The sequence below is a fragment of the Vigna umbellata genome, chromosome 4, assembly GCF_029865625.1.
Source record: "Vigna umbellata cultivar VRB3 chromosome 4, Vumbellata_1.0, whole genome shotgun sequence".
NCBI classification, from domain to species: Eukaryota; Viridiplantae; Streptophyta; class Magnoliopsida; order Fabales; family Fabaceae; genus Vigna; species Vigna umbellata.
In genome coordinates, this window is record NC_142168.1 from 27,536,395 (window position 1) to 27,680,573 (window position 144,179).

At 31.9% G+C, this 144,179-nt stretch overlaps 10 protein-coding genes and 3 pseudogenes across 11 annotated transcripts; 7 read left to right on the forward strand and 6 right to left on the reverse strand.

Moving 5' to 3' along the window:
- Positions 1-4,276: 4,276 nt before the first annotated feature.
- Positions 4,277-6,587, forward strand: LOC124848085 (peroxidase 47-like). Its single transcript, XM_047325701.2, has 4 exons — positions 4,277-4,646; positions 5,235-5,423; positions 5,626-5,788; positions 5,963-6,587. Exons 1-4 carry the CDS (start codon positions 4,434-4,436, stop codon positions 6,340-6,342), a joined length of 945 nt encoding a protein of 314 aa, XP_047181657.1. The 5' UTR covers positions 4,277-4,433; the 3' UTR covers positions 6,343-6,587.
- A 5,516-nt stretch (positions 6,588-12,103) lies between these two features.
- LOC124846270 (Got1/Sft2-like vescicle transport protein family) lies at positions 12,104-25,863 on the forward strand. Its single transcript, XM_088111593.1, has 6 exons — positions 12,104-12,457; positions 14,701-14,754; positions 15,304-15,377; positions 24,299-24,416; positions 24,517-24,575; positions 25,538-25,863. Exons 1-6 carry the CDS (start codon positions 12,305-12,307, stop codon positions 25,614-25,616), a joined length of 537 nt encoding a protein of 178 aa, XP_087967719.1. The 5' UTR covers positions 12,104-12,304; the 3' UTR covers positions 25,617-25,863.
- On the forward strand, positions 15,389-18,164 carry LOC148199735 (uncharacterized; annotated as a pseudogene).
- Positions 25,864-26,958: 1,095 nt separating the features above from the next.
- Positions 26,959-29,815, reverse strand: LOC124846274 (4,5-DOPA dioxygenase extradiol-like). Its single transcript, XM_047323499.2, has 3 exons — positions 29,459-29,815; positions 28,829-29,199; positions 26,959-27,325 (listed from the first exon to the last, which is right to left on the reverse strand). The coding sequence occupies exons 1-3, from the start codon at positions 29,693-29,695 to the stop codon at positions 27,130-27,132; spliced, it is 804 nt and encodes a 267-aa protein (XP_047179455.1). The 5' UTR covers positions 29,696-29,815; the 3' UTR covers positions 26,959-27,129.
- An 8,296-nt stretch (positions 29,816-38,111) lies between these two features.
- Positions 38,112-47,066, forward strand: LOC124846271 (uncharacterized). The gene is made up of 12 exons (XM_047323495.2): positions 38,112-38,256; positions 39,563-40,998; positions 42,094-42,101; positions 42,424-42,605; positions 43,082-43,142; positions 43,244-43,342; positions 44,319-44,413; positions 44,758-44,871; positions 44,985-45,052; positions 45,478-45,588; positions 45,950-46,181; positions 46,797-47,066. Exons 2-12 carry the CDS (start codon positions 39,662-39,664, stop codon positions 46,905-46,907), a joined length of 2,418 nt encoding a protein of 805 aa, XP_047179451.1. The 5' UTR covers positions 38,112-38,256; positions 39,563-39,661; the 3' UTR covers positions 46,908-47,066.
- A 5,392-nt stretch (positions 47,067-52,458) lies between these two features.
- Positions 52,459-53,814, forward strand: LOC124846275 (Tetratricopeptide repeat (TPR)-like superfamily protein). Its single transcript, XM_047323500.2, has one exon. It carries the CDS (start codon positions 52,515-52,517, stop codon positions 53,547-53,549), a length of 1,035 nt encoding a protein of 344 aa, XP_047179456.1. The 5' UTR covers positions 52,459-52,514; the 3' UTR covers positions 53,550-53,814.
- Positions 53,815-54,529: 715 nt separating this feature from the next.
- Positions 54,530-56,367, reverse strand: LIGB (catalytic LigB subunit of aromatic ring-opening dioxygenase family). The gene is made up of 3 exons (XM_047323501.2): positions 55,943-56,367; positions 55,319-55,686; positions 54,530-54,966 (listed from the first exon to the last, which is right to left on the reverse strand). The coding sequence occupies exons 1-3, from the start codon at positions 56,177-56,179 to the stop codon at positions 54,768-54,770; spliced, it is 804 nt and encodes a 267-aa protein (XP_047179457.1). The 5' UTR covers positions 56,180-56,367; the 3' UTR covers positions 54,530-54,767.
- A 4,151-nt stretch (positions 56,368-60,518) lies between these two features.
- On the reverse strand, positions 60,519-61,573 carry LOC148199736 (uncharacterized). Its single transcript, XM_088111460.1, has one exon. The coding sequence runs from the start codon at positions 61,542-61,544 to the stop codon at positions 60,639-60,641; it is 906 nt and encodes a 301-aa protein (XP_087967586.1). The 5' UTR covers positions 61,545-61,573; the 3' UTR covers positions 60,519-60,638.
- An 8,382-nt stretch (positions 61,574-69,955) lies between these two features.
- Positions 69,956-71,222, forward strand: LOC148199737 (putative carboxylesterase 18). The gene has a single exon (XM_088111933.1). It carries the CDS (start codon positions 69,993-69,995, stop codon positions 70,989-70,991), a length of 999 nt encoding a protein of 332 aa, XP_087968059.1. The 5' UTR covers positions 69,956-69,992; the 3' UTR covers positions 70,992-71,222.
- Positions 71,223-86,333: 15,111 nt separating this feature from the next.
- On the reverse strand, positions 86,334-87,592 carry LOC124846830 (putative carboxylesterase 18 pseudogene; annotated as a pseudogene).
- Positions 87,593-96,856: 9,264 nt separating this feature from the next.
- Positions 96,857-98,134, forward strand: LOC124846833 (putative carboxylesterase 18 pseudogene; annotated as a pseudogene).
- A 1,475-nt stretch (positions 98,135-99,609) lies between these two features.
- Positions 99,610-111,183, reverse strand: LOC124836718 (DNA (cytosine-5)-methyltransferase 1-like). 2 transcript variants are annotated; one of them, XM_088113271.1, is made up of 14 exons: positions 111,144-111,183; positions 109,468-109,507; positions 108,117-108,161; positions 104,595-106,095; positions 102,821-104,324; positions 102,461-102,625; positions 101,896-102,094; positions 101,689-101,800; positions 101,449-101,596; positions 101,158-101,355; positions 100,784-101,062; positions 100,535-100,696; positions 100,236-100,454; positions 99,610-99,983 (listed from the first exon to the last, which is right to left on the reverse strand). In XM_088113271.1, the coding sequence occupies exons 2-14, from the start codon at positions 109,478-109,480 to the stop codon at positions 99,846-99,848; spliced, it is 4,683 nt and encodes a 1,560-aa protein (XP_087969397.1). In that variant the 5' UTR covers positions 109,481-109,507; positions 111,144-111,183; the 3' UTR covers positions 99,610-99,845. The 2 variants fall into 2 exon arrangements, with proteins under 2 accessions (XP_087969397.1, XP_047167848.2); XM_047311892.2 differs by lacking the exons at positions 108,117-108,161; positions 109,468-109,507; positions 111,144-111,183 and adding an exon at positions 106,687-106,738.
- A 23,748-nt stretch (positions 111,184-134,931) lies between these two features.
- Positions 134,932-141,901, reverse strand: LOC124845959 (chloride channel protein CLC-c-like). Its single transcript, XM_047323150.2, has 8 exons — positions 141,744-141,901; positions 141,142-141,367; positions 140,839-141,039; positions 140,004-140,181; positions 138,643-138,905; positions 137,011-137,280; positions 135,627-136,755; positions 134,932-135,366 (listed from the first exon to the last, which is right to left on the reverse strand). Exons 2-8 carry the CDS (start codon positions 141,357-141,359, stop codon positions 135,217-135,219), a joined length of 2,409 nt encoding a protein of 802 aa, XP_047179106.2. The 5' UTR covers positions 141,360-141,367; positions 141,744-141,901; the 3' UTR covers positions 134,932-135,216.
- Between the last annotated feature and the right edge of the window lie 2,278 nt (positions 141,902-144,179).

Genomic DNA, 144,179 nt, shown 5'->3' on the forward strand with positions numbered 1-144,179 from the left:
TTCACTAAAATAAACGACAAAAAAATTTATCTTCAAATTCTCTCAAATTCACTCTCTCAAATTCATTCAAAAGAACAATACCTAACTTTTTTGTGACTAGAATTCTCACCATCATTTATATTCAGTAGCTAATTCGGTCGCTATAGGTGTTTGCGACTAATTTTACCTACTAAGCGATAAATTTTGTCAATGGCTAAAACTTTTTTTACAGTGATTTTTCTAATAGATAATATATATGATAACTTAATAAATATATATAACACCTATGTTTAAAATATTTGAATATATATTGGAAAAAGAAAATTATTATAGAATTAAAATTACATGGCACTTTATTTATTTATTTAGTAAATTCTTTGAGGTTTGAAATATTTGAATTTTGAAAAAATATATATACATCTTTCGTGGTACACGCAGATGCAGATAAATGATAGGACAAACTTATCAATTAGGTTTGTGGCAAACAATGTACACGGGCAAAGGAATAATAATGCAATCAAGTGGAATAACAAATTTGACTTTTGAATGCTAATTTTTGCACCTTGAATGAACAGAGAAATAGATGTTAGTGATGAACAAATTCTAAATAATCTTTTTAATTAGAAGGAAGAACAATTATAAATATTGAAGTGATTGATTGATAATCCAAATATTAATAAATTTTAATCAACTTGCTTTCAATATAATGATTTATTACATAGAATTTTTTTTAATGTTTATTAAATCCAAATACAGTCTTCACCCCTATCTTATATTAATTGCCATTTAATTTATAATATTCCACACTCAATATAAAAATATTAGGTTTTGAAAATATATTATCATAGGATAATAATATGTTTTTTGAATGCTTCTTTAACCGTAAAATCTAAAGTTTTCGAAATTTTAGATTAATTTAGTCTTCATTTTCAAAAGAGCATAAATTTAGTCTTTTTTTAAAAAAAATATGTTAAATAGATTAAACAATTCAAATGTTATTATAAAATGTGTTTGAAACATTAAATAAATTTAAAAAAGTTTGGTTAAAATAACTAAACTTACACATTTCTAAAATTAAGAGATTAAATTAGGTCAAATTTCAAAAAGGATTAATTTTAATTTTGATTGAAATTTAAATGATAAAAAACATGCCCTTAATTTAATCATTTAGGTGAAATATAAATAAAGTGAATATACAATATTAATTTTTTTAACTTTTTAAAAAAATATTAATGCATATTAAAATAAGAAAACAAACTCTCATTCTATTTTATTTTTTATATAAAGTTTTTACATACAAAATGAATAACATGTCATTTTTATACATTTCATTTTTCTAATTAATTCCTCTATTATTCCTATGTATAGTTTACTCACTAAGTAAATTAACTAAAGTTATTTTTAAATTTAAATTTAATTTAATCTTAAGATAATGTTTCACTTATTTATATATTGGATTTTAAATATATTTTTAATAGATATTAACTATTCAATATATTTTTCCACATTAAAAATTGAATATCACGAGTATAAAAAAAATACCAAAAGGTAAATAAAAAATTCAACTCAACTTTTTAAAGTTTTATCAGATGAGATTTACGTTATTTTAATATAAAATTCTTTAACGGTTGAAAAAAAATATTGAATGTTGTAAAACAACAATTAATTTTATTTATATATTTGAAATTGTATAAAGTAAAATAAAAAAGTATGTATATTATGCAATAGGTAAAGTATTATTTGAAAAATACGAACCAACTTGATGCATAGTTTAGCACTCTACTAAAAAATTGACGTGCAACTACATATGAAGAGATCATCACCCGCATACGTAACTTAGACGCGTTGAAGGCACTAAGAAAAACACGACCAACGTTGAAATCTGATGCTTTTTCCTGAACATAAATGGCAGCCAGCTAGTAGCACCACACAACCATGAACAAACCCACTTTGCTTCGTTTTCAGCTTATTTGACTCAAATCCAGCAAAGTGTCATGGAGTAATGATGAGTTGACAATGCATGGAATGGAACCTTTACTTATAAGCTTCATTAACATTATTGTTCCATGTATAAATAATTGATTATAATGTTCACTAATTGTAAATATTGATTTCATAAAATAAATGTATTGTGCTTTTTATGTGTTCTTGTAAATATTTATTTTCAAAAAATATGTTTTCTTTATTTTGATAAGAAAAAATATTTCTAACTTTTTAAACAAGTAATTGTTTTTTTTCTCATTCCAAGCTTGTCGAATCACGTGTCGTTAAAATATCATCATAAGTATTATCTCTTTTGAGATTTGGTTCGTCATGATTTTATTCTTAAAAACCATCTCGAAAAATATAAAGAGTAATGAGTTTTTAAGTTTACTTATGTACTTTTATTTTATATAGACATAATTAAATTTTTTAATTATTGGTAATCATATTTGTTAAAATGATGCTTATATATCTATACATAAACAATGAAGTTAAGTAAAATTAATTAAAATATGTGTTTACACTTAAATTTAATGTTTTTTTATCTATCAACTTAATTTAGAAATAATATTTAACAAACAAAATTGTTGACAATTGCTATAAAATAACAAAAATGGCAAATTAAAATAGAATGAGAGATAAAGTCCAAAATAAAATACGAAAAAATTGAAAAAAAAAGAAGTGAACTAGACAAATTAAATCACATGTACTCACTTTGTATCTCCTTCTCAATTTTTCTAATAATTTTTTTCCAGTCACTTATTATAATATATAAATATTAAATAGAATCAACAATATTAATTCACGTGACAAAAAATTGTTAAAGAAAAAAAAGATAACCTTATTTTTAAGCGCTAGATAATTTATATAAGTATTGATCTCAAATATATCTTTATAGTTGCTGTGAGTTTCAAAAGGTTTCAAAGATATTTTTTGTTGGGTCCCAGAGTTCTAGGTTATAGACTTATAAGATTTCAATTACCAAAGTTGAAATTTCTTAAACATACATAGGATCAAAATGTATCAAAGATAATTTTTTCTGTACTATTTTATACCTCTCTAAATATTATCGAATATTTTGTTTCCTTTTTTTCCTTCTAATTGTCGTTTTTGTTTTGCAAATTGTCATAAAAAAAACTATATAAATGTAATTTCTCACTTTAGAAAACATAGCTCAAAAGTAAAAGATAAAACACTACATATCTACACTTTCCCCTTTTCAATTGCTATTACTCATTTTCGATCATTATGTCTAATGTAATAATATAACACACCTCCTTCGTATAATTACATTAATCACGTTGAATATGTGTGTGCGAGCATTTGAGTATTTTAAGAATATAAATAAATACATTATTCTTACAAACACATTAAAAATATCCTTAAAGAATATAGTTACCTCTTTCTACTATTTTTCCATAATTTAATAAATACTTCACATAAATGATATGGTAACAAAATAAAAAATAAAAATACCCTTCAATAGTTTCAGTCCTAGACAGCCTTGGGTGTTTTATGCCCTCCAAAAATTTTGAATCCTATAGTTTTATTTGTGAACACTAATTACCTCAAGATTAAACCCAACACATATTAATCTATAATGTATGTATAGTATCAACTTAATGAACTTCAAAAACGCATAGACTTCAATAAAGAAAAAAAAGTGTCATAATTTTTAGTGTTATATATCAACTTAACACTACTTATTTAGACTTTAACCTACAATTATACTAATTTAATAACAAAAAATTCCCTGATTTAACTGAGGTGTCGTGGTCTTCAAAAGAAATTTAGGGTATTATGTTTCTCCATCATGAATAAGTGATCATTGATTTTTCATGTTATCACAATATTAATGATAATTATGAAGTTTGAGAAGACCTTTTAATGATCGTGTAATGTTTGTATGTGTTATAATTGACATATTAGTCTAAATATGAGATTAACCAACAATTATACTAATTAAATAAAGGAAAATGACACTTGAACAACCATTTTTGACAACATTTAGACACGCGCACACGTGTCAAAATCTGAGTGGTCCATTTTCATTTAATTTTTCCAACTGGACCACTCAGATTTTGACACGTGTGTGCGTGTCTAAATGTTGTCAAAAATGGTTGTTCAAGTATCATTTTCCTTAAATAAAAATATTGTACTAATTTAACCCACATGAGAAAAGTCTATAGACCTATACTTCTTAAGGTGTTTATAATTTTTCATAGAATCTTCAGAAAAGTGATAAAAATTAGTGCAAGAGAAGTGATTAGGCCACGAACAGGAGCTTAAATATGTGGAACTGTAACAAGGGTGCCAGCTTTTCCCAACTATAGAAAGCTTCTCTTGCTGGGCCACATTACAAACTAAGTTCAACTCACACCAAGTATTGTGTGTGTATCTATCTATATATATACCTTGTTTCATCAAGATGCTGTACAAAACCCCTTTTGAAGTCTTTGAAGACTGTGATCATGGCTAATTTGCTGACACTGCTTTTTTATGTGGAGATGATAGTGGTGAGTGGTTTCAGTTTGGGAGCAAGTGCCTTGAACATGAACTACTACTTGTTGAGTTGCCCTTTGGCTGACCTTATTGTTAAGAACACAGTCAACAGAGCTCTGCAGAATGATCCCACTCTAGCAGCAGGGCTTGTTAGAATGCACTTCCATGACTGTTTCATAGAGGTTCATTTTCTTTCTCTTTTCTCCTGTATACAAAAACCACTCCTTCACCTATCAGAAATTTTAATATAGTCTCAAACTATATATATATATATATATATATATGTTGATGCAACAAAGTGGTAAAAGAAATTGTTAGAGATCAAATACAAGAATTAGCAATTGTTTCTTCACTTGCAGTTTAAACTTTTGAAATGTTGATCCATGACAGAATATTAGAGTCTGTGAGATGCTGATGTCTAAGTTGGTACTTATCTACCATTGTTCTAATGAAAGAAAAATGTTATTCATCATAGCATAGGGCAGTTGATGGGTTACTTAAGGCTCTTCTGTGAGAGCTTATGCTGACTAAAGATGCGATTTTTAAGAACGTTTGTGTTTTTTATACAAGTTTTTAAATGTTATTATACTGTTGCTTCATGTAAAAGAAAGAACAGAGGAGATATATATGATTAATGTAGTAATACAAAAAGCTAAGATACTTATGAAAACAGATGTACGTTAAAATTAAAAACTATACATTAGCTTAGGTTTTAACTATTGTTCATGAATATGAGTTATACTTCAGAAGGGTTTATTTTTGTCTACTAGGGATGCGATGGTTCAGTTCTGATCGACTCCTCTAAGGACAACACAGCAGAAAAAGATTCACCAGCAAATTTGAGCTTGAGGGGCTATGAAGTAATAGATGATATCAAGGAAGCGCTAGAAAATCAATGCCCAGGAGTCGTTTCATGTGCTGACATTCTTGCTATGGCTGCTAGAGATGCAGTTTTCTTTGTGAGATAAAACTACCACATATTTCATTTTGTGTTCGTGATTTTCCATTTCCTTTCTGGGTCTAACAGTAATGAATTCGGAAATTTCATGTGACATAAGTTTTAAAAAATTAAGTTAGACTTAAGTTCATCTTTTTAAGATGATATCAAAATCATCATAAACCTATTTTACATAGATTCTGATTAAATTCATAATTGTGTAGGCAGGGGGTCCTGTGTATGACATACCAAAAGGTAGGAAGGATGGAACAAGGTCCAAAATTGAGGATACCATCAATCTTCCTGCACCCATTTTCAATGCTTCTCAGCTCATCAAGGTGTTTGGGCAACGCGGGTTTTCAGCAAAAGACATGGTGGCTCTCTCAGGTAAAATATGATACGCCTGTGTTTTAGCTACTTTACTGTGTGTTGAATAATTTCAAGAGAATATAGACTTAACCGTGCACGCCATGTGTTTGAACAATAGATTCTGACTCATTTCCAAATCAGTAAGCACTAATTAAAGTTTGAGAACGTGGTTAATGTTCATGATTTGTGCAGGAGCTCACACATTAGGAGTGGCAAGGTGTTCTTCGTTTAAGCAGAGACTTACCCCACTGGATCCATCTTTGGACTCACAATTTGCGAAGACGCTCTCCAAGACATGCAGTGCTGGTGACAGTGCAGAGCAACCCTTTGACTCCACCAGGAACGATTTCGACAACCTATACTTCAACGCTCTGGTCTCAAACAACGGTGTTCTCACATCAGACCAAACGTTGTACACTACCCCACAAACCAGGAACATTGTGAACTCTTATGCAATGAACCAAGCCTTGTTCTTCTTGGATTTTCAACAGGCGATGGTGAAGATGAGCAAGCTCGATGTCAAAGAAGGGTCCAAAGGGGAAGTTCGAAAAAATTGCCATAAAATAAACTGAACTTTTGTTGTGGGGCTTTGGTTGCATGGAATGGGAAAGGTGTCATGTTCAATTGATTTGAGAAACTAAGAGAATTTGTCATTCATTGGTGAAACATGAAGGTGATGGTTCTTTAATCACGAAGTCATGGAGAATATGACACTATCGTTATTCAACGTAGTTCTAATTAAAATATAAAAGTCACTGGTCATTGTATTATCATTATATATTAATAAAAAGGTTCACAAAATTTTACATTGTTTAAAGACATAAGCAAAATAAAACAACAGGTTATGAGTCATGTCACTAAGATAATAACAATATATATCACAATAATGTCACCTACTTAATGAAAAAAATTACTTGATAAAAAAAGTATAAAAATTTCAGTACTTAATAGATTAAAAAATTAATATACACAACATTACTATAGACTTAAAATTTAATTAAATTTTGTTTTTAATATTGAGTTCTTTAGAAGAGTGTCTTTCTTTGAATGTGTTTTTATTGGATTTTATTGAGATGTTTTTGAGGTGGATACGAGATTCTCGTAGTTAAGTATCGATTAAATATTGAGTTAATAACTTTTTTTTATGGAGTGTTGTATTTATAAGTTTTTTAGTCTATAAATTAATTCTATTATATGTTTGAGATATTATAATCAATTATTATGTCATAATAATACCTTAAAAATATCGGATAATAAATTATTATATAATAATATATTGAATATATAATAAAATAAAGGGTTTAATACCTTATTTTGTTCTCAGTTTCCTTATTTTGTCTCCAGTTTCGCTCGAAAATGTCAAATTAGTCCATCCTTTAAAAAAAGCGTCAATTACGTCCTCACTTACTAAAATTTGCATCAATGAAATTCCTTCCGTTAAATTCGTACAAACGGCGTTAATTATTTTTCTCTTTCTTTTACTTCCTCAATTAACGTCGTTTGTACGGATTTAACGGAAGGGATTTCATTGATGCAAATTTTATTAAGTGAGGACGTAATTGACGCTTTCTTTAAAGGATGGACTAATTTGACATTTTCGAACCAAACTGGGGACAAAATAGGATATTAAGCCTAAAATAAAGATATTAAAAATAAATATATTAGAGATATTTCATAATATTTTGAAAATATATGATAAGTTATTATATCATGACATATTATTTATAAATATCTTTAAGATATTTTATAATACATTAGATATATAATATAATAAAGATAACAAATTATTACATAATAAGATATTATTTGTGAATATACTAGAAATATTTCATATGTATTATATTGGAGGTATGCAAATAAAGTAATTTTGATTCCTATATTTTATATTTGTTTTTAATTTTTTTTATAAAAGAAAAGCTAAAACATCATTATACATTTTTTTAAGATTATATTAAATAACTATTAAATTTTTTTTTGGTAACTATTGTTTACTATTACCCTTTTCAATCTCATAAAACCACTACCTGTCATCCTTATTTTCTCCCAATATCATTGAGTAATATTTAAGGGAAAAATAAATGATAAATAATTGAAGTGAAAACTAACGAAAATTAATTAGTAATTTATCGCAATGAAAAATAATAAGAAATAACTCAATTTAAATATCTAAATATAGTGAGACCAAAATTCTGAATTTATAAGATATAAACAATCAAAACTATAATTATTTTTGAAGTAATTATTTATTTCTTCAATAATCCACTTAGTTCAGATATTGGAAATTGTATCGTACCTAGTAGAAACCGAACGGTTAACATTCAGTACCGTTCGGTCCATCCAATCAGGACTGTTCGGTTCATCCGTTACAGTCAATCAAGTCAAAGATTGGATCGCAATTGGGCTAGTGTGTAAGTTATTGGGCAAATAGTCGAGCAGGTGATAAAATAATCAAAGGAGAATAAAATAATGAAGAATATCTCATTGAAGATCTGATTAAAGATATTGATAAGCGGTTAAGATACTGATAAATGGTTTATGAGCAACGGCCAGATTTTTAGGTAAGTCTGTTTATATTTTATTAGACTTGTGATAAGCTATAAATACATAGTCAAGACTAAAAGTCAAGTACGTTCCACTTACGTTCAACTCACACTTCATAACACCCAAACATTCAATAGTGATAATCCTTCACTAAATACTCAACTAAGGATCAAGGTTCTTCAAATTCACGCCTAACTTGAGTGTCAGAGTATCTTTTGCAGGTACCTCCGCCCTCTGTCAAGAAGGCAATCGTATGGCTCCCACTGAAGATCGAGCAGTCGTAGAAGAGCGAGCGACTCAGACTGAAGAAAGGCAAGCAGCTCAGGCGATCCCAACTTTCGAAAGGAAGGAAGACACGTCAGAAAGGTACATCTCTCGGTCCCACAAAATATCTACCGAAATATTTTGGCGCCCAGCGTGGGGCCGGGGGCATTCCTTGTAATCACAAGAAACCAGACAAGGACGATCCTGATAGAATAAACCACACCCCTACATATTGATCCTGATAGAATAAACCATCAACGTCAACAAGCTTCTATTCGGCCATTGTACCTCAAAGGTATTTAGCCATTCGGCCTCGAATGTTCAACCTTTCATGGCCTCAAATACTTAGCCAAATTTGGCGCCGAGTGTCCAATACTCAGTAGTTCGGCAATTCAGAACTACAGGTATTCGGCCATTCGACCTCACAGGCATTCAACCATTCGGCCTCAAGTGTTCAAGCATTAAGCCATTCGGCCATCAGGTATTCGACCATTCAGGCCATCAAGAATTCGGTCATTTGGCCTCACAACCGCTCGGCCTTCCATGGCCTCAAGGTATAGCTCGAGCAGACCTTGGTCATTCTCTCTTTCCCGTTCGATCACAAAGCATAAAGCACCCACAGCTCATTCAAGACATCTTAATACGGATTCCTCGTCGTTGACCGTCAAACATTCAACAAAAGACCGAACGGTCTTATTTGCTTGGCCGACCGACCTTATAACAACCTATTTTGACATTAGTGCATTGGTTTGTTAGGCTACTATTTTTCTCACCATGAAAAATTCGAGTTGTTATATTTCTTTAGTGCAGGTGATAGGATCCTACAAATCACAAGGTCGAGAGGTAAAGCCGTCTCACAAGGATGTTCTCTAGGAACTCCTAGGTCAAAGACGAACGGTAAAGCTCGTTCACTAGGAAGAACTCCTACCTCATACAAGAGAGGTAAAGCCATTTCCCTAGGAAGTTCTCCAGGAACTCCTAGGTCAAAGACGGACGGTAAAGCCCGTTCCCTAGGAAGATCTCTTAGGTTAAAGTGATAACGCTGAGAGGTAAAACCCCTCACTAGGAAGTTCTTCAGGAACTCCTAGTGTAAAGCCAAACGGTAAAGCCCATTCCCTAGGAAGAACTCCTAGGTCAAAGTCACAAATCCGAACGGTAAAGCCCGTTCACTAGGAATAACTCCTAGCTCAAAGACCGAGAGGTAAATCCCTCTCGGCCAAGAGGTAAATCCCTCTCGATGATGTTGAAGATCGAGAGGTAAATCCCTCTCATCCACCAAAAAGTTGATGATAAAGACCGAGAGGTAAATCCCTCTCGTCAACCAGAAGGCTGAAGATAAAGACCGAGAGGTAAATCCCTCTCGTCAACTAAAAAGTTGATGCCGAAGAGCGAGAGGTAAATCTCTCATTCCAGAAAGTTGAAGTCAAAGACCGAGAGATAAATCTCTCTCGCCAAAAAGATGAAGTTAAAGACCGAGAGGTAAATGCCTTTCGGCCGAGAGGTAAATCCCTCTTGCCAACAAACTGAAGTTATAAACCAAACGGAAAAGACAGTCCCTCATGGACTATAAACCGAGCGATAAAGACAGTCCCCAATGGACTATAAATCGAGCGGTAAATACATTCCCCCATGGACTATAAACCGAACAGTAAAGTTTGTTCCTTAGGAATAACTCCTAGGTCAAAGTCACAAAGCCGAGAGGTAAAGCGCTTTCACTAGGAAGTTCTTCAGGAACTCCTAGGTCGAACACCAAGAGCTGAGGAACAGTCATTCTCAACCGAGCGTCTTCAATAAAGCACTCTCGCTCGCTTGGCCATTCAACCTTATAAAATGGGTTAGTCTAATTATTTACATTCTTTTGACACTTCAAATTCGATCGTTATTTTTCTTCAGAAAAGAAAAAAATGTTCTATAAAGAACTCCCATCATAAGCCACTCGACCTATTGATTAGTTCAAAAGAGAAGTTATAAAGTCCACCGTTTTGGCAGCAACGAGCAACGACTAAAAACAGTCTCCCTCAAACTCATAAGTCCTATAGTTAACCACGACTAAAATCGAACGCTTAACTCGGACTTGGGGGCATAATGTATCGTACCTAGTGGAGACCGAACGATTAACATTCAACATCGTTTGGTCCATCCACTCAGGACCGTTCGGTTCATCCGCTACAGTCAACCAGGTCAAAGATTGGGCTGCAATTGGACCAGTGTTTAAGTTATTGGGCCAATAGTCGAGCAGATGATAAAATAATCAAAAGGAGAATAAAATAACGAAGAATATATGATTGAAGATCTGATTAAAGATATTGATAAGCGGTTAAGATACTGATAAGTGGTTTATGAGCAACCGACCAGATTTTTAGGTAAGTCTATTTATATTTTATTAGGCTTGTGATAACCTATAAATACAGGGCTAAGACTAAAAGCCAGGTACGTTCCACTTACGTTCAACTCATACTTCATAACACCCAAACATTCAATAGTGATAATCCTTCACTAAATACTCAACTAAGAACCAATGTTCTTCAAATTCACGCTTAACTTGAGCGTCAAAGTATCTTTTGCAAGTACCTCCCCCCTTTATCAAGAAGGCAACCGTACGACTCCCACCGAAGACCGAGCAATCGTAGAAGAGCGAGCGGCTAAGACTGAAGAAAGGCAAGCTGCTCAGGCGATCCCAACTTTCGGAAGAAAGGAAGACATGTCAGAAAGGTATGTCTCTTGGTCCCACAAAATCCCTACCGAAACATTTTGATTGGGCCTATAGCGCTAATCAGCTGCTTCAAATGGTATTTGGACCAACACTTTAGTTGTTATTGGACCAAAGGCCCAACATAAATGAAAATAATCAAAGATATCTGACTAAAGATATTCATAAAGTTGTTTATGAGCAACCGCCTAAATTTTAAGGTACCTTTCTCACTGAGACCGAGCGGTCATAGAAGAGCGAGCGACTAAGACTAAAAAAAGGCAAGCAACTCAGGCGATCCTAGCTTTCAGATGGAAGACACGACAGAAAGATACGTCTCTCGATTCCACAAAATTCCTACCGAAACAAAAACGTAAAATAAGATTACATATAAATAAAGTTTAATATAAATCGCATAAATTATACAGTTCTTTGAAATTATAAGCAATATATTTTTAGTTTTGAAATAAAGTAGTAAAAAAAAATGTTCAAAAGTGGAGATGTATATTTGACATATTATGAGTGTTCCAAAAATATATTTGTAAATTTAATTTATTTGGAAAACTAAACACAAATTCACATAAAATTTTAGAAACTAAAAATATAATTAAAAATATTATTTGATTTAAACTATAAGTTATTTTTCTATTGCAGTTACAATATGTGTTTTTTCAATATTTTTTGATTGTATTCAAAATAATTTTTAAATGATTCTGTAAATGTATTTATTTTTTCTAAAATGAAAATACATGTGATGAAAGAAAAACATAAACAGATAGAAAAATAGGGCCCAATTTTTGGCCCAAGTCCTAAGGTATCTTCATAATCACATAGAAAACAGAACAGAGAGAAAGCTGTTACATGAGCTTGGTTTCAGTTAAGTGGAGTCGTTGTTGTGATATCTCCATCGAAATTCCACACAAATTCTGAAAATCGAAGCAACTTCACCACTTAGTTACCGTTTGTTCCCATAACCACAGATCCACCGTTTTGCTTTTTCATTCTATTTTTCCGTTTTCCCGAAAAAGTGTGGGAAAACAATGGAAAAGATGAACAAAGCCTTCGAGAAAGTGAAGATAATGGTGGGAATGGACGTCGAAGACGAAGAGCAGCAAGCTGCAGCATTGGAAAACAGCAGCTCATTCGCCTTTGTGGACGATTTCAACCGCAACTGCACCTTGTCCACCACACAGGTTTCTACTTCGCTCCATTTCTGTTCCAATTGGCAAATTGAATGTGGTAATCGATTCGTTTCTGAGAAAATAGAATAATACGCAGTGATGAGATAGAAAGGAAGAGAAACTTTGAGTGTGTGGTTGATTCGGTAGGCGAAACGGTGGTGCTAGGTTTTGAACGTGGATCTGATCCTTAATTGTGGTTTTTACATTGCTATATTTTATAATTTGATTTTCCTTTATTATAATTTTCCAAGTTCTGGTGTTTTAATTTGATTTACTGTTGCCAGATCAGAAACTTGTGTAGTTAGTGTGTTAGACTGGATGATAGGTTGGTAAAATGTTTTTTTATCTCAGTGTTAGATGAGGAAAGCTACTCCATATTAACATAATTCTGACAATAGCTATGCCTGCACATCAGACCCAAATTTACTGTCCCATGTAGATTTCTCTTAATGGAGATCTTATAATAACAGTAATGTAAAAAGTGATAAATCGTGTACCCACGCGTATCATGAATCCATATTTTTACTGCATACCTGATAACTATGAACTACCCTAAGTGGAACAAGTCAAGTCACCTAGAGATTTATTTGTCCCCCTCTCGATTTACAATGTTTTTAAGTAAAATTAGCAAAATATTGCCGCGTCGGAATATTTTTAAATTTTAACCTCGAATTGGCGAGGTGCACGGGTATTGGAATAAATGTATAGAGAGTTGCATGGGCTGTGGTCATCACTTTTTTTGTTTTTGCATACTGGTAGTTATCATTGTTATCAATAATGGATTATAGAAAATGGAAGAGAGCCAGTCCGGGCTTTCTATAGCATGCCATAGCGGCAAGGCTTGCCCTGCACTCTACAGGGCCGGCCATAGCAGAGCGGTTTGGTGTAGAAGCCATAGCAGACTAAAGAGCATTCATAGTAGATAGTGTTGCAAACAAATTGTGGAATTCACATGGCTGTTGTATATAAGATATATTATATATCAACTAAATATGTATAAAAATTAGTTGTATGCAAATAAAAGGTGTATAAAAATTGGCTTAATATGAAATTGTTAACTCAAAACTTCAGTTGTCTGGAGACTTTCGGGAACTGACAAGAGGATGTAGGATAAATTTTTCTACTGTGGGTGCCATAGCAAGCATAACAGCGGGTGGAGTTGCAATTTCATATCCGAGGACTTCTGCAATGCTGTAGCACTCTAGTGGCTATTTAACAACACAATTTTTACAATGTTACTCAATCCACAGATGATATGGGATTGGGAAATCAAATCAAGAGAAAACATGCAGATAATATTTTCTAATAGAAATTAACATTGTAGATTTTTTTATTGTTGGTTGGAAATAAGTTATACTGGCATTAAGGTGGTAAGTGAGAGTTGAGTATGATTCACTGATGGATTGCAGGAATAACTGAATGTCTTTGCAAAATATTCATAGAAGGGTGATGTAAAATAAATATTTGTTGGAAGATGAATTTGGATGCCTGAAATACACTTTATTTGGATGGGAATTTTTATGGATTGTCTTATTTGAACTGAATTACAGCGATATTGTACAACTTTTAGGTTCATTTGTGCTCTAAGATGTGCCTTGGTATTAAAATATGCAGTCTATAGAGGTACCATGTTATTAGGTTCCTCAGTTTAAATTCTCAATACACTAATTGTGAAATTCCTATTATATAATGTTGCCTTTTGTTTCAAACAATGGTCAGGACCCAGAACTACATGATGATGTTAGATTGGTTTTTGTAATTCACAAACTCAAATCAAACATTGGACATTGGGGAGCATAATGATATTCTCTCTCTCTCTCTATATATACATACATATATATATATATATATATATATATATATATATATATATATATATATATATATATAATATCTTTTTGTAATTGTTCCATTCGTGTTACATGTAATTCTTGGGGGTTGGCTGGTTGGTTAGTAATTGGGGAATATAGAAAAGGTCTGGAGTATCAGTTTTGCTTCAGGTTTTTAAGGTCTGATTAACTCCTGTGATTAGGGCTATTCTGCTATTTTCCGCATCTCTATAGTTTCTACCCTCTACATCTCTCTTTTCTCCTATATGTTTGATTCTTTTACTAAACCGTGTGCGTCAATCACCTCATATTTCCTTATTTACCAAACTTCTATCATGTTGAAATGTTCATTTGATTCATCTAACAGGTTTCTATTTGTAAATTGTCTTTCACAGTTTAACTAATAAGCTCTCTGTCTGTGACCAGAGACTATATGGTTTTGCCATTTGCTTTGCTGCTGGATTAACTTGTACACTATTGGTAAGTTTGACATTATGATTTTTTTTGTTAAATAAGTGAAGCATATATGCTAGTGCTTCAGTTCAAAGTGGAAATATTAATATTAAGCTTGAATCTTTCATAGAATATGGCCAAACCCAATTCTGAAAGGCAGCCCAAAAAAAGGCCCGTACACTACCAGTGTGGGCTCATGTATGCACCTTATACCCCTGTGAATGTTGATAATGTTTCTATGTCCTGTATAACTGTAACATTGGACCAATAGAGTCAAAACCCAAGGCAGCAACAATACCATTGAGATGTGTTCACCATTATATTATAGTTATAGAGACTAAGCAAGAAACTCCTATTCTTTTGGCTTCTTTTACTTAAATCAACAACTGATAATGAGGGTAATGGCTTCTCTTGCCTTTTTTATGAAAATTTGATGGGAATATAGTTCTTTTCACTTCCTTTCTGAAAACTTGACTTACAACTGTTACTCTTTCTACTTTAATGTATAATAACTCATTTATTTTGACAGACAAGAATAAGCACTAATAAATGACATTTCTCTCTCCCATGTTACAGTCTATGCTTGTTTTCTTCAAGCCAATCAAGTTTGCAATAGCATTTACTCTTGGTAATTTGCTTTCACTTGGAAGGTATGTTCTTTTTTAGAGCTGTATAATTACATTATGATGCAGACTTGCTTATACTCTGGAATTTAATGTATTAGAAATGAGGATACACTTAAACTGTTTCTAGTTCACAGGTTTCAAATATTATGCTGTTATAACTTATAAGTAATGGAAAATGTTTTTTCTTTCTTTCCTTTACAAAAGGGGGTGTGGGAGCAGACGATTAGGTTTCTTTACTCTTTATATCACTGTACACAGCACTAATCCTATGAACCTCAAATTAGTACTTTTTCTACCTGATAGGCTATTTTGTTATTGGGCTCTATTCGTGGACTTGAGTCCAAAAGAATAATCAGTAAAATCCATTAAGTAATACAGGAAACTGGAACTTAACCCACAGATCGCTGAGTGAAGTGAGAAATGGGGCATTACAGTGACTAGGTCAGTTCTTCAAGGTTGCCTAGCTTCCTCCTGAGTCTCACTGTTCTTGCTGATTCTTGCTTGCCTTCTGCTCATTCTATGTCTTGGTTTAGTAACCTTTGCAAACTTCAGACCTTCCTTACTCTTCCTCTACACTTTATCCCATCTGTATGTCTAGTCTATTCAAAGAAATCCCCCCTGCATATTCTATTTTATCTCACCTTTGTTACTCATGATTGTCCTTAATCACTTCCTTTCTTTCCTCTTCACCTAGGCTCTTGTTATTATTGAGTATCTATAACAATTCTTAAAATAGAGACTTTCATGGTTTAATTTCTGTTCTTATGGATGAAGGGCACCAAGTATTAGGAAGTCATTCTAATAAAATAGATGTTAGATGTTTTGAATTCTTACTTTGTATTAAACAAATTTTGACAACGAATATAGAACTACTTTCTTAAGGCTAGGATATCAATATGAAAATAAGCAAGACCGATTTGCATAATCTCATTCTGGACTTCAATTTCTTTTTTCTTTCTTTTAGATGGGTGACGTAACACTTACTATTATGTGCATTTGATGTCTTCATTGTATATACAAAAGTTATGATTTAGACATTATTTTTTGCTGTAAGTAGCTAGATTGATCTGTGGGCCAGATTACTAGTATTAAGTGATCATTTTTCCATAGATGCAATCATCGATATTTAAATTTTATTTATCTCTATTTAAATTAAAAATGGCTAAATAGTTTGAAGTTCAAAAGTTATGAATAAACTCATATGTTTTATTGTTTCATCGTACTCTTACAAGTGTTTATTCATATATTTTTAAGACATCTATATTATATTTCCACTAAAAGAAATATTGATTTCTTAAATTGCTATTGTAGTAAGTGAGAGTATTCTTTTTGTGATAAATATTTTTTGAATATGTACTGATATTTATTCTTATCAGTTATCTCTATATGTTTGCTTTATCAATGCGTTCGATACTCAGTTGATGGAAAGTTGATTGGTACTGAAATTTGAGAATTGTACTCATGCAAGAGAAACTTGTCGATACGACCGAGAAACTTGTTGTGCCTAAATCAAAAGACAAAGATGATGTTGAGTCTTCTAGCACTAGCACTTAAAAGAAGTACTTAGAGGATTACACACGAATGCAAAATGCATCATCTTAGCATCAATGAGTTTAGAACTCTAGAGACAACATGAGGACATGGATCCATTTGCTATCATTGATCATCTTAAGAAGATGTTTGGTTCACAAAGTAGGCAATCAAATACCAGCTATCTAAGACCCTGTTTAGGTCAACAGAATAGGTCCAAATTGTGTGGAAATGCTAAAGGTGGAACTGCATGTTCTGAACATGATTAGTCATATAGAACAACTTGAGAAGTTGGATCGCAAACTTGGGAAGGAGTTATCCCAAGATTTGATTATGTAATCGCCCCCTAACACATTCTCATAATTCATTGTTAATTTTAACATGAACAAGATGGATGGCAAGTTGCATGACATGTTGAAATTGTTGGTTGACTATCAGAATTAGGTTGATTCTAGTAAGAACCAAGGATCTGTCTTGGTGATTGGAAAATCTAACAAGAAAATGGGCATATGCAAGTACAAGCCTAAAAAGAAACCTTTTGTAGCTAAGGTTTGTGTGACCAGGCCTAAGCTCAAGAAAGGCGGTGTTGGGAAAAGTTATACTTTAAGTGCATTTGATACTTGCCAATGGAAAGTTGGTTGTGACAACTTTATGGATTGATATCAAAATCTGAAAATCGAAAGGGATACTCCTTCTTCATAAACTCTTCTAACTCTCAAGTCATTTCTTGTGTAGCTTCATTCCAAAGCACCTTCACTGTGCGAATATCCTTTCCTAGCAATGTCTTGGTTTGCTCGTCCAACAATCGTACTGGTCCAGTATCCAATATTAAGTCCTCCTTGACTTGAATGTCATCAACCTCCGATACATGAAAAGGATCTGGGACATACTTCCTCAACTGAGATACATGGAAGACATCATGCAAGTTTCCCAACTAAGGTGGTAGTGCTATCTCATAGGCTACTGGACCAATCCTCCTGAATACTTGATATGGTCCTAGAAGCTTTAGTGACAACTTTCTTGACTTGATAGCCCTCTCAACTCTTGTTGTTGGTATTACTCGCAAAAACACATGATCTCCAACTTCAAACTATAGAGGTCTCTTCCTCTTATCCGCATAAGACTTTTGCCTGCATCGAGTTGCCTCATCTTCTTTTCAATCAACTTCACCTTGTCGGTAGTATGTTGCAACAGCTCAGGGCCTACTATCACTGATTCTCCATCCTGAAACCAACACAATGACGTTTGACATCTCCTTTTATACAAAGCTTTAACAAAAACGAAAATTGTTGTTTTGAAGCTCTTTATAGAAAGAGATGTCGAACGTCATTGTGTTGGTTTCAGGATGGAGAATTAGTAATAGTAGGCCCTGAGCTGTTGCAGCAAACTATCGACAAGGTGAAGTTGATTGAAGAGAAGATGAGGGCAACTTGGAACATGCAAAAGTCTTACACGAATTTGAGGAGGAGACCTCTATAATTTTGTTGAAATATATTGTATTGTATAATGGGCTTTTAGGGCTGGTCCATTGTTCCTTATATAGGACTTTTTTGTGTAATAGAAACTTTAACACAGTAATAATATTTTTACCATCTTTCAAACTTTCACATGGTATCTAGAGCTGGTTAGGGTTCGCCGCTGCTCACTGCCCGCGCCGTCGTTCTCCGTCGCTTTCCGCGCCGCTGCCGCCGTCCGCCGCCGTCCGCCGCCGCCGTCGCTGCCTTTTCTCCGGCGAAGTTAAGGGTTCGGTTCGCCTCGACGAGCGCGACCCATCCCTGGTGGTCGCCGCCTCATTCTTCTCTCGACGCGCCGTCACGCGCCGTTTCTCTCTGACCACTCTCGGGCGCGTGGACTTCACGCGCCGCCTCTCCCGTGCCGGATCTTCACCGCGCCACTGCCGGTCGTTTCGCCGCCGTCTCCTGAGTGTATTGTGGTCTCTGATTTGCTGTTCCGTTGAGGGTTGCTCCGTTTAGGGTTTCTTCCCACACCTTTTTCCCCTCTTTTCTTGTTTGGCTTTATAATGGCTGGTCTTGGAACACCGTCTCTCTCTGCTACTCCGACCATTACTTCTGCAAAACTCAATTGGAAAAACTATCTATCTTGGTCTTCTTCCGTGGAGTTATGGTTTCTTGGTCAAGGACACCATGATCATCTTGAACAAGATGTTTCCACCGTTCCTGAAGAAGAGAAATCTCAATGGCAAAAACTTGATTTTCAACTATGTGCTGTCCTATGGCAATCTGTTGAACCAGAAGTGTTAGAAATTTTAAGACCTTACAAATCGTGCTCTTCTTTTTGGAGAAAAGCTCAAGATATCTTTGCTAACGATGTGCAACGTCTCTTTGATGCAACTCAAAGAGTGACTTCCCTTAAACAAAACAATCATGATATGGTTACTTACATAGGAACGGCCCGTGCTGCTGTAGAAGAATTGAAGAATTTCTTTGTGGCTGATTCTTTAGAAGGCCTAAACAAGAAGCTTGATAAGTTTTATATGGTCTTAATTTTGAGAGGTCTACATTCAGATTTTGACCATGTTCGTGATCAAATGTTAGCTGGTGATCAAGTTCCATCAATGGACAGCTTAGTTACTCGACTTCTTCGGGTACCTTCATTAGTTAAAGACGAAAGTTCAATTGGTGGTATTGAAACATCAGCTATGGTAGCACCACAAGGAAGAGGAGGAGGCAGAGGCAACCGAGGAGGACGTGGTGGCCGTGGTATGCGTCCTCAGTGCACATATTGTAAGAGGATAGGCCATACTCGAGAGAAATGTTATGCCTTACATGGATATCCTGACAAAGTCGCTCATGTTTCGAAATCTGATGATCTCGAACCCAAAATTTCAAATGAAGAATACCAAGAATTTTTGAAGTATAAGTCTGGAAAATCTTCTCATCCTGACCAATCCTCTTCCATGTCCAATGTGTCAACTGCCTGCATATCTCAATCTATGGAAGGTCACAATCCATGGATCCTTGACTCAGGTGCCTCAGACCATATCTCTGGTACTATTTCTTCATTTTCTTCCATGTCCTCTCAGAAAATTCCTCATTTAATTACTGTTGCCAATGGATCCAAAGTTGCATCTCAGGGAATTGGCAGAGTTTCCTTATCTCCTTCACTAAATTTAAATTCTGTTTTGTATATTCCTCATTGTCCTTACAATTTAATCTCCTTGAGCCAATTGACTCGTTCCTTAAATTGTTCTGTAACCTTTACTGCTAATTCCTTTGTTATACAGGAACATGGTACGGGTCGCCTGATTGGAGAAGGACATGAGTCTCGAGGACTTTATTTTTTGAAACATAGCTCTTCAGTTTCCTGTTTTACCACTTCATCTCCAAAACTTTTGCATGATCGGTTGGGCCATCCAAGTTTATCCAAGTTGAAGATGATGGTTCCAAGTCTCAAGAACATTCAAGTCTTAGATTGTGAGTCGTGTCAATTAGGAAAACATGTTAGATCTTCTCATCCTAAAAAGTCTGAGACACTATGTAATTCTCCTTTCTCAACTATTCACTCTGATATTTGGGGACCAAGTCGTGTTACTTCTTTTGGTTTTAATTATTTTGTAACCTTCATTGATGAATTCTCTCGATGTACTTGGGTTTATTTAATGAAAGAGAGATCTGAACTTTTGTCCATATTTGTGTCTTTTATTAATGAAATTAAGAACCAATTTGGGAAGACAATTAAAATCCTTCGTAGTGATAATGCTAAGGAATATTTTTCTTTAGCGTTTTCTTCATTTTTATCTTCCCAAGGAATTTTACATCAGTCAACATGTCCTCACACTCCACAACAAAATGGTATTGCAGAGAGGAAGAATAGACATCTCATTGAAACTGCACGCTCCTTGATGTTGAATACTAATATCCCTGTACATCACTGGGGCGATGCAGTCCTCACTGCCTGTTTTCTAATCAATAGGATGCCTTCTTCCTCTCTTGAAAATAAAATTCCTCATTCTGTCATTTTTCCAAATGACACTCTATATCATATCTCCCCACGTGTATTTGGGTGTACATGTTTTGTCCATAATGTTTCTCCAGGTCTTGATAAGCTATCCGCAAAGGCTATTAAGTGTGTCTTCTTGGGATATTCTCGTCTTCAGAAAGGGTATAAATGTTATTCTCCCTCCACCAAGAGATATTATATGTCTGCTGATGTCACATTCTTTGAGGATACACCGTTTTTCTCGTCCTCTGTGGAGGATCGTTCATCTGTTCAACAAATGTTTCCTCTACCATCGTGTGATCCCTTGGTTATTCCTGCTTCTATACCTCAAACTCAAAATGTGAATGACATTGTTCCTCCACCTCTTATCACATATCAGCGTCGGAGACAATCTCAAGCTCAGAACAATGAAGATCCTCTAGACTCATCTCCTCCTCCCTCAGCTCACCAGACCATGGATCCTTCATCCTCCTCGTCTTCTACTGACTCAGATGATAATTTGCCCATTGCCCTTCGAAAAGGTATTCGTTCTACTCGTAATCCATATCCTGTTTATAATTTTTTGAGTTATCATCGTTTGTCTTCTACCTATTTCTCTTTTGTTTCTTCCTTATCCTCCCTTAAGACTCCTAATAATATTTATGAGGCACTTGATCATCCTGGATGGCGTCAAGCCATGATTGATGAAATGCAGGCCCTTGACCACAATGGTACTTGGGACCTTGTTCCTCTTCCTCCTGGTAAGAAGCCTGTTGGCTGCCGATGGGTTTATGCTATTAAGGTTGGTCCTACTGGTGAAATTGATCGTCTAAAAGCTCGTCTAGTAGCTAAGGGATATACTCAAGTTTATGGCATTGATTATTGTGATACGTTTTCTCCTGTGGCTAAAACCAGTACAGTTCGTATTTTACTTGCTATGGCTGCCATTCGTCATTGGCCACTTTACCAGTTGGACATTAAAAATGCCTTTCTTCATGGTGATCTGGAAGAGGAGATATACATGGAGCAACCTCCTGGGTTTGTTGCTCAGGGGGAGTCTGGGTTAGTTTGTAAATTACGTCGTTCCCTCTATGGCTTGAAACAATCACCCCGTGCTTGGTTTGGTAAATTTAGTCGGGTTGTGCAAAATTTTGGATTGAAACGATGTGAGGCGGATCACTCAGTGTTTTATGGTCATTTTTCTCCTGACAAATGTGTTTATCTCATGGTGTATGTTGATGATATTGTTATTACAGGGAATGACAACACTAAAATTACTCAATTAAAGAATCATTTGTTCAACCACTTTCAGACTAAAGATCTGGGTCGTCTAAAATACTTCCTTGGTATTGAAGTAGCACAGTCAAAAGAAGGTGTCATCATTTCACAAAGGAAATATGCTCTTGATATTTTAGAGGAAACAGGCTTGACAAATTGCAAGCCTATTGATAGTCCTATGGACTCAAATCAAAAGCTAATGAGAGATCAAGGTGAACCTTTCTTAGATCCAGAGAGATATAGAAGGCTGGTTGGAAAACTCATATATCTTACAATAACAAGACCTGATCTTTCTTATCCAGTGGGAGTTGTGAGTCAATTTATGCAAAATCCACATGTTGACCATTGGAATGCAGTGATTCGAATTCTCAGATACATAAAAGGAAATCCAGGACAGGGATTGTTGTATGAGGACAAGGGAAGCACTCAGATTGAAGGATATTGTGATGCAGATTGGGCTGGTTCTCCAATTGATCGAAGATCTACTACAGGATATTGTGTTCTACTTGGAGGGAACCTTATATCTTGGAGAAGTAAGAAACAAAGTGTTGTTGCTAGATCTAGTGCTGAAGCTGAATACCGATCTATGGCTTTGACTACATGCGAACTTGTGTGGATCAAGCAACTTCTCCAAGAGTTGAAATTTTGTGGAAATGAGTCTTTGAAACTGTACTGTGACAACCAAGCAGCCCTTCATATTGCCTCCAATCCAGTGTTTCATGAGAGAACAAAACATATAGAAATTGATTGTCATTTTATTAGAGAGAAGTTGTTGACTAAGGAACTTGTTACTGAGTTTGTCAATTCTAATGAACAACTCGGAGACATTATGACCAAATCTCTAAGGGGGCCTAGGATTCAATGTATATGTTCCAAGCTTGGTGCATATGATCTATATGCTCCAGCTTGAGGGGGAGTGTTGAAATATATTGTATTGTATAATGGGCTTTTAGGGCTGGTCCATTGTTCCTTATATAGGACTTTTTTGTGTAATAGAAACTTTAACACAGTAATAATATTTTTACCATCTTTCAAACTTTCACAAATTTGAATTTGGAGATCATGTGTTTTTGCAAGTAACACCAACGACAAGAGTTGAGAGGGCTATCAAGTCAAGAAAGTTGTCACTAAAGTTTCTAGGACCATATCAAGTGCTTAGGAGGATTGGTCCAATAGCCTATGAGATAACACTACCACCTTAGTTTGGGAACTTGCATAATGTCTTCCATGTATCTCAGTTGAGGAAGTATGTTAGAGATCCTTTTCATGTATTGGAGGTTGATGACATTCAAGTTAAGAAGGACTTAACCTTGGATGCTGGACTAGTACAATTGTTGGACATGCAAGCCTAGATGTTGCGAGAAAAGGATATTCGCACTGTGATGGTGCTTTGGAATGAAACTACACAAGAGATGACTTATGAGTTAGAAGAGTTTATGAAGAAAGAGTATCCCTATCTTTTTGCTGAGTAGATCAATTTTCAAATTTTGATATCAGTCCATGATGTTGTCACCAACTTTCCATTGGCGAGTATCAAATGTAGTTGAAGCATACATATCTAGATATTTAATAAGAATAAACAGGTCAGTACATATTCAAAAAATATTTATCACAAATAAGAATATACTCCCACTTACTACTATAGCAATTTAAGAAATCAATATTTCTTTTAGTGGTAATATGATATAAAGGTCTTAAAAATATATGAATAAACACTTGTAAGGGTATGATGAAACAATAAAATATATGATTCTATTCATAATTTTTCAACTTCAAACTATTTATTCATTTTTAATTTAAAATTCTAAACTTGTAAGAGTATGATGAAAAGTAAAATGTAAATATAAAAAATATCTAAAGCAAAAGAGGTATATATTCTTACAATAGAGATAACATTTAAATATCGATGAATGTATCTATGGGAAAATGATCGCCTCAATACTAGTAATATGGACCACAGATTGGCCTAGCCACTTACAGAAAAAAACTAATGTTAAAATCATAACTTCTATTTATACATGTAAGAAATCATATGTTCATAATATTGAGTGTTACATCACCCCGTTAAAAGAAAGAAAGAGGAAACTAAGTCCAAAACTAGATTTTTCAAATATATTATATGAATATAATATATGAAACACCTTTTCAATGATGTTCTGTTTACGTTAAATGCTAAGTGGAAATCTTTTTTATGACAGCACAGCATTCCTGATAGGTCCTAAGAGGCAAGTGACAATGATGCTTGATCCTGTTCGTATATATGCAACTTCCATATACATTGCAAGTATGATAATCGCCTTGTTTTGTGCTCTATATGTAAGTCAACATGTAATTGTCTTTTCTTCCTTTTATTTAATCACACAAAAAAAATCCTATCTTTTACTAGCTTATTGTCTCGCTATTTTGCATTAAACAGGTCCATAACAAGTTACTGACATTTCTTGCACTTATTTTGGAGTTTGGGGCACTTGTTTGGTACGTCTCAAATTTTCCCTTGTCTTCCATATAACCTGAAGTGTGCTGTATGCGCAGATTAAGTTACCATACCATAAATCTGATGTGGCATAAAGTAGTATGGCTATTGTAGGGAAAACTATGAAGATAAATTCAATTGTATAATGTATATGCTCCAAAGAGACAGGCTGTATGTCCACCGATAAGCCCCAAAGCAATGGTGCAGCTTTCTAGTTAGGCAGAAGAATGGGAATTGGAAATAAACTAAGCACAGTTCCCATTCGAAACTTCAATTGTGATTAATTCAGTGATGAGTAGTTCTGAGGCAGACATTATGATGTGTAGATGGTGCAGCTTCGTTTTTGCACTAGAACCTGACAAACTGGCTTCAAGCTGGGTCAACTCTGTGAATAGCAACAGTTTTCATAAATCAACTAGCCTTTAGTTGGCTGATGTGGCAATATCTGATGCGACTACGTCTTTACTAAAGCTACACATATTAGCCATCAAAAGTGAGAAACCAAGGAATGAAGCTAACACCCAAATAATAAAAGGAATGAGCTTCTACCACCACTACACCAATGTGCTTTATCATTTTCTGTTTGGTATAAATTACCGTATACTTGAGAGTTATTTTTTAAAATAAGCGAGAATTAAGCATTTAATTTATATCTCTTTTCAGTATTTATTGTCATATAATAGTTTGACTACTCAGATAGATAATTGTGTTGGTAGAAGATTAGAATTAAATCCGTACTTTGAAGTTTGAACTATATAAATCTTGTTATTAATAAAAGCTTATAACTACATTGTAAAACTAAAAGCACTTTCTTTCATTTGAAGTATTAATGATATCAATGTCAATATTTGCATAATTTGATATCTCTTCAAGAATGCAATAATATTATTTATCCTGTTGTGACTGACATGTATCCAGTCCTGTATATCTGACATTCTTCTATGTTCTGATATATGATTGGCAGGTATAGTTTGAGCTACATCCCTTTTGCGAGGTCCATGGTTTCAAAGATCATGGCTTCATGCTTTGACACTGAATTTTAGGCTATAAACTCAAAAGATTGTGGCATTGTCGGTCAAACTCACTTCATTGACACCCTCAATATCCCTTGAAGTCCTACAGAAAAGGGTTTCTGCCGCTGAAATACAGTTATGGATTATGATTTTCCTTATTGTCTGCTCTTTCCTTTGGTGGAGTCTTGTATAGGTTCCACCAGATTGTTAGACTTAAAATCTTGTGCATTTGTATTATGTTGTCAATGAGCTAATGTAAAGATTTTCGTTTCTCTCAGCTCTGTCCTCTCACTCTTTGACAAATAACAGAAAGATCATAATGGGATAATACGTGATGCAGGCAGAAAACATACTGCACTGTATATTCTTTATTGAATGAGCAACCGTGTATATATACAATAGAGGAAGAGAGAGAAAAGTAAAATAACAGAAAAGCACTAGAAGCTTCCATACAGAAGACGTGAGCCCAAAACTAATCCAAAAACTAATCCAAAGACTAATTATGGTTAAGACTCTTCACTCTTCTAAAACTAAATTCTTTGTCTAAGTAATTTTTGAAAATAAGTAAAATTTAAATGGATTTCTGAAAATTTTTAGAGTTTTGTTTAAATTCGTATAATAAAATAAAAAAAAGAAACTGATTTGAATCAAGACTAAAAAAAATTGAAGACTTAAGTGAAATTCTAAATATTTTAGAAATTTATTTGGGTTTCTTTAGTTTCATATATTACTATGATATCAATATATAATTTTATGAAATTACTCGTTTATTCATGAATAAAAACTTATGGTTGCATCTTTACCTTATTCACCGTGAAAATTAACCACCAGTAAAGAGAATGACACGCCGCACCAACTTTGAAATGGTTTCTCATGTTTTTATTTCTGTAAGACAAGTGACTTTTTATTTTGCTTTTGGGTTTAGTTTGTTCAATTCTTCTAAAATTGAAATTATTAATTTTTATCTCTTGTATTATTTAACATTAGTTAACTGTTCATGTGTTAAACAAATAATGTTAAGTGATGCATATTAATGTTGTCATACAATATCAACATATGACACTTAAAAAATACTCCCAAAATTTGTAAAACAGATATTATTTATCCATCTTAAAATAAATAATATTAGAAATTAAAAAAATAAAAATCAAAGAAAAGCATTTTCCGAGGAAAAAAAACCAAATTTACACTTTTTATAAGGAATAAAATAGTTATCTAAAACTTTAAAGGAATTAAAAAAACCCAATTTAAAACTTACTAATTTTACAGAAGTTACAAACATATTTAAGTCAATATTTAAAATCAACACTGCTATTAAAAATATCACACTTCAAAACTAATAGTATGCAGGAGAAGAAAAAAGGAAAATAAGTAGGAAGAGGTGAAAGGAGATAATACAATAAACAATCAGCAAGTTCACATCATCATCATCAGATGTCGTTATTGAACATAACAATGTATTTGTTGTAATTCGAACGAATTTGGTAACATATATATGAAGACAACACAGTGAAGAATGTGGAGAAGCAATGAGCATGTGGTATTAAGCGTTAGCAGCTGTAAAACTGAAAGAAGCACAAGAAATAGAACCAGCATCCCAACTGTCGTGAATAACTTTGGCCTTTGCATTTTCACCAGCAGCTCCCATGGCTACATGCAGTGGCAAGAAGTGATCTGACCTGGGATGAACCGTTTTTGCATATGGGGCTTTCTCTTCGTATTCGTTCACTTCCTCGTACCTACACCAGTAATAGGTTCATTTTTGCTCAATGATAAAACTTAGAATAAAATAGGATAAAACAGAACCAAAACATATCATGTTTTTAATAAAGCATCCTTTGACATATCAAATACTACCCAAGAGTAATGGAATATGCATTTCCAATCCACAATATATATTTAATATCTTAGAAACTACTAAGCGTTTAAGAGTTAGGACCTTACAAGAATGTTGATGTGAATATCAAAGTAAATAAAGTATAGATCCTTCTTCTCACACCTCCATGAGATGGGAGAAAGATACAAATTACTCATGTTATGAATTGTGTACTATGAAATATATTTTTGGATTGTATAATCCATAAGTATTTGTATTTGGAAATGTATATCAGATTATACAATTTAGAAATGTATTATAGATTGTTTAATTCATAATTTGTAGTTATATTTATGAATTATATAATCTGAAATACACTTTTTAAATTAAATTGTGTAGTTTGAAATATATTTTTAAATTTAAAATATTTTGTGTTGTATAATCCATAATTAATAATTTGTAATTATATTTATAAATTGTGTAACTTGGAATGCATTTCTAGATTAAGAAAATGTACTATGAAGTATAATTCATAATAGGGTTAAATATGTTTTTAGTCCCCAAACTATTGACCGTTTCTGATTTTCGTCATTCTTTCAAAGTAAGGTACAATTTGGTCCTCATTCTTTTAAAAAACGTTCGTTTTAGTCCTCGAAAACTAACACCGTTTAAAAATTTGGTCCTCATTTAGCAACAAAACGAGGACTAAAACCAAAGTTCCGAGGACTAAAATGAACGTTTCGAAAAGAATAAGGACCAAATTGTAAGTTGCTTTGAAAGAGGGACGAAAACCAGAAACGGCCAATAGTTTAGGGGCTAAAAACATATTTAACCCTTCATAATATATTATTGGATCTGAAAATATATTATAAATTACACAATCCAAAAATATATTTTATATCGCACAACTAAAAGTTCCAAAAACCACTTATAAATTTCACAATTCAAAAATTAAAAGTTATAATTGCAAATTGCTTGATATGGAATTCTTCCACTCCCCTGCCTTTATGAATTGTACAATTGAGAAACTTGCTCATTATAACTAAGGACCATAGGATCCAAAAATCCTACAATTGATTTTCAGATTGTATGATCTTAACTTCTCTAAACATGAAATTATTATTTCATATTGTTCATTTCGAAAGAATTGTAGAGTATATAATTCAGAAATACCTCAAAAATAAGTGTTACATTTACAATTGCTCAATTCCTTTGGGAAAAAAAACTTATAACTAAAAGAGTCAATTAACTTCAACATGTGCAAAACCTTTGCCTTCAACAATACTTTATATGAATGCAATGTGTAAAGCAAAACCTCACAAGTAAGAACACCAATGCATATTGAATGAATAATAAAACATAAAGGGGGCATAACAGGTATTTTGAAAGAATAAGGGTGAAGGAAGAGATTATGGAAAACGATTACCTTCCCTCAAGAAGAGATGTTTTGAGCCATGTCATAAAAGCCTGAGCCCATGGAGCAGGTGGGCTATTACGAGGGCCCATTGCTTTGAGGTTATGGGTGGCACTTCCAGAGCCAATGATAAGAACACCTTGATCTTTGAGAGGGGCCAAAGCCTTTCCCATGTTATAGTGGTAAGAGGGTCCTTTGTTGGATGAAAGTGAGAGTTGACACACTGGTATGTCTGCTTCAGGATACATCAACGACAGTGGCACCCATGCACCATGGTCAAGCCCACGGTTCATGTCTTCATTCACATGCTCAAACCCTGATCCTATCAGAAGCTCCTTCACCCTCCTCGCCAACTCTGGTGCCCCTGGTGCTGGATACTTCAACTATACCAATACATACAAAGTTCCAGATAAAACTAGAGAAATAGTGAGAGAAGATCAAAATTAAAAAAAAAAAAATTGATATGCTAACAATTATTTATAACAACTTTTTATAACAACTGTGATTACTTTATTGGTTTTTTAAAATTAAACAACTTGTTAAAAGTTTGAGTAATGAAGAGATCACATTCAGAGAAAATTAAGCAAAAAGAAAGATTGAGAGAATAATTTAACCTGATGATAATGATAACAGTAAACAAACCTTGTACATGGATTCGGGGAAGCCATAGAAGTCGTAGATGGTGTCGTTTCGGTCAACGACGTTGACGGTGGGAACACGAGTGTCCCAGTGGGCGGAGACGACAAGAATGGCGGAGGGTGGCGTCGGAAACCGCTCTTTCCAGGAACTGAAGAACTTCCTCGCCGGAATCGAATCATCTACGGCCAGAGCTGGTGATCCATGCGAAACGTAGAATGTTTCGTTCAATCTCAACCCCATATTATCACTCTTCTTCTTTTTCTTCTCTTCAATCAAACTTTTTTCTTCTTTCCTTGCACTGGTATTTGAACTGTAACGAGATTTTTCTTCTTTTTCTTCTATTTAAAGAGAGGCAAAGAGGGAATGAAGAAAGAAAGAAGAAGGAATATTATGATAATTATTTGATTATTCCACATTATATATATTTTTTATTGTTATATTCGTTTTTTACTATCTAACGTGTTGTTTGTTTATATACTTTTCGAGTCTATGTTTTTGAATTTTGACCAACATTTGTTATAATTGTTTATTATTATCTAACGTGTAGTATTGTTTGTTTATCATATTCTCCGATTCTATGTTTATGGCATTTGATTTGACAAGCCAACATTTTGAGATGAAATCAACTCAAATGCGTCATTGTCGTGCAATGATTTTAATAAACGAAAATATTGATAATTTTTGTGTTAACAAGTTCTGTAATTAATACTATTTTTCAAGACAATTTTAGTATTGCCAAGTAGTATTTAAGAAAGTAGATAGGGTTAACGTAACCCTGAGTCGTCTCCCAACGAACACGGAATTGTTTTCGAATATCTGACTCTTATGAATGTTATGCAATGCTTATGAATAAAAGTAATAGTTGAAGAATGTTTAAAGAATAAATAAGAAACTTAAAAAGAGTTATGATGAAATAGGCTAATTCTACTGTTTTTCCAAGATAGATTCATCATCAATGCAAAACCTTACTAGATTATTCACAATAAATTCAACCAAAGTACATTCTCAATCAAATTCTATTGTGTTTAATCATGTCTATTTTTAAATCTCCTAACCAAATTAAAAGCTAATCAATCAAAGTAAATTCTCAATTGATTATAGTTGAAATTATTACTAATCAACCAAAGTACATTCTTAATTGATAGTAAAAACCATTTAATCATATGAAAGTTCCTAAATTAAATCAAAGTAAATTCTCAATTAAACCTAGAACTCATATAATCAATATGCATGTAGTTTCAAACACATTATGATGCAAAAATCTTTACTTTTAACAAGATAGAGAGATGAAAGACATAGAGAGAACAACTTAAATCAGTAATCAAAGTAAACAATTGCATTACTCAGAAACCGTCATGGAATTACAGCAGAATAGCCCTAGATGTTTAGCTCTCCATGAATGGAGTTGAATACAAGATGAAAGAAAAGTGAGAGGGGTATGAGAGAATGAATGAATTGAAGTCCCCCCTAGGTCTCTTTATATAGGACTTGATTGGGCTTGGACTCTGAATATTCAGTTGACAAAATCTTTTATCTTATATCTTCCAAATAACTAAAAGATTTAGATAATTATAACATTATTTGGAAGATATTTTCTGTAGATATTCCCAAATTACATTAATTCAACAACTGAATTTTATCTTTTAGCTTTTATGACTTTCCAAAATTGCACAAATGCCCTAAAATTTCTTCTATCTGCACTTTAGTCCCTTATGAATTTTCCAAATAAAATCTGATTTTGGGCCTTGAATTGCCATTTGGACCAATAAAACTTATATTCTCAGCTGCACAAATAAATATAGAACATCCAAGAATAATTTATGCGCTAAAACTCACTTTTTACGTCTCTTTATTTCCCAAACTCAACAATTCCAATCATCACAAATTCACTTAAAATCAACCATTTAAGCATAATTATCCCATCAAAAATTTGAATTTTAAGGCATAAATGTGGGCATAAATATGCACTCATCACAAGTGAAATCCTTTCTTGGATTCGCCGAACTCAGGATGTCTGAAATATAAAACAAAAATTTAACAAAGTTAACTAGCAAGTAAAAACAACTTAAACAGAACAAATTTGCTCACCATAAAGGTCCTTCCACATAGTGAGAGACTTATAAATATGAAGAATTTTCTGGGTCGGCAGTTTTCGGGACAGTTGACCGAGAATTTATAAAGTCTAGAACTCATCTGGCGTCATCATCTTTCGAGTCCAAGAAGTGATTCAAGTGGGTTTCGTGATCCGGTATAGGAGAAATTTGGGCCAATCATTATCGCAAAAATGCCTTCGACCATGATGAACTTCAGATGTTTTGTTTTGTGCTCTTCTATTTTATCTTTTAGAGCGATGCATTTCTAAGAGTGCTTACTTTTATCAACATTCAACATCTAAGAAGAGTTGAGTTTATCGAAGAGGAGGTCATTAGAGAGATACAATATCAATGAGATATAATCTAACTATATAAAATATTGACATCACTCTTTACCCAAAACCTTAAGACAATATGTTAATGGATCTTCAACCTTATTTGTTGTTCTACTTTCTCATTTCTACCCAATGTGGGACATTAACACTTAAAATTCTAACAAGAGCTTTTCGTGGCGATGATAAAAGATCGGCGTTCAATGCTTCTTCAAGGATTCAGAATCGAGTGATGTTTAGGGGATGTGGTTGTTGAAATGGGATCCTTAAACCAAGTCCTTGAATGTCCTTGGGTTCATATGCTTGTGATTTTTTTTCTCCAAACCTCTTCTCTCAGTTGTCTCTTCTGTACAAACTTTCTTGTGGAAGTCTGTCAACTCTTTTAGTTGCATGTACTTAGCAACTATTGTTCGTAGGTCGTTTCTTCGCTAGTTTCTCACATAAATTGTCCGAAAATGGCTCTAGTTTTAAGGTAGTGATCATGTGATGCATGTTTGAAAATTGTTTTGTATTTTAGTTGGTGTATGTTTGTTTTACCTATAATTGTTATTTTTAGTGTGAGTAATAAGCAAATAGAAAGTATTTTGATTGAGCAGAACAAGGTAGGATCCAAGGAAGGTGAAAAAAAGGGAAAATTTAGAAAGTTGAGAAACAAACCTGAGGCCGAGCAAGAATGAGCTCATTGGGAGAGATTGTCGGATCTGGTTCGCGAGATTGGATATTTATTCATGTTTCTACGAGAAAAAAATGAGTCTTAACTCATTTTGGACCAAGTATTCCTTATTTTACACAATTATAATCACTAAAGATGTTTGTGAGAGGCTCTTAGAGGCTATTTGGGGTGCTAGAGAACTCTCTCTCCTTTTTGGGTCTCCTCTTTCATCTGTCGTGGTTTTCTCCCTTTTGGGATTGAAGAGGAAGATGTGCTGAAATTTGGAGATAAAGATGCTTGGGAGAGGACATGCTTGTGATCTATGGTTTCCATTTCTTTCATATCTTTTAATATTGTAAACCCTAGGTTCTCTACCATGGAGAGCTAATCCTGTTTGTTGAGATTAGATGCAATAAACTAAATTCTTATGTATTTGTGTTGTTGATACGTGTGTGTATGTGTGTGTGCGTGTGCGTGCGTGTGGGTGGGTGGGCGTGTGCGTGTGTGCATGTGTGTTCCCTTTGCTCTTTGTATTGGTATCGCTCAATGCAATAAAGTGGCGCTCAATGCCACTTAGGCTTCTTAGACTCCTCTTTTCTTTGTTTTACATGCTTTTTTTGAATGGTCAAATTCTTTAATTTCAAATAGATAGAGGTGATTAGAGATGTAAAATAATAAATGTAATTCAAAATGTAAATATATACAAAAATAAAATAAAAGTGAGAATTAAACAAGTTACAAACTAAAAAATAATTAATTTTGTTAATAAATTGTAGTTAAGTAAAAATTAACGTTATTCTATTTACAACACTTTTAATTATATTATGGGTTAAATATGTTTTTAGTCCCTAAACTATTGGCCGTTTCTGGTTTTCGTCCCTCTTTCAAAGTAAGGTACAATTTGGTCCTCATTTTTTTCGAAACGTTCGTTTTAGTCCTCGTAACTTTGGTTTTCGTCCTCATTTTGTTGCTAAATGAGGACCAAATTTTTAAACGGTGTTAGTTTTCGAGGACTAAAACGAACGTTTTCGAAAAGAATGAGGACCAAATTGTACCTTACTTTGAAAAAGGGACGAAAACCAGAAACGGCCAATAATTTAGGAATTAAAAACATATTTAACCCTTATATTATTGGTTGTTCTAGATGAATTTGCACTTTAATTATGCCTTCGAGTATTCCTTATTTTGATTAAAAAATATATATGTTGGGTCATTCGTTTACAATTATGTTTGTCATGACGTGATATAAAGTTGAAAAAAATCAAAATTAATTATGTCTGAACAATGTATTTGTCATCTAGTTGAATATAGTTTCTGTGTAGTCATAAAATAACAATAACATTTAGAAAAAAAGAGTTAAAGATACCATAAAGGTTCTTACCGTAGTCGTCACATGGTAGTAATTTTGGATTGACAATTCGTTAAGAGTTGATAAAAAAATTAACAAAAAGGAAAGCTAAAATCGTATATGATTTTTTGTCGTTGATCTGACGCATATCATGACATTACAACAATTTGAAACTTTCGTAAAATGCCCCTTTTTTTAATGATTTCTACATTAACAGTTATTCTATAATTTTGAAAAATCATTTTAATCCTTATTAACAATGTCATCATACTTAGCACAAAAGTAACGACCTCACCTAAGTCAATATATGATGAGTATGTAAGACTATTAATATGAGATTTACAAATAGACAGATATAAATATTGAATTTTAGTTTAATTTTTTTATCTTTCCTCCTTCATTTGTAAAAGTATTATTGGGAGTGTTTGTGATAATTATGTAATATTTCAAAGAAATTAAATCAAATTGCAAAATAATTGGGAAGTGACTATGTTGTTACTATGATTATTTTATTTGTATATACATTATCAAGTGTTACTATATTTTGAGATTGAATACATTTTTTTGTTCTTAATTATAAATGAGTACATGTTATTTTTTTTATCTAATATTGATAATTTAAGTCGTTCTTATTGATTGCATCTATATGATGAAACTACAATTCTTGATCTAAAATCTTATGGAAAGATATGAGAGGTGATTTATAGAATTAGGTTTTGATTAAAATAACTTTAATATATGAAATTGTGAGGGATAATTTTTAATTGAATTGAGATATTTAATTCTTAAAGTCAGTATTATGAAATAGTCTATAGAGTAAGCCCTTAAATTCTTTGAAAAATTTGAAAAGTGATTCTTAGGATTAATTTGTTAAAATTACTTAATATATTAAGATTCATCATAAAGTTCCTTTTTTATCTATAATTACACACAAAGATAAATTTCTTTACACAATTCATATTCCTATTTTACTCTTTATAATATATTTATTGTTGTCTTACTTTTCTAAGGATTACCCTTATTTTGAAATTTTTAGAATAAAATTGTCTCAAGTTTCATTTTTATTTTTTTTCTTCATCATATTTGTTGTTTAAAACATTAAGATACTTTTTATTATTCTTAATATTTTTTTGTTTTATTTCATCTGGATATTCTCCAGTATTGGAATCTTATTCTTAACATTAAATTAGTCATTAAATTATTTTTATATTTAATATTAAACAAATAATTTAAAAATTATATTTTAGTTTAACAATTTTTTCATTTATTAATTGTCTTTGAATTTTGAAGAAGAATTTATCATCTTTATCTATACCTATGTATAATTCTTAATATTTATATTATATTTAAAATTTACTTATACTTCTTTAAATTTTTGTATGAATTGAATGTTATATACAATTATAAGTATTATCAACACATAATATAATATATTATAGATATTTAAAAATATAAATACACAAATTCATAATACAATACAATCATAGATATTAAAAATTCCGAAATATAAAACATATATATTTTGTAATACATACTAAAAGATCCCACATTTAAAAACATATAACTAATATATATATATATATATATATATATATATATATAATGTTAAGCATCTCATTAACCCACATTAAAAAGATGATCTTTACAAGAAACACAAACAAGGAGAGTTGAAATGGAAATGGTAAGTTGATGTATCAAAAGGTAAATCATACAACATTTTTATATATGTAAACACATGTAAAGATTTATATCAACCAATTCTAAGGTATGCAGTCATTCATGACTTGACCATTTGAATACATGTATTGATATCAAACTTTTGTGAGTTATACACTTGTGGTAGCATCTACTATACTCTATAGAGCCATTGTCAATGAATTTCACCCTACCATGCACAAGGTTAGTCCATTAATGCTTTTGACCAAGGTAAAGCCCCTATACTAGGATCTCTTGTTTCTCCCACCATATACTTCATCCTTCTCTCCTTGAGTTTGGATAATTATTAAAGTGTTAGAATAACTCCCAATATGAAATGTATACATCAGTACACACATTATTGAAACGCCACCATAGAATCTTCCTAAAAGGTCCATGGAATTACGCTACCATACTCATCATCATCACATTTCCATACATGAATAAACACCATGCATATCTAGACATACAACAAGTGCATTGTAATCTCATTTCAAACAACCATGGCAATCCAATTCAAATAAATCAAAGGATTAGAAAATCACAGAAATACACATTGGCGTTTTGATTCACGCTTAGTGCAAGACTTTTCGCAAAAAAAAAAAACACTTAATAACAGTCCTGATTCTCAATGTCAAATCTTTCGCAAAAGGTTTTCCCTCAATGTCACTTTTCTCGCAAAATGTCTTGTCCAACGACATAACTTTGCCACTTAACAACCAGGAATCAAAATGGTTCTAGACCTGCAATGAAAAGTGGCACTCAATGGTGTCTTGTCATCGCTTAATGAAAGGTCATTCACAAAAATGGTCGCTTAGTAGTGAAAGTGGGCGCTAAGCGGTCTGAGCAAAATTGCTTTCAGGTTTGCACAACTCAGCTTGCGCTTAGCGCTACACCAACATCACACAACACTATATTAGAAAATAACACACTAAAAACTATGATTTGGAGGAATCGGAAACCTATTTAGATGATCAAATTGGTATTCTTGACTTAATGCTTGGTTGAAAAATAGATTTTTATATTGGAATACATACCAACTTGCTCAAATGCTCAGATCCTCAGTCCCTTAACTCAACACCAATTCAAACAATCACAAGCGTTACACAACCACATGACAAACAAATTATTCAACAATTCAACCAATGATATATGCAGTTCATGAATCTCAGCCAAACCAAACATGCAAACATAAATTCTCAAACATTTAAAACTTTAAAACAAGGTAATTAACTTTCCTCACTTGATAAATGACCAAACAACTTTAGGGATCCTAAAATAGTTCCACAAGCACAAGAAACTTTATTTGTTCCTACAAATAACAAAAACATAATCAAGACACACTGCTTGGACCATTAGTCAACAAAAACTCTTAAAGATGACTCAAACATCACATGCAACACCAAATAGTTTGCATGCAAAGAAAAACAAAACAAAGAAAAGAAAGAAGCAAAAAACTGATTTACTTTATCTAAGAAAATGATTAGATGGAAGTACAAAGTTATTTATATATGTGTTTCAAAATAATAAAATTCGTTTATAACAAAATTATTTATATTAAAACATTTTAATATTAAAATAGTGGAATCTCACTGTTTTTAAACTACTATCACTTTCAAATAACATGTATATATATCTTTGTTAATTACAAATAAAAATATTTAATTGCTTATACTAATCTTAATTGCTTATAATATTATACACTCAATATTTGAATATTTTGAATCTTATTAATTGTTTAGATGAATTACTTAATAAATATTCTCAAACTTTTATTAAAAAAGGATTGGTAAAAATTAATATTTGAATCACGTTGTAAAAATACACAATGGAAGATGAGTTAAATAAATTATGAATAATTAAGATTAAAATATTTTTAATCTCATGGGTGTATGTAAGTTAGTTTTAATGGTTACACACATCCTAGACATTGTCTATAATCAAAGAGAAACAAACATATTACTTTATTTACTTTACGAATTTACAATTGATAGAAATTGAATAACAATTCTTTATAAATACAATACTCTTATTTATATTTTTTGAAACTATTAAGGACTTTTGTATTTTTGTCAAGTCAAAGATTTATAACGGTATATAATATATATATATATATATATATATATATATATATATATATATATATATATGATTTTAATGTATATTTTTCATTTTATTTTACTCTTAATTATATTTTAAAATTATAAAAGTTATAATATCCACATTTTATCTTTTGATGACACATTTTATACTTTTATTTTATATTTAATAAATTTTTTATGTAACTAATATTATTAATGTTATTTTTACAACAATCATTCATTATTATTTTTACGTAATCCGTATTAATAATATTTTATCTTAAAATATTTAAAGTACGGATAAATTTTTCACCGATTTAAAAAAATATTAAAAGATATTTAAAAGTCATCTTAAAATGAATATATATATATATATATATATATATATATATATATATATATATATATATATATATATATATTATTTTTTATTTTTTCCGTATTTTCTGTTTGGTGTTGGCGTTGCATCCTCCCGATACAGAAACAATCATTTAGTGAGTCACAAACACAGTCTCTCACATAAACACACAACACAACACAAACCTTCAAAAGCCACACACAACACGCACTTCCGATAGAAGAGGCTCTACGACAATTCAGGTTACCTCAAAACACTCTTTCTCGATAACTTCTAGGGTTTTCTTTTGCTTACTATTTCGCTGCTTCAATTTCTTAATCCATTTCACTTCCATTTGCATTTGCATTTGCATTTCGCTCTTCAATTCCCTTCGAATGCGCTTCCTTCCTTCTTTGTGCTGTCGATTTCCCTATTTTCTATTTCTTTCACATTCGAATGTCGTGTAAATTGTTATTGATGTTTCGTTAATTTGCTTATTCTGTTTTACACAGCTGTTTCCTTTGGTATTTCTCCGTCCGCGGAGTTTGAGTTGGATAGTGAGAATTTGAAATTTGTATTTGATTGAGTAACCTGATAATGCCGATTTTTCTAACTTCACGAACTGTTATTGTGTAACCTCTTAATCTACAGTTGCTATGACTCTAAATTGGGTTTAATTTTTCCTCTTCAGTAGGAAAAAATGTTGTTCCCTTTCTTTAAGTTGTTTAGGAGGTTTTCTATTGAAATTTACAGTGTTTCTAATTGTATGATCGGCTTTTTGGCTGGAAACTAGGTCTCTTGGTTGAGTTCTATGATAATGTTCTTTTTCAAGATGATGACGTGTGTGCGTGAGAGAGATATTTTGTTGTTGTTGGGGATGATTATGTGTGTGTGAGTGAGTGAGAGATTTAAGTTTTGGCTCTAGCTAATTGGCATTCAATATTGATTCTACGGTTGTAATTATATTTGTACTGCATGTAAATGCTGTGTTTGATTAAGAATACAAAACTCTGATTAAGTTATTTTTGTCTGGGTATCAGTTAATTTGATATGATGTTGCTTCATCGGTTTTCGTGGCATGAAATTCTCTATAATTGTTTCTATTTGTTGTGTTTCTGATAAGTAGAACTTGAAGGCATATGAAATTTGTTTTTGGCATGATAAGTTATATCGTGACATTATAAAAGATTAATTCTGTTTAGGTTTTATGTTTGTGGTGGTATGTGTTAATTTGATGTTGATTGTGTTGAGGATGTTGCTTTATCAGTTATATTATCGTTGGATTCTGTCATTGTTTCTCTTTGTCTTGTTTCTCATATGTTGAACTTGAATGCATTTGAAAATTGCCTTTGGTGTGATAAATTAATGTGGTGTTATGTTTGTCGTGCTATGTGATAATTTAATGTTGATTTTGTTAGGAATGTTGATTTGTCGGTTACTTTCTCGTTGACTTTGGTCATTGTTTCTCTTTGTCGTGTTTCTCTTATCTTGAACTTCAATGCATTTCAAACTTGTTTTTGGTGTGATTAATTACTGTGGTGTTATATTGTTTCCATTGTTGGCTTGCAGCTACTGACGACTGTGTAATGTGTGGACAGCAGAGATAGGAATTGTTTTGGCTGTCAGATTACTTTCTTTTGAGGTTTCTAGCCGTGTTGGGTTTTCATTATGAGTGGGGTACCTAAGAGGTCTCATGAAGATTCTGTTCATCAGTCTTCAAAGCATCCACATCAAGATTCAGGTACATATTCCAAGTTGATGCCATCAGTTTCAAATGACCACCATATTCCGTATGATATGGGTCAGGATTCCCGGGTTGCAAAGACACTCCGTACTGAACCTCGTGATGCAGATAGAAGATCTCCTCTTCATACAGTGTATCGGATGGCATCATCTTCAAATGATTCTCATACAGATTATCCCATTGGAACTGAGAACAGGACAGAATCTAGGGATTTTAAGGAGAGTAGGGATCTCCGGTTTGAGAATCGTGATATGAACTCAGAGAAGAAGGAATTGCATGGTGAAGCCAGAAGGGATTCTCAGATTGCTAAGAGTGAGAAAGATGCACGAGTTGATGCCAGAGGAGATGACAACAAGGATGTTAGATTTGAACGAGATAGTCATAATGATTCAAAAGGTGACATTAAGACAGATAAGGATGGCTATGGTATTGTAAGCAGCAGCAGCCACTTGAATTGGAAAGAATCAAAGGATTATAGGGGGAAGAGATTTTCTGATACTCCTGGTGGGAGTTTGGATTCCTGGCATGCATCCCGTGGCAATACACCAGAAGTTGGAAAGGGCAGTTCAATGGCAGAAGAAAGGGACAGTTTGGAAACTCATGAAGCTGTTGGAGAAAACAAAATTGATTCTAAAAGTGAAGATAGGTTTAAAGAAAGAAAAAGAAAGGATGGCAAACATCGGGATTGGGGGGATAGGGAAAAGGAGAGAAGTGATCGCAGAAGCAGTACACCAGTTAACAATAATAGTGGTGATAACAAAGAATCTGCCAAGGATGATAAAGATGTAGAAAAATTGGAGAGGGAGAGGAAAGATCTTCCAAAGGAGAAAGAAAGTTCAAAAGAGAGGGAAAAGGATCATAACAAGAGGGAATCCTGGAATGGCATTGACAAAGAGGCTTTGAATGAAGAGATGGAACTTGGTGATGGATCGGCAAAAAATACTGTGCAAGAAAATGTGTTGCCAGAACAGAAGAAACAGAAAGATGTTGATAGCTGGAAAAATGTTGACGGAGAAGCTAGAGAGAGGAGGAAAGAAAGGGATGCTGATTTACAGGGAGATCGGCCTGAGAAGCGCATTAAAGTTGACAAACAGTCAGAAGATGGAACTGTTCACGGGGAAGGGTCTGGAGAAAAGGAGAGGGAAGTCCATAATTATAATGTTCAACATCGTAAAAGGATCCATCGATCAAGGGGAAGCCCTCAGGTGGCCAATCGGGAGGCTCGTTTTAGATCCCATGCTCATGCCCCTGACAATGAAGAGTAAGTTCTTTTCCTCCACTTTTCTTGGTTAATTGTGTGACAACTTGCAACTTGCTCAATAAGTACTTTTCATCTAAAGTATATTTTTAATTTATTCCATGTGATTTTGTAGTTATAATAGATAAGCTTCAGAGTGCTATTAGAAATTTAGAATGACTGGATAATATTTTTAATCCTCTATATCCTTTTTTGAATTGCATTTGGGAGGACACTAACAATCTAATGTCTACATATTCACATTTTTTACCAGTAGCACATGATAGTCAACTATTGTTCGTGTATTTTACTAGCCTGAAATATGTAGGAACTACAATTGAATTTGTGGGTAAACAGCTTAACATTAATAGTATGTGTCAGAAAAGAAAGCAGTGGTGTAAGTTAAGCACCTTCGAAATAGCTTAACATTAGATTAGCCAAGAAAATAGTGGTGTATTTGTCAGCTTGACATTAACTGTATTCTTTGTTCTTTCCTTAGTAGTGTTTTATATTTTCACTGTTGCTATGCTCTGTAATCAGGAGCTTGCTCAATGATGTTTTTTCCGCTATATCTTTGTGAAATACCAGATTCTATCGTTCTCTCACAATGCTATCAGTTATATATATATATATATATATATATATATATATATATATATATATATATATATATATATGGGCCTTGGAGGAATACACTTGTGCATTTGTATGTGTATCATCAAATCATTGAATATGCTTGGACCTTTGAAGGAACAAGTTCCACAAATATGTTTATCATCAAATCATTTGAATATACTTGTGAGAGAGAACTCTAGTTGAAGACGATTAGGCAGCAAATATGTTTATTTGCTAAATCGAAATTCAGGATGTTGATGTAATAGTTGTTTGAAGAATATGTGTGAATCTGTGTGAATCTGGTTAAGAATTTTGATTGAAGATTAAGAATATGTGTGAATCTGGTTACTAACTTACTATTGGACATTGAAGAGAACTTGATTTTTGTTTCTTTTCTTGTTCAAATTGAAGTTTTTATTGCTGTTTGATTTATACCTCATTGCTGCCATTTTTTCCCATTTATGTTTTTCTTTTGACAAGTTTTCTGTTTCATTTATATTCCAGGTCTCAAGGTACCCTGCTATTTTTGTTTTACCTGGCTCAACGAATTTGGCTTGTCATAGAATTGTGCCTACATGCCATGAATTAGTTTGGGTTTTGACAGAAATTTCTCTACATGGCCCATTGGCTTATGAGATGCGTTCTCTCATTTAAGATTGGCTCATCTTCTATTACACTTCTTTTTACTGTTGTGTTGTGTCATTGTGTGATAGTACCATTGTAATGTACAATGCGCCTGTCATTCATTAGTAGTTGTTGATAGAACGAAAAGGATCAGAGGCGGATATCTTTCTCTTCTTCATGTTCATTATATTATGAGTTCTGATATTTCAGGTAAAGCAGAAGTATCTTCTGTTGTTTATAAAGTTGGTGAAAGCATGCAAGAACTGATAAAGCTATGGAAGGAATATGAATTATCTCAATCTCAAGTGGAAAAAAATAGTGAAAGTTCTAACAGTGGCCCTACTTTTGAAATTCGTATACCAGCTGAAAATGTTACCGCTACAAACCGTCAAGTGAGATGAAACTCTGTTAATATAATAGTTGAGTGTATTTTTTGGGAGGGGAGGAGGAAGTATTAGCTTTTTTGTGTGTGTTTTACATTGATAATTGTTTTTGTTGCTTCTTTCTTATTGCTGGTGAAGTCTGTGTTGAGGTTTTGCTCTCGTTTGTTTGTATATTCTTGGTTTCTGTTGTATTCTTTTACCTAGTGAGTTATGTATGTTTTATTTGTTACTTGTTAAAGAAATGTTTGAGGACTTTAATGGAAGAAACTTTTATAGTCCCTTTTATGATTGCTTTGCCTATTGCAGAAATTTGTTGAAGTACTTAAGCTAATAAATGATTTGATGAGATGAAAGTCTTTTATTTATCTACATACTTTTTATCAACCATATTGTATGTTTAAATTTGAAATTAAGGTATGAAATTTATTTATGCTTCAGTTATTGATGTTATACCTATTTTTAAGAGTATACATTATTATGTTCAGGTTCGAGGTGGCCAGCTATGGGGGACTGATGTTTACACTTATGACTCGGATCTTGTTGCTGGTATGTGTTATTGCGAAAGGCTTGCAATGAGCTTTTTGATTGCAAGTGAAGGGATTTGACATGTTTGAAATCGGTACTGATTTTAAATTTTTGTTGCATAGTTCTAATGCATACAGGTTATTGTCGCCCAACTGCTTCTCCACCTCCAGTGGCTGTACAAGAGTTGCGCACAACCATTCGAGTGCTACCTCCACAAGATTGTATGTCCTTATAGATCAGAAAGATGCACTCTTCATTATCTAACAGTACCTGGGTGTTTATGTGTTAAATAACATTGAATTCCATCTAAGTGATCTTGAAGTAATAACGGGGAATAAGTTTACAATAAGATGTCCTAGGTTATGTATATCTATACCTATATACAAAGGAGATTCTCCTTTTCTGTGTCCACTTTTTTTTTTCACTTTTATCCTTCAAGTTATCGTGTTATTTAACTTCAACTTATTTTTTAAATTTAACAGTTTTTTTAAAATTTAACTATTTTTCTAAATTAAATAAATAAAAATCATCTACAAAATAAATAAAAAATATTTATAATTAAATTATAAAAATTATTTTTATTTATTTTTATAATTATAATTTCATTATTTTTTATTATCACAAAAAAGTAAAAACACATGCAAATTTGCATGTGTTTTCACTCGTGATAAATAATCAAAATATCCCAGTTGAACTTGAGTTTGCCATTGAGTAGTTTTGAAAGGTTTAGTAGTTTTCTTTTCAGAATATATAAACATTAAATTCAGGTTTTTGTGCTGATCTTAAGATCGGTTGAGCATTATGCAACTATTTAAAGTACTTGATTTGGTTTAAAGTTGTGAATCTGTAAGTGTAAATTGAGTTTACATTGTGGTTCTAAATCTTAAAAGGTGGCATGAGTACCAGCGAAAGAATTAAAGAGAAAGAATTAGAATAGAAACTATTTTACTATTGATGTTTAAGACTTGAAACTCTGAATTTACCTTGGTACAAATACCAATCAGTGGCTTATCTGCTTACTGCTTCAAGCACTACTTCCGACTGTTTAATTGTGTGTGCATCACACATACACATACAATTTTCATTACTGTGGGTAACTGGGGTAGTTTTGTTGGTTTATCAACTTTGCAGTTACTTATATTCATTTTTTCCATTCAAGCAGTTCAAATAATTTAGATGTTTTGTGCATAACATCAGGCTATATTTCTACCCTGAGAAACAATGTTCGATCCCGTGCTTGGGGTGCTGCAATTGGTTGTAGTTATAAAATTGAGCGGTGCTGCATTGTGAAGGTAATAAGGAAAGTCGTACAAACTGTAAAATTCTTCTTTCCTCATCCTTTCAAACATTTTCCCCGGCAGTCTTATATTCTCTTCATTGAAACAGCATCTACTATATATGTTTTTCATATAATTTAGTTGACTATTTTCCATTTCAAACATAATTGCCTTTTCTTTGAAATATAATACGTTCTTCTAATGAGGATGTTATGTATGGGATGTAAAGGGGTGCTTGTGCTTTGAGTCTGCACTTTGAATCTCATTGTTACCTGCTTTATACAAGCATGTTCGTTCTCAATTGGACTGTGTAAGTGCATGAATATTTAAATTCTTTGCTTTTATTCTTTTCTCTTCAGAAAGGAGGTGGAACTATTGATCTTGAACCCTGCCTTACGCATACCTCAACCATTGAACCTACCCTTGCACCAGTAGCTGTTGAACGGACAATGACTACTAGGGCTGCAGCTTCGGTTTGTCCAGTATCTCTATCTTTTAATTTACAAACCTTTTCATATTGACTGTTGATATAATAGTTATTTCATATTCTATTCTCATCTTATTTGGCATGGCCGTTGTTCTTCAGAATGCTTTGCGGCAACAAAGATTTGTACGTGAAGTTACAATACAGTACAACCTTTGCAATGAACCTTGGTATGCTAGTATTAGTTGGCGATTTACAGTCCAATATAATAGATTTATGTTTTATGTTGGACAACATCTATCGAATCCTAGTATGTGGTATTTTTGTAATATATGAAAATATCTCATCTTCAAACATTACGTTGGAGCCTGGTTTGGTAAAACTTTCCCTGTTTGGGTTTTTGTTTCCACACATTACTAAAATGCTACTTTATTTCTTTTGGTTGTCTCATGTACAAAGAAACAATTGAAAATGGGATACATAAAGACACCAAGGTAGTTTTATTGTGGTAATTTGAGAAAATGGGAAATGAGAATATATTTTTTCAAAACAAACAGGTCCAAATGTTTCTTATTCTTTCTCATTTAGATACGAATGCAGTTCTATTTCGCATTTTATCTTGTCTTTAGTATGTATTAATTATAATATTTATCAGGATCAAATATAGTATAAGCATTGTTGCTGACAAGGGTCTAAAAAAGCCACTCTATACCTCTGCTCGTTTAAAGAAGGGAGAAGTTCTGTATCTGGAAACACACTCCTGCAGGTATTTTTTACATCGAAGTTATTGACCAAAATGTGTGATCTTTGTGTTATGGGCTTCACGTTTGATGTCCCTTTAGGAACCATATGCCATGAGTACTGCAATGTTCTTATCAATGCGAAACAATATTGGACTGTGTCTGTGTCACTCTCTTTTTCATTATTGCTTAATATATCTATTTGAGCAATTTTTCACTGTTATTAGTGTTATTTTATTCTATTCCTTTTCCAATAAAATATTCCTTTTAATTTATCAAACTCTAAGGATTCACTATGATCACGGAAGTCGGTTTCCATGTTTGTCTTCAAATCTAAGGGCTCTTGAAGTCATGAAACGGTAATTAAATGAGTCTTAATCTTTGTAGATACGAGCTCTGTTTTATTGGAGAAAAGACGGTGAAAGCTATACCAGCAACTCAGATGCATGATCCAGATACAGAGAAGTCTCAGAATCACCATCACCATCCGACAAATGGTGACAAAGCTGATTCTGATCATGTCATGGTTGATGTGTTTCGATGGTCTCGATGTAAGAATCCTCTGCCCCAGAAAGTGATGCGGTTGATTGGCATCCCTCTGCCTCTTGAACATGTGGAGGTTTGTTCGAATCAATCTTTCATCTCTCTTCCATGAGCATGTGAATATTGTGGACAAATTTTTTTCTCCCCAGTTACTAGTACCTATAGTATTAGTATTAAATGTCTTCATTTGCCTGGTAGTCTAGGGGTGAGGTTGGTAAGGTGGGGTGTGCTATAAAGTAGAGGGAAAATCATATAGTAGGTCTTGGGAGCAATCAAACAAAAACCAACAGAACCAATAACTTTTGCCATTGGCCTTTGGCTGTAAGCCTTTGTACATTATACCAACTACTACATTCTCTATTCTTCATACAACCCAAGGCCTTATTTGTAAACCATAATTGGTTTACTTCAACATATGCTCAATCGCTCTATTTGTTACACATATAATAATGTTATTGTAATTAATTGCAGAATGCAAATGTACTATGTTTCATGGATTTGGTTTGGTCCTCCTTTTTTTGCTCTTTTCTATTTTTCTTGTGATGACAAATAATAGATATATTTTAAAGTGTCGACCTAATTGACATGTCAAAAGAAATATTAACACTTAGCATGAGCTTTTATTTTATAAAATAATAATGAAAAAGAAAAAACTATACTAAAAATCCTAATTCTGCATTTTCTGATGCAGGTGCTTGAGGAAAGCCTGGACTGGGAAGATGTACAGTGGTCCCAAACTGGTGTTTGGATTGGAAAAAAGGAATATACCCTTGCTCGGGTGCATTTCTTGTCAATGAATTAGTTCATTGTCATGTTTTGTTTCAAACGGGGGATAGGCTGCAGCGATGATCTAATGCATGTAACTTTTAACCTTAAAAAGTAAATTTTAGTGCCTTTCTCATGTAACTTAAAATAGTTTTGTATTTTTCAATAAAAATGTTTAATGTTTAATTTTTCTTAATTAGGGTCGACTCTAGGAGCCTTTGTTTCCCATTGTTGTGAATGTTATCTTGAAATATCCATCCGTGGCATAATTTGTATCCATATTCTCCATAACTATTTTTAAAAAATAAAAATTAAATGATTTATTTTTAGTTAAAATTAGTATATATATGAATTAGTTTGTAAAGGCTATTTTATAACCCGTTTGCTGACGATTTTATGGAAAAATGACAACCTGGGAAAATATAGAACAGTTTTTTTTCTCTATTTTATTGTTGCTTCCACCATATAATTTCAATAGTGACATAGGATTATATGAAATAAAGAAAATTTTCATTTCACTTAATAATAGTACATACTGCAAATGTAATACAAAAATTTATATTAACAAAAATACTCTATGCTTCATTTAAAAAATACTTAGTCCTTTATTATTATAGTTCAATTTTAACAAAATTCAATATAAATAATTATCATTTAACGGTTAAATTAATAAAATTGACTTTCTTTTATATAATTGTTTATAGAATTCGGTAAAAGTTATATTGATATAATATATCTCTTTATATATACTTAAAATAGAATTCACATCTTCAATCATGATACTTTCATTTAATTTTTTTTCTTTCAAACTAAATATTAATTCAAATAAGCAAGAACTATTTTCGCAAGTAAAGATATCATAAAATTAGCTTATATTAGTTTGTTGGTTTGATAACGTAAAAGCAACATGAAAATTAAATTTAATGTAAATGGGGAAAAAAAATAATACAGAATATGTTTATATTTCACCAAAACAAAATTTCCCAATGGTAGTTGCACCTGTTATTGCAAACTAGGAATGCATTACGCTGTTATAACATATACCTCCATAGAAATATTCTCATCTAAACAAAGCAACCTTCATAATTCCACTTCAATAAAACTATTATTCGACAAAGATATACACAGCCTATACAAAATTTCAAGTTACTCACCAAATACTGAGCATTGACCATAACATCAAATTAAATCACATTAAGGTGGTCTCAGTTCCATGCAGATGGAAGAAGATCAAAGTCATGTTGCTGCCTTTGCAACAAAACCAGAGTCACCAAGCTATGACACCTCTTCCAAACAACATGATTCACCACTCATCCCATTTAGTCAAGAAGTCATCCCACATAGATGCAGCAATTGAATCACGCAATGAGAGTGCAACTTGTCCTTCTATTGAAGAAAGCATCGGCACATCAGGAAGTTCATCAAGATCTGACATTTCCTCCACCGGAGACCCCCCAACACCATTGAATATCCAGTCATTTCTTTCTTCGTGACGGATGAAATTGTGAAGAACACATGCGGCGATGACGATGTCACGCTGAATCTGAAAGGAATACTGAGGAGCAAGTTTAAGGATTGGGAATCTAGTTTTCAACACATCAAATGACTTCAGGATAGCACTCCTCATAAAACAATGCCTGTGATTGAACAACTCTTTTGCATTTCTTGGCAATTGATTAGCACCTCTAAAGTCATAATGCTGGTATCGAACCCCTAGGAAAGGAGCAATAAACCCTTCCGTATTTAAATATCCCTTGTCAACAAGGTAATACTTTCCTATGAAATAAATCCAAAGAAAAAAAGTACATTAAGTTACTATTAGTACAATGATTAATATGGAAAGATAATAAACCTAAATCTTGAGATATACTAATAAACAAACCTTGGGGTATTTGAGGGAAATTCTGATCTGGGTCATCAAGGACTGCCCTTAACACTCGTGAATCAGTGACAGAGCCTTCCCAACCAGGATAAATGAATATAAACTGCAGGTCAAATGTGCAAGCTGCCAACACATTTTGAGACAGGATACCTTTCTTATTACGGAATCTAGATTGATCTTTGGCTGGAACATGTGCAGGAATGTTCAAACCATCAATTACTCCTATACAATCCTGAAATTAGAGGTGGAAGGGAGAGGTTAGATAAACTTGCACAAGCGGTATACACTAGTGAGTTGAATTACAGGGTATTACGGAGAAGAAACTCAAAAATCATTGTAACCTTGAAATATGGATAAAATCTAGCATTATTTTGAATTTCTGGAGGCGTTGTGAGCTGAGGAGGTTGCAAAACTTCACGCGACAATGACTTAATAGCCTTCAAGACATTATTAAAATGCCGGCTAATGGTTTCACCAGAGTGTTGAAAGCGCTCTTGAATCACCCTATTACGTTCATTTTGACCAACGATGTTTAAAAATATTGCTAACTGTTCCTCTATCATCACCCCAGAAGTATCACGCAACAGGGCTCTTTGACGGAGAATATCACACAACTTATGGAATACATGCTTGTCCATTCGCAACATTTCCTGACAGAAGTCATCATGCCCATTGAGCACTTCTATCATAAACTCGCATCTCCTAGGTGATAAACCACGTGAAGGTTGTTTGGTCAGACAGCTATAGTAATAGAATCCAGCCGCAGCAGCAACTAGTTCCATCTCATCCAATTCTAGGTCAATGTCATCCATGCTGATTGGTGTATCTGTAAAGATAAACTTCAAGAGTACGAATAGTAAAGATAATATCTCTCTGATATATCTAGTTCAAAATTCCAAACTCAAACTCGGTAATATAGGCATTAATCACAAAATCAAAGAAGTAAAAGCACTAACAAACATCACCCCTTGCAGCCTATTTAACTATACAAAAGTATTGGGCAGTTTTTAACAATAAAATATGGGAAATTTTCTCAAACAAATCAACTAGAGGAAACACCACATTTGCCCTGCAACCATGGCAACCGTTTTTCGTCCTTAAGAGAGATGAAAACTTCCCGGGCATTAGGGTGGTCCTCAAACAAATCCAAAGCAAGAAAGTAAATCCCCTCATCAACACCTTGCATCTCATCCAACACTTTGATGCACTTGTTTATAGAGAACCTTTCCTCATTCTTCGCGATTGCACTTGCCCTCATCTTTGAAGCAGCCACTATCTCCAACATGGCATCCACTATGGCAGCTCCAGTAGCTTTCCGGCCCCTCTTCCGGCCACCGCAAGAATTCAATGCCATGCCAGCCTGACGCTTGTGTCCATCCAATAAGTTTACATCATCTCCAGAGCCAGAAGAACCATCATCATCCACATAAGTCATTGCCACTGCAAACATCATCAATCAATGTGCATGCAAATCATGTCTCAAATTCTCGATGCCAATTGCAAACCACCGCATAATCTAACAATTAACATAATACAGCATTGCAACCAAAAACCAAAGTATGTATAAATTTAAAACTCCAACCAAAAGGGAAAAAATTCCCAAAGCACGGACAATTGAGTCCCAGAGTCATAAAAATATCAAATTGTCAGCAATAAACAAAAATTCAAAAACCCCAATGGAAGTAAGAATTCTACAATAAAGAAAAATCCTCACACCTTGTCCCGTATTCTTTCAATTTCTTAAGTGGCGGGCAGGAAAGCGCGGAGAAATCCTGTCTATGTGAGTGAAGAGGTGAACGGAAATACGAAATCGTGAAACCCTAACTTTATTGTGTATGTTAGAAATTCTGAAAGAAGAGAACAGTGGCAAAACTTCACGACCTTCTCAGTTTCAAACGCGGCGTTTTACTTGTTAGTGGTCACAAGTTACTCCTTACTAGTGCACTATAACTATTACAATTTTGTTTTTTCAAAAATCAAATTATACATATTTATCATTGTATTAGTAATTAAATAACTTTCTCAATTTAGTAAAGGTTACTATCATTCTCATTTCACTAGCGAAAACATGGGAAGCGCAACTTTGTTTATATATCTTTTATTTATACTAAAATAATATAGTTTTAAAAATATGTATAATTTTTATAATTCATTGCTTCTATAGTTTTATTATTTTTACGATTAATTAATTAAAAATATATGAAAATAACACTGTTCAAAAAAAATATATATATAATTTCGTAAAGGTTTAATACCTATTTTTGTCCCTCTTTTGGGAGGGTTTGTTCAAAGTGGTACTTCCTTTTTTCAAAAATTCACTTTAGTCTTACCTTTCGCAAAAACTGTTCAAGTTGGTCCTTTTTGGTAAGGGCGTTAAGTTCACTAACGGTAGAACTGCCAGGTGTGCAATGTTTGATCATGTGGCATTATAATTTGTTTTAAAAAATAATTAATAATGACGTGTAAATAGGGTAAAATAAAAAAATAGTGTATATTCCACCAGCATCAAGGCTTCGATACTCCTCTGCTTTCACCCAGAAAACACTATAGAAAATGGTAGCAGAATCAAATGCATTTCCAGAATGAACAGACTCAAATCACAAATCCCATGCTGATAAGTTTAAAGCTTATCTTTTGAAACAACTCATATCCCTCATCTTCCACCATCACCCAAATCAACCACCGCCGAAAGAAAATCAAACAACAAATCAATTTCTGAAGTAAAACGCCTTACCATCACAACCTGAGAATTCTGAACACCCTCTCCTTCATCTCCAGAAGTTCAACCCAAACATAAACCCATTTTTTCCCCAACCCAATGCTTAACAGAAAACATTCACTACACCAATCAGAAAATCAATTTTTCACGCCCCAAGACTCACGCCCAACACAATACAGTACAAACAAGAAGGTGATTGCCGATGGCGGGTGTGAATTCCGAGTAGAAGCGGTGCAACCATGACGATTTATTTCACCTTCGACTTCGCATAACAGAGGAAGAGGAGTTTTATCGCCGGCATTGGAGTGGCGACCCTTTCTGGCATCAACGTCTTAAGACGAGGCGCAGGGAGAACCTCGCGCGAAGAGGAGAAGGAAGAGGCACCTTGGTGCGGTGGCCGGCAGAGATTGTGGCAGCGATCGCGCGACGAGCGGCGGAAGAGGGGAACTCTCACCTCGATCGGCAACGAACGTCAGCGCCGGCGACGCCTTGTGCCACAACTCGCGGTGGCTGGTTGGGTGGAGGCCTGTTGCAGCGGCAAATCAGTGAGAGGCAGTGGGAAGCAAACTCTCCCTAGGGTTTCTGGTTGAGAAATTAATTTTTTTTAACCCATATAATGAAGTGACACTGCCAACACATATAAAAGGTTCCAAGTCATCAAACATTGCACACCTGGCAGTTCTACCGTTAGTGAACTTAACGCCGTTACCAAAAAGGACCAACTTGAATAGTTTTTGCGAAAGGTAGGACTAAAGTGAATTTTTGAAAAAAGAAAGGACCACTTTGAACAAACCCTCCCAAAAAAGGGACCAAAATAGGTATTAAACCTTTCGTAAAAATAACATTAAAAAATTATGTGATGGTTATTTTTAAAAATAAGTTATTTAAGTATTTTAAAATAAAAAGTAGTTATCTAATTACTCATATGGAAGAGTATTATTCAAGAAAAATAAAATAAAATAAAAAACTCGCATATCAATAGCGTTAAGAGTTTGTTTGTTACAATAGAATGACCAATTTCAAAATAAGAAACACAACAAACGATGTTTTTCCCCAAACCCTCAAACGTAACTCTGAAATCCCTCTCCACTCTACGTCGTCGTTTCGCAACAACCCTAATTACTAAACCCTTCCCCGACGATCCCACCGGTGCCTACTACGATGAAGTCGCCGCCGACGCCGTCAGCTCCGGCGACTACAGTGCTCTACGGGACGTCCTCAACAAGCGCGTTCAAGACGGCTTCAACAACAACAAAAGCAGTTTCAGTTTCCTCACTCACTCTAATTGCTCTCCCTCCCTCATCGATAAGCTCGTTGAAACCATCTCCCATCTCAATGAAGGTTACACGCGCCGCAACGCGCTCGACTTGCTTGTCTCGCGCCTCTGCAAGATCCGATGCAGGGAGGAGGCGCTTCGCGTGATCGAGTCATTGGCGCGTGGTGGCGTCTGTGTCCCAACCGCGTGGACCTTCTATCCCATCCTCAGGTCCCTCACAAGGGAGAGGTCCCTCGACCACGCGAGGGGCGTGGTGGATTTAATGGCTGAGCTCGGTATTGGGCTGGACCAGATAGGCTACAACGTTTTTCTCAAGGCCTACTGTTACGCCGGAGACTTTGATGAGGCGGCCGGAGTTTTGAGGAAAATGGAGGAAGAGGGTATTGCGCCGGATGCACGTACGTTTGACACGTTGGTGTTGGCCGCGTGTAGGGCGGGAAAGGTGGATGGTGCAATGGTGATACTGAGGAGGATGGTGGATGATGGAGTGCCCATGCTGTACTCAACGCACATGTATGTTATTAGGACCCTTTTGAGAATGAAGTGCTATGAACATGTTATGAGGTATGTAAGGAGTTTTGTTGGGAGGGATAAGTTGTTGGATGCTGAGCTTCTTGGTGTTTTGGCTAGCAAGTTGGTGAATTTGAAGAAGGAGGAAGAAGCAATGTCAATTTTGGTGGAAATGAAGCAAAGGGGTGTGCCAATGGGTTATAAACTGAGAGAATTTTATAAAATGAATGCTAGAAAGAAAAATGGTGCAAGGTTTGGTGGTGTAGTTGAAGAAGGTGGAAATGGAGTGTAGTGTGGATGTGATGTGTGGATAATGAAGATTCAGATTACATTAGTCACCTGGGGTGAATACAAGAAATATTTGTTGCCGGATGCCTGAATTACATTTTATTTTGATGGGAGTTTTCATGGATTGTGTTATTGAACTAAATTACAGTTATATCTTATAACTTCTAGGTTCATTTGTGTTGTAAGATATGCTGTGAATTCAAGTTGGACTTGGATAAAAATGAGAAAGTAGAATTCTGGATAAATAAAAAGACTATTAATTGGGAATAGTTTTAAAGTTTTAAAACAGAAAACTATGTCAATTCTTTATATGATTAGAATTATATCTCTTTGATATTTGTATATCTGAACCTCTAGATTCAACAAGATTTTTTTTGAGATTTCTTAGTTTATGTTCTCAATGCACTAACCGTGCAATTCCAATTATAAAATGATGCTTTTTATTTCAAACAATGGTTTTGAAGGACCCTCCATGATGGTGTTGGATTGATTTTGGTAATTTACGAAATTGACTCATGCACTTTGAGGAGCTTAGTGATGTTGTGTTTCTCTCTCTCTTTACACACACACGTATATATCTATTTTCGTAATTGTTCGATTCATGTTACCTGTTATTGTAGTGGTTTGGTTGGTTAGGAATTGGGGAATATAGAAAATTCCAGAAGTTAATATTAGGAACGTTAGTTGATATCCTCGATGCTGTCCACAGATGTCACCTAATCTTATTGTTTGATATTATCACCAACCTCACTAGCTTTGACTTCAAGATTCATCAATATTGGCATCAAATCAGATAAATCAGTCTTCTCTTGGATCATTACAGTAAATTGTTGCTTGCCTACCAATTAAATGTACTCAGTCAAGAACAACTCAACACATTGAAGGAACTATAAACCACATTCATATTAGACGATCATTCGGGAAAGACTAGAAAGTTCAAAAATGCAAAGATGCTATCAGACCTTGATTTTAATTAATGAAGAGTGAGTAAAACCATAGGCATATTTTAATAGGTCACTGTAAAACATAGTTTTAATATCCTTCTCATTTTATGAGCCACAACGCAGCGATCATAAGAAAAGGAGCTTGACAATCACAGAATTATTTGTTATACATCACAGAATCCCAAGTCTAAACTTGCAAACAACATATCTTCATAAACATTGAATAAATGTATACAGAGGATGCACAAATGAACAGCAGCAATTCTGCATTAAGAAGCTCAACTGCCAGTTGCTGATGTAAACTGGTAAGAAGCATAAGAGAGAGTGCCAAGTTCAATACTACTGTGGATGAGTTTGGCCTTTGAATTCTCACCGGCGGCACCAATAGCAACATGCAGGGGATAAAAATGATCCGGCCAGGGATGAGCCTTTTTTGCATGTGGTGCTTTCTGTTCATAATGATTCACATCTTCATATCTACAAAATCAATACAAAACTTTAAGAAACAATCCATAGGAGCCAAATTCTGCAACACTCAATGGCTGTAGTTTTCCAATGTCATACAGTATCTTGGTAAAATGATCCTTGCAGATAACATCCTTTATAAGATCAACCATGCATTCATCAGTTCATAACGATTTACATCTTATATCCACAAAAGAACTTGAACTGTAACAACCAATCCATAAAGAGCCAAACTCTACAACATTCAGGGGCTAGTTTTCCAATGCCATACACTAGCTTGGTAATTAGATGCATGTAGTTAAGATCCATAACAAAGTAAAACACTTATCTAGTTTGAACATCAAAACAGAGAAAGCTTGCATACCTTCCTTCAAGAAGAGCCTCTTTCAACCAATTATCAAATTCTAGAGCCCAGGGCTGCACAGGGGAGTTAGGCATAATGGCTCTCAAGTTATGAACAGCACTTCCAGAACCGATGATGAGCACACCTTCATCTTTAAGAGGGGCCAATGCCTTTCCAAGGTTATAATGATAAGTTCCATCTTGGTTTGATTGAACAGACAGCTGACAAACTGGAATGTCGGCTTCTGGGTACATCAAAAACAGGGGAACCCAAGCTCCATGGTCAAGTCCTCGCTTTGTATCTTCATCAACACGATTGAAACCAGATTTTCTCAGCAGTTCCTTCACCCTCCTTGCCAATTTTGGCGCTCCAGGAGCAGGATATTTAAGCTAGCAGAGGAAGCATCAATCATGTAATTTAACAGATTTCCACATAAATCTACCAAACAACATCACCATGGAAAGTCCTATCTCAAATGAAAACAAACAAAACATTCTTTGGAATAAATTATCAAGCAGCAACAAGTCAAAAACTCAATTCCTCCTTTGTAACGAAACTAAAAGCACTTGCTTTCTAAAAACAAAGAATGCAAAAAGAAGAATGAAAAAGAGGGGTGTCATAAATTTAGAGGTACTAGGTGGAAACCTGGTACATTTCTTTGGGGAATCCATAGAAGTCGTAGATGGTGTCGTTGACGGAGTCAACTACGTTGACCGTGGGAACTGTGGTGTCCCAGTGGCCGGAGATGACGAGAATTGAAGAGGGTGTGTGAGGAAAGACGTCGTTCTTCCATGACTGAAGAAACTTCCTAGCCTGAATGGATTCATCGATGGACAAAGTGGGTGATCCATGAGATATGTAAAATGTCTCCTTCAACGCCATATCTACCACCAACTTTCTTTTCTTTCTTTATATTCTCTCTTTTGCTTAATCTTCGTTTTGCCACACACTCAAAACAACACAGCACTGCATCAAAAACACACAAATTTGGGAGAGAGAATGAAGGACGAGACACAAATAAGTCGACTTCATTTCTTTCACTTTATATGAAGAATCCACCAACTCCAAGTGATCACGCATGGACCAACTAGTCTTATCACATTCCATTCACTCACCTAATCATTCTAGTGGAAATATATAATTGACTTTATAAAAGGAAAAATATACTTTCACACATATAATTTTTTTATATTAATTTGATATTATTTTTTCTTTTTTCTTTAACTATAAAAATTTACTTATTTAAAACTATTTTATCTTATTAGATGTGTCAAATTCATGCTATTTTTACTTTTATAAAAAATTCAATGCTTCTAAAACATAAATTAATTTGTAATTATGAGAAGAAATTAAATAAATAAATCTTCAAAATCTTTTATTCACTTCTTCTACGTTCTAACAACATTAATAATATTATAGTTTTCCTTCTCATACATGAGAAACTAGTCTTCTCAAATTAAAATAGTATAGTTTTAGAAAAAAAAAAAAATTTCTAAGAGTGGTTTTGAAAAAGTTTTGGGAAGATGATGAGAATCAATTGGATGGTAAAATGGGTATGTGTCTCTTTATCATTTGTCAAATTTTGGTTGGTAGAATTGAAATTTTCAACTCATCCAGCTTTTACTTCATCCCATCTAGCTGTCAAATGGGCAGACTGGTACGTTAAGTTTTCTTTTAAATAAAAAATTATTTTTTATGTATTATATTTTTTGAATGATGTAAATATATAATAATATTATACCTTAAATCATTAATACAGAAATTTTAATTATTAATTATAATAAAATAATTTAAAATACAAGAATAATAATTATTTTAATTTATTTAATTAAATATATTAATTAATTAATTAAAATTTTAAAAAATATTTATAATATAATTTTAATATATATATATATATATAACAAATTAAAAAAAAATTAACGAATTAGGTCGTTAACCTTTTTGTCTACCCCAAAAGAATTAGAACTTTTAAGTGAATGATTGTTAAGATACAAACAAAGTCCTGCATAGAATAAAAACAAGAGATGAATGAGTTTATATACATCTCCCTTGGAAAGAGGCCTTTTGGAGTGATACCAAAAGCAAATCCGTGAGAGTTTGACCCAAAGCGAACAATATCTTACCTGTGGAGTCCTATGTGTATATAGATAAAGCCAAATTCCAATTTGTATATGTGTCTTGATGTTTTCTTATTTGCTTTAGACAGTGGCAACAAAGGTATTTATTCCAACCTTAATATTTTGTCCTCCATAATTCCATTGTCATATTTTTGTAGTCAGTAATGATAAGGTGACACACTTTTACTTTTATTTGACACATAGTATAAGGATAAAATAGTTATAAAGAAATGAATTTTCATATTTTTTCAAAAAAGAAAAAGGTAAAAAATAAGAAAAAGTAGTATCAAATGAATGTAAAAAATTATGTTAAAATATATTTTTCTCTCTTGTGGTAGATTACGTTGCAAATTTGTGAACAAACTCTTACTAAATTTTGCTATAATACTTTTGTCTTAATAATATTGATATTCATTTATTTTAAAATAGAAAAGTCATATGAATTTACTCTTTCAAAAATTAAAAGCTATTATATTACCTAAACTGAAAGTTTTATTAATGGTGTTATGATTTGTACATATCCATAATAGTTATGATGAAACGTTAAATGATTTAGTGATGTAACTTTCTTTGGAGTACCAAATGATGTAATTCAAATGCTCACAAGATATCATGTCATGGATATATTTTTCAAGGATTTTCCTTTGTTGTCTAATAAGTTGGATTAATTTTGCATACTAAATCATATGTTATGTTCCAAGTAATGCCTATGATTATAATATTTAGTAAAGTTTAGAATTCTTATTATTATTATTGTATGGTATGAATGTCAAATAGATGTGTTGATAACACTCCTCCTAGCTAGGTTGGACTAAAACTAAAAGAGATGTCAAAGAGATGGTTGAAAGATGATATGGTGTCAAATTTGCTAGAGGAAAGAAGGCTTACTACCTTGGTGTTTGGAAGGTGATGGGGTGGTGTTTGATAGTGCTCTTAGAGAGGTTAGGCTAACTCTAAAAGAAAGTGGCTAGAGGAAACCACATGAGATGCTCTAGCCTTTAGTGACCTAAGATAAGTAATATGGCACAAAAATGATAGCATAACTTTACTCAAATTCAAAGGTAATTACAAGAGTGATGATACCTCTATTTATAGGCTAAGAGTGTCTCCAAATTCTAGAAGCTAGACCTAAAACCATTAGGAGGAGAGGACATGTAGCCACTACCCATGGAAAATCCTCTCCAAGTAAGCATGACACATGACCACTCTTACAAAGATTTGGACATCCCACTTGGTCAACATTGGGCCTTGGCCTTTGTTGACTTAAGTGGTCTAAAATCCCTACACTACTTGGCCTAAGCTTCATGATGGCTCAAGAGACAAAGTCTAAGCCCATCTTTCACATATGACTTCAACTCTTCTTGAAAGTATTTAGTCATGGCTAAAGAGTATGTCATCACCTGCTGAAGTGACCAATCGATCAATTATGCAACAGACAAATCAAAATGCTTGGTCGATGGAAGAATCCCTGCATGTCAACATGATTAATTAGCCTAAACATGATTTAGCACATATTAACTAAATAATGACATTAAGACATGATTAGGCCACAATTAGATAAATGTAAGTGAATATCCATTACAAATAATATAAATATACAATTTAAGTAAGATAGTTGAGTTACAATTATTACAATATTTAATATAATTTGTATTTGAATTAACACGGACTTCAATATTAAAATACTTTATGCAAGTATATTGATTTAGACAATATGAGACTGAGACACATAGAAAGTGAACGTGTCCAAAGTCTAAGAGAAACTATTACTGATTTTAATTTTTCTTCTTGCAAATATTTTATAGAGTTTTACAAATTTGGAAAAAAAATCATTTTTTATGACCTTTCTATAAAAAAATTTCATGGATATGACGAACTTTAGAAGTTATTATAATAAATATACTTCAAAGAATAAAGACGTTAATCCATAAATAAAAATATATCAACAGGGAAACTTAATCGATAATTTATTAATATGTTCTTGCCTATTATTATTATATTAAAGAACTTATTTTTCGTTAATAGTTCACATTTCTTACTTTTCCTCTGCAAACGGAATAGACTCCCTTGAAGAAAGAATTCAGTCCAAATTTCCCGTCTCGTTTTCAGCTTTCCAGATGAGAGTTCAAAGTAAAAAAGCAACAAATCAAGTTACTTTTTTCAATTAATATATACCAAATCCTCATAAATATATCCTTTTATTCACAGAAAAGAGAAAAAAAAACGCTGATATTCATGTGAATTATATATGATCAACATATGAAAAGAAACAGAGAGATACATGTGCCTAAAATTATTAAACTCCAAGTAGAGATATAGTATATATTATCAATTTTAACATCACGTATAATTTATTGTATGGGATGTAAAAAAGGTTGCAATGTCTCTGAAAAGTGATGAAAGTTTCAACCTTTGATTGCATTGAGGTGCTAAACTTGTTATATGAGTGTTAATATTAGAAAATAGTTAGTGCTTTACACTGCATGATTCTGATTCCCACATTTCACAGCATTGTACTGTTACTGTAATTATTTATATTCAAATTAGAAAATTTATAAATAGAAAAAGAGAAAAATTTGACCAAAATTGATCAGTTAAGTTAGATCCTTCCAAAAAAATTCGGTGAAAAGAAAATCAAACTCCTGTGTGTTGAGACTATATTATTAGAACATGCTTTTAATGAAACTTTTGAGAATCCTCCTAAAACTGTTGAGAATTCTATATTTGAAAAACTTGAAAGACTAAATTGATTGTTTTAAGAATTTGGATTATAATGTCTTATATGAAGAGTTAGATTCATATTTCATTAATACAGTCTCTCTCAATAATCTCTAAGAAAGCCTATCAGTAATATCTACAATATTATGTATAAATCAAGCTTATTTATGAATGAAGGTTGGGAGCTAAGTTTACATTTGCTAATGATAAAACCAAGCCTTATTATGTGGCTCAACCATTCAAACAAGACCAACATGTACACATAGCACAAACAACCATGATGTCCAAAACTAACACAGATAACAAGAAACCAAACAAATGAAAATGACTGAAAGTGCAGACCAGAAACTAACCACAGCCATAAAATGGTGTGTGTGGGAGAGGTCAATTTATTTTCAAAATCTCATATCAATTCTATACATCCGTGATTGCCAGAAAATGGCACCATACCTAAGCTAATTTCCTAATCAAACCTGCTACTTTTATCTGATCTAAAAATTGATCTAAGACTGGGAAAGAATTCCCAGCAAAACCATTCTAAAATCAATCAAACTTCTGTACAAATCTCTCACTTTTCCCTCAATAAAACCAATCTCATCTTCCAATTCCTTGCAGCTTCTCTTCACTCTCTCAACACAACATTCAACCATCTCTTTTCCCTTCTTACCCTTGATCAGTTCTTTCAATTCCTTAGCTGCACCCACTGTCTGCTGCAACTCAACCATCACCAAAGACCCACTTCTCCTTTTCTTCTCTGCCAACTGCATAATCCTCAACCATGAACAACTCACCGGGTGACCCTTCATCATGGGAAATTCACTTTTCCCACAATCAATCGACAAGGCCTGTTCAAGAAAACAACAACTCATCAAAGCCATGGCCTTGGAGCCACACAATATCTCACCCAACTCAGTTTCATGGCCTTGCTTTGTTCTTGGCTTCCCCATTTTGACTCTCCTTTTTTCTGTGCCCTGACTTGACTCCGATTGGACCAATCGATCCAAAGCACGTGATGTTGCGTTGATTTCAACAAAGCGTGCAACGTTTCTCAAAGACTCCACGTAGTTCTTCTTCATGCCCTCCACTCTTTCCACAAAGTAGTTGCATGCATCGAGAATATCAGTGTTGGTTTCTAGGTAATCTTCTATTGCTCCACGGTCCACATCGGAAAAGTAGGAAAGGTGAGCGAGTGCGTTTAACGCTATCTTCTGGGTGGTGATTGCTGCATCAAATAATTGAGGTATGGAATATTCACCACTCTTGCTTACTGACTGGAGGGTAGTGAGCTCCGCCGTGAGGTCGCGGCTGAATTGGGTTGTTGCCGGCAACGGTGCCACCGCAGCTGAGGCAGCTCGAGGCTGAATCCGCCGCAAAGAGAGGCTCCTGAGGATGGCTGATGGTGCTCTCATGGTGTCACAAAGTAAGGTTCAGTAGTAACAAAATCTGAGATGCATTAATTTCATGACCAAGTTTTGAGGTGTAACTTTGGACCATATATATAACCCATGAACGCATACACGTGTCACAATGGCATTGAGAAATTGCTTGTCACAAAATTGAATCTTTTAGTATAAAAAAATATGACTCTTTTAATTTATATTTATTAAGAGGTGGAATTTAATTTTAAGTATAATTCAATTCTATAAATAAATATATATATATATATATATATATATATATGTAAACAGTAAAGTTATATAATTGCTTTAATTTTTAATCTATTGGTATTCCAACAGTATTTTTTTTTGTAGGAAATCAAAATTTTACTAAATAAATTTTTTGATGAGAATGAACTGTAACAGGGTGCGTGGAGAGGCAGGATATTGCCAGGTGTAAATTTAAATATAAAAAAAACCATTGCTTCCAATTATTAGGGCACAGTTTTCCCTTTATTCAAGCACAAACCCTAACTTGGACTTGTTCTTATAAGTTTGTTAATAATTATTTTGTATAAGAAAATTTAGTTTAGTGATTAACTAATTAAGGTCTAGGATTTAATACAATGAACCAAACATAATCTGCAGTACTAGAATGGCACAGACACAGCAAAGATCTGAGCCATGATTATTAAATAGCAGTAGTGTTCCATTTTGGAGGTTTTGGTTGGAACAACAATGACAAAATCTTTGAGAAGAGATTTGTGTGATAGTGCATATATATGATATTAAAAGGTTGGTGAATTATTTGAGGTTGTCCTTTAATAAGGCTGCTTGGGAAATGTAAACAATCGGATGCATCTTCAACAACAAGATTCACTGCTACCAACAACGGCAACTTCTCCCTCAGACCTTGTCACCTTGTATAACTTCTAACCCTCCACATGGCATGCACCACCAATCCAACATTTCTCTACGTTGTCCCTCTGTTTGCCACGTTTTAGAGAAACTATATTTTATGCTCAATTTCAACACCTTTCTCTCTTTTCAGAATTTTATATTTTTTTATAGGCTGGCTCTCATTATGCTCATATTCAAAATATTCAATGCTTTCCAAGTTCTAATTCTATGTCTTTCGTTGGACATCTCTGGTTAAAATCAAGAACGTATTGGAGAATGAATGTGTTGGGAATTCAAGTAAGTTTAAGATATATATTTGGTAAAAATAAAAATAGAAAGTTGAGCCAAATAATAGAAAAATTACTTATAAATCTACTAATTTAGATAGTGTCAATTATTTATGTAAACTAAACTTAGTTTTTTTTTTTATAAATCTACTAATTTAGATAGTGTCAATTCCTTAAAAGAATATTAAGATGTGAATGTAAATAACATAAATAATGTATAAGAGATAATATTTTGAAAATATAATATATTAAAGTTGTATCTCCCGGTTGAAACATCTTATAAAAGTAAATAAATTAAATATATATAAGGAATAACATTATATATATATATATATATATATAATGTATATTAAAATTTTGAATTGTTCAAGATTATTAATTTATGATACATTGATGTAAATTTTATGGTGTTTCTTCTTTTTTAATTATTAATAAGTGGTATCAAAATCATCTACACTTGTGGGGTTAATTGATCTCAATAATTATATTAAAATTTATGATAATTTTCTTGAAATATGGGAGGTAAAAAATGTAAAAGTAAGACGTTCTAACCTGATGTTTATAAATTTCGAGTTTAGTAATGATAGTTTGTAGCTCATCGAAGATAAGTGGTGTTTTTTCCTCTTAAATTACCAATGTAATGATAATAATGTATGACTAAGATATTTATATATCAACTTACAAAATAATATTTTATGAGTTACTCAAAGTCAATAACCCTTAATGAAAGATTAATTATGCATGTGAAGCATAATTGAAGCGATTTTCACTGTAAATACAACAATTAGTTGAAAACTTATTTGACCTAATCTCAATAGTGTTCTACCAATTTCCAATTTCTTTTGTTGGAAGTTTCAAATATTTTAATTCCAATATGGATCTCATATATCTCTCCAACAGATTTAGACAAAATAGAAAAGAATCCAACAACCTTCTACTTTTATATATGACTTATTTATGTGAACAACTTGATTACCAAGACTTATTTATATAAGACTTTTATAAGTAAAAAGAGAAAAAAGGAAGTGTATAAAGTTATACGCGGCAAACATTTACATGGGGAACAATAACCTAGAAAAAGTGAAAGGGAAACAACGAAAAAAAGCTATGAAAGAAGTATCCAATACTTCATGTTCATAATGTTACTGTTCTGTATCATAAATAAAACTTGTCATGGATCTAAACCTTACTGTTAAGAAACTCCGTTTTACCTTACTTTTCACTACAAATTCATTGTTCTGACAGAAAAACAAAAGTTGAAACAACCTAATTAGTTGAAAAACCAGAGTACGTAAAGGTATGCAGTTATAGAAGTGCCTTCATTATAAATAATATTTCCTTTTATGTTTTCGATTTATACAAATATTTATAAAATACTTTGGGATGTCAATATATATATATATAATTTGAGAATGTCAAATATTATATAATATATTAAAATTTTAAAAATTATTTTTATTTATACATTAGTTCATAAGTATAAAAATAATTCGAGCACTCAACAAAATTATATATGTCACTAATTATTACATTTTCTTAATGGATATTTTGAGATGATAAAAAAATATAAAGTTAAGTAGACTTGATTTCAGTTTTAAGATATAAATATCACTTTTAATTCAAAACTTTAATATTGTTTTCAAATAAGAAATTTTAACAGTTTCAAAAAATAAAAATATATATTATTTGAATTATAATTAAATTTTCTTCAGTTTTCAAATATTTTATCTGAATAAAATAATTAAAATATTTTGAATTTCAATTTTTTTTATAAAGTAAATTATTTTCTCTTTTTTAAGATAAAATTATTTTAAAAATATCACCTTATTTTGAAAACTTTATTTTGTACTAAATCAAAGTATATTAGATGATTTCGAATATGTTTTTCCTCTTAGTAAACTAAATTGATTATTAATATTAGTTACTAAAATTTTGGATAGTGGTATTTTTTTTTTCAAAAGTAAGATCAATGAGTGTCAAGTAAAATAATTTGCCTTCTTCATGTCAATAATTGTATCAATTTGCCAACTTACTCCATATATAATATCCCCTTGTGCTTAATCTAGGGTTCTTCGTATAATTTAATGATTCCCACATCTCTTGGAAGATCTAGAGAAATGAATTTGGATTCAAATAATAGAGAAATAATAATTATGAGAATGTGATATGAAGTGGTACACTATTAAGAGTAGTTAATTAGGAGGAAAATTATTTGGTGAATAAAGGTTGGCCACTATTATAAATTTCAATATTGTAATCTATAACTTCTATTAACACTATCATTCAAAATTATTTAAATGCGGACATGCCGTACAACAAAAGGTACATAATTTTTTATGCATGTATTAGAATTAAAAATTTGATATTAAGGGACGTTAATATTATATTAAAATGTGATGCAGTTTCTTTTTTTTTTTCTCAAACTAAAGTTATCACTTTTGGGAGCACCAAAAAAGTTATCTCCCTCTGACAAATAAAAATTCTGTCACTCAAAATGTGTCAGTTTAAATTATTAATATTAAAACAATATAATTGCACATTTCATCACTTAATTTAATTATAATCGTTCTGTAAAGTTTATCCTTTTTTTAAACATTTTATCATTATCTTTCTCAATTTTATATATTTTATTATTTTTTTTAAAAGTGCATACCATATCTGGACGTGTTTCTGAAAATATTACAAAAAGAAAATATTATTTGATAATAAAATGGTATTTATTTACAATTAAAAGTTTCGCCATTACTTTCTGCACCCCGCGTTTTTGTTCCTGCACCCTATCAAAGAGTAGTTTTTAAATTATCCTTAGTTAAAATTATAATAAAAATTCTTATAATTTTTAAGTTAAAAATGTTTCAAGATCTAAACATATATTTCAAACCACTCATTTTAAAAAATAAAAAAGTGCATTTTAAACTGGATGTTTTAGAAAATATTTTCAAATTCAAAAATATTTGTTAAAACACTCTATATAGAAGTAAATATAAAAAGTAAATATCAATATAAATAAAAGTAAATATAAATAATTTTTACAATAAAAAGTAAATTTTATTTATTTTATAAGTAACTTTTATTATAAATAATTATTTAAGTTTTAAAACCAGTTAAATTTAAAAATATAACAATAAAAAATGATCAAATTTAAAACTATCATTAAAAAGATAAAATTGTAAGTTAATCCTCATTATATATAATACATATTTGTAAAAGAATGAATGAAATGACACTTGCAGTTTTCTTTTTGTTTTATTTTTTGTCTCTTTCTCTTATAGTTGGTGTTATGTTAAAATGGAATGATCCTTAATTACACAATATTGACAAATCTGATGGGTTATAATTATAGAAAGCTATCTACTTCTGCTACAGAATTGAATAATATCACTGTTGAGGAAGATGCACATGAGTATGTATGCTACATGAGGTACAAGAATGAATTAATGCGTGAATATATATATATATATATATATATATATATATATATATATATATATATATATATATATATATATATATATATATATATAGTATTGGTGGAAAGATATAAAAAAAAAAACCAAAAAAGTAAAAAAATTTACACGTAAAATATTTATAATACTTGTAATTTTTCTTATTTCATGTACAAGTTTTATTAAATAAAATAAATTAAGATATTTTCTTTATTTTATGTATCTTTCAAATTTTTTCGAATGGAATTTTCTTCTTCTTAATTTAGTATTTTTTTTTATTCTTAAATAGTTTTTACATTTTTTATTTTTTTTATTTTAGTTAATCACCCCAAAAATTAGGGTGTTTAATCCATTAGAACAATTGAATAGGTATGAGTATAACTCATTTCAAAAATACAAATTACTTTTTGTAATAAATAAGACAATTTTATAAAATGTAATCCGTGTTAATAAAATCAATTACTTTCTCATACTTTTTTACTATGTATATCCTATTCATATTTTGGTAATGCTTATTATCTTAAACAATATAAAATGAATTCAATATTTACGTGTAATAACTATGAAATATGATTTGATAATTAAAAGCTGACCAAATTTATATATAGTAAGTAAAAATACCTTTTTATTAAAATATCTATGTCTTGATGTAAAAGAATACCACGTATTAATTATTTTTACATCCATGAATTTTATGAAAACTATTTATGTAAAATAAAATCATATTTAATTATTTAGTACGTGAAAATTCTATAAACTCTACCAAAAAAACATCAACATAGGAACAACATGAAATAGGTTTAGGCTTTCATGTTCTTTGTGTTAAAAACCTCAAATTAATTACTGGCTAATTTTCTACTACTAAACTGTTTCTCTTTTCACCAAAAGATAACCTATCTCACTTTTTCTTTTGTGGAAACAAAGAAGAGTAAGTAAAAAAATGAAAAAATGCACCATCCCCATTTGAAGAAAATGATGTATATTTGCACCAAGTTCAACTACTTTATATTTATTCCATTAAATAGTGCTGTACAATACAGTTACATTACATATGCCCATCTTAAAGCCCATCATTGATTGGTACAACACACATTCATAACATTAGTTGGTTGAAGAAGAATAAATGCAGGAATTCCACTTTCTATAAACAGTTATAAATATATAACATAGTTTTATAGAAAAATATGTTTTAAAATTTTTGTAAGTGAGATAATATTGAATAAAAATATTAAAATACAAAAACAGAAATGAAGTTGTAATAAATGGCACATGGATAGCATTGATATGTAATATCAAGGTAAGTCAAATATCTTCACATTTGACTGTAAAGGTAAAGAGTACCGTTGAGTAATATTCAACAAGGAGAAATAATGAGAGTATGGGAAAGGAAGGAGATTTCTCATTCATATGTTGAGTTGCATGAGTAGAAACATAAACTGACCTGAAGTATAGTGACCATGTCCGTAAACACGACTAGCAAAAGGAGGGGTAGCCATGAAGATTGTAACAACAAGAGATATCATGGTAGGACATCCATTGTGGGTGTAAGTGACATGTGGCTTAGAGAGGTTAATGGATGGAGTAGTGGTGGTAAAATCATTCCTTGAGATCATAATAGAGGATGGTTTCAAAACACCTGATAATTTGGTTGCAACTGAGGATCAATATTTAATTTTGGAATCACATAGGAACAAAACTTATGTCTCGTCAGAAGCACGATTAGTGAGAGTGGGAATGATAATTGTACATATTATTGTTTTACTATCTTTGGATTAATCATTTGATTACACTTAGATCGATCATCATTGACCGATCATCTTTGATTGATTACGTTTAGACCGATCACCTTTGAGTTAATCATCTTTGAATAGATTATCTTTTAGCCAATCACTTAGATCGAATAGCAAGATCAATCGATTATAAAATGAAAGTCAAATTTTAACAGTCAATGATAACCAAAAATCAATTTATTGATATTGATTAAGGTATGATTAGATCATTCTTAGACTAGCAAAAGGGTATCATCCATGCAGTTTTAAATGTGCATAAGATCTGAGAAATCGAATAGACAAGAGATAGAAAAGCCGTAGAACAAGCTATCTCAAAATTGACCCACTCATTTAATCCATACAAAAACAATAATGTTTTCAAAAATGAAACAAAACTTCTTATTGACTTTCAATATTTTATATAATAACTTTTTCAAGATTTCATAATTTAATTGTGCATGTCATAAGACAATGATAAGAATGACACCAAGATGATAAGAAGATGAAGAAAAATTATGATTTTTAGACCAATAATTTCGAGAAATAATGATAAAAAAATTAGTGAATTGAAATCAATAGAGAAATTGCTTTTGAATAAGTAACTTTTCTTATTATTTACTGGTCAATATATAAACCTTTGAAGAAAAAAAATCTACAACACTAAAGTAAAAGAGCTAAAATGCAAGAAACAATTTACCCATAAGAATACTAAAATACAAGACACAATATCCCTAACATATCATGTGTAACTAATATGTTCAATAATAAATTGTTCCTATAATTTATGATTAATTAATTTTATCCTAATACCATCTATGTTGAACCATATAAGTGATTAAGTGACTTATTCCTTAAAGAAAAGTATATCATGTGTGGAATAATTATGAGAATCATGTGAATGGTTAAGTTTAAAGAACATATATCATGTGAGTTGGTGTGAAATAATTAATGGTTTGTAGTGTGAAATAAATGATAATATAACATTGTGCAAAATATATAATTTAAGGAGATATATTAACTTATAGTCTAAACAATAAAAAACATTAAAATATTAAGGGATAAGGAACTAAAGGAAAATCTTGTATCAAACTCTTTAGTCTAAATGTAATGAACCATCTTACTACATCAAAGTATAGTTTATATTAATGTGTTAGTACGGGTCAAATCAATCTTAGTGAGCAAGAGAGATCTTTAACAAAGAGTCTAGATTTCGTAGATGTTAGAAATATGTGTAACTTTTAATTTTTTCTGAAAATTAGGAAAGTAAGTTTTTTTGTATACCATTGTTGAAATAAAACATTTTTGAAAAAGAAATATTTATATATATGATAATAAAAAATTCTCCAAAATTGTGGGGAGTCTAAAAATATATACAAATTATATCAAACCTACACTACAATAACATCTTTAAGTATCAATCTATTTTAGAGACAAAAAATAACTAATTATAATAAATAATTTAAATATTAATTTATAAATTAAAAATTATTGATTTCTAAAATAGTTACTGTTATAAATAAAAATCTATTTTACAACCAATATGTTTATTTCTACGATAATGTAATGTTGAACTACTTTTGCGTCTCGTCGCTTTCACAATAACTAAGGTAAAGGTGAACGAAATAATCCCAAAGAAGGAAAAATCAACATTTTTGTCGTTTAGAAGAAAATGGCAAGCAACCATATGGTAGGTCTAAAATATACAGATCACGTAAGGAATGGTTTCAATTTTGCATATATTCCGCAACATTCCCAAAAAGAAATGAACATTATGGATATTACTAATCTGTAAGTAAAGTATTTACCAAATCCAAATCTCATCAATAGATTAATATATAAATGAATATTATTTAGGAGATAAAATAATTCAATAAAGTAACTATCTAAAATAAGGAGTAAAGATATTATAAATTATTTATTATAACAAAAAATTATTAAATTATTTAAGAATAAAAATAAAAATTGTGGACCCACATATGTCGTTATTTCTTTGGTAAGATGACCAACTACCATTGCAGCTGTTCTTTTAAGAGTATTAAACTAAGACTTGCATTGTCACGAACAACCAAAACAAACACAATGACTTCTCAAACCCCAAAACCAAAGCTTGTTCTGCCACTCAAAACCCGAGCTGCGTTATCCGTTCTCTCCGCCTTAACAGATTTTACCCGTCGCTCCAACGGCACCGTTAATCGCGGTTTCCTCAAAATCCTCGATTTTAAGAGCCCATCCAAAGCCAAATCCGTTAACGGCGTTTCTACTAAAGACGTCACTGTTGACAAACACAGAAAACTCTGGATTCGTGTCTACACTCCCACACCCTCCTCCGCTGACGGAGTTCTTCCCGTCGTCATTTTCTTCCACGGCGGCGGCTTCACTTTCCTCTCGGCGGACTCCTTTGCTTATGACGCTGTGTGCCGGCAATTCTGCCACCGAACCCCTGCCGTTGTTGTTTCCGTGAACTATCGCCTCACGCCGGAGCACCGGTTCCCTTGTCAATACGACGACGGCGAGGACGTACTCAAGTTTCTTGCCGAAAATCCCTCGGTGCTGCCGGAAAATGCTGACCTGAAAAAGTGCTTCCTCGCCGGTGATAGCGCCGGCGCGAATTTGGCTCACCACGTGGCAGTTCGGGTCGCCAAGTCGGGGCTCCGTGGAGTTCGGCTCGTCGGGTTGATTTCCATTCAGCCGTGGTTTGGAGGGGAGGAGCGTACTGATTCGGAGCTGAAATATAAGGATGCACCGCTGGTTTCGATATCAAGAACCGATTGGCTGTGGAAGGCGTTTTTGCCGGAGGGATCAGATCGCGACCACTGGGCGGTAAATGTGAGCGGAGCGAATTCGGAGGATTTGTCGGGTCTGGATTACCCGAGTACCCTTGTGATTGTGGGTGGGTTTGACCCGTTACAAGATTGGCAAAGAAGGTACTCTGAGTGGTTGAAAAAATCAGGGAAAAAGGTACAACTGATTGAGTATCCAACCATGTTTCATGCATTTTATATTTTCCCTGAATTGCCAGAGTCATCTCGATTGCTCTCACAGGTCAAAGATTTCATCACCACAGAATCTCTTATTTGAAATTATCATTGTTGAATGTAAAAATCAAATATATTAATCACCGTTGGAGTCTACTGTTAAAGGTTTTGCAAGTTTTTTCTTTGGGCCTTAAAAATATTTAGTATTTGTATTTCTAAAATTTTATTAGTTTCGGGTTTAATGTTGTGACGATGATTAAGGTGTGTTGTTTAGTAGTATATGCTAGTTTGAATCTTTACAAATGAAAAATCAGTTCTATATTTATAAGGTTTATATCCATGTTGTTATTCACTAGTGTGCTGAAAAACTTTTTTAACCAGATTAAAAAAGGTTTTTTAAATTGATTTTAAAATTTGTGTAGTATGTGCCATAATTGAACTTCTTCATCCGGTTTAAAAAGTCTATTTTTTATATCGAATCTAGAAAATAATTTAAAAAATTCGTTTAGAAAGCAAAAAATTATATCACATGATATGTATCATCCAGACTTTTAAATTGATTTGAACTTTAACCCATTTAAAAAATGAAATATATATATATATATATATATATATATATATATATATGATATATGATATATAATATAATATAATATGATCTTAATTTAATAAAATCATTTAATATCATCTATTATAAACACATAAAAGAAACCAAATTCACTGTTTATGAATTTCTTTTATCACCTCTTAGTTTAATAGAAACGTTTGATTGAAAATCTACGTAATAAACTGAGTCAATTTATAGAAATAAATATTTGAAATATTAGTTATAAATTATATACGTTATTAAATTTCACGAGTGAATATAATATTTATATTCAAAGTTATCTAGTAGACGCAAACACAGCAAGTTAAACTCAGAATATTATAAATTTTTTAATTGTATTTTAATAGTTTAAAATATTAATTATTTATCGACGTAATGATTTGCAACTTCTAGAGATGATATGTGTTTTTTGCAACATCGAATAAGCCTCAACCACTCTGTAAAAGTTAATTGTAAACTAAAATATGTGTCTAGTATAGAACTTAGTAAAATTAAAATATATAACATAATAAATTATTAAAAAAACTTACGTTATTAGTGTCCTTTTAATTGTCAAAGTGTTAGGTTTATTTTGTAATAAACATAAAAGAACCATAAGAAATTGTTGAGGAAAAATTATTAGCATCTGCCATTGACCCATGTAAATTCAAACAATATTAGATACAATAAGTTTTACATAAAAATAATTCAATTTATAAAAAGACATACTTATGGTTTCAAATAAGGTACTAAGTGTAACACCCGAATATTTTAAAGGGTATTACTGATAGTAGAGACTAAATTAATTTGATATCTCATATAAACAATCAAACTTTATTTCAATTACTCCAAAGTACAATACCAAACTTACAAACTTTAAACAATATAGTCTTCACCATTGAAATTTCAACTTATAAATTTTACACAACATAATCTTCCCAATACAAATTTATTCTTTTTACAAAAATCCCTGAAAGTTTTTCCCCGCATCTCTCTCATCTCTAAGCTTTTTCAACCGCATCTGCAACATTATCTAATCACATATAACATGAGTTATATGATCATAGTACAAACAAATAAAGGTAAGCCAACCATATCATAAAATCATTAAACTTGTAACAAAAATATTAAAATCATGTATTTCTGCAATTGATAAAATATCATTATTCCGATGTCATTAATTCATCATTATCAAAATCATCTTTCTCATTTCCATAAATCTTACAAGTGTACCATGCTTACTCATGAAGCCTTATGATCAGACCGCTCTCTGCCTGCTTCCTTAAGCCTCACTTACATACTATGTCTTACTTTGTGAAGCCTTATGGTCAGACCCCTCTCTGCCTGCTTCCATAAACCTCAGGTGTTACTTTGCTCATACCAAACTCTCATGGTATAACTCGAACATACTACTCCCGGTAGTAAACATCATTTCATAAGTAATGATTTCTCATATCCACTCCAACATTTCATAAAAACCAACAATTCATACCCTCTTATCCACCTAACTCAATCATGTTCATTCTTTAATCATGAATTCATAATAACCCGTTTTGGTATCGATAAATTAAACATATTGCCAGATATCATGCTTCATATTATAAACTCATTTTGCCCATAACGAGTATAACTCAACATATTTTCACCAAACAAAGATCATGGATCAACCAAAATACATCAACATATCTTAGGAACTACATATTAAAGTCTGGGCTCAATGTAATGATAAATAAAATATATATGAAATTTTTACCATGATAATATTATGCATCTACAATCAACTTGTTTTATTTTATTTTCATCCTAATAAAGATTTTTCTTTACCCCAATTGGTCACCGGAGAGGACCCAGATGTCTGAACGCATCAAACTCACCTTCGACGCTAGCACATATGACTAGTCACAACTGACTGGACCAGGCCAGGGCTGCTCTATGATCCGGGATGTGCCAACTCAGGTTTTTAAGGTTCCTCTATCCTACCAACAAAGGGAGGCCTTCAATAATTAACAATTTGTTTATTTAATTTATCTACCTTGTTTTCTTATGCTCTAAATCTTAAAATGCCTAATTTTACTTCCTCTCACAACAACCTCAAACACTGTATATATATTTAATACCCATATACAAGCTATTACAGAACCCTTATTCCAAACCTTCCAACAAGATTAATTTCAGCCAACAAACTCATTCAATAAAATCATCACAATAAACATCCATAATAGAATTCATACAAGATAATTATAAACAATTAACAATAATAAAACATTACTATAAATGGTCATAGAAGAATACAATATTTGACAATCATAAAAATAATCTTAATATAAAAATTCATGGGGAAACAAGAAGTTGAATCTGGCAGAGCCGGTTAGACAACTTCTAATCCATCCATCAATGCATTATAATTAAATAACAAGAACAATACATGTCTGGGGAAATAAGAAGTTGAATCTGGCAAAGCCGGTTAGACAACTTCTAATCCTTCCAAAAATGCAATAAAATAAATAAGTAAAGAAATAAATAGTTTGGGGAAACAAGAAGTTGAATCTGGCAGAGCCGGTTAGACAACTTCTAATCCTTCCAAAAATGTAATAAAATAAATACGGAAGGAAATAAAAAGTTTGGGGAATCAAGAAATTGAATCTGGCAGAGCCGGTTAGACAATTTCTAATCCTTCCAAAATACAATAAAAAAAATAAGGAAAACAATAAAATGTTTGGGGAAACAAGAAATTGAATCTGGCAGAGCCGGTTAGACAATTTCTAATCCTTCCAAAATACAATAAAAAAATAAGGAAAACAATAAAATGTTTGGGGAAACAAGAAATTGAATCTGGCAGAGCCGGTTAGACAATTTCTAATCCTTCCAAAATACAAAAATAAACCACTAATAACATACAATTGACATAACATAATCAATATCACATTTTACAACTATCACACTTGGATATTAACACACAAAAAAAACATATTCTCATTTAAAATTCAAAATCATACAGAAACAAAATACTCCATATTTAAGATTTAAAATCAGACAAAAGAAAAATATAGCATATTCAAGACTCAAGATAATACAAAAAGAAATACTCAAAGTTAGCTTCCCTTACCTCTATTCCAGACTTAGTTTCCTCTTCTCAAACCGTTCTCCGGAAACTTCCAGAATTTCCTCTCTTTAACTAGAATTTCCTCTAACTCTCTTCTCTCACAATTTCTCTAGAATTTTGGTGTAAATCTTCAGCCTCCCCCCCTTGGCTATTTATAGCCAAAAATTTTACTATTCATTTTTACTATTCATTTTTACTATTCACTTTTACTATTCATTTTTACTATTCAAAAATTATTTTTTTATTCACCATTCTTATCTCTGAATGATTAATTCTACGTGGAGTGTTCTCTTCCATAATTTATTTTAATATTTTTTTTTTAACTATTCACTATTCACTATTCATTATTTACTATTTACTATTTACTATTCACATTTCTAAAAAAAATCCTAAATAAGTTATCAAAAATTTGAAGCTCTCCCTCTAAAATTACTATAACTTTATATCCAAAAATTTACATTTTTCTATCCATTAAAATTATTATTACTAATAAAATGTTAAAATTTACTATTATAAATATTTTTTTTTTCATGGATCTTACATTTTAACTTACAAATATTTTCAAGGATCTTACAATCTCCCCAACAACAATTATTTTCGCCCTCGAAAATTATTTATTTAAACAAAGACTATTTAACAAAAAAAAAATTACTTACAAAAGAGATATGGATATTCCTTTATCATAAATTCTTCCAATTCCCAAGTCATTTCCTGTGTGTCTTCATTCCAAAGTACCTTTACCGTGCGAATATCCTTCCCTCTTAACTTTTTCATTTGAACATCTAGTATACGCACTGGGCCAACTTCCATTGTTAAATTTTCCTTGACCTGAATTTCATCAACTTCTAACACATGCTTTGGATCTGGAATATACTTCCTCAGTTGGGATACATGAAAAACGTTATGCAAATATGTCAATCGAGGTGGTAGTGCTATCTCATAAGCCACTGGCCCAATCTTTTTGAGAATTTGATACGGTCCGAGAAATTTTGGTGTCAGTTTCCTCATCTTGATAGCTCTCCCGACATCCTGTAGTTGGCGTCACTCGTAAGAATACATGATCTCCTTCTTCAAATTCTAACGGTCTTCTTCTTTTGTCGGCATATGACTTTTGTCTACTTTGAGTTGCTTTCATCCGATCTTGGACTAATTTTATTTTTTCTGTGGTTTGTTGTAATAGCTCGGGTCCCACTGTCAGTGCTTCCCCATCTTGAAACCAACACAACGGTGTTCTACATCTTCTTCCATATAAAGCTTCATATGGTGGCATACCAATACTGGAATGATAACTGTTGTTGTAAGTAAATTCTACTAATGGTAGTATCTCATTCCAACTTCCAAGATGATCTAATACACAAGTTCTCAGCAAATCCTCCAAAGATTGAATAGTCCTTTCTGTTTGACCATCAGTCTGAGGGTGATAAGCCGAACTCATCTTCAACTGTGTTCCCAGAGCCTTCTGTAGCGTCTGCCAAAACCTTGAAGTAAACCTTGGATCTCTGTCTGACACAATGCTTGTAGGTATGCCATGCAACCTCACTACTTCCCCGATGTATAACTCCGTCAGCTTTTCTAGTGACATACGTTGATTAATAGGCAAAAAGTGAGCGCTCTTGGTTAGTCTATCAACGATAACCCAGATAGAATCGTGACCTTTTGATGATTTTGGTAAATGTGTTACAAAGTCCATCGAGATACTGTCCCACTTCCATTGAGGAATGTCTAACTGTCGTAACATCCCTCCCGGTTTTTGATGCTCCACTTTTGCCTTTTGACACACCAAGCAGGCTGCTACAAACTCGACCACATCCCTCTTCATTCCATTCCACCAAAATGACTCTTTCAGGTCCTTATACATCTTAGTCATACCTGGATGTATGCTAAGACGACTTTTATGGCCTTCGTCTAAAATTAAATGTTTTAATTCACTCTTTGCAGGGATACACACTCTGTTTTTAAATCGAAGTATGCCATCTTTACTTAGAACGAACTCCTTAGCTTGATCGGTGTCCAACAACCTGATCTTTTGCTGCAACTCTTGATCCATCGACTGCTCAACCTTTACTTGTTCTAAGAAGTCACTAGTGATTACTAAATGACTACACCATATGTGATCTGGGTTTAACTGCAACCCCAAGTTCATATCACGTAACTTTTCTAACAGTTCTAATTCCTTCACCATCATCGTTGTTATCTGAGCTTGTCTCCTACTCAATGCATCTGCCACCACATTGGCTTTTCCTGGGTGATATAAAAGCTCGAAGTCATAGTCCTTCATATATTCCATCCATCTTCTTTGTCGCATGTTCAATTCCTTTTGATCGAACAAATACTTTAGACTCTTATGGTCACTAAAAACTTGGAAACTTGCCCCATAGAGGTAGTGTCTCCATGTCTTTAATGCAAATACTATTGCTGCAAGTTCGATGTCATGCGTTGGGTAGTTCTTCTCATGCGCTTTTAGCTGCCTAGATGCATAAGCTACAGGTCTCCTTCCTTGCATTAGAACGCACCCCAATCCTTGATATGACGCATCGCAGTACACCTCAAAAGATTTGCTAGAGTCTGGAATGATTAATACTGGTGCTGACGTTAGTCGTTGCTTCATATTTTCAAAACTGGCTTCGCACTTGTTAGTCCACAGAAATGGTTGATCTTTACGAGTTAACTGAGTACGAGGACCTACAATCTTGGAAAACCCTTCGACAAAACGTCGGTAATAACCGGCTAATCCTACAAAACTTCGTACTTCAGTTACAGTTTTCGGCCGCTCCCACTTTAGCACAGCTTCAACTTTTGCTGGATCCACTGAGATTCCTTGAGCAGAAATCACATGACCCAAAAATTGTACTTTCTCTATCCAGAACTCACACTTTGATAGTTTCCCATACAGTTGATGTTTTCTTAAAATTTCCAACGCCACCCTCAAGTGTTCTGCATGCTTTTCCTTATTCTCTGAATAGATAAGAATATCGTCTATAAATACTACCACGAACTTATCTAAACATGACCGAAATATTCTGTTCATGTAGTCCATAAAAATCGCTGGGGCATTCGTCACACCAAACGGCATTACTACGTACTCAAAGTGTCCATAGCGAGATCTGAAAGCCATCTTTTGTACATCTTCCGTCTTGACAAGAATCTGATGGTAACCAGATCTGAGATCAATTTTTGAAAACACCTCTGCTCCTCTCAACTGATCTAATAGATCATCGATTCTTGGCAAAGGATATTTGTTCTTTATTGTAACCTTGTTCAACTGTCGATAATCCACGCACAACCTTGAACTTCCATCCTTCTTCTTCACTAGCAATACAGGAGCTCCCCATGGAGACACACTTGGACGGATAAACTTCTTCTCCAACAAATCTTCGATTTGCTTTTTCAACTCTGCTAGTTCGGCAGGAGCCATTCTGTATGGAGCCATAGAAACCGGGCCAGCTCCGGGCACTAGATCTATTGTGAAATCGATCTCTCGACTAGGTGGTAAACCTGGCACTTCTTCTGGAAAAACATCAACATATTCTTCTACCACAGGTATTCCGATGATTTGTTCTTCAGTATTCTCTCTTTTCTCCTGAGCTAACACCACATAGCAGGTAGCTCCATCTTTGATATCCTTCGCCGCGACTCGAGTTGAGCTTAGTTCTAAATTGTTCAAATTTAGAAACTCTATCTTTTGTTTCCCACAATCAATAAGAACGTGATTGGCAGTCAACCAATCCATTCCTAAAATAATGTCTAGATTTTGAAGGGGTAAGCAGATCAAGTTCACTTTGAACTTGCGTCCTGCAATTTGGATCGGGCATCCGACACAGACTGAACTGGTCGTAACTGGTCCCGATGCTGGTGTAGAAACTACTAATTCACACCCTAGATCAAGCATCGGTAATCCGAGTCTTTCTAAACATGCTAGGGATATAAAGGAGTGTGTGGCTCCAGAGTCAAACAAAACATATACGCATTCTCCTAACAGCATACAGGTGTGTAAGATTAATGTACCTGGCTTAGTAGCCTCTTCTGCAGACATTGCGAATACTCTTCCTGTTGCCCGGGGCTTTACTTCAGCAGAATCTTGTTGTTGTGGTTCTCCCACCTTCTTTTTCTTTGGACAGACATTAGCAAAATGTCCCGGATCATTGCAGATGAAACATCTCTTCCCTTCAACTCTTTCCCCAATAAGTTTAGGGCAGTCACGTCTAAAATGTGCCCCTCCACACTCAAAACACTTCACTGTTCCTCGATATGATAATTGTGATTTTTCATAAGGTTTCTTGTTGAATTTCATTGAAGATTCTCCCTTTGCAAGTCTGGAAACTCTACTTGGATCAAACTCCAATAATTCTATCATTCTGGCTTTCTCTACCAATGCTGGAAACTCTTGTATTTCCAATGGCATAAGTACCTTCTTCAGTTCATGCCTTAGTCCTCCCTCGAATTTTCGACATCTCCATTCTTCTGTGATATTCTGAGTATAAAACCTCGAGAGATAATTAAATTTTACTACGTACTCTTGTACTGATAACCTTCTTTGTTGTAAGGTCAGAAACTCCGCCTCCCTTGCAAATTTTGCACTGTTTGGAAAATATTTTTCTAAGAACCTTATCTTAAAGTTCTCCCAATTCACAGTCTCACCACGAACCGTCATCAACTGTTGCATACTTTCCCACCAATATTCAGCCTCACCCACCAAAAGAAATGATGCATAAGTTAATTTTTGTTCTTCTGAGCAAGTTATTACCCGAAAAATCTTCTCGTTCTGCCTTAGCCAAGAGTCAGCCTCATCAGGAGTAGCCTCCCCATTAAATTTAGTTGGATCATGCCTTAAGAAGTCATTCAAGCTAGAATGATTTTGAGGTACTTGATCAACTTGTTGTTGCTGCATCTTTGTCGAGTTTAAATGATTTCTTCAAAAAGATAACAATACAATTTAGCATATGATATCAATTTCCTCCAAATAGTCATTTTAATCATAACCATTAATAGTTTTACTAAGAATAATAATTTCACTCCCCATAGTCCCAAAATACTTTCGAAAACCATTGCTCTGATACCATAATGTAACACCCGAATATTTTAAAGGGTATTACTGATAGTAGAGACTAAATTAATTTGATATCTCATATAAACAATCAAACTTTATTTCAATTACTCCAAAGTACAATACCAAACTTACAAACTTTAAACAATATAGTCTTCACCATTGAAATTTCAACTTATAAATTTTACACAACATAATCTTCCCAATACAAATTTATTCTTTTTACAAAAATCCCTGAAAGTTTTTCCCCGCATCTCTCTCATCTCTAAGCTTTTTCAACCGCATCTGCAACATTATCTAATCACATATAACATGAGTTATATGATCATAGTACAAACAAATAAGGGTAAGCCAACCATATCATAAAATCATTAAACTTGTAACAAAAATATTAAAATCATGTATTTCTGCAATTGATAAAATATCATTATTCCGATGTCATTAATTCATCATTATCAAAATCATCTTTCTCATTTCCATAAATCTTACAAGTGTACCATGCTTACTCATGAAGCCTTATGATCAGACCGCTCTCTGCCTGCTTCCTTAAGCCTCACTTACATACTATGTCTTACTTTGTGAAGCCTTATGGTCAGACCCCTCTCTGCCTGCTTCCATAAACCTCAGGTGTTACTTTGCTCATACCAAACTCTCATGGTATAACTCGAACATACTACTCCCGGTAGTAAACATCATTTCATAAGTAATGATTTCTCATATCCACTCCAACATTTCATAAAAACCAACAATTCATACCCTCTTATCCACCTAACTCAATCATGTTCATTCTTTAATCATGAATTCATAATAACCCGTTTTGGTATCGATAAATTAAACATATTGCCAGATATCATGCTTCATATTATAAACTCATTTTGCCCATAACGAGTATAACTCAACATATTTTCACCAAACAAAGATCATGGATCAACCAAAATACATCAACATATCTTAGGAACTACATATTAAAGTCTGGGCTCAATGTAATGATAAATAAAATATATATGAAATTTTTACCATGATAATATTATGCATCTACAATCAACTTGTTTTATTTTATTTTCATCCTAATAGAGATTTTTCTTTACCCCAATTGGTCACCGGAGAGGACCCAGATGTCTGAACGCATCAAACTCACCTTCGACGCTAGCACATATGACTAGTCACAACTGACTGGACCAGGCCAGGGCTGCTCTATGATCCGGGATGTGCCAACTCAGGTTTTTAAGGTTCCTCTATCCTACCAACAAAGGGAGGCCTTCAATAATTAACAATTTGTTTATTTAATTTATCTACCTTGTTTTCTTATGCTCTAAATCTTAAAATGCCTAATTTTACTTCCTCTCACAACAACCTCAAACACTGTATATATATTTAATACCCATATACAAGCTATTACAGAACCCTTATTCCAAACCTTCCAACAAGATTAATTTCAGCCAACAAACTCATTCAATAAAATCATCACAATAAACATCCATAATAGAATTCATACAAGATAATTATAAACAATTAACAATAATAAAACATTACTATAAATGGTCATAGAAGAATACAATATTTGACAATCATAAAAATAATCTTAATATAAAAATTCATGGGGAAACAAGAAGTTGAATCTGGCAGAGCCGGTTAGACAACTTCTAATCCATCCATCAATGCATTATAATTAAATAACAAGAACAATACATGTCTGGGGAAATAAGAAGTTGAATCTGGCAAAGCCGGTTAGACAACTTCTAATCCTTCCAAAAATGCAATAAAATAAATAAGTAAAGAAATAAATAGTTTGGGGAAACAAGAAGTTGAATCTGGCAGAGCCGGTTAGACAACTTCTAATCCTTCCAAAAATGTAATAAAATAAATACGGAAGGAAATAAAAAGTTTGGGGAATCAAGAAATTGAATCTGGCAGAGCCGGTTAGACAATTTCTAATCCTTCCAAAATACAATAAAAAAAATAAGGAAAACAATAAAATGTTTGGGGAAACAAGAAATTGAATCTGGCAGAGCCGGTTAGACAATTTCTAATCCTTCCAAAATACAATAAAAAAATAAGGAAAACAATAAAATGTTTGGGGAAACAAGAAATTGAATCTGGCAGAGCCGGTTAGACAATTTCTAATCCTTCCAAAATACAAAAATAAACCACTAATAACATACAATTGACATAACATAATCAATATCACATTTTACAACTATCACACTTGGATATTAACACACAAAAAAAACATATTCTCATTTAAAATTCAAAATCATACAGAAACAAAATACTCCATATTTAAGATTTAAAATCAGACAAAAGAAAAATATAGCATATTCAAGACTCAAGATAATACAAAAAGAAATACTCAAAGTTAGCTTCCCTTACCTCTATTCCAGACTTAGTTTCCTCTTCTCAAACCGTTATCCGGAAACTTCCAGAATTTCCTCTCTTTAACTAGAATTTCCTCTAACTCTCTTCTCTCACAATTTCTCTAGAATTTTGGTGTAAATCTTCAGCCTCCCCCCCTTGGCTATTTATAGCCAAAAATTTTACTATTCATTTTTACTATTCATTTTTACTATTCACTTTTACTATTCATTTTTACTATTCAAAAATTATTTTTTTATTCACCATTCTTATCTCTGAATGATTAATTCTACGTGGAGTGTTCTCTTCCATAATTTATTTTAATATTTTTTTTTTTAACTATTCACTATTCACTATTCATTATTTACTATTTACTATTTACTATTCACATTTCTAAAAAAAATCCTAAATAAGTTATAAAAAATTTGAAGCTCTCCCTCTAAAATTACTATAACTTTATATCCAAAAATTTACATTTTTCTATCCATTAAAATTATTATTACTAATAAAATGTTAAAATTTACTATTATAAATATTTTTTTTTTCATGGATCTTACATTTTAACTTACAAATATTTTCAAGGATCTTACACTAAGTAGACTTTTTTTTTTTCCTTTTCAAATACTTTTACACCTCTTCACCTTTATTCCCAACTTCTTAAATGACAACAAGGTCAATAAATCCATATATATATTCGTTCTCCAAATGCATATACTTGAAAATGAATAATATTAAAATAACCTCTTGAATATATTTAAACTTGATAAAAGTAAAAATTTATGTATACCAACCAAAGTTGTAATACATATATATATATATATATATATATATATATATATATATATATATATATATATATAACATATTAGTGATAGAGATAACTTCAAAAAAAAATTCTATCATATAAAGAAGGGAGGTGAGATGTTCAATTTGAGACTTCAAGAGGCATTTCTAACTCATTAGGTGGCAGGGAGATTTTCATTTTCATTGCACCAAGTTGTTCTAGAATCATCTATTGTGACAATTGTGGCCACTGTAGCGGTTGTGGCAACGATTTATTCACATCTTTCTCCTCTTGTGCTTTAAATTGGTATACATATTTAAATAATTAAATAGGATTAATATACATTAATAAAAAAAAGTGTTTAATTAAAACAACTAAGAGCAATTACTTCCTTTGCAACTGCTTTTGCTAATTAAATTGACTAAAGGATAAAATTTTCAAGGGCTTGCCCCATTATCTCAACCTCCTGAGTGAGCATAGGGACTCGAGTAGTAGCATCTCGAACCTCTACAACCATCACCATCATCATATCAACTTTAATGGTTTCATGGTGTATGGTTGACCTTATTGAATACATTTTACCTAAGGAAACCAAGTAATGTTTGTAAAATAGATCAAAGAATATAATTCAACAAGCAAGTACATGTCAAATAATATAATTAGACAAATTACCTAAAACCACTAAGCACTGGAGGGCATCATCATTAAACAACTTGTAGTATGTATCAACAATGGGAGAAGCCTCTTGAGGGGAAACATTACAACTACACTTTGTGCTTATACAAATAAGAGAATATTGTTAATGAGGATTCTTAGGTTTGCCTACAGGAGAGGCTAACTCTGCTCACTCATCTACTAATAATTGTGTCTGTATATCAAAGTACTCATTCTTCAATTATGCTCATATATCACAATACTTCTTAATCTCGCTCATCTCCTTTCTCATCTCTTATCTCATTTCTTCTCTAATAGACCTGAGAACTTCCTCAATGACATGGGTTTTACTATGATGAGTTGATAGGCTGAAACATTTATAGGTACCAACAAAATTCCCAATATCACAAACACATCCATGTTGCTTTGGACGACCAATGGCAACCGTCAACATGTCCTCACACCCTTGTTGAGTGAAGATACCATGTGCGCTCTACAACACAACTCATCCTACAATCTAAAATTTTGAAGTTAAGATTAGAAAGTATGTTAATAATTTGTTAACATTGAGGTACTTACAATGCACCATTGGTTCCTCAAATGTATACTCCCTTGATGGTCTTTGGAGAGCTCTTTTCCATGTATCATGACGAGGAAGACGAGCCATCATACTCATATCTAAGGCCCTACTAGGATTAGAGGCAGTTGTCTTTTTAATCATCTTCTGGTCCAATTTCTCATAACCCCACGAGAGAATCTATGAATGTGGGAGATTTTTTTTTCATCTCTTGTGCAACTCTCCTCTTAGCCTATGACATCAAATTATAAAGAATGAATCATATTAGCAATATGTTATTATAAATAGCTCAACTTATATATAATATTAATTTACCTGAAAGGTAGTATCTAATCGCTTCTCCTTAACAAGTTATATACACAGTCTTAAAATTCTTCCATCGTTCTCCAGCATATGAAATCCATTTTGTCCTTAATAGATTAGTGTTTGGAACTTTATATCTGACCTGCACAATAAGAATCAATGACGTATGTTAAATATAAATTATATATGTTCACGATAAATGATAAAAGTTAAGATTTCATACTAGGATACTCATATATAATTCTTCACACACTCTTACACATGGTCCCAATCATCACTAATAACGGATGCCTTGCTTCTACTGAGCAGTGCAACATAACTGACGAATTTTGTGTTGTTCTCTCCCAAAGGTTTACAGGTTTACATATCAAAACATATGGGTAAGTTATGATCAGCGTTGCAAGTAGTTGTCAACTCTCTCAACCTAGTCTCACGCCTACCCCTTATTTTGGGTAGGTCTATGAATCTCATCTCCACTTTGTGAAGGTAGGGAAGACACCAGATGGTATGTGACTAGAGATATCCCTATTCAAACCATAATTTTTAGAAAGAATTAATGATAAAATAAACATATAATTTGACATATATCTAAAATTTGAATTTATACATTGTCAAGTTGGGATGTTCTTCCATAACACTTCATGGTGATCATCATGTATTGCATATACATCATTTACTTCATTATCAACATTTAAGGTTGACATATTTGATGAGAAAGATGGAGTTTCACTAATATCAAGAATGACTTCGTCATTATCATTAGTATCATGCATTGTTCTAACTTAGAGCACCACTGACCATTTGTTGTTTACGGGATTAGTGACATAAAATACTTGTTTTGCCTGAGATGCCATGATAAATGGCTTTTCAATATAGCATGTCTTTTCTAATTCAACCAATGTAAAACGCAGATCATCGATCTTGATGTCAATATTACCATAAACTCACTTACATCTAAAAATAAGTACTTTGAAACTTATGTAATCTATCGCCCAAATATCATCAATCACACCAAAATAGAACATTAATGTTATATTAAAATTTTCATCCTTAAACTCGAGAAATGCATTGATTCAACCTTCACCATTACTCCACTATTTTGTGTGGTGTTTTTTTCATGTTATTCTTTTATGTGAAGTGTATAATTATTTATATCATACTCACTCTAACATATGACATCAAAGTTTGGCTTACTTGATAGTCAGTTAAATGTATTAGAAGTTGTATGATCAACTTGAACCTGTTGTTTGAACCACTTTAAAAAGGTTATGGTGTGTTCAGTGTGTGTGTGTTTGTGTATGTGTGTGTGCGTGTGTGTGCGTGTGCGTGTGTGTGTGCTCGTAGAACTTCACCTCTATTCAGAATCATAATTTTTGCACTTCAAGTATCCTTAACAACATATCTTCCATGGTAACGAGACTTAGGTACTCCTATAGCTTCAATATCTAATAAGTAGTTTATATATAGAGCTCAATAGCTTCCTCAACACATCATTCAACGATTGATGCTTTAGGACCATATTGATTATTTACATAGCCTTTTAATATTTTTATTTATCGCTCAATATGGTAGGTATTTCCATCGTAAGAATACTAAACCACAAATTCTAACTTCTCTTACTATATTAATAATTAGGTGCACCATAATATCAAAGAAAAAAAAATACATCTCCAACTAACACAATATCACCATAGCCTATTTTTTTTAGTTGATCTAACTTGTCAAAAATATTTATCTCTCCATTTAGAAGATGAATTTATAAATGAACATTCCTATAAACACTTAGTATTTTGTTAATATTGAATACACTAAATTTCTCACATTATATTAATCTCTATATGTAATGTTAGAGATTCTTCATCCTTAGATTTAAAACTAGGTAATTTTATAGAATTAGGTAAACAACATTGATTGAATGTTTTGATTTGAATTTCAAAAAATCACAAGAAAATTTTCACATATAACAAGAAAAAATACGTCAATAAAAAATCCTCATATAAAAAATGAATTTATAAATGAACTAAATACTTGACATTATTGAATACTTACAACAAACACAATTTTCTTAAACAAAGCATGCTCATATGGTATTATTTCACTACGACCACCTCCACTGTAAAAACAAATGAATAACAACATTAATCAATTCTATTCAGCGAGTTTCTTATTCATGAAATCCTTTATTTGTGTGATCATTTGAGAAGACTCGGGCAAATCAGGAAATATATAAAAAGCATGAAACATCTTTGGATACTCAACCAATTGGGCCTTTTTACCCGATTTTGTTAACCACTCGTAAAACCTCCTTTGCCAATCTTGTAAAGGATCAAACCCACCCACAACAACAACGGTATCCGGGTAATCCAAACCCGACAAATCCTCCGAATTCGGCCCACTCACGTTGCATGCTCTGTGGTCACGATCCGACCCGTCAGGCAAAAACGCCTTCCACGTCCAATCGGTCCTCTCCTTTGACACCAGCGGCGCACCTTCAAACCTCACCTCAGCCTCCGTCCGCTCCTCCCCACCGAAAAAAGGTTGGATCGCCACCAACCCGACGATCCGGATTCTCCGAAGCCCTGAATTCCCAACCTCGTTTTCCCGGATTCCCATCTTCCCGACCCGAACTGCGACGTTGTGAGCTAAGTTAGCCCCGGCGCTGTCGCCGGCAAGGAAACATTTTGACACATCAGCGTTTTCCGGCAGTACCATGCGATTCTCGTCGAGGAAGTGGAGGAAGAGCTCACCGTCGTCGTACTGTGACGGGTACCGGTGCTCCGGTGTGAGGCGGTAGTTGACAGAAACAACGACGGCGGGGACGTGGCGGCATATTCGGCGACAGACGGCGTCGTAGCCGAGGGAGTCCGGCGAGAGGAACGCGAAGCCACCCCCATGGAAGTAGACGACGACGGGGAGGGTGCCGGCGGCGGGGGAGACTGCGGGGGCGAATACTCGGAACCAGAGTTTGTTTTCGGCGTCAATGGTGACATCTTTAGAGGTAACACCATTAACGGGTGAGGAGCTGGCGTGTGCCTTGAGATCGAGAAGGTTCGTTAGACGGCGATTAATGGTGCCGTTAGAGCGACGCGCAGCGTCGGTAATCGTAGAAATAAAGGTTATTGAAATGCGCGCCTTCCATGGTATAACCGGTTTGGGTTTTGCCGTTTCAGAGCCTTTGGATAGCGCCATTGTCGTTTCTGCGTTTCCAAGAATGAGAAAAGCTTCAAATGGGGAAATTGCAGAAGAACGACAACATTCGCCAACTCGACACTTATTTCATTTTTCTGTTGTAAAAGGTAAGTGGTCGTTATTTATCACATCACTTTATGAGAATAAAAGCTTCCATTTCATAGGTTGTTTGATCAAAGTGGCTTATTACAAATATGAAAAATGGTATTTTGGTGTTTTCAGTTAAAACAGGATATGTCCAAATAGTCCTTCCCTAAATTAGACTTCATGCCTTGGAGTTCCACCCTTGATGATAGATACACTTTCGGCCTATACATCATTATATTTCTAAATACTTTGTCATATGCTTTAAATATTTAATATGATCATTCTTTTGTAGGTCTTGTATGGAATGGAATCACATTATTTGTATTTCGATTAAGATGTTGAGATCTCTTACTCGGACTCATAGTCGACCGAATCATACATGTGCAAGAGAACCTCTAAGTTATTTTTGGCTCATGGCCGATCGAGTGGTAAAGGTGCACCCACCGAACGGACAACGGTCAGGAAAAAGTCTCTCAGTTGTTCGGTCGCGACAATCATTGAGCAGAGTTAAGGCGACTCATAGCCGACCGAAAAGCACAGGTACAAGAGAACCTCTAAGTCACTTTGGGCTCATGGCCGACCGAGTGGTAAAGGTGCACCGACCGAACAGACAACGTGCAGGAAAAAATCTCTCAGTCGTTCAGTCCCTACAACTATGGAGCAAGAGTTAAGGCACAATAAATGTGATAACGGCTACGGTTAAACAATTAAGGTTTGAATTAATGACCATTAAGAGTTAAATTAATTGGTCAGATTCCTTTAAACTCTATAGATAAGGGTTTAGGTTCGAGGTAAACTTACGTTTTTAAACTGATGACAAAACTATAAGACCTATTTCTGACTTGAGCGTCGAAGTGTCTTTTGCAGGTCACCCCCCATTCGGTGCTCGGTTACCAGAACTAGGAGAGACAGAACGCTCGGCATGCAGGATTAACAAGACCGATCGGAGCTTAGAGCCAGGAGATCGTTCGACAGAGACTGGAAGACGTTCGGCGGAGATCCTCGTCCCATTTCAGCAAAAACACAAAGTTATTATGAAGATTGAGGGGTTTTCTGATGGTCCTCTATTATCCAAGTTCTGATGTTCTCTCTCTCCTTCTTGTCTAAGTTGTGAGAGAGAGTATCTATCAAAGGCACTCTTACGCTCCAGTTAGTGACTTTATGTAATAATGTTTAATAAAAATGAGTACTTAGAATCAGTTACCTGACCCTCCTATCCTATCAAACATATATTTAAAATGAGCTTACCATTAGGTTTCCTGTCAAACATATATTTAAAATGAGTTTACCCTTAGGTCTGACCCATTACTAATAAACAACTTTCATTATTCCATTAATTGTCAATCAATAATTGTTATTATTATTGATTATTCTTTAACTACTTCATGGTTGTCTTTACCGATTAATTATTGAGTAGTTAATTGTTGGTTTAATACCTCTTTTGGTCCCTCGAAAGGGGGCCAATGTTCAAATCGGTCCTACCTTTTTTTAGAAGTTCAATGTGGTCCCAACTTTTGTAAAAAGTGTGCAATCAAGTCCTTTTTGGAAACGGCGTTGAGTTTTTAACGGAGCAGCTGACAGGGTGGACTGAAATTAGCTACGTGGCTGTGTGTGGGTAATACGTGGCTGTGAGAGGGTGATACGTGGCTGTGAGAGGATAAATGTGATAATATTACTGAGGTTAAGAAATCAGAAGTTAGGGTTTGAGGAGTTACAGAGAAATTGGTAATTTGGGATTTATCATCATGGAGGAAGTGTGTTGAAATCTGAAGCGCGAATTGGATACTGCAAATCTGAAACTGAAATTGGAAACCACAAATCAGGTTAGGGTTTATGTTTGATAAAAAAGTTACACTACAGTAACTTCTAAACTTATGCATCCCCATCAAAACATGAATCAAAACAACTTAAATAATAAATTCCAAATAGAACGTTAATTTTCCCCAATTGAAAAGCAAAAGCATGCATCCAATCGGAAACCCACAGTTACTGACTTATTCATACAAGTCAATATCAAATGTAGTAGCTTTTGGTTCAGTTTCATAAAGTATATTTCATCCAAAAAATATAAAACAAAAAAGGAGTAAATATGTTCATAATTTATTTACGTGTTTTGTGCTGAATTTTACTTAGCATATCTTAATTAATTACATCAATAATCCAAGAATAAAATACAGTAGTTGGTCATAGAAAAATCACCAATTATTTAATTGGTGGTGTCGCTATTATCAGCCGGAGATGCAGATGCAGACGCAGATGCACTTTTGGGGGTAGAAAACGGCAAAGACGACGGCGGTAGAAACACCAGACTTTTCGTCTGTGTATTATTCGCTGGCGTTTTCTTCAAGAAGCTCGATGCACAACCATTGATTTTCGAAGTTGAACAAGACAAGGTAGAAGATGAATTATTAGACGCTGCAAACACCTCACCACAGTAACAAGTAGGGATTATCCCACCTCCTCTCACACCACAACCATGGGACCACCGAGAAGATCCTTTGCCCCAACTTCTCGAACACGACGAACACCCTTCAGAAGAAGCCATTTGTATCTCAAACACCAATTTCTCTGCAACTCCTCAAACCCTAACTTCTGATTTCTTAACCTTAGTAATATTATCACATTTACCCTCTCACAGCCACGTATCACCCTCTCACAGCCACGTATTACCAACACACAGCCACGTAGCTAACTTCAGTCCACCCTGTCAGCTGCTCCGTTAAAAACTCAACACCGTTTCTAAAAAGGACTTGATTGCACACTTTTTACAAAAGTTGGGACCACATTGAACTTCTAAAAAAAGGTAGGACCGAATTAAACATTGACCCCCTTTCGAGGGACCAAAAGAGGTATTAAACCTTAATTGTTTGTCCACCTGATCTTAAATGTTAATTCCAATTCTTATATTTGATAAAAATATTCATGTATTTTATTTGAATGATACTTTATTGATGAATTGTAGTTGAGGTCATCGTCCTATAGTTATGATATTTTAAGTAAAGTGAATGACTTTGAACCTAAAACCTAGTGGCCATGGAATGAGAAAAACGCATGAACTCTTTTAATAAATTTATAGAGAATTCATTTCTTACAAGATTGTTATTAGACGCATTAATTGAATGAAATTGAATTCATGTTACGCTCACAATAGATTTCGTGTTAAAATATATTTTAAATTTTATAATCTATTTCGATCTTCTTTTTTATATTTAGTTCAGCTTGTTATATTGTGAGTGGAAAGTATTGCCAGTTAATTGAAAATTACTTTACATATAATCTTTAAATTAATTATTACAAAATTAATATATTTTAATGGTATAATTTTATATTTTATATTAGATGATTGCATAAAAAATTAAATGTGTGAATATGTTATAATAAAAGTAGGAAATTTCAACAAATAATTAATATGGCTATGTTAATTAAAAATTTAGAGTAACATAATGGTTAGTTGGTGTCCATAAACTAAGGGCTAATTAGTGATTCATGGTACATATTGTAGAGTATGCACTAAAGCAATATGTGAAGAAACTTATGGTTTAGCTTATTGTGGTATTGTTTACCGTGATACCATCTACTTCTCAATTACAGCTTAAGCCAAAGATAGTTAATCATGATAATATTTGTATTATGATAATATTTGTATTGTGAATAATTTTTTTTATTAAGAATCTTGATGTTTCTATTAGTGGTATGTTATTGGAATATGATTTCTTGGTTGGTTTGTCTTCTAAGACAGTTCCTAGTTCTTTAATGTTTAAAAAGAACTTATTTTGAAAATGAATTGGAATTAGCTTTTAAATAAGTTAGTTTGATTCGTGAGAGAATATTATAATACTAAAAATAATTATAAGTCAATTTAAACTACATTGAAACTTAGTAGAGGTAGGCAAAAAAAAAGTTAATAAAAACTTCTAAAAAGTAAGTATTTAGTATTTTATATCATTAAGTATTTTTGTCATTAAGATATTTATCATTAACAAACAATCTCAAAATAACCTTTAATAAGTATTTATTTAACTTTTAATAACCATCCATGTATTTATTTAACTTTTTAATAATAAGTATATTTTATCTATATATAGAATGTATTTTTGTCATGAATTTAGTATAATCTTTCATATTTTTTAATAAATTCTTCAGTGACAACGATGTTTAACACAAGCTTTACTGAGAATTAATTTAATTTGACATAGATACAAATATAAGAAATAGTTTTTTTAGAAAAAATGTTTTCTTCCTTTATTTAGAATAGGTTTAATGTCTCGGTAGGTCCCTATTTTCGGCGTGAATCTCAAATAGGTCCCTTTTCTTTTCGACTTCTCAATTGGATTCTTTTTTGTGTAAAATTGTAGCAATTAGGGGTCTGCCGTCAAATTGAACAAACGACCGTTTAAGTTTGGGTTTGGTGGCATGATGACTGTACTGATTAATCACACGTGACATTAAAACGAGTATGAATTGATTTTCTTATTAAAAAATGGATTGCAAAGATGTTAAATCATGTAATTTAAGGACAAACTGGGAAAAAAAATTATGTGCAGCAGCCCTGCAACTGAGAAATCAAAATCAGATTGGGGAAAAAAATTGGACTCCAAATTAGGGTCCGTGGGAGAGAAAAAGAAACCCCAATAATTCCCATTTTCAAGCCCTTCAAAGAAATTTCCAAATCCAATTTCATAACCTAACCCCAAAATTGCAACAGTTGAATTCCAAATCATTTTACAATCTGCAGAAAGGGAATCAAAAACCACCACCCCCAATTCGCGGGCCACACGCGAGAACAGAGAACTCAAAAACCCGAAATGAAAACCCTTGCCACGAAACGCAGAAACCCTCGTAACCGTAGAGGCATCGCCGTCGCGAGTGATGAACGTTGCGTGTGATCCGCCGGTTTCGCATCCTCCTCCCTGCAACCAGAACTAAACCAGAAAAAGAAAACGGAAGAAACTCCCTCCCTTACGACGTGAATCAGCGCAAGAAAAGAGGGAAAGGGAAAAAGAAGAAGAATGTCCAACGCGTTGTCACAAACCACCACAAAAGCCGCTTGGTCGCGCCATCTCCACACCGTCACCGCGCTATCACTGCCGGAGTCATCTCTCGTTCCTGCGATACCCAGCCATACCCCGGAGTAAGAGAAAGGAAGAAATCTCTCTACGTTGCGGTTAAAGCAAAGGAATAGAAAAAGAAAGCGCTTCCAACGTTGAAATTCTTGATTCAAGCAAAAGAAACAAACGTCCAGAACCCTGAAACTCACCTTCCCCAATTTGATTTCGATTTTGGAATTGCACAGGAGAATAGGCTTTTGGCACTTTGATTTTCCAACTTTGTCCTTACTTAAATTATATTTCCACTGTGTACATTTAATTTTTTAATTCAAAAATTAAAAAAATATAATTGACACACGTTTTTAATGCCACGTAAATTAAAACTACACAGTCAGCATGCCACGTAATACTCTCCTTAACGGCGTTTGATCAATTTAACGGCAAGCCTTTGTTTGATTCAATTTTACAAAAATAAGGATCCAATTGAGACGCCGAATAAGTCTGAGACCTATTTGAGATTCTGAACGAAAATAGGGACCTACCGAGACATTAAACCTTTAGAATATATTGGTAGTAATTGGGTGTCCTACTATGAGAGTATAAACTTAGTAGTTCATGTTTAAATTGAAAGTGATAGTTATGACAAAAATGAAATGTCATTGATGATACACATCATTACATATATTATTGTTGCACAATTAGTTTATTAGTCGTGGAGTTACTTAGTTACCATAAAAGTTGTTTGTGAATGTCATATTTGAAGTCTTTGAAGACCTTGAGCTCATTCAAGTATGATATTCCCCAATGATGAAGATAAAGCACTTACTTTTAAAAAATAAAATATATTTTACTTCAACTTTTACCTCGTTTAATCCAAATAAATGCTCATATTTTTCACGTGTATAATTTGAAGTTCAGATAAGAAATTAAGACATGAAGTCCCAGATCCAACCAATCCTCGTCCGGATAGCCAAATATAAGAATTCTTCCACAGATATTTTGTTACATTCACTTATCTACATACTATATATATTTATATATTTCTTATAATAATTACTTTATAATCTATCTTTTGACATTATTTGTAACATCCCAAAAATACAGTGTAAATGATTACATATAATAATATTACAGCTAAGTTCTTACAAAAGATAGGACGTACGGTTAAGGCCGAAGGACCTTACAAAAAGACTAGAAAATTAAAAACCGAACGTCCTAAGTAATTCTGACCGAACGGTTTACAAAAGCCTATACCGAACGGTCAAAACGAAAGCAAAGGGAAAAGGTGATCGAGTGTTCACCTTATTATCAGACTACTATTGACCGAACGGTTCTACAGCTCAGTCTTAACTTCTAACTCTACTAAGTTATCTTCCTCCAGCGCCTCTTCCAATGCTTCTTCCAACAACTCTTCTCCTTTTGCTCTCACCCACAGGGTGATCATCGCAATGACAAAGACGAACGAACGGGAATACATGACAAGACAGGAAATAGGGTAAGCTTATGTAATTTAATTCAGGTATAAACATACATTTCACACAATCAAACACACAAGATCAATTTCATCATACGTTTCATACAAAGCCTAATACTAGACTGACCGTCCGGACTGTATGAAATCTGTGTAGCTACAGACGTTCGTGCACCCGGGTGATGTAGTAACTGGGATACCCTCAACAGCTGTCACCCGAGGTTAGTCCTATCTGTCCAAATTAACCATAAGGACTGGGACCTCCTGTCGTTCCCACACATGACTTACCCTCCTCTACGTGAGGACGAGTAATCACGGAACATCAGGATAAGTCGTCAGCTTAGCATGCCCACATTCATACTTTACCAAATCCAATATACATTCATGAGTCATTCCTCCCCGGAACGCTCGTCCATAATCCAAAACATTTCATCCATATCATATTCTCTTCATCTTTCATTATCAATCATCTCAATTTCATTTTCATTATCAATCATCTCAATTTCATCTTTCATTATCAATCATCTCAATTTCATCTTTCATTATCAATCATCTCAATTTCATCTTTCATTATCAATCATCTCAATTTCATCTTTCATTATCAATCATTTCAATTTCATCTTTGTACAATTAAGGACACAGATACAGAACGTTCAATCCTAACTCAGAACAAGAACGAACACTTGGAACGAGACAGAGAGGTCTCCAGTTCCAAAATAGATTAAGACCGAGAGGGTTACTGTCGGTTTAAGAAAGAAACCGAGTACAACTATATATATCACAAGAACGACTAGAACAAACGTTACTTACAAAGTGAGCCAATTAGATGAATTGACTCTTGAGAGCCCCAACCGAACGCTGAAAAGACCATGCCAAGTATTAAGACTCTAGGCCAGAACCAATCGATACAGACACTTCAAGACATTCCAATAATAATACTTAGAAGAATTCACATGAAGAAACCGAACGCTGATAAATACTTAGTTTATTTGAATTTACATCAAGAAATCCGAATGCCAGTCAATGACGGAGCACGGTAAAGAGAAAAACTCTATTGAAGTTGGACGAACGCTATTTTCATCAAAATAGATTATAAAAGAAACAAATATGAGCGCTTGGTGTAAGACCGAGTACTACTCAATACGAGCGCTTGGTGTGAGACCGAGCACTACTCAGTACGAGCGCTTGGTGTAAGACCGAGCACTATATATATATATATATATATATATATATACACACACACACACACTTAAGTTTATAACCGAACATCAATAACCAACTGTGCTTGGCCGAAGGCTCATGCACAATATTTCGAAGTAAAGACGCTCGTTCTCAAATAGGATTCTTCCCAAATGAAAGAATCCAATTCTAACCAAGTTTACTATGAAAATCGAACGGTCAAGGACCGTCCAGTTACGAACGTACACTCTCATAGGGGAATTTCATACTTAGAAGTCATTTCTCTCAATTCAATTTCTCAACATTTATCTACGTAAGTTCATACATCCATATCATATAAATTTCATATATTTCATACATCAGAACATAGCACAATCATATTTCATTTCCAATCATCAAATCAACGAACGTTCATGCAGCATAGTAAACATACAAATTAAATTAAATAAGCTTCTCTTACCTCTGAGCATGAACGAACGTTCCTAGAGACAGAATACGGTTCGCCTGACTACAATTTCCTTCTACCCTCAACGCTCAACAACTCTTCAAACCAAAATCAAACAACAGAGCAAAATGGTTCAGAATGAGACTATGAACTCATGCAACCAGAACTTGGTTTGCATGTGCCAGAGAACGAACGGCTAAGGACAAGAAGAACTTACCAGTTCAGAATTCGAAACCGATCGGTTCAAACTGAAGCCCTTGACGTCGGAAATGCTTCTACGGTGCCTGAATGATGATCGGAGAAGAGAAAGGGTGAGATTTGGTAGAGAGAATGGAGAGGTTTTTAGAGAGAAGAAGGAGAAATGAAAATTTTCAGAGTTTGAGGAAGAAGGTGCATGCAGAGAGTGGCTTGGATTTCTGAAACTCAAAGTTTTCCTTCCAACGTCAAAACGAGCGTCCGCTCATCTGTCGACACCTGCCTTCCACTATCTGATTTCCGGATCCTCTTTGCTTGACACCTGGCGTTCGTCGTCTGAATGTCGAGCCTCCCTCTTGACACGTGAACTTCACTAAAACGAATCCTGAGTGCGTTTTAAATTGGCTATGACATTATTACTCATTAATTAATTGTGTAACTTTTTACATAAATTGTATATATTTGTTTAATTAAAAAAATCAGTTTATTTAAAAAATATATTTGTTTTAAGATATCTATATAAACTCAATCCTAGCCGCATCAGAATGGGAACAACAGCACTTTCACGTGTTCAAACGAGTTACCTAGTCAATCGAGTCAACTCACCACCACCAGCAATGGCTGAATCCACCACCATTCAGAAATTTATTATGCAAATAAATTACCTATTAAAATACAATAATAAATTAAAGTAATTTTTCTAATCAAATTTAAAAATTACAAATAAAAAAAAAACACAACTTGCTCGTAGTCCCGGACAGTTAAGATAAGGAAGTTAATGCATGACGTGGCCTAACCAACCACCCTCGTCTCAACCGTCGGAGATAAGAATTCTACCTATTAGATATTTATATATATATTTATAATGAATATTCATAATTAAATTTAGTTAAAATATATTCCCCTCTTGTTTAGTTCTACCATGGAACAAACAATAAGCTTATATATTTATGTAATTAAAAAAAGTCAGTTTATTTTATTTAATGTTTGATTTAAAATATTTACATAAACACAACCCTATCCGTATGAGAATATCAACGGGAAAGTAGTTCAAAAAATCTTCTCATTGCTGCCACTTCTTAACTTGCTCGTTTCACTCTCCGACTCACCGTGCCAACCGAGTCAACTCACCACCACAAGCAATGGCAGCACCCACCAAACCAACCATTCCATGGAAGCTCCGCGTAATGACATCTCTGCTTTCTCTCCTTCTCAAAGCCTCCCGCCGCTCTAACGGCACCGTCAACCGCCGTCTCTTCAACCTCTTCGACCCCCAGCTCCCTCCTAATCCAAACCCTATCGACGGCGTCACCACCTCCGACGTCACTGTCGATGCCACACGCAACCTCTGGTTTCGCCTCTTCTCCCCCACCACTTCCGCCTCTGCCGCCACCCTTCCTGTCGTCGTCTTCTTCCACGGCGGCGGCTTCGCGTTCCTCTCCCCGGCCTCAACCAGGTACGACGCTTTCTGCCGCTCCCTGTGCCGCTCCATCAACGCAGTCATCATCTCCGTTAACTACCGCCTAGCCCCCGAACACCGTTACCCTTCCCAAAACGACGATGGTTTCGACGTCGTTAAATACCTCGACGAAAACGGCGCCACTTTGGGTAACGTTGGTAAGTGCTTTTTAGCGGGTGATAGTTCGGGCGGGAACACAGCGCACCACGTGGCAATTCGGGTTTGCAAAGAGAGGCTCCGATTCGTGAGAGTAATCGGGTTGGTTTCGATTGAACCGTTTTTTGGAGGGCAAGAGCGAGTCGAATCAGAGATCCGAATCACGCAAGACCCGTTGGTTTCGTTGGATGCAACCGATTGGTATTGGAAGGCCTTTTTGCCCAACGGGTCGGACCGTGACCACGAAGTGGTTAATGTGAGTGGACCAAATGCGGTGGATATTTCCGGTTTGAACTATCCAAAGACGCTTTTGGTTGTGGCGGGTTTTGACCCATTAAAGGATTGGCAAAGAAGATATTCTGAATGGTTAAGAAAATCCGGTAAGGATGTTGAAATAATTGAATACCCGAAAATGATCCATGGGTTTCACTTGTTTCCATTTTTACCCGACGTTTCTGAGTTTCTTTCTCATGTTAACCATTTCATTGTCAAACAAGTAGCTGGTAGTTAGAGTTCTGTCACGTTTGATGCTGTAATATTATAATTATAATAAGAAAGATTTTATTTTCTTGTAATATTATGATTTTAGTGTGAAAGAAAAAAGATATTTTGCATGTGTATGAAATAAAAAGACAAAAATTGGATAGACTTATGAAATGGACATTGTGGTCGGATAATTACATTATATAGTTTATAGAACATGTATACTGTAGTGATATGCATTAAATGATTATAGGTAATTGTCATAAAGATTGTTAAATATACATTCGTATATTGTAGAATACAAATGTCTTGGACAGATTTTAATAACTCTAATTAAATAAGTAATAAGAACTTCATAAATAAATGCATAATGATGATAATAAGCATGCAGAGAAGTACCATAAAATAAATATTTTGTTAGTAATATACTAAAATGAAAAATTAAATCAGTTAATAAAGTAACTTTGGTTTGCACATCATGTTAAATTTGTTAATGTTTAAATAGGTTCTTCTTTATTTACTTTTCATTTTTTTTATTATTGGTTGACAAATATTCATTTTAAATTAAATAGTAATTGTTTTTCCGACAAAATGAAATTGCAATTACGTGACTCTAATAATAAAAATAAAGTAAACTATAATAGCCATTTTAGTAATGATGGAAAAATGGTCTATCCATTAATTTACCAAAATTTGATATTAGTTACAATGTTTTGCCACCTCTATTCCTAATGCACTTGTTTATTAATTTTGTTTCCAATGAAATGTTTTTATATAAAATTGGTATTATACAGCAAAGGTTGTAATAATATATATAATAGGATATTATTTTTATGACCTTTTTAAAGAACTATTAGGAAAATAATTAACTTTTTAAATAATTTGACATTATTTTATACATAAAAAAAATTGATTGAAAATCTTGGATCTAATTTTATAAAATTGTTGAACTATATGGAGAATCGTAATATAATTTATGCTTGATCACAATTTTATTGCTGAAAAATCCTGTGAGGATCAATAAATTTTATAAAATTCAAAATTTACTTAATAAATTTTGCATTATCTTTCAAATAATAAATAGGTATTAATTGGTAACTAAATAAGTACTGATTAAACGTGGAATGTGAATAGAAGCATAATTTGACATGTTAATTAATTGCATGTTATGGTAATAGAAATTTTTTAACACGAAATGCTACTAAAGATGGTTGTGTATAAAGTATATTATTCATTTAATACTAAACCCATTTTGATATAAAAATTTGTAAACTTAATAAGTTTTATTTGTGATATTTTGTAAGTACAGGAAAAAAATTATGATTGAATCTTCCTGCAACGCAGGATACGATTAAAAGAAGACTAAGTTCCAAATTATTTAATAAAAATAAAATCAACAAAACTTGTAATTTTTCATGAAGTACAGCTAATAATAGAACCATGTTAAAAATATAATATTTGAGATAGTATTGGAAGGACACATTTTCGTTAAAAAAATATTCATTTATTAGTCCAAACCTACTCAAAGTAAAATATATTATTTCTAGCAAGTTCAAAAATAAAATTCACAAGAATTGGTCAATTGTCAGACACATACACCGCCATGTAATTCCAAGCCATTTTTTTCATAAACAGCAAAAACATATACTCATCAAGAAAATCCAAGTTGTCAAAATGATCTCTTCGTAGCATTATCCATTCGATTCCTTAGTGGAAAACAAAGAAATTATCAATGCATATCACTGCATACAAGGGCTAATTGTTTCTCAAACCCTGAATGATGCTTTGCAAATATCTCGACAAATTTATTAACAAACCCTGAAAGAATGCAAGGACCATCTTCTATGTGGAGTTCTTACTGTTCACTGCTTCCTTGAGCTTCCTCCCTAATGCAAATGCCAGAGGAGGAGGCACAGCATTACCAATCTGTCTGTGCTTGTGAATGATATTGCCAGAAAATTTATAGTTATCTGGAAATCCCTGCACATTCATAATAGATATGCTTAGCTATTTAGCTTATACCAAATCAGGAGATGCATGCTTATTTCTCTGGCAAAGATCATAAGGACTACAGTTTTGTAATTAGCTATTAAGGTCATTAGCTAATCATAGAAACTAATTTGTTGGACATTTCTATTAAACTTGACAAGAATTATCTGTAACAATTCAAAACTAACAGATTTCAGTTTGTTAGGATTCCATTTCTTATCAAACCAAGAGTTATCAACTTACTTGAGATCGAGCACACTCACGAACAGTAAGAATCCTATCTTGGTCAGGGTGGAAGCACATTCCAACCTTCCCCATTGGTTGAGGGTCTGTAATGGAAGTTGGGAAATTCCCTTGCCAATCCAGCCTACCAAATAGTCCCTTCCATTGATTGTGCCGCTTAGCCGTGTTGGGCAAGCACCATGGTATCAAATCAACAACTTGTCCATTAGACAATGTTACCTGCATTTCATAAGGTTTCACAGATTAGATAGGTCACAAATTTTTTGCTATGTTAAAAGTTCACAAGAATTTAGATCCACCTTTTCCTCCGGAAGATCACGCCAATCAGCACCTGGCCTCTTGGGAATTTTCTGGCATCGAATCAAGTTCAATTCGTTCATCTCCTTAGAAATATGATCAGTCAAGACAATCATCTCACCACGAATCCTCTTTTGAAACCATGATACAGGGTCATTTTGATACTGCACAACATAAAAAACAGGCAAATAGTGAGTGAAAAATTTAAGAATGCAAAAGTAAGTGACATGTATCTTTCCTATTTTACATACCTCCATGTTTCCTTTTGAGGCTCCATTGCCCACTGATGGGAGATCACCAATGGTATCTTTAACAGTTATTGCACGTAATGGAGCACCGTTTGCAGTACTACGGACAGCAGCATAATGAACATTTTCAGACAACGGGATCTTCAACTCGGGTGCCGAAAATACATGCATTGGTTCTGGCCACTCTGGAAGAACATCATCAGGACAGGCTGCCCATATGAATGCCCTTTTTCTTGATTGGGAAACCCCAAATGCTCCAGCCTCAAGGATACCAAACCTCACCTTTTGGACAAGTAAATCATACTTTTATTAGTTCATTGAAGTTCTATTTATCAACGGAATGCATTACTAAAGGTAGAAAGTTGCAGTAATTTTACCTGATAACCCATCTCAAGAAGTGAAGCCAAGGTTAAACGGAATGTCTGTCCTTTATTGAAAGACACAAAGTTCCTCACATTCTCCAACAAGAAATATCTTGGTCGGAAATAATCAGCAAAGGATAAGAAAGCTAATATCATCTCACACTGGACTTTACTCCAACTGCTCTGGTTAAACCTATTCATCCCAGAAAAACCCTGAAGCAAAAGCAACACATTGTTGAACAATTACCCAATAATATATTCGTCAGCAAAATATATATATAAAAAAAAGTCAACAGCTAGAGATACCTGGCATGGAGGACCCCCATTAATGAAATCAACTTGTCCAGGCATTGGTAAACTACTGCTCTCACTCTCATCAAGCTTTGCAGCCAACTCTGCAGCCTCAGTAGTTGAGATACAATCATCTATGTCCCCGCACTTCTCCATTACAGCCCTGCATTCCAAAAAATCAACCAAGTCACTTGAACAGATTGCACACCTTTCAACATTTAGGCCTGGAATAGTTAACTAAACGGGATTATTTACCTAAGAATAACATTGCAATTGTTAATGAACACCAAGGCATCAGGATGATTAGCTTTAAATGCATCACCAGCAGGCTCTTCATACTCGATAGCCCATTTAGTTGATGAAACACCTGAACCAATTTAAGCAATAAAATACGTTATATTATGCATTGGTAGCAGATACAATATGGTCTTCTTCTTGCTATAATAACGTAGTTAAGATTACCCGACTGCTCCAACCCCTCTGATAAACCACCACAACCTGCAAAAATGTCCAAGGTTGCTAAACGTTTTTCATTTAATGTTTTTCCCTCCTTAGAAGACTCTGAATCGTCATCTCCCTCTTTACATTTTCCTTTTCTCTTTCTAGCTGCAGCATCTGAGGTTTGTCCAGTTGAATATTTTACTTTTATGTGAGCTGGCAACTGTCAAGTAATTGGAAAAAAAATAATAGTTAATTATCGAAAATCATAACTTGTCACAGCTGCACCCAAATGTAAAATTGATGTCATGACGAATAATGATGATGATGATAGTCTATCTTAAGCTAAACTAAAACCTTTTATTTCAATCACAATATAACGACAGATAGAGAATTTATATAAAGCATTTACAATGACTTAAAACTTTTGGATTGCATTTTAATCTGCACAACAATCCATAAAGCAATCATTGCTACCCAATAGTAAATCGTAGACTCTATATCATAAAATATCAACATATTGGAAGATTAATCCACTGGATTAACAAGCACATTGCCTGCTTGTATATTAGGTACAAATACACAATACCTTTTTCAGTGACCCAGTGGCAGGATCATACAAGAGCTCACAGAAAAATACATTTTGGAACATTCCAGGGGCACTTTGTTCAGGAATATCACTCTTCTTTCTGACTTCACATTTCCCTTCTATGGAATCTACTGAGATTATATGTGTTTCATCACTGTAATACACCTAGAATATAAATATGAAATACAAGTCAGTATAAAAAATTATACATGAGATACACAAAGTAGAACTAATACTAAAAATAGAGCAATATGCACAAATAGCAGTTAACTTATCACAGCCAGGTGAAGCATGGATGACTTAGAAAAATAATATTATAAAATTCACATAATCATGCTATGTAACACTTGTAGCTTATACCTCTTGTATATCAGAGCAGTATGCCTTCTCATTTGATACATCTTCTGGTCGAAAGAACCTCCTGACTTTGACTTGTGTAGATTTTATTTCAGGATGTTTTATTTCCATTTTAACAACAATCTCAAGCACTTGACACACAACATAAGCTTTCAAACCCACGTTCCTTCCACTCTTATGAGTTCCTTGCTCGATCTTTTCCTCAAATTCAAAGGGACTTACATAAACAAAATCATCAAGGGAATACTCGGTTCCTTTAAATAGGAAACCAGACTTGGAGGAATTTACATTGAAAATATTCTTTGCCTTTTCATAGTCATGTATTTTGCAAGAGGAGCAAATACCAGACCCTTGACCCAAAGTATCAAATGGAAGGCTAAAGAAAGCACCTCTTTCAGGCCAGTACAGGCTTTTACAATAATATTCAGTGGGTAGTCCTTTCTTCTTCCTTTCTTCTGCTCTAGCCCTGTCAACTCTATCTGTAATTATATTATCCTTTCGATGCTGATGCCCCCAAGGCCTTTTTTGAATATTTACAGCAACTGTCCGCTTAACATCCTGCAGTCCCAGATCCCTACAATCATTAGTCAAAAACACCTCTCTCTCATTAGCAGCATTGCCAATAACAGTATGACAACCATGCTGCATCATCCTACCATGAAACATTTTTCTTCCATTCTTTGACTCAAACATATACTCAACACAATATATGTCTGGAAATTCATCTGTTTCATCAACTTCCACTAACACGAACTTTCCTACAGAAATAACTTCCCCATTAATGATTGCCTGCTTATAAACAGGATATCCAGAAGTAGTCTTCCCTTCAGGTTTTCCTTCCCACGTTATTTTGGCATCACCCGAAAATTTATTGGTTTGCTTCGAATGTGAATTCTTCTTTGAGGTTCCCTCCAAAAGCATTGGCTCCTCTTCATTGTCGTCCTCTTCATTTTCTTCCTGTTCCTCCAATTCATCATCTTCCTTTAACTCGCTGACAGGCCCCTCCTTTGAATCTTCTGGCAAGTGGTTCGAGTAGTAGTCTCCCCATATCCTATTGATTAGTTTTGTGGTTGTTGCTTCCATGGCTTTCCTCTTGGAAACAATAGGACCCACTGCTGCTCTAGGATTCAAATTAGGCTCACTACGTGGCAAAACTTTCTTTTTCTTCACCAACCATTTCGTATGGTGCCGTTCTTCCATTTTGTTTGAAAGACCGGTCACAAATGGAGACTTTCTGATCTTAACATCAGGAAATTCTGCAAAAAGTTGCAGAATAATCTGTCCGTGGACAACAACATATCTCTCAACAGCCAATGGATCAGAAGAAATGTAAGAAACATGTTTCTGATTAAACTCAGATACTTTTTTTATGATATCTCCAAAGGAAAGTCGTGATACTCGGGTCTGGTCCTGCAGTAAGGTAATAATGGCTATAGCAAGCCTTGCAGTTTTCAACACTGTCTCATACCAAGGAGCATACTGCCTTGCTGGTTTGCCAAGTCTGTACCTGAAAGGAGTGACGTATGAATGAGTTTGGTTGTCATTTACATACTAATTGTATTTATTTTGAACAAGATTATTATTAGATGAAGTTATATACAGTATTCACATATGTTTCATTCATAAGTTATGACAAGATCATCCAAACAGTTTTTTTGACACAATTTGGTTACAATTGTATTGGCAGTTTGCTATCCAGGTACTCAAATGGATTTTATAATAATACTTCATTGGAAACCTAAACAATAGCATTACTTTTAGAAAAGAGGCATCATACCAGGCCAAATCTGTTCGGATGGATATGAAAATCATCGATGATCCAAATTCTATCATCCATTCCTTTATGGCACTCAGATAAATTGGCATTCCATCCGCAGCCTGTGCTTCTGAACTGCTGGAGGAAGATTGGCCAGCGTCACTTTCAAGATGGAACCCACTTCCATCATCAGCAGTCATTACACCGGAGCCAAAGATGGCAACATCGATGTCTGAACAAGATTTCATAGGAAGAAGTTCCAAGGAAACCAACCTTGCATCTGAGTTGTATAAAGACCAATTATGAAGCATGCTTCGAGGAAGATCTTCAGTATCATAGACGTCATAGTCATTATCGAAAACTATAAACTCGTCTGTTTCTTGAAGGGAGGTTCTGTAAAATGCAGGGAGAGGATAATCATTGGCAATCTCATCTTCATTAATTTTTATATAGAATTTGTTTGAAGCAGAGCCTGATCTATTGTTTTTCTTCTGTTTCATCGATTTGAAATACTCTTCTTCCTGCAAGAGTCGTGCTAACTTTGCATCTTCATCCTCGTCATTTGGAGAATCTACAAAATCCATCTGATTCTTGTTTTCTTCCTCTTCAGCTCCTGAACCAATCCTTAAAGTCCCATTTGAGGGCACTACTTGCATAAGTGCATGGTTTGCTTGCTTCTTCGCCTCGTCCCTAAGAGCAATAAGAGCAGCGATATCTGCAAACATCATGTCATTTGATTTGGATGACATGTCCAAACCGATGAGTTGCTTATAAATGAACTCACCCTGAGATATAACAAAATCCTTTATAGATGCGGTTCCAGAAAAGGATTTGCTACCACTCATTGACCGTGCCATGCCAGCAAGTAGCTCATCGAGACTTATACTAGGGTCACCCCCCGAGGACTTTGCAAGTTTTTTATATACCTCGACACATGCGCGAGCCTTTTCAAAGAATTGATCATAAAACTTCTTGTAACTAGCAGCAGGTTTCTGACAGTCATAATCAGCAACATCAGTGGAAATCCATATCACTGGAGAACCATCTTCATATCCAGATATATCCCAAGATTCAATTCTACCAAATCCTTCACACTTAATGCCTTTTTCTTTCTTCTTGCCTGTGCTTGGTTCAAGCGGCAATATAACTCCAGTAATATATAAATCAGTCACCTCGAGCATTTCAAGATGCTGTCCTTTACCATTTTCATCATGAAGGATAAACTCTGTAATTCGTCTATTTGGGCGACCATCATCTTGTCCAGCAGTCAACCGGACAGCTACAATTTCTTCATCTACAATCTGATCCTTCTCTGTTTCAATGAGACAGGACTTATCCGATATTGAAAAGGATTTCTCTTTCAAATCTTTACACGCTGCGGCTCGTTTTGGCATTTTGCGTGAAGCTGGAGCTTGCTCCGGGCTCTCTGCCAAACTTCGTTTCTTTTGTTTGTTTGTAGACATTACTTCCCCTTCTCCGTTGGAAAGAGCAAAATCCTCTTTACTCTTGGTGTTCTTCACAACTATTTCAAACATATAAAAAAAACATAATCATAAGTTTACACAAAAATTAAGAAATATAGAGGCAATAACAAAAGACGATCTAAACAAGCTGTACATTATGAGAATCTTAACATAATCACTACATAGATGGCAGAACATGATCAAAATAAATAAATTTCTCTAATATGAAATCTATCCACAAAAATTACCAACATGGCCGAAGGTCAAATCTCCCCACAGAACCATGATAAAGTCAAAAGATAGAATGTTGACAAACAAAAAAAAAAAACCCTAAAAATCGTAAATAGATATCTGAACAAAAAACAAAAATCAATTATGAACTCACATAGCACTTAAAATTTCATGATATGATAAACAACAGTTCCTTCTGAACAGTGACGAGAAAACAAAAATGATATCTGAAACAGTTTTTAAACATGGTAATGGAGAAAGGGGAAAATCAATAGTGAAATCAATAATACACAAAAAAGAAAACGCATGCAAATAACAAAGATGGCACCCAGGACAGTAGTAGCCAACAGGACACAGAACCAAAGATGGTTAAATGAAATCAAACAGAACAGCAAGACAAACAATAATATGGTTAAGACCTGGTTCTGAGGAATCCAGAAGAGAAGCACAACCCATATCTTGAATCCTGTTTTTTTTTTTTTCAAATGGTTTGTTTTGAAACACTCACTGAGTTTGTGAGAAATCTAATTAGGTTTTTTCAATGTGACTTTCCATTTCATAGTATTGCTTTTGGCGGGGATGCAAATATTGGAAGGGAGGGTTTTTTGGCGCCCATGAACCCTCAAACTACTGAAACCTTAGAAAAAAACAAATGAAAAATATCGAATCTGTTTTAAATTTTCATTTTGTCATCATAAAAATTACATGATAACATAGTTTTTAAGTTTTTATCATGATTTTTATAATAATTATTTTTTTTATAAATAATAGTTTGTTCGTAAATTTTCACTTTTCATCAACTTAGATTTTTTTTTTTTAACATAAAAAAATCATTAAAAAAGTTATAAATTGGTCACTGCATGTTTATAAATTAACCATAATAAATTATATATAACAAATATTACTATAATTAACCATTAATATTTTTTAAATATTATAAAATTTAAAGCATCTATTTTTTAAATATTATAATGTTATTTTATTTAGTTTGGCTTTGATTTCAACTTTTAATTACTTTTATATTATGAATCTATTTAAATCAAATCTAAGAATAAAATGAAAATTATAATTATAAAAAATTGTTTTTGCAATTTTTTAATTTTTTTTATTTTCAATTAAATTGGTTTAGTTTTAAATATTTGTAATTTTATTGTATTTGTTTTTATACTCAAGGTATATCATTAATACATATTTATTTAAATATAGTATCAAAACCGACCAAATTACATATATAAAAAGGAATTGACATTGTTAAAAGAATTATTATATAAAAAAATTGACATTATCACAAGCCTTCACACTTTTTAAAAAAAAAAGAAACACAGATAGACCTACTTTTGCTTACCTACTGTTACTTATCTCATTGAATATGTAAAGGACTAATGAACAACAAATTAATAGACAAACAGATCGGATTTTTATGGACTGAAGGATTAAAAAATATGTCTTTAACTTGTTTTTATTCAATTAGATTAGCAATCTCACCGGATCTAACCCACTTTAAAGACTCATGGTTAAACTTTTGGTAATAATTTCACGCTCAAATTAGTAAAAAGTAAAAGAATCACAGAAAAATAAGTAAATAAAAAAAAGAATAAGAAGATTGAGTAAGTATAATTAAAATAAAAAAGTACAATTAGAAAAACAAATAGCAATCTTTTAATTTTTTTATTATTAAATTGGTTTAGTTTTAATTATGTATACTTTTATTATATTTGTTTATAAATTTAAAGTGTATCATTAATGTGCACTTATTCAAACAGGTCGACAAAACTTACCGAAATACATGTATAAAAAATAAATAACAATGCTAAATGCAACACAACTCAATAGAAACCATAATACGAACCTCTAGGTGTGGTTGCTTTCTTCTTTTGCTTTGCCTTGCCTCGTCCTAAAAAAAAAAAGATAGTATGAAATTCAAGCTATGTGAACAAGATGGTGAGAGAGATTCAAGTTGACTATCTCGCAAAGTTTTCACTCTAGCGATTCGTAAGCATTCACTTAAAAAGATAGAAATACAAACAAACATGTTTATTTTTACTTATTTTTACTTGCTTTGTTAGATGTGTAATGGGTTATCGAATTAACTCGTTCTGTCTTATGTGTTACCCAATAAGTTCACAAGCTAAATAGACCGAGTGATTACAAGTTCAAAAGCATGACATAGGTTATTTTTATTCAAATAAGTTAAAAGAATGATTATTTTGATTTAACTCATTTGATTTAAAGATGATTAATATAAAAATACATATATTCTTTAATTAAAATAAATAATTCTTTTATTATTATTTGGCTGCACCAGAAAAATATGTCAAAACAGCTGTAATAAATTTCAATTACTTTTTAATGTTATAAAAAACATTTAAAAAATATATATAAAGTGTGATGATTTAACCAGATTATAAAGTAACTTTCATTATTAATTTTCAATTCCTTTACATTTAAGAAACATTTCATCCAGCATACACTAATATTTTATTTATTTGAAATCAATCCAAAGCTAAAATAACTAATATTGTTTCATATTCAACACGAAGTGATAATTGAAAAAAAAATCCTACTCGTAAAAACTAGTTTTGCATTTTTTTTTTTAAGATTCATAATTTGTAATTATTAAAATCCAGAGTTAAAAACTAATTTGTTAGTTGTATTTATTGGTTTATTATATATTTTTGAAATAAAAATATTATTACAACTGGTTAATATCACATTACAAACATGAATAAAACCAAATTTAAACTGAAAGCATGGTTATCGGGCAATGAAAAAAAAAATGTGATAGTTTTAAGAAGTTGAGTTTGTATCTTCAATAAGTCATGGTCAAGTTGTTAGTAATAATCCGACAATAGAAAAATTTTCACACTCAAAGTTAGAAAAAAAAAAGTAAAAGAAACATAAAAAAAATTTAAATAAAAAAGGAATAAGAACATCGAGTCAGTATATGAAAAGATATTTCAAATAAAAAAAAGTATAATTATAAAAAACGTGTTTTTGTAATCTTTTGTTTTTTTATTCTTTTTGAGTGAAATTGGTTTCATTTTAAACATTCATAGTTTTATGGTGTTTGTACATACGTTTATAGTGTATTATTAATGTATATTAATTTAAATGGGGTGTCAAAATTAACATATTACATTTACACAAAAGAACACATAATATTAAATGAAAAATAATTCAATAAAAATCAGAATACGAACCTGAAGGTGTCATTATTATACTCTGTTATTTTGCTGAGTCCTAAAAAGATGAAGTAGGTGAAATGAGAATCAAACCACGAGAAAGATATGGTAAGAGTTATTCAAATTCATAATCTTTTATAAGACTTTACACTCTCTTAAAAGAACATGAACACAGACATACCTACTTTTGCTTACCTACTTTTACTTTATTACATGCGTAACAAACCAGTAGGTTGACTGGTCTGTCCTATACGTGATACGTGACCTGACAGATTATTAAAAAGACAGGAACACAGACTGACCTACTTTTGCTCACCTACTTTTGCATAACTTCTTTTATTTTATTAAATGTGTAACGTACCAGTAAGTTGATGGGTCTTACCCTACATGTGACCTGACAGGTTATTATGGGTTGGCACGTTTAAAGTATGTCATAAATTGTCTTTATTCAATCAAAGACAAGAATACAGACAGACCTACTTTTATTTACCTGCTTTTAATTTATTAAATGTATAACAGACTGGTAAGTTGGCTGGTCCTCCTGCCCTACATGTGACCTGACATGCTATTAAAAAAACGGGCCAAGTTATTATGGTTTGACAGGTTTAAAGTATGTCGTAACTTGTCCTGTCTTTATTCAATTAGGTTAAAAGAGACTCAAATCACTTTATTTAAATGTCTTTAATATAAAAATACATATTTTATTAAATTAATTTCTTAACTTTGTCAAAATAAAATAAATAAATCATTTTCATTAGACTATAGTGAGTAAAATACCAGAAAAAGTTATGTAAAAACATTCTTAATAAATCTTAAATATTTTTAATGTTATTAAAAAAATTTAAAAATATCTATTAATAAATTTAAAATAATTTTAATGTTGTTAAAAAAACATTTAAAAAATATCTATAAAGTTTCATCATTTAACCATGCTATAAAGTAGCTTTAATTATTAATTTTCAATTCCTTTGCATTTAAGAAACATTTCATCCAGCATACTCTAATATTTTATTTATTTGAAATCGATCCAAAGCTAAAATAACTAGTATTATTTTATATTCAAGACTGTCACTGTAGTGATAATTGCAAAAGAAATTCGCAAAAACTAGTTTTGCATTTTTTTTAAGATTCATAATTTGTGATTATTAAAATTTAGAGTTAAAAACTAATTTGTTAGATGTATTTATTGGTTTCTTATATTTTTTTTAAATAAAAATATTTTTAAAACTGGTTAATATATGTCTGCACATCACAAAAACCAAATTTAAACTGTTCAAACTCTCGTATTGGAAGCATGGTTCTCGCGCAATGAAAAAAAAATTGTGATAATTTTATGAAGTTGAGTTTGTATCTTCAATGATTCATGGTCAAGTTGTTAGTAATAATCAGACAGTAGAAAAATTTTCACGCTCATCTTTGTAAAAGAAGAGTAAAAGAATAGAATAAAAAAGGAATAGGAAGATCGAGTAAGTATATAAAAAGATATTTAAAATAAAAAATATAATTATAAAAAATTGATTTTGTAATCTTTCATTTTGTTTCTTTTTGAATTAATCTGATTTAATTATAAATATTTACTTTCAAAGTATATTATTAATGTATACTTATTTAAACAGACGTCAAAACTTACCAAATGCAGAAAATAATGGACAATGTTAAATGCAAGATAAATTAATGAATATTATAATACATACATGTAGGTGCACTGATATTCTTTTTTGCTTTACTCTGTTCTATAAAGACGAAGTAGGTGAAATGAGATTCAAACTATGAAAGGAAGATAGGGAGAGATATTCAAGTTCACAGTGTATTATTAACGTATACATTAATAATACATTCAAAGTGTATTATTAATGTATACTTATTTAAATGGGATGTCAAAACTTACCAAATTTGAGTATGTTAAATGCAAAACAAATCAATGAAAATCAGAATAGGAACCTGTGTAGGTGTCACAGCTATGCTCTTTGCTTTGCTCTGTCTAAAAAAATGAGGTGGGTGAGATGAGATTCAAACTATGAGAGGAAAATGGATAGAGAGATTCAAGTTCACACTCTTGTAGAGTTCACACTCTGGCGGCGCCTTTATAAGCTTTCACATTCACTTATAAAGGCAGGAACACAGAGAGACCTACTTTTACTTACCTACTTTTCCTTTCTTTATAAACTGTGTAATGGATCAAGGAGTTGGGCCGTATTACCCTACATGTGGCCCAACAGATTGCTAAGATAGACGGATCGAGTTATTATGGGTCGACAAGTTTAAAGTATGTTATAACTTGTATTTGTTCAATTAGGTTATTGGGCTAACCCTTAAAGCCCAACCCACTTTATTTAAAGATTTTTAATATAAAAATATATATTTTATTAAATTAATGTCTTACTTTGTTTAAATAAAATAAATAAATTATTTTTATTATTTGATTGCATAAATAAAATGCAAAGGAAAAAATATATAAAAACAACTGTAATAATTTTTCATTATTTTTTAATGTTATTCAAGAAAACCATTTAAAATATATATAAAGTTTAATCATTTTAACCACAGGTTGTAAAGTATCTTTAATCATTAATTTTAAATTCTTTTACATTTAAGAAACATTTCTTCCAGCGTAATCTAATATTTTATTTATTGTAAATCAATCCAAAACTAAAATAACTAATATTGTTTTATACTCAACAGTGTTACTGTAGCGATGATTGAAAAAGAAATCCTACTCGTTAAAACTAGTTTTAATTTGTTTTTATGATTCATTATTTTTAATTATTAAAATTTAGAGTTAAAGACTGATTTGTTAGAAGTTTTTATTTGTTTATTATCTTTTTTTGAAATAAAAATATTGTTAAAACTGGTTAATATGTGTCTACACATTACAAAAATAAACAAAACCAAATCTAAAAAGTTTAAACTCTCTTATTGGATGCATGGTTCTTGCGCAATGAAAAAAAGATGTGATAATTTTATGAGGTTGAGATTGTATCTTCAATGATTCATGGTCAACTTGTAATTTCCAGAGTAGAAAATTTTTCACACTTAAGTTAGTAAAAAAGGTAAAAAATCCTATAAAACAAGTTATATAAAAAAGGAATAGGAAGATCATGTGAGTATATCAAAAGATATTTAAAATTAAAAAGTATAATTATAAAAGATTGTTTTTTGTAAACTTTCGGTTTTTTCTTCTATTTAAATTAAATAGGTTTAGTTACAAATATTTATAGTTTTAGTGTTTCCTTTTAAATTTAAAATGCAAGACAAATCAATAAGAAATACAATACAAACATTTTGCTTTGATGTGTCTTAAAACAATGAAGTAGGCAGGATGAGATTCAAACCATGAGAGATTGATGGTAAAAAAGTTTCAAGTTCACAGTTTTACAGAATTTACACTCTCACGGGGATCTTACAAGTCTTCACACTTATTTAAAAAGATAGGAACACAGACACACCTACTTTTTTCTCACCTACTTTTACATTATTAAGTCTGTAAGGAATCACTAAATTGACTGGTCCTACCCTACATGTGACCTGACAAATTATTAAGTTAAACAGACAAAGTTATTATGGACTGACAGGTTCTAACTTGTCTTTATTCAATTAGGTTAAGAGATACTCAACTCACTTTATTTAAATGTTTTCAATTTAAAATACATATTTTGTTAAATTAATTTCTTAACTTTATCCAAATAAAATGAATAAATTATTTTCATTATTCGACTTTTAGTGAGTAAAAAACCAAGGAAAATTATGCACAAACATCCTTAATAAATTTTAATTATTTTTTAATGTTATTAAAAAAACATTTAAAAAATGTCTATAAAGTTTGATCGTTTAACAGTAACTTTAATTATTAATTTTCAATTCCTTTACATTTAAGAAACATTTCATCCAGCAAACTCAAATATTTTATTTATTTGAAATCAATCGAAAGCTAAAATAACTAATATTGTTTTATATTCAACATTGTGACTGTAGCGATAATTGAAAAATAAATCCTACCCGCAAAAACAGTTTTGCATTTTTTTTTAACATTCATAATTTGTAATTATTAAAACTTAGAGTTAAAAACTAATTTGTTAGATGTATTTATTGGTTTATTATATTTTTTTGAAATAAAAATATTTTAAAAAACTGTTTAATATGTGTTTGCACATTATAAAATAAATAAGACAAAAATTAAACTGTTCATACGCTCATATTGGAAGCAAGGTTCTCCCGCACTAAAAAAAATTGTGATTATCTTATGAAGTTGAGTTTGTATACTGAATTATTCATGGTCAAGTTGTTAGTAATAATCAGACAGTAGAAAATTTTTCACACTCATGTTAGTAAAAAGAAGTAAAAGAGTCATAGAAAAGAATTAAATAAAAAAGAATAGGAAGGTCGAGTGAGTATATAAAAAGATATTTAAAATCGAAAGGTATAATTATAAAAATATGTTTTTGTAATCTTTTTTTCTTTTTTAATTAAATTGGTTTAGTTATAAATATTTATAGTTTTATTGTGCTTGTTTCTATAAGTGTATTATTAATGTATATTTATTTAAATAAAATCCTTACCAAATTACGTATGCAGAAAAGAGTTGATAATGTCAAATATAATATAAATCAATGAAAATCATAATATAAACTTTAGGTATTACTATTATACTCTTTCATTTTTTTTTCGTTTTGTCCACTCCTAAAAGGATGAGATGGGTGAGATGAGATTCAAACTATGAAAGGAAAACTGTGAGAAAGATTTAAGTTCAAAATGTATTATTAATGTGTACTTATTTAAATAGGATGTCAAAACTTACTAAATTTGACAATGCAAGATAAATCAATGAAAATCAGAATACGAACCTGTAAATGTGATTGTTATGCTCTTTTGCTTTGTTTCTAAAAAAAATGAGGTGGGTGGGATGAGATTCAAACTATGAGAAGAATATGGTGAGAGAGATTCAAGTTCTCAGTCTTGCAGAGTTCACACTCTGGCGGCGCCTTTATAAGCTCTCCCACTCACTTAGAAAGGTAGGAACACAGGTAGACCTACTTTTGCTTACCTACCTATCCTTATTTTATTAAATGTGTAATGGATCAGGGAGTTGGGTCGTTTTGTCCTAAAGGCGGCCCAACAGATTGTGAAGGTAGACGGGCTAGATTATTATGGGTAGACAGGTATAAAGGATGTCCTAATTTATTTTCATTCAAGGGTGTTTTATCCTGCACCTCCAACCCTTTCATCCTACACCTCCAAAACTTTAAGAAAATGTCAATTTTGCATCTAATTAAAAATGCATTTATTGGTCAAAGATTCTTAAAGAGTTTTAGTTTAGGATGTTTCACCTACTCTTCTAATTTTTTGAAAATTCCATTTTCAATCTCAATAAAATATATATTTTTTAATTTTTTTTCTCATTCTTATTAAAGTCACTCTCCTCCTTTAACAAATTTTTAAATATGATGAAATATAATTCATAAATTTTAATTTAGTTTAAAATTTAATAATAATTTAATTTAATTTAAAATTTTAATATTACTTAATAGTTTTTATCTTAATAATTATTAAAATATAATTTCTATTATAATAGTTATATTAAAAAAATAATTAAAATAAAAACAGAAATAATGAAAAAAAATAAAAAAGAAAAAAATATTAATAAAAAATCCCATTTAATACGAACCTGTAAGTGTGATTGTTATGCTCTTTTGCTTTGTTTCTAAAAAAACTGAGGTAGGTGGGATGGGATTCAAACTATAAGAAGAATACGGTGAGAGAGATTCAAGTTCTCAGTCTTGCAGAGTTCACACTCTAGCGGCGCCTTTATAAGCTCTCTCACTCACTTAGAAAGGTAGGAACACAGGTAGGCCTACTTTTGCTTACCTACTTGTCCTTATTTTATTAAATGTGTAATGGATTAGGAAGTTGGGTCGTTTTGTCCTAAAGGCGGCCCAACAGATTGTGAAGGTAGACGGGCTAGATTATTATGGGTAGGCAGGTATAAAGGATGTCCTAATTTATTTTCATTTAAGAGTGTTTTATCCTGCACCTCGAACCCTTTCATCCTGCACCTCCAAAACTTTAAGAAAATGTCAATTTTGTATCTAATTAAAAATGCATTTATTGGTCAAAGATTCTTAAAGAGGTTTAGTTTAGGATGTTTCACCTAATCTTCTAATTTTTTGAAAATTCCATTTTCAATCTCAATAAAATATATATTTTTTAATTTTTTTCTCATTCTTATTAAAGTCACTCCCCTCCTTTAACAAATTTTTAAATATGTGAATTTTGAAATATAATTCATAAATTTTAATTTAGTTTAAAATTTAATAATAATTTAATTTAATTTAAAATTTTAATATTACTTAATAGTTTTTATCTTAATAATTATTAAAATATAATTTCTATTATAATAGTTATATTAAAAAAATAATTAAAATAAAAACAGAAATAATGAAAAAAAATAAAAAAGAAAAAATTATTAATATAAAATCCCATTTAATATATTTAAATATTAAAATATTAAAATAATTTAAGTATTTATTAAAATTTAAATAAAAAAGTTTTTAAACAGTTTATTATTTGGATACAGTTACCATGATTTAATATTTTAATATAATTTAACGTATCTAAATATATTAAATGTGATTTTAAATCATTATTTTTGTTTTTGTTTTTTTTCATTATTATTACTCTTATTTTAATATTTTAATTTTAATTTTTTTAATAACACTACTATAGAAATATAAATCATATTTTAATAATTATTAAAATATAAAAATTGTAAGAACGTAGAAAATAGAGTAGATAGGTGTATTAAAGTAATGAAATCGATTATTTTATTTTAAAATATTCTTATAATATAAATAGAATTTTATAAACACGTTCCATTACTTTAAGAACATTTTATCTTTCTAAAAACTTGTTTCTCTTCGTTCCTCTCACTTATCTCTACAAATTCTCGCTCCTTGATCCACTGTTTGACGATCAGGAGATACTTAGACAATCACAGCGTTGAAGTCTACTTATCTGTCCGAACAATTTCTTGATTTGAGCATGTAAGTGTCATTCCTCTTTTTTAGGTTTTCTTGATTTTGTGTTGTGCAAAGAAATTATGTTTTTGCATGTGGTGAGGGTTTTCTTCTCTTGATTCTTAGTTCAATTTAAGTTCTAAGAGTTGTTTTTATCACCAATTGGTGATTTATAGGTGTTTCTAGAATTTTCTTGCGGTGCAAGCAAATTGTCGGGGTTTCTTTGAGTTATGCTTTTGATCTGAGGTAAGGGAAGCTAGTAAATTCTTTGATTTCTGTAATCACTGGAGTAGGTTTGTAGAGAAGATGATTTTTGAGCTATTATGAGGTGAAATCATGATTTTGTGGTGTATGAGTATGACGAAATGTGATGGTTTTTGGGTGTGAATTAATTAATTGAAGTTCTAAACTGTTTTCATTAATGATTGGATCTATTTTGATGATAAAAAGGGGTTAGAAGTCTGTGATGTGGTTAGTTAATCTTGAATTGGAATAATTTTTCTTTTTAGTAAGTCATTTTAAGAATGTGAGGTAGTGAAAGTGAAAATTTGAGGTTAGATGCTCAATTGGTTTGTTGGGACAACTTGAGTAAGTCAAATATGACTTGTTTGAGTCACTAAATTGCTTAAAAATGTGACAAAAGTAGTAGAATGAGATTTGGGTCCCTAGGTTGAGAATTTTGGTGTTTTAAAAGGGGAATTGGTTAGTAATCACTTTAGAATGTTGACAGTGAGGTTTAAAAACTTTTGTTCAAGTCTAATTAGGTCTATAACACAATTTAGGAGAGTACGAAGTTGGGAAAAATAGTTAGAATTGATAAATTTGGTGTAGGTTGCATAATTCTACAAATTTGGTGCTACAGAATTATGCAGACCCGCTGAACGAGTGGATTCGCTCAACAAGTGGTGGTAGAGGTGGATTTTCTGTCTGAGGATTTTAGCTTAGCGAATGGTATGCGCTGAGCGAACGATTGAGGTTTGGGAGCACTGTCAATTTTATTCAGATAGCGAATGGTATGCGCTGAGCGAATGGTTGAGGTCTGGAAGCACTGTCAGTTTTATTCGAATAACGAATGATGCGCTGAGCGAGTGAGTTGAGGGTCTAATCCACTATCTGGTGGGTTTTGCTTAGCGAGGGTATGCGCTTAGCGATTGGTCCAGGTTTTAGTTTAGTCTTTTCTTATGTGTTCTTGTTTGATTTAAATGATGTGGTGATTTATCTTGAATTATGTATGAGGGTGTAATGAGTTATATATGTATCAAAGAGATAAATTGTGATTCAAATGCAATTAAAGTGTGATTTCAAGGTGGTATAGTAAGTGTTCATGTGGAATCTCTTGGTGAGATTCAAGTTTATTTAGAATGAATGCAGGAGCTTAGTCTTGGGGGTTATCCTGAAACTCCAATAGTCTTTCATTCTTAAGTAGAGACGATTGATCCATGTCGTGAGGAGTAGCGGGAGGTCTTAGTCATGGGGGCTTCCAGTATGCCTCAAGGCCCGAACAGACTAACATTGTGAGTGTGGTAGGGTGAAACTCATTGGCAATGACTTTGCAAAGTAGTAGAGGCCACCATAAGTGCACAACCCGCCATAGCTCGACATTCATTCTAAGTTTGGACTGTCAATTCTAGGTCATAACATGTTAGGATGTCTGAACTAGTTTGTCTTGCATGAATACTTATGTGTATGTTGTAAGTTATATTAATATATCAATTCTTTTATATCTAGCTAACCATTCTATTTGTGATTGTGTTTTTCCTGTGGGTATGAGCAAAAGGAGAGGAGATTTCTCTGGAACAAGCTTTGAACATAAATAATGCAGCAGCATAAACTAGTTAGAGTACTGTTGTAAATAGTTTTGAAATTATAAAGTTTAATTTTTGGGTTAAATATGTTTTTAGTCCCTAAACTATTGGCCGTTTCTGGTTTTCGTCCCTCTTTCAAAATAAGGTACAATTTGGTCCTATTTTCGAAACTTTGGTTTTAGTCCTCGAAAACTAACACCGTTAAAAATGTGCTGACGTGGCTAACAGTAGACTGACACACGACTTTTTCTGATGTTCTCCCTCCATCTCCTCCTAAGCCTCCTTCTTCTGATGTTCCCCTCCATCCACATTGCCATCAACTCCTTCAGTCCCTTCAGGATCTTCACCTCCAGCTTCTTTGCCTGACCCCCCAACCAATGAAACCGCCGTTGGGGCTCCACCGGTACACTGTCGTCTCTTCCAACTGAGAAACCCACTACTAGACCAACTAATGATGGTTCTAACGATATAGCTACAAATAACACGCCTTCACATTCAGGTGGGTTAAGTGTTGGAGGATCCGTCGCCATTGGAATTGTAGTTGGTTTTATTGGTTGTGGATGTGGATGTGGATGGAAATTCAGGTGAAGGAAATGAAGGTAATAAGATGAGCTTTGGAGGGAACCGGTGGCCCCGCCAAGAAACTTTGGCTCTCTTGAAGATATGGTCGGATATGGATGCAGTGTTTCGTGATTCAAGTCTAAAAGGTCCACTATGGGAAGAAGTTTCAAGGTAGATAAAACTATATATAATAAATATACTTTATTATATATATATATATAATATATATATATATATAGTTTTATATTATATATATATTGTTATATATATTTATTATATATATAGTTTTATATTATATATATATTGTTATATATATTTATTATATATATAGTTATTTCATGCACCAAATCGTATTCCAGTATCAGTGAGATAGTAAATACTCTATATGAACTTGGTCTGCATAATTGACCTCAGTTTTTCATATCAAAGTTTCAGGTTTTGTTTAAAGGTAAAGGCATCTGTAAAATGGATCCGTGTTTGTAGCAGGTAGTGGATCTGGTAGTGATTTTGTGTATTCTCCATCAGAAGCAGGTGGAGTAAGTAGCTCGAGATCATGGTTCACGTATGAAGAACTTATCCAAGCTACAGATGGATTTTCGGCACAAAATTTGCTGGGAGAAGGTGGATTTGGTTGTGTCTATAAAGGTTTACTCGTAGATGGAAGAGAAGTAGTTGTGAAACAGCTCAAAATTGGTGGTGGGCAAGGGGAACGTGAATTCAGGAAGAGAGAAGGGGAGAAAAGGTGAGAAACACTTGAAAAAAAAAGTCGTGTGTCAGTCTACCGTTAGCCACGTCAGCACATTTTTAATGGTGTTAGTTTTCGAGGACTAAAACCAAAGTTTCGAAAAGAATGAGGACCAAATTGTACCTTATTTTGAAAGAGGGACGAAAACCAGAAACGGCCAATAGTTTAGGGACTAAAAACATATTTAACCCTTAATTTTTATAGTTATTTTGGATGACGGTAAGATTACACTTTATATTTTTGCATTTAACTGTTATATCTTATCATAAATGTGATAACTCTTTTATATAGTTTTATATTATATTTTTGAGGTGTTACAAAAATACTATAAATAATATAAAAATTTTAAATTAAATTAAATAATTACTAGATTTTAAATAGAAAACAAAATTTAAAAAATTTGTTTATGGGATATTGATGTCCAAAAAGTTTTTAACGGATTTTGATATCGGATAAAAAAGTTTTTCAAATTTTAATTTTTTATTTAAAATTTAAGAGTTATTTAATTTAATTTAATATTTTAATATAATTTAATATATTATATCAAAATTTATATTAATATTAATTTTTTATTTTTTTATCATTACCATTTTATTTTAAATATTTTAATTGTATTTTTTTAATATAACTATTATTATAATATGAATTATATTTTAATTATCATAAAAATATTAAAGTATATTAAATAATATTAGAATTTTAATTAAATTAAATAATTATGAAATTTTAAATAAAAACAAAATTTAGAAATAATTATTTATCAGATTTGTATCCGATAAACAAATTTTTTAAAATTTTATTTTTATTTAAAATTTAATTTAATTTAATATTTAATATAATTTAATACATTAAATCATATTTTATATTATGATTTTTATTTTTTTATTTTCATTAATACTATTTTTATTTTAATTATCTTTATTTTTGTGTGTTTTTAGTATAACTATTATAACAACAGAAAAAGGACAAGGTGAGATGTTGGAGGTGTGGGGTGTGATTTTGGAGATACAAGGTGAGATAGGTGAGATGATGTAGAGTGCATATTTATTTAAATAAGAAAAGAATATTTATTAAGGTTAATAATGGAACTTTTTAAATAATTGGAAGTGCAATGTGAGATTGGAGGTGCAAGATTAATTACCCAAAAGAAATTTTTTGAGGTGCAAGATGAGGTATTAGAGGTGTAGGGTGAAACACTCTTCATCAATTACGTTAGGGTGTTGCTCCCTCCACCACCACCCCTTGTTCCCTCCACCTCCCCAACCCTCTACAAAAAAAATTTAATTACAAAAATAACTTTTTTTTTACTTCTAACCCTATTTATTTACTTTGTTCTGAAATCCTAAATATCTACCTATTTTTACTCACCCATTTTCACTCGCGCAACCCCACCCCCCACTCTCCCAAGTCTCACTTTCTCTCTTTCTAGATTCTCACCCCTTCATCTCTCAACTCTTACTTCTCTTCTCCATATCCATTGGTTCTTTTCATATTCCTGTCTCCATATCTGTTTGGTTTTGTGGTGCGCTGGTGTGACTTTTCGTGGTGCGACGATGAGGGGTTTAGGGTGGTCATTCTACTGTGCAGCGATTCCAAACAATAATGAATATTTTATGACTAACAATAATGATTATTTTATGACTAATATCATAAAAAAAAATTGTTGACATTGATAAAAAAATTCTAAATGACATCAATGGAAACATATATCATTAATGTTGGAAAAAAAATGATTGCAAAATAAATATGAAAATTAACCACAATCGATTGTTAACATGAGAGAAATATTCATTATTGTTAGTAAAATGTGTTAAAGTATATGTATCTCAATTTCAAAACGATAGCAAAATAAAAAAAGTGAAAAATGTATACATGAATTAATTAAAAAAAATTCAAAAGTTCAAAATTCTTACTATTTAATTATAATTTAAAATTTTCTAAATTTAAATGATCAAATTCCTCTCTTAAAGTTTTTAAAATTTCAATATTTTTATTTTCTATTTAAATGATTATATAAAATGTTTCAACCTTTTTATAAAATTAATTATTCTCCACAATATTTTTCTAACACATTGTGACATATTTCTTCCTCATGTATCAACATTTTTTTATGTGAGATTGCTTAATTCTTCGTACGTTGGTGTGGGTAAGATAAACAATCAGAAAGTTCAAAAGATACAACAATGGAAAAAAGCATAAAAAACAGAGAGACAAAAGAAAATGAAACATAGAAACATGGATCCGCCATTAAAATGGTTGTGTTGTTTGGGTGATGAGATCGAAGAGAGAAAGAAACAGCTGTCAATAACAAATGCTTGTTGGTTAAGCATAAACCAGACCATCACATTCATGTAGGGGATTGAAGTGGGTAGAAGTTAAAATATTAACCCTAAAAAAAAATTATTGAAGGATAAAACAGGAATAAGAAGGTGGAGGAAAAGATAAAATAGGAATGTGGAGGTGGAGGGAGCAACACCTAGGTTAATGAGCTGAACCTTAAAACCCAACCCACCTTATTTAAAGGTATTTAATATAAAAAAATATATTTTATTAAATTAATTTGTTTACTTTGTTTAAATGAAATAAATAAATTATTTTTATTTTTTATTGCATGAATAAAATACAAGAAAAATCATATGAAAATAGCCGTAATAATTTTTTATTATTTTTAATGTTATTCAACAAAACCTTTAAAAAGATATATAAACTTTAATCATTTTAACCTTGTAAAGTATCTTTAATTATTAATTTTGAATTTGTTTACATTTAAGAAACATTTCATCCAGCGTACTCTAATATTTTATTTATTTTAAATCAATCCGAAGCTAAAGAAAACTAATCTTGTTTTATATTCAACATTGTTACTGTAGCGATAATCGAAAAATAAATCCTACTCGTAAAAGCTAGTTTTGAATTTTTTAAGATTCATAATTTTTAGTTATTAAAATTTAGAGTTAAAGACAAATCTGTTAGATGTATTTATTGGTTTATTATATTTTTTTGAAATAAAAATATTATTAAAACTAATTAATGTGTCTACACATTACAAAAATAAATAAAACCAAATCTAAAATGTTCAAACTCTCTTATTTGGAAGCATGGTCTCCGGCAATGAAAAAAAAATGTGATAATTTTATGAAGTCGAGTTTCTATCTTCAATGATTCATGGTCAACTTGTTCGTAATAATCGACAGTAATTTTTTTTTTCAAACTCAATTAGTAAAAAAGGTAATAGAGTCATAGAAAATTATTAAATAAAAAGGAGAATAGAAGATCAAGTGAGTATATCAAAAGTTATTTAAAATAAAAAATATAATTATAAAAAATTGTTTTTGTAAACTTTCAGTTTTTTTTTTCTTTTTCAATTAAATTTATTTAGTTATAAATATTTATAGTTTTATTGTGTTTTGTTTTTTATATTCAAAGTCATGTATATTTATTTAGATTGGGTTTCAAAACTTATCAAAATACATATTTAAAAATAAATTTACAAGATTAAATGCAAGATAAATCAATAAAAATCACAATACGAATGTTTATGTGTCATTACTATACTCTGCTCAATCTTTAAAAGATAAGGTGGGCGGATGGGATGAGATTCAAACTACGAGAGGAAGATGGTTAGAAGAGTTCATGTTCACAGTCTTACCGGGTTCACACTGTCACGACTCTTTTATAAGCCTTCACATTCACTTAAAAGGACAAGAACACAAATAGACCTACTTTTGATTATCTACTTTTACTTTATTAAATGTGTAACGAATCAGTAAGTTGACTGGTCCTAGCCTACATGTAACCTAATAGGTTATTAAAAAGATAGAAACACAGACAAACTTACTTTTCCTTACCTACTTTTACTTTATTGAATGAGTAATAAATAACTAAGTCGACTGGTTTTGCCCTACATGTGACTAAAGAGGTTAGGTTATTATGGATTGATAAATTTAAAGTATGTACTAATTTGTTTTTATTCAATTAAATTAAGCGGAGACTTAACTTATTTTATATAAATGTCTTAAATTTAAAAATACATATTTTATTAAATTAATTTTTTAACTTTTTTAAAATAAAATAAATAAATTATTTTTCATTATTTGACTACAGTGAGTATAACACCAGGAAATATCATGTAAAAACATCTGTAATAAATTTTAATTATGTTTTAATGTTATTAAAAAAAATTTAAAATTTTTATAAAGTTTGATTATTAAAGTAACTTTAATTATTAATTTTCATTTCCTTTACATTTAAGAAACATTCAGCATACTCTAACATTTTATTTATTTGAAATCTATCCAAAGCTAAAATAACCAATATTGTTTCATATTCAACATTGCTACTGAAGTGATAATTGAAAAAGAAATGCTACTCGCAAAAATTAGTTATGCATTTTTTTTAAGATTCATAATTTGTAATTATTAAAATTTAGAGTTAAAAACTAATTTGTTAGATGTATTTCTTGGTTTATTATATATTTTTTTAATAAAAATATTTTCAAAAATGGTTAAGATGTCTCTGCACATTAGAAAACTAAATAAAACCAAATCTAAAATGTTCAAAGTCTCTTATTGGAAGCATGGTTCTCGCGCAACGAAAAAAAAAGTGATAATTTTATGAAGATGAGTTTGTATCTTCAATAATTCATGGTCAATTTGTTAGTAATAATCGACAGCAGAAATTTTTTCAAACTAAAGCTAGTAAAAAAGGTGAGTTATAGAAAATTATTAAATAAAAAAGGAATAGAAAGATCAAGTGAGTATATTAAAATATATTTTAAATAAAAAAAGTATAATTATAATAATTGTTTGGCTAAACTTTCAGTTTTTTTTCTTCTTTTTGTTTATAATGAAATTGATTTTCTTATTAATATTTATAGTTTTATTGCGTTTGTTTTTACCTTTAAAGTCTATTATTAATGTATATTTATTTAAATTTGAGGTCAAAACTTACCTAATTACATATATAAAAAAGAATTGAAAATGTTAAATATAAGACAAATCAATAAAAATCACAATAGGTGTCATCATTATGTCTTTTGGGTTGTTCATTACTAAAAAGATAAGTTCATAAGATGAGATTCAAACTAGTGAGAAGAAGATGGTGAGAGGGTTTCAAGTTCAAGTCTTGGAGAGTTCACACTCTCAAGACACATTTATAAGTCTTTACACTCGCTTAAAAAGAAAGGAACACAGCCAGACCTACTTTTGCTTATCTACTTTTACTTTATTAAATGTGTATCAGATTACTAAGTTGGCGGGTTCTGCCCTACATGTGACCTGACAGGTTATTAGAAAGACAGGAATACAAACAAACCTATTTTTCCTTACCTACTTCTACTTTATTAAATGTGTAACGAACCAGTAATTTAGGCCGTCCTGTCCTACATGTGACTTGACAGATTATTAAGCTAAATGAGTCACATTATTTTGAATTGAGAAGTTTAAAGTATGTCCTAACTTGTCTCTTGTTCAAGTAAGTTAACGAGACGTAATTCACTCTATTTAAACGTGTTAAATTTAAAAATACATATTTTAATAAATTAATTTCTTAACTTTTCTTAATTAAAATAAATAAAGGCTTAATTACCTACTTAGTCCCCATGTTCGGAGGTAATTTGCTGTTTAGTACCCGGTTTTAAAAATGTAGGCATTTGATACCTATGTTTTGAAATTTGTATCAATTGAATCCTACCCACTTAACGCCGTTATAAATCTAACGTTTTTTCTGACTGTGTATGTGATTTGTGGACGAGCGGTTATGGACGAGCGTTCGCTTCGTTGGACGAGCGTCCTCTTCTGCCTGACTGGGCGTTCGCTTCGCTGGACGAGCGTCCTCTTCTGCCTGATTGGGCGTTCGCTTCGCTGGACGAGCGTCCTCTTCTGCCTCGCTGGACGAGCGTCCTCTTCGCTGGACGATCGTCCTCGTCGCTCGTCCACAAACGCTCGTCCACAAATCACATACACAGTCAGAAAAACGTTAGATTTATAACGGCGTTAAGTGGGTAGGATTCAATTCATACAAATTTCAAAACATAGGTATCAAATGCCTACATTTTTAAAACCGGGTACTAAACAGCAAATTACCTCCGAACATGGGGACTAAGTAGGTAATTAAGCCATAAATAAATTATTTTATATTATTTGACTACGAACACCAGAAAACAATATGTAAAAGCATCTTTAATAAATTTTAATTATTCTTTAATGTTATTAAAAAAAACGTTTAAAAAATCTATAAAGTTTTATTATTTAACCATGTTATAAAGTAACTTTAATTGTTTATTTTCAATTCCTTTACATTTAAGAAACATATCATCCAGCATACTCTAATATTTTGTTTATTTGAAATCAATCCAAAGCTAAAATAACTAATCCTGTTTTATATTGAACATTATTATGTAGTGATAATTGAAAAAGAAATACTCGCAAAAACTAGTATTGCATTTTTTTAAGATTCATAATTTGTAATTATTAAAATTTAGAGTTAAAAACTAATTTCTTAGATGTATTTATTGGTTTATTATATATTTTTTTAAATAAAGATATTTTAAAAACTGGTTAATGTGTGTCTGCTCATTATAAAAATAAATAAAACCAAATTTAAATTGTTCAAACTCTCATATTGGAAGCATGGCTCTCGCGCAATACAAAAAAAAATTGTGATAATTTTATGAATTTGAGTTTGAATCTTCAATGATTCATGGTCAATTTGTTAGTAATAATCCGACGGTAGAAAATTTTTCACACTCATTTTAGTAAAGAAAAGTAAAAGAGTCATAAAAAAAAATTACATAAAAAAAGAAATAGGAACATCGACTGAGTATATCAAAAGATGTTAAATATAAAAAAGTATAATTATAAAAAATATTTTGTAATCTTCTATTTTTTTTAATTAAATTGGTTTAGTTATAAATATTTACAGCTTGTTTATACATTCAAATTGAATTATTAATGTAAAGTTATTTAAATAAGAATGTTAAAACTTACCAAATTATACATGTATAAAAGAATTGACAATGTAGTATAAATAAATGAAAATCCTAATACAAACACTAGTTGTCACTACTATGTTTTTACTTCGCTATGTCCTGAAAGCATAAGATGAGTTATATGAGATTCAAACTATGAAAAGAAGATGGTGAGAGAGATTCAAGATTGTTGTGTATTATTAATGTATACATTAATTATGCATTCAAAGTGTATTATTTTTATTTAAATAGATGTCAAAACTTATCAAATTTGACAATGTTAATTGAAGGATAGATCAATGAAAATAAGAATGTCAACCTGTAGGTGTCATTACTATGTCCTTTTGCTCTCCTCTTTCTAAAAAAGTGAGGTGGGTGAGATGAGATTCAAACCATGAGAGGAGGATGGTGAAAGAGATTCAAGTTTACACTCTTACAGAATTCACGCCTTTATAAATTTTCACATTCATTTAAAATGACAGGAACAAAAGGCGACCTACTTTTGTCTATCTACTTTTGCTCATTAAGTATGTAATGGATCAAAGAATTGGACCGTTCCACCCTACATGTGACCCAACTAATTATTGAGATAGACAGACCCGATTATTAAGGATTGACAAATTTACAATATGTTCTTACTTGTATTTATTCATTTTGATTAATGGGTTGACCATTCAAGCTTAACCCACTTTTTAATATAAAATAAAAATGAAAAATATTTAATTAAAATAACTTCTTAACTTTGTTTAAATAAAATAAATTATTTTTATTATTTGACTTCATGAATAAAATAGAAGAAAAAAATCTATATAAGCAAATGTAAAGTTTAATCAGTTTAACCAGGTTGTAATGTGTCTCTAATTATTAATTTTCTATTCGTTTACATTTAAGAAACAATTCATCAGCGTACTCTAATATTTTATTTATTGTAAATCAATCCGAAGCTAAAATAAGTAATATTGTTTTATATTCAACAGTATTACTGTAGCGACAATTGAAAAATAAATCCTACTCGTAAAAACTAGTTTTGATTTTTTTTAAGATACATAATTTTTAGTTATTAAAATTTAGAGTTAAAGACTAATTTGTTAGATGTATTTATTGGTTTATTATATTTTTTTGAAATAAAAATATTATTAAAACTAGTTAATGTGTCTACACATTACAAAAATAAATAAAACCAAATCTAAAATGTTCAAACTCTCTTACGGCAAGTATGGTTCTCGCGTAATGAAAAAAAAATGTGATAATTTTATGAAGTTAGTTTATATGTTCAATGATTCAAGGTCAACTTGTTAATAATAATTCACAGTAGAAAATTTTCAAACTCAAGTTAGTAAAAATGGTAAACGAGTCATAGAAAATCAATTATTAAATAAAAAAGGGAATACGAAGATCAAGTGAGTATATGGAAAGGTATTTAAAATAAAAAAGTATAATTATAAATTTTTTTTTTAAACTTTAAGTTTTTTTTTCTTTTTGAATTAAATTTGTTTAGTTATAAATATTTATAATTTTATTGTGTTTGTTTTTACATTCAAAGTCTATTATTAAAGTATAGGAGTTTCAAAACTTACCAAATTATATGTATAGAAAATAATTAACAGCAGCGTAAATGAAAGACAAATCAATAAAAATTACAATAGTAACACGAAATAGGTAGATGTTATTACTGTGTTTCTTTTGCTTTACTCGGTCCTAAGAACTTTAAGTTCACATAATCTTATAGAGTTCATAGTGTTTTTAAAAGCATCACACTCACTTAAAAAGTTACAAACATTATGTAGCCCAACATGTTGTCAGGTTAGATGGGCCAAGTTGGGCCAAGTTATGGATGGGTCAAGTTGGGCTAAGTTATTATGAATTGACAAATTTAAAATATATTACAATTTGTCTTTATTCAATTAGATTAAAGTGTTGACTCCTTAAATCCAATCCTCATTATTTAAATATTTTTAATATAAAAATATATATTTTATTAAATTAACTTTTTAACTTTGTTGAAATAAAATAAATAAACTATTATCAGTATGACTGTATGAATAAAATACAGGGGAAAAATATGTAGAAGCAGCCTTAAGAAAATTTAATTATTTCTTAATTTTATTCAACAAAATCATTGAAAAAATAAATAAAGTTTAATCATTTTAACCAAGTTGTAAAGTAACTTTAATTAATTAATTTTCAATTCGTTTATATTTAAGAAACATTCAATCCAAAGCTAAATAACTAATCTTGATTTATATTCAACATTGTTACTGTAGTGATAATTGAAAAAGAAATCCTACCCGTAAAAATTAGTTTTACATTTTTTTTAAATTCATAATTTTTAATTATTAAAATTTAGAGTTAAAGACTAATTTGTTAAATGTATTTATTTGTTTATTATATTTTATGTGAAATAAAAATACTATTATATCTTGTTAATATGTGTGTACACATTACAAAAATAAATAAAACCAAATTAAAAATGTTCAAACTCTTATTGGAAGCATGGTTATCGGGCAATGAAAAAAAAATGTGATAATTTTATGAAGTTGAGTTTCTATCTTCAATGATTCAAGGTCCAGTTGTTAGTAATAATCGACAGTAGAAAAATTTTCCCACTCAAATTGGTAAAATGTAAAAGAATCATAAAAAAAATAATTAAATAAAAAAATAGAAAGATTGAGTGAGTATATCAAAAGATATTTAAAACAAAAAAGTATAATTTAAAAAAATTATTTTTGTAATCTTTTAATTTTTTATTTTTGAATTAAATTATTTTAATTTTTAATATTTATATATTCTATTGTGTTTGGTTTTACGTTAAGAAATATTTTATTAATGTATAATTGTTTAAATTGAGTGCCAAAACTTATCAAATTATATATACAAAAAATTGATAATATTAAATACAAGAAGAATCAATAAATATCAAAAGACAAACTTGTAGGTGTCCTTAATGTGTTCGGTTATGTTATAAAAAGATAGGAGAATGAGATTTAAACTATAAAAAGAAAAAGAGATTCAAGTTCACAATCTTGTAAAGTTCGCACTCTGAACGGTGAAAGAGATTCAAGTTCAGAATCTCACAAAGTTACGCGCTCGTAAGTTTTCACACTTGTTTAAAAAGACAGAAACATATACAGACCTACTTTTGTTTACTTACTTTTGCTTATTCTGTTGAGTGTGTTATGGGCTAGCGAGTTGGGTCGTCCTGTCCTGTATTTCGTCCATTTAAAAAGATAGAGTGAATTGAGATTTAAACTATAAAAAGAAGATGGTGAAATAGATTCAAGTTCAAATCTCACAAAATTCGCATTTTGGATGGTGAAAAAGATTAAAGTTCAAAGTTTTAAAAGTTTATTTTAAGTTTTCACACTTAAAGAGACAAGAACACAAAGAAACCTGCTTTTGCTTACCGAGTTCAAGTTCACAGTCTTACCGAGTTCACACTCACATTCACTTAAAAGGATAGGAACACAAATAGACCTACTTTTGATTATCTACTTTTACTTTATTAAATGTGTAACTAACCAGTAAGTTGACTGGTCGTAGCTACATGTAACCTAATAGGTTATTAAAAAGACAGAAACACAGACAAACTTACTTTTCTTTACCTACTTTTAATTTATTGAATGAGTAATGAATAACCAAGTTGACTGGTCTTGCCCTGTATATGACTAAAATTGTGAAAGGACTTTAAGTTCACATAATCTTATAGAATTCATAGTGTTTTTGAAAGCCTTCACACTCACTTAAAAAGTTACAAACATTACCTGATCCAACATGTTGTCAGGTTAGATGGGCCAAGTTGGGCCAAGTTATTATAAATTGACAAATTTAAAGTATATTACAATTTGTCTTTATTCAATTAGGTTAAAGTGTTCACTTCTCAAACCCAATCCTCTTTATTTAAATATTTTTAATATAAAAATATATATTTTATTAAATTAACTTTTTAACTTTGTTGAAATAAAATAAATAAACTATTATCAGTATGACTGTATGAATAAAATACAGGGAAAAAATACGTAGAAGCAGCCATAAGAAATTTTAATTATTTCTTAATTTTATTCAACAAAATCATTGAAAAAATAAATAAAGTTTAATCATTTTAACCAAGTTGTAAAGTAACTTTAATTAATTAATTTTCAATTCGTTTATATTTAAGAAACATTCAATCCAAAGCTAAATAACTAACTTGATTTATATTCAACATTGTTACTGTAGTGATAATTGAAAAATAAATCCTACCTCGTAAAAATTAGTTTTGCATTTTTTTTAAATTCATAATTTTTAATTACTAAAATTTAGAGTTAAAGACTAATTTGTTAAATGTATTTATTTGTTTATTATATTTTATGTGAAATAAAAATACTATTATATCTTGTTAATATGTGTGTACACATTACAAAAATAAATAAAACCAAATTTAAAATGTTCAAACTCTCATTGGAAGCATGGTTATCGGGCAATGAAAAAACATGTGATAATTTTATGAAGTTGAGTTTCTATCTTCAATGATTCAAGGTCCAGTTGTTAGTAATAATCGACAGTAGAAAAATTTTCCCACTCAAATTGGTAAAATGTAAAAGAATCATAAAAAAAATAATTAAATAAAAAAATAGAAAGATTGAGTGAGTATATCAAAAGATATTTAAAATAAAAAAGTATAATTTAAAAAAGTTATTTTCGTAATCTTTTAATTTTTTTTATTTTTGAATTAAATTATTTTAATTTTTAATATTTATATATTCTACTATGTTTGTTTTTACGTTAAGAAATGTATTATTAATGTATAATTGTTTAAATCGAGTGCCAAAATTTATCAAATTATATATAAAAAAAATTGATAATATTAAATACAAGAGGAATCAATAAATATCAAAAGGCAAACTTGTAGGTGTCCTTAATGTGTTTGGTTATGTTATAAAAAGATAGGATAGAATGAGATTTAAACTATGAAAAGAAAACGATGAAAGAGATTCAAGTTCACAATCTTGTAAAGTTCGCACTCTGAACGGTGAAAGAGATTCAAGTTCAGAGTCTCACAAAGTTACGCGCTCGTAAGTTTTCACACTTATTTAAAAAGACAGAAACATAGACAGACCTACTTTTGTTTACCTACTTTTGCTTATTCTGTTGAGTGTGTTATGGCTAGGGAGTTGGGTCGTCCTGTCTTGTATTTGGTCCATTTAAAAAGACAGAGTGAATTGAGATTTAAACTATAAGAAGAAGATGGTGAAAGAGATTCAAATTCAAATCTCACAGAATTCGTATTTTGGATGGTGAAAAAGATTCAAGTTCACAAGTTTTAAAAGTTTATTTTAAGTTTTCATAAAGAAACAAGAACACAAAGAAACCTTCATTTTGCTTATTTTGTTGAATATGTAAATGGTTGGTTGGTCTTGTCTACATGTAATTCGTCAAGTTAAAAAGCTAGATAGATTAATTTATTATGGGTTAAAAGATTTAAAAGTATGTCCTAACTTATTAGGCGAACAAACTGACTCAAATCCATTTTATATAAATATTTTTAATATAAAAAATACATATTTCATTAAATTAACTTTTTAACTTTATTTAAATAAACAAATAACTAAATTATTTTTATTATTTCAGTGCACCGAGTGAAACACAAAAAAAAAAAAAGAAGTAAAAACAGCCGTAATACATTTTAATTATTTTTTAATGTTATCCAAAAAAAACATCTAAAAATAGATCTCTGAAGTTTAATCGTTTAACCAGTTTATAAAGTAACTTTAATTATTATTTTTCGATTCGTTTACATTTCAGAAACATTTCATCCACTTTACTCTAATGTTTTATTTATTTTAAATCAACCCAAAGCTAAAATAACTAATCTTGATTTATATTCAACATCCTTACTGTAGTGATAATTGAAAAGCAAATCCTACCCGTAAAAACTAGTTTTGCATTATTTTTAAGATTCATAATTTTTAATTTTTAAAATTGTAAGTTAAAGACTAATTTGCCAAATGTATTTATTGGTTTATTATATTTTATGTGAAATAAAAATATTATTAAAACTGGTTAATATGTGTGCACACATTACAAAAATAAATAAAAACAAATTTAAAGTGTTGAAACTCTTATTCGAAGCATGGTTCTCGCGCAATGAAAAATAAATGTGATAATTTTATGAAGTTGAGTATATTCAAGGATTCATGGTCAAGTTGTTGATAATAATCATTTTCGCACTCAAATTAGAAAAAGTAAAAAAGTTATAGAAAAAAAAATGGAAAAGAGAATAGGAAAATTGAGTGAGTATATCCAAAATATATATAAAATAAATAATTCATTGTCATAACAACTCTAATTAAAAGATATTTTATGACTAATTTCATGGTTACATAATTAAGTACATGTAAGTTTTTCAAACAAATATTTTGTATATGTTTTCATACTTATTCTATTCATATTTTCATATAAAACAAAAAACTCCATCCTTTAATACTCCTTATTATTATTTGCAAGATTCTCTATACCTAATAAGGTATATCATCCATCACCAAATCAAGAAAAAGAATAAATTAGTAAAAAATTTAAATAATTCTACATGTAATAATTCATCATTAACTTAAAACAACACTAGTAAGGAATCAAATATTTATCACATATTTATAGTTTAATCATCATAACACAACCTTCATGACTCAATCACGCCATAAACATTTAATAAGTTTTAGTTGAATAATTTTATTAATGTCAGTAATTAATTTTTTTATAAGCGCTTGCATGAATTGTTTTCTATAACACCATCTTATTGTTCTTTTACCAAATAATCTTATCATTGAACAAAAATTACCATTCAATTGAATTAAAATTTAAATTTTCTATCATTCAAAAGACATTCCATCTAACAAATAAGTTCATATTCTATAATATATATATATATATATATATATATATATATATATATATATATATATATATATATATATTAAATCCATAATATCACAAAACAAAAAACTCTGCTGTCCCTCTATTTCTCTTTATCATCACTCGCAATATTCTTCACTCACATATAAGATATAAACGTTGTACGTAAAAAAAATCAAACCATAACAAAAAAACAAAGGTAAACTAGTGAAAAATTTAATAAATTATACATGTAATAATTCATCATCAAATTAAAAACAATTTTTTTATGAGTGCTTATATAGATTGTTTTCTATAACATAATCTTATTGTTTTTCTTTAACCAAAAGAACAAAATTTACTGTACAATTTAATTAGATGGTAAATTCTCTACTATTGAAAAGACTATATATCTAACAAGTAAATACATATTCTATAATATATACACATTATTTCTATATTTTCACATGAAACAAAATCTCTCTACTTCTCCTTGTTATCACTTGCAAGATTCTCTACGTATAACATATGATTATTATAGATAAATGAAAAACCAAATCATAACAAAAAACAATGGTAAATTATTGAAAATTTAAACAATTCTACATATAATACTTCATTGTCAACTTAAAACAACATTTATGAAGAAACAAATGTCTATCATATAACATAGTTCTCATTGTTTAGTCATCACAACATAACTTTCATGACTTAGTCACAACATAAACATTTGACGAGTTTTAGTTGAATATTTTTTTTAATGCCACTCATAATTAATTTTTTTATGAGTGATTGTTTTCTATAACACCACCTTATTATTTTCTTTTACCAAATATTCTTATCATTGAAAAAATTTACCAATTGAATTACATTTTAAATTATCTATAATTTTTGAATTATCTATAATTCAAAAGACTATCCATCTAACAAATAATTACATATTCTTTAGTAATATCAATCAAATATATTAAATATAGTATCATATTCTAAATAGAAGGGATTGTTTTAACATGTGTATGGAAGAATTGGATATACGAATCAACTTGGTTCGAGTGTTTCTTTCTGCACTCCACTTTTTTTTCCTACACTCCAAACTTTTCCCCTTTCTCATTTTACCCCCCAATAATACTCTGGATCATGTAATCCGGTAAAAATATTTGTTAATCGGAATGGTTACTTCGAAAGGTTGTCCCATATATGGGAGTGAATATCAGATCATTAAATCCGGAAGGTGTAAGAACCAAAATGTGAGATAAAAATTAGAGGAAGTGCTTAATGACTAATCTTGTTAATATGTTTGTGTTCTGGATTGTTGAAGAATTGAAAGCTTCTAGAGTTGATTAGCATTAAAATGATGCATTTGTTGTAAAATAAGAACTAAAACTACTTATTAAGATAATTAATTAACTTGATAATATATTGTTTATTAAATTTTTATACGAAAAAAAATATAGATTAATTAACCAGTTTTAACTTTATATATTTTATAAAAATGTTAAAAGTGTTCAGATGTTACACAGACAAATATAATTTTAACATTAACAATATCATACCAATAACTTTATCAAAGAATCCAACACAAGCAACATGTACAAGAGATCACTGTCCCCTGTATCCTGCAACTCTGTTTCATAGTATCTATATGCAAGTGTCAAGCTGACTTCATGAAACAGAGAATAAGAATTAATATACAGACACATTTGCTAAATCAAGCATCAAAACTATGCAGCAGCCACATCTCACGTAGCATCTCTGCTTCAAATGTTTTGTGAATCATTATTGCACTGTACTGTATGCGAAAACTTTGATCAACTAGTGAATGCAGCACTCCAATACCGAAGAAATAATCTTTTTCATTGATATCCCTAAATGCTGTTTGTGAGACTTGATATGAGGGTATAGTCCCAAAACATGCTCTGGCATAAAATCATGGCGTGTCAGAATCCCCACAACTGGAGGTCTCTGCAAAAGAAGTTGTAATGTTAAATTGGAAATGTGTTTGACAAAACAGCTTAACTAATTACTTCTTCATTAAACTAAGTTGTAATGTAAAATTAAAATACCTCAGCTTATGGACTAAAGTGATTAATATGCAATGATTAATGAATTACTTATATATTACTTTCATTACTTTAGGAACTGTTTATGAGATATGGTCCTAATTCAAGGAAAAAAATTGATGTTATAACAGTCTTTGATGGGAGAAAAAGCATTATACATACCCCTTGGCTCTTGGGAACAACACACATGTGCCTGAGTCCATGTTGGCGGAAAATGATAGCAGCTTTGCCAAGTGGCATTGTCTCAACCACAGTGTAAGGAGAAGCATTGGTTATGGGATGGAGATCAACATACATATCCATTTCTTCCTCATCAATATCAATATCCTCTAGTTGGATACCCTTTCCTGATCCTGCCTTTCCAAAATCTAAAGTAGAAATTCTCTGGAAGCTACTTTGATCTATGAAATCCTTAGAATTTGAGAAAATCTTCTCCTTCAGCAACACTAGTAAATGAGACCTCAGTACAACCCCACATAATTCTGGTGCATCTGTGAAAGGTGGTTCATCAATGACAGGAAATCCATTATGCCCTGTAGCATTCAAAGCATGCCATATAATGCCAACCTTTTCAACGCCAGAAAAGGTAATCAATGGACCTGAAACAACATCACGAGCAACTAAATTCTTCATGTAAGGTTCTGCATGAGCCTCCAAATAAGGAAGTCCTTTGATCTGAAGTATTAGATCATAAACACCCTTGTTGAAGCTGTCAGCCACAGTTTTTGAGACTAACAAGACCAACATCACAAGTGGAAGTAACAAGAGATCATTGGTGAGCTCAAGCAATATGACACAAATAGAAACTGTCATTCTCATGGTGCCACCAAGGAAGGAAGCGGCTCCAAGTAGGGCAAAGAGTCCTCTGTCAAGTCCTGTGATCGGTTCAAAGATCCGGCTAACAAGACGGCCGTAGGTAGCACCAGCAAGTATCACAGGAATGAAGAGCCCGGATGGAATGGCAATACCATAAGTGATTATCCCAAGACAGTAAATAGTAGCAAAGTAGATAAACAAACTGGAAATATGAAACTCTTTGTTTATCTTGGGGCTGAGTAGATTACGAATAGCATCATCATTGGTGTTCAGAAAGAGGGAAGCAAGATCATTGTAGTATCCTGGAGGGCATTGAAAGTTTTGATATTCTCCAGACTCATCGATAGAGGGACAGGCCATTGTTGAACTAGAAGGACAGGGAATGCAGTGTGCAACCCATGGCAAGAAATAAAAGCAACATGATGTCAAAAGAGCAACTGTCACAACAAGAGAGATTTTGAAAGCTGGACCTTTTCTGCCACAACAAAAGAAAGGGGTCATTAGTTACATTGTCAATACATTATATTATACTACCAGTACTAGTTTGATCTGGCTCTTGTAAAGTGAGCAGATTAGTGAAGTGAGAAAGTAAGGATGCATCCATCCTTGATTTAAAGTGGCTAAGTTTCCAAGGTACTATTCTAATTTAATCAAGGATAGATGCATCCTTTTTCTCTCTCATTTTATCGGTATGATGCAGCAAGTAGATAACTTTGAATGTGAGACATACTCATTGATGATGCTATATGTTCGAACAACTTTATCCACAAGGTAATTATATATGCTTCCGAGAATTCCACCAACGGCTCCCAAAAGTAGTACTGCAAGTATATCACTAGCACTATATGTTATATTGGCTGAACCAACATCATACATTATCAAACCACCTGCACCAAATAGCCCACATTTTCCTGTGGCACAAAACTGAATTGCAACTCTTAAAACAACAGCAACTACTGCAGTTGTGAAGAACGTCCTCCAAAGAAGTGCACTCCGCCACCTGAAAGTGTGCCCCATGGAAAAAAATGTTCAGTTTTCTAAAATTGCAATAATTTAGACGAAGCATAGTTTCTTTCAAAATTCTTTTAAATATAAGGTGTATAACCTTTATGCAAAGAACAATCAAGCACTTAAGGCATAAAGTAGAAGATATATTATGCAGACATCATCTTTGTTTGTCCAAGGGAAAGAAACAAAATCTTAATATACATTTCCAGGCAAGGACTATGTTAAGCATTAAAAACATTGTAATTCGTGAAGAGTTAAATATGTTCGTGGTTTCTAAACTTGGATACAAAATTAGAATTCAATCTTGTCTCAAACTTCGATACATTTTGGTTCCAAACTTTAAAATTGAGTGAAAATAGTCCTGTTAACCCAACAAATTAATTTCTTTTATGTTTTAAATAGCCTTCCAGGCTAACATTTAAACTTGAACGTGTCAAATGATATAAACAGCTCAAACACTAGTCTGAAAAACCTTTTGACACGTTAAAAAAATTTAATTCAGTTGGATTAGAAGGACTATATCTATTAATTTTAAAAGTTTAGAAACTAAATTATATCAAAGTTAGAGACAAGAACGAATTCCAATTTTACATTAAAGTTTAATGACTAAAAATATATTTAACACTTTTAGAATATTGACTGCTTTACAGGGGTAGCAAAGAAGCTTCCTGTCCATTTGCATAAATTTTTCAGTCACAAGATCTTCACAAGAAGTCTCTGTACTTTAAGTAATACAGTAATCATGACATGAAGCATTCAGTTTCATCACGTACATGATGACTTCAGATTCTTCCTAATTTGGTTATATCATCTTACTTAATCATCATAAATTGTTAAACATATTGAAGCTATTCATCAATTCATTGATCATTCTACCAAGTAAACCTTATTTATTACACCAACACCAGCTCCATATGGTAACCGCTTAGTTGCCCGTTTTCTTTTCAATTTTTATTCTATCAGGCAGACTACTAATTCTGACATCTATGTAATTCTGATATCTTAGAAGTTACCCTCTTTACACACTAATGATTACAGATTAAAGATTACTATTCATGTCATTTAACTGCTTCTTTTCAATAAACATCTCTTCATTTAACTCAGCCAGACACCTTCCTAGCAAAAAATTCAAACCTCGGTTCATTACGTTGTAAGGGACTAGCCCATTTGCTAGACACAATCCTTGTTGGTTGCTTTTCAATTAACATCTTATACTGCTTATATTAGAATATAATATTTGTTTGCTATTGATAGTTTGAGATTGTAGAGATTTTCTTTCAACTAGAATTACAAATTTGCAATGTAAAGATACCATGAAGTTAGAAGAGAGAAATTTCTTAGCAGAAATATATACCATGAAGCTGCCTCTTCAAGGGCAAAGAGGACACCACCTACTGGTGCACGAAAGGCAGCAGCAACACCAGCAGCTGCACCACAAGTAATCATGTCTCGCCGGTCTCGGTCGTTTTTGAAAAATCTAAGCCAACTGCAAGTCAAGTGATACTTGCGAGATCCACCCTGTCCCAATAAAGAAGCTATGCATGCACCTGTATGTACCATAGGTCCCTCTTTTCCCACCACAAATCCAGCAGAAACTCCAAGGATGGAACCAAATATCTGTCACAGTTTTCCATAGATTTTATACAGAAATTGAATATTCACCAAGTAAAACATTTCAATTTGTTCTTAACACTAAAAAGGAAAAACAGACCACTTGATGCATCAGTAACTGATCAAGAAAAGTTAAGATCGTCAATGAATTTGGGATGTTGAGAATTCAAAAGTGAGTTTAAGTCCAACATTAGATAGAGAAGAGAAAGCTAAACATCATATAAAAAAGAAGACTTGTAAATTCATTGACTTAAGATTTTTGGTGAAAGTAGTGTCAATGCTTTATATGGATTGAGCTCATGTCATATTTACGTAATCTCTCCTAGCAAATTCTTTCAAAAGATTCATCGATGATATTAGAGTTCTTGGCGACACATGTCATCCATACTACACCTCTTTGGCAGAAACATTTAGTTGTTGGGATTGTATCCTCTGAAGAAATCTTAACAACATTTTCAACATATATGATTATGTGAAATTTATTATCCATTGCTTAACGACTAGATCAAAGAAAATAACTTATATCTGTGGAAGAAAGAATTATCTTTTGAATTTGATGGGCAATTTGTCATAGTTTATTCTACTCTTATTCACTATCAGCATAGAATGAGGATAAGTTTTTTATTGCTTAGCCATTGAAGTAGATATCATGTCAAGAAACAAATTCATCCCAAAGTTTAAGTGTAGACACTGGAATAGGTTTTATTTTATCTCTTAACATTTAATATGTGTATCTTCTCCATGTTATTTTAAAGAAATAAATAAGAGTGAAAGGGTAGAAAAATCAGTAAAAGAAACACCAAACATGTCCGCAATAAGCAGTATGCAATACAATAGCCTATCTTGAATAATTAATAAACTGTATTAACATTTCCTTGGTAATATCGCCTGGATTGAACCCTTTCAAATAGAAAGAAATACAGTAAAAGGCTTACTCAAAAGATAATATTCACTCTTTTCACAAAAATTCTTTCTTCTAAAATAGAAAGCTGATGTAATTTTCATTTGTTCAAGATGTTACTCAAACTTTATCTGTGTGCTCATGCTAAGTCAAAAGAATCAGAGCAGAGTTAGACTTAGTTCTACCATTGCATTATTACTTACCTTTACCAAAAGGGTGCTGGGAGCCAATATATAGTGAGCATCCACGCCATTGAGATATGCTTTTACCTCTGGAATTCCAGAGCCTGCCGCTGCTGGAGCAATGAAAGCACAAAGTGCAGCAGCTGCTGCTGCTAAACATACATTCACACCAGCATATGCTAAAAATGCCTCAAGATATCTGCACTGGAACTTCTAATCTGTGAGAATACATGAACAGTAATGCCCGCCAACCATAACCACTTAACAAGGATTGTGGAGTTTCCTGAGGAGAAACATTGATAAAAGTCCTTGTACATATATATTATTCATCTTATACATCTTATACATTTTTATTTAATGTAGAACTTTTAACTCACATTAAATTCCTAATAGGATCTGTGATAACTGATAAGAAATGATTTGAATCAAGGCCCCAAAATAACTTCTTCAAGGGTTTGTTCATTAATTTGGTGAATTATGATGGAAAACTCAACAAGCATACAATATCGAGAAAGACTAAACAAAAGGGCAGTATAAGAGAAAAAGAGTACGTAGTTACAAATCGCAATACATTTATTACTTATTTTTAAAAGCATACTATACAATAGATCCATTTAAGTCGGTAAGCACATGGCACATGGCCTATAAACCAATAATTTTGATCAAAGACTTTTTCTGTACTTAGGAATAAAACATTTCCAATGCTTTACTGTCTGGAAAAATGGACAGAAGCACGAAAAGCATTAGAGAAATATTACAAACTTATGTTTCATGAAAAAGCAACTTAGGAAAGACACAATTAGCATTCTCACAAAGAATCAATACGCAAGACATCCGGTTGGAGCAACAAGCTCACCTGTTTTTAGACATGAGAGTGGTGGTGAGAAGCAGCTTGAAACCGGCTATGTTCTCAACTGCAAAACTGTTAAAGAAGCCAACCAATCCAGTGCCTAATCCAATAAGAAGAGCAAATACCCACTTAAGCACCGTATATTGGATTTTCTCAAACTTCTCTCTGGACCTCCAGTCATGCTTCAATATCTCATTATAGAAAATCCTGAAATTGAAGAATAAGTATACTAGCATCTTTGCTAATTCCTTCAGCAGCTAATAAAAAATCCTGAAATGTTCATAACAAAAAGAAACGCAGGCTGCTTACTCATAGTCAAGGCTTTCAATAGGGCTAAGGTTGGAACCAACTATAGCGATCTGTGAAGTGGTGTTGGTCCTCTTCACAAGAAGTGGCTTTGTATGAGACAAGCTTCTGTCAGATAACCCTGACCAGTACCTTCTGTTTTCCTCATTCCCATCCAACAGACCTTCAATTTCTATGTCATGCTCATAGTTACCATGGTTCACATCATCTTCTTTATTCATCTTCCCAGCTGTGTCATAAAAGGAGCTTAGTTTATGGCAGATGTATAATTATCAGTCAGAACCTGCAAATCATGTGGTGTGTCTGCTCAAAATTATGGCAAATCCAACCCCAGTTTCAACATTTTACAGCTGAAAGCACTATCCTTGAAAAACTGACTCTTTCAACAAAAGGGGTCATAGGAAAATTCTCCCACCACAAACTAATGGCTCCTCAACCCAGAAGAACCAAATCCTGGATATGCCCACCCCAAATGCAAACACATTGTGACAGTAAACAAAAAGAATAAAAGAAACAGCTTGAGCAGGATAGAGAAGCTCTCAAATGATAGAAGTAGCAGAGTTCATTGAATTGAGCACTGAAATGAAAGAAGTAGCAGAGTTTACCTTCTTTCACAGCAATCAATGACCCTTCTAGTTCTTGCAAGTGTTCCAATTCTGGAGATCACCTCAAGAGAAAGTTCGTTATCAGAGCGTCCCTTTGAAAAGCCAAAATGATTGCATAAGATTAGTAATATGCATACAAGACACTCAATAATTCCTTACAACGAATTATAATTATGACAACAAAGACTTTTCTCCTTTTACTCTATTGATGCAGGAAAAAAAAACAACCACAAAAACAGCAAATTCAAAACACAGTATTATTCATCTGTGGGAAAATGTTAAAATTGTATTCTTACATATGCTATAATTAAAAAACATATGTTCAATTTATTCCTGTCTTTTCCTCACTTTAATTTATTATAATTTTTTACTAATGATTTTCTTAACTGACCTCTTAGAAAAGAAAAGAAGATATTTAAACTTGCTTACTTGGCAACATGAAATTATCTGCTGTAATATAGTTGAATTTTAAAGAAAAAGACTAATGATAGGAAGACACGTATTTTCTCATCTGTTTGGATGAACTAACATCTTCTTCATGCTTTTAGTAATTCCTTTGACCAAAAAAATATAACAGTTTGTCTATTTTTCTATTATATGATTTAAATGCACCAAAAGATATATTTGACTTTTCTGTCAGTTTTGTCAGCAATCATGAAGTAAGTACATTATTTTTTTTTTTTTAAGAACGATAATGCTGGTGACGACATTAACATGTTCAGGTAAGACAACTTGGTTTGTAGTAGATTTTCAGGTTTCAATTTGCAGTTAACACAAAGTGCTGACATAGTGCTACCCCACTCTTACATTATCCATAGTCTTTTCTATATTATATTACTTCAATTATTTTTAAATAAGAAGCTAATTCCAAACAAGATGCCAACTCATAATTTAATATGCAGATTAATGTTATTTATGTTATTTTTATTCACTAACTTTTTTTTTAATTATTGATATTTATACATTGTTTCAATATCAAGTACGTGTTTCAATATCAAGTACGTTAATGATATTTTTAAAATTAATTATAATATTATTCATTTTGAAATAATCATAGTTTTATCTTTAAAATATGTTTAAAAAAATAAAACAAAAATAAATATTTAAATTACGTTTGATTTTGACTTTTAAATAATATAAAATTATAAAATATGATAAAAACATATATTATAAAATATGATGTGACTAATCTAATAAATTTGGTTGAACAATTCTGAATCAAACCTGAGTTAAACTTTTATATTGGACAAAATACAAATTATAAATTAATTGGCTTGATATTTTAATATTTTACATTAAAAATAGTATTTTAATTTTCTATATGAATTAACTCACGTTTTTTATGTAGAATCTCTCTTTTAAGTATTATAAAGAAGACGTAAATAAGATATATTAGCTTAAGTTTAGATTTCAACATATAATAATGTATACAGGAATTTAGTTTCACTGTTGCCACGTAATGCGGTGTAATTGGCAATTGCTTTTATCAAATTTTCCCACACAACAAGGACTCTTTTATTATAAAAAGAAATCTTGAATTTGTCGGGCATGAGGTTGGGAATGAGTGTTTGTCACGCAAGTCCAAAAGAAATAAATAAACAAAACAATAAATATTATAATAATGTAATGCAATTATAAAGAGTAAAAGATGGTGAATTCTTATTTTTTTCTTATCTTTTTCAAGTTTATACAAGAAAGAATAAGAAAAGATAAATAACGAAGAATTATTTTCCATGCAAAATATTAAAACAGAAAATAAAATAAAATAAATTATCTTCTCAAGTCAAGTAAATTTTAAAGAGATAAAGCTAATTTTCAAAAATCACAAATAAATAAAATTAAGTAAAGTATGTGGTTTTAGCCTAATACTTCCAAATCGAATTTCTTAGATCAAGGTTTTTTTTTTTGACTGAAGCTCTAAAATTGAATTTTTCCATATCGATAATTTCTGGACAAAGTTCATTTTATCAATTCTGGACAGTCTATTCTGGATCCATAGATAATAAAACAGTCATTAATAATTGTCAAAACTTGTGACTAATCATTCTAACAAATACTAAAAATATTTTGAATTATCAATGAATTATTGTCGATAAAAATAAATTTGTTAATTAATTTATATTATCCACATATTTTAAAATTTTAATTACTAATAAATTTTACTCATAAATTTATTATTGACAAAAAAACTCCATCAACAAATTTATTAATAATATGTGTTCCATCTATAAGGAATTTTTACGTTGGTAATTTAAAATATTTATTACCAAATAACGTTAGTATTTTCAATTATGCATTTTTAATTATTAATTTTTGATAATTAATTAATTCATTCCTTTAAATTTTAATTGTAAAAAATTTATTTATAGGAAAATATTTATCTATCATTTTCTTTTCTTTTATATTATATTATTTTTTTCACCATTAGTTATTAAT

Coding starts and splice junctions, on each gene's coding strand:
- LOC124848085 (XM_047325701.2), top strand. CDS start 4,434: ATGGCTAATTTGCTGACACTGCTTTTTTATGTGGAGATGATAGTGGTG. Junction 5,424..5,625: donor CTAGAGATGCAGTTTTCTTT/GTGAGATAAAAC, acceptor ATAATTGTGTAG/GCAGGGGGTCCTGTGTATGA. Junction 5,789..5,962: donor AGACATGGTGGCTCTCTCAG/GTAAAATATGAT, acceptor TGATTTGTGCAG/GAGCTCACACATTAGGAGTG.
- LOC124846270 (XM_088111593.1), top strand. CDS start 12,305: ATGGAAAAGATGAACAAAGCCTTCGAGAAAGTGAAGATAATGGTGGGA. Junction 12,458..14,700: donor GCACCTTGTCCACCACACAG/GTTTCTACTTCG, acceptor GTCTGTGACCAG/AGACTATATGGTTTTGCCAT. Junction 24,417..24,516: donor CCTTGTTTTGTGCTCTATAT/GTAAGTCAACAT, acceptor TGCATTAAACAG/GTCCATAACAAGTTACTGAC.
- LOC124846274 (XM_047323499.2), bottom strand. CDS start 29,695: ATGGGGTTGAGATTGAACGAAACATTCTACGTTTCGCATGGATCACCA. Junction 29,200..29,458: donor TCCCCGAATCCATGTACAAG/GTTTGTTTACTG, acceptor GTATTGGTATAG/TTGAAGTATCCAGCACCAGG. Junction 27,326..28,828: donor ACATCTCTTCTTGAGGGAAG/GTAATCGTTTTC, acceptor TTACTGGTGTAG/GTACGAGGAAGTGAACGAAT.
- LOC124846271 (XM_047323495.2), top strand. CDS start 39,662: ATGAGTGGGGTACCTAAGAGGTCTCATGAAGATTCTGTTCATCAGTCT. Junction 45,053..45,477: donor AACCTTTGCAATGAACCTTG/GTATGCTAGTAT, acceptor AATATTTATCAG/GATCAAATATAGTATAAGCA. Junction 45,589..45,949: donor CTGGAAACACACTCCTGCAG/GTATTTTTTACA, acceptor TAATCTTTGTAG/ATACGAGCTCTGTTTTATTG.
- LOC124846275 (XM_047323500.2), top strand. CDS start 52,515: ATGTTTTTCCCCAAACCCTCAAACGTAACTCTGAAATCCCTCTCCACT.
- LIGB (XM_047323501.2), bottom strand. CDS start 56,179: ATGGCGTTGAAGGAGACATTTTACATATCTCATGGATCACCCACTTTG. Junction 55,687..55,942: donor TCCCCAAAGAAATGTACCAG/GTTTCCACCTAG, acceptor TTCCTCTGCTAG/CTTAAATATCCTGCTCCTGG. Junction 54,967..55,318: donor GAGGCTCTTCTTGAAGGAAG/GTATGCAAGCTT, acceptor TTGATTTTGTAG/ATATGAAGATGTGAATCATT.
- LOC148199736 (XM_088111460.1), bottom strand. CDS start 61,544: ATGAGAGCACCATCAGCCATCCTCAGGAGCCTCTCTTTGCGGCGGATT.
- LOC148199737 (XM_088111933.1), top strand. CDS start 69,993: ATGACTTCTCAAACCCCAAAACCAAAGCTTGTTCTGCCACTCAAAACC.
- LOC124836718 (XM_088113271.1), bottom strand. Junction 102,095..102,460: donor CCACTGGGTCACTGAAAAAG/GTATTGTGTATT, acceptor ATTACTTGACAG/TTGCCAGCTCACATAAAAGT. Junction 100,697..100,783: donor CCTCAAAAGGAAACATGGAG/GTATGTAAAATA, acceptor TATGTTGTGCAG/TATCAAAATGACCCTGTATC.
- LOC124845959 (XM_047323150.2), bottom strand. CDS start 141,359: ATGAATAAAGAAGATGATGTGAACCATGGTAACTATGAGCATGACATA. Junction 138,906..140,003: donor CCAGCACCCTTTTGGTAAAG/GTAAGTAATAAT, acceptor AAACTGTGACAG/ATATTTGGTTCCATCCTTGG. Junction 136,756..137,010: donor ACATATAGCATCATCAATGA/GTATGTCTCACA, acceptor TTGTTGTGGCAG/AAAAGGTCCAGCTTTCAAAA.